The sequence below is a fragment of the Callithrix jacchus genome, chromosome 15 (genome assembly GCF_049354715.1).
Source record: "Callithrix jacchus isolate 240 chromosome 15, calJac240_pri, whole genome shotgun sequence".
Lineage (NCBI taxonomy): Eukaryota > Metazoa > Chordata > Mammalia > Primates > Cebidae > Callithrix > Callithrix jacchus.
In genome coordinates this window covers 1,550,564-1,694,742 of record NC_133516.1, presented here as the reverse complement: position 1 = coordinate 1,694,742, position 144,179 = coordinate 1,550,564, and the positions used below count along the sequence as shown (strand labels likewise).

The 144,179-nt window shown below is 40.1% G+C and overlaps 1 long non-coding RNA gene and 1 pseudogene across 3 annotated transcripts; one reads left to right on the top strand and one right to left on the bottom strand.

Annotated features, from left to right (window-relative positions):
• Positions 1 to 76,448: 76,448 nt before the first annotated feature.
• Positions 76,449 to 114,947, top strand: LOC118151040 (uncharacterized). Of its 3 annotated transcripts, XR_013526843.1 has the most exons (9): positions 76,449 to 76,659; positions 84,522 to 84,597; positions 87,713 to 87,901; positions 96,842 to 96,958; positions 99,433 to 99,529; positions 102,608 to 102,800; positions 104,060 to 104,159; positions 105,334 to 105,436; positions 114,838 to 114,947. It is a non-coding gene; the product is annotated as an uncharacterized LOC118151040 (long non-coding RNA). The 3 variants fall into 3 exon arrangements; XR_013526844.1 differs by lacking the exon at positions 76,449 to 76,659 and having other exon boundaries at positions 76,672 to 84,597; positions 87,660 to 87,901; XR_013526845.1 differs by lacking the exons at positions 84,522 to 84,597; positions 87,713 to 87,901.
• Positions 114,948 to 128,645: 13,698 nt separating this feature from the next.
• LOC100409146 (actin-related protein 3 pseudogene) lies at positions 128,646 to 129,899 on the bottom strand (annotated as a pseudogene).
• Positions 129,900 to 144,179: the final 14,280 nt, after the last annotated feature.

The following is a 144,179-nucleotide window of genomic DNA, read 5'->3' as shown; positions in this document are numbered from 1 at the left end:
AACATGGGTTTCCTGCAGTATGAACAAAACCAGATAATGTATGCACAGCCTCCAGGTTGGTTCCTGGCACAAAGCTTGCAATAAACATTAGCTGCTATTGTGACTAGCATTAGCATAATTATCTGTAGTGGTTCCCTGAGTGTAGGCTGTGTGAAGTAGTGTTTAAGTGCAAATGAAAATAGAGAACTAGAATTGGATTGTAAAGGGCTGCCTTTAGACTTCTTCAAATGCACATAATTTTAATATAAATATTTCAGAAACTTAGCTTAATGTAAGGCATATATCGGGAATTAATGTAAAGTGAAAAAGCAGGTAAGAATAGTTAAAACTAATAAAATATTTATCAGATGTACTTCGATGTACCAGTATACACAGAAGGAAGTAACTGTTCTCAGAATACTTTTAAAGACAGTTGTGAGCTAATTTTGTTTATATTAATTTCCTTTGGCTCTCTAGTTTATCATTCTTTATTCACTATTTATGAAGTCTCTATATGAAGTAGGCACTGTTTTAGGCCACTAGGGATAACTGTAGTCAGGGTCCTACCCTCAAGTTTCTTCTCATTGCTTGGGCTAAAGAATCCTGCTGTTAATAATATATTTAACTAATTTACTCATTCTATACAGAATACTTTAGTGTCTGGTATGGGCCAGGTATAGCCTTGCTAGGGAGACAGAAAAGCATAGTAAAGGGAAAGAAAGTGGAGGAAACAGGAATTAATGTTTTGTAGAAACTATGATTACAGAAAGGCTCTCTAGTAAGAGATTGAACAGAACAGAGATGTACAGGAAGTAAGAGAGTGAGCTATATGGATTTCTGGGGGAATGGCACTTGAATCAGAGAAAACAAGAACAAATTCCATGAGATAGAAGCATACTTGATATTTTTGAGGAAATGCAAAAGCCAATCAGCTGTGGAGGGGCAAGGGGGAGAGTGGTAAGAGGTGACATCAGAGAGGTAACAGGGTTTCTTCTGTTATGAGTGAAGGAGTGACACGACACTTCAGCTTGAACCCCATTTCCTTCATGATGCCTCCCTAACCAATTCAGTCTAGGATAATCTTTCTCTTCTCTGTATCACTCATTTGATATTTATCATCTAATACTTGCAGTTAAAAACAAGTTTAATGTATGTATGCACAACTCAGTTTCTTAACATGGGCACTCTTGATTCTTTGGGCCTGAAAGCTTTTTGTCATGGGTTGTCTTGTGCACTGTAGAATATTTAGCAGCATCTCTGGCCTCTACCCATTAGATGCCTGTAGTACCTCCCCCTTCAGTTGTGACAACCAGAAATATCTCCAGACATTGCCAAATGTACCCTGGGGGGTGAAGGTGCTCCAAGTTGGAACATCTGATTATGATCTGCATTAACTAGATCTTAAACTCTTCAAAAGCAGAAATTGATTTGCTCTTTTTTTGCTTCCTGTAGTTCCTTCATTACTGCTATGCATAAAAGACACTCAAATAGTTTAAATAAGTAAAACATACTATTCCCAGTGTCTCTTTACCAAAGGAAATATACAAGTGTGGATCTCCATAAACAAATGCAATATACAAAAATCCAAGCTTACCAAACATGAAATAAGTTTCCTTAGTGTAGGTACTTTATGTTCGCTGCTGAATCTCCAGTGGCAAATCAGTATCTAGCATATAGTAGATACTCAATAGTATTGTGGAATAAATAAATGAAATTATGGATTGGTGTTGCATTTATTATATGGGTCATTAAATGTCAGCTATCTCTGTTGTTTATCCAAAGAGAACATGTTTGAAATCTTTCAATCCTATTCCATCAACCGCCCCTAAACTATATATGCTCAGTGAAATTTATGAATAATAGTATTGTCTCATCACATTCTGGGTCCTTCCAGCTAATTTATGAAAGATGAATATTGGCAGTGGTGCTTAGTATTTGGATAATTACTGGCATTGGGAAGAAATAGCACTAATGTTTAGTTTTACACTACTACTAACAAAGATGTATGGTGACTGTGGGCACATATTTGGAGACTTGTATTGTTCTACTGACAACCTACTGATAGTGCCCATCTCCCCAAGAATTATATTGTCTACTTGAGTAGCAGTCACACCTATGAAAGTATGAATGCTCTCTGATTTGGCATTACTAAGAGCCTGTTTTAGGATCAATTTCACAATAATAGAAAAGAAAGGATATGAACTTCAAAGCCAGTAATAAGTATTATTAAGATTATTGATCTTTTTCTCTTCTCAGATCTGACAGGTTTATTCTAGTACCTTCCAGGGTTTAAAATGATAAGGGTAGACAAGACAAAATTTTATAAAATGGAAATATTAAAATATATTCAAAACACCTTAAATAGGTTATGAAATGTATTTTGGTAGTCCACTAAATTTGGTGCAGCTATAAGTCACATTGATTTATCTCATTTTTAAAATGCAACCAAAAAAGTAGTCATAGTTGTTGAATAATTAAGTTAGTTTATATGGGCAAAGTGCTTAAAACAATGCCTGACACATAGTAAGAGCTCAATAATTATTAGCTATTGTTACTATTATTCTAAATAGAAGATAAATGCATATCATAGAATGCTAGAACTATAGAGAGCCTTAGATGCCTATTAGTTCAGTGTTCTTCAAACTGTGAGCTGTGAAACATTAATGAGGCTGTCAAGTCAACTATTAAGTCACAAACAGCAATTAAAATATGTAAAAATAGCACAGAAACTTTGAGAGTGCATCACATATATTAAAGGTAAGAATTGCTTTGTAAAATGTTTGTGTTAGATTTGATGTATGTATACGTGTATACTGGGTTGTGATATAAAATGTATTTCTTATTATGGGTTTGGCCAAAATGTTTTAAAGAAACTTCTACAGCTCAACTATCTCTTATTATAAATGAAGAAACTTGTGCTAGAAAGGGGATTAGTATGAACAAGATAATAGTGTGATAAGTGGCAGAGCATAAGAACTATTAGCCAAGCCTTAAGAAAAGGCTTTGCATGACATTAGGTAGTGCAGATCCTGCATTATCTTCCAAATATATCATTTTTTTGTTTGTTTGAAGAACCTTGTTTTTCCTAACCTCATATTTACTTAACAATCCTTTTATTCATTGGCCTGGGTAGGCAAATTAGCATCGTTCTCCAGCCTTGGACATTGGAGGTACACATGTAGGTTCATCAAATTCATAAGATTATGAGAGTGTGGGTGGAATTGTGGGGGAGGGAGAAAAAGAAATGGCATAACTAGTTGGTGCTAAAAGGATGTGGAGAGTTTGCTGCTATCTCAAAGAGTATTTAGGTAAGCTCTCCAAACATCACCATGGTAACAAGAGAGGGCCTGAGGGTGGCTTCCTGAAAACCAGAGCACTACAACCTCCAGTGCAGAGCTGCCCTTTTCCAACATCTTTCCCTTTCAAGGCTGCACTTGATGATTTTATTAACTCAATTGAATCTATATACAAGGAGTGATCTGTATGGCTTATAATACAAGGATCGATCTGTATAGCTTATCATAGCTCATCGAAATCAAGGTTATTTCCATGTTATCTTTCTATTAGATGTCGAATGATGTTTGATTGATATATTTGAAGCACACAGAAGTTTTTAACACAGACTTACCATTAAAGTGGTACCACATTTTCCAAATCCAGTCTATGGGAAAATGTGGCACATATACACCATGGAATATTATGCAGCAATCAGAAATGATGAGTTCGTGTCGTTTGTAGGGACATGGATGAATCTGGAGAACATAATTCTCAGCAAACTGACACAAGAACAGAAAATGAAACACCGCATATTCTCACTCATAGGCGGGTGATGAAAAATGAGAACACATGGACACAGAGAGGGGAGTACTAAACACTGGGGTCTATAGGGGGAAAAGGGGAGGGCCAGTGGGAGGGGGAGGTGGGGAGGGATTGCCAGGGGAGAAATACCAAATGTGGATGAAGGGGAGAAAGCAAACAAAACACACTGCCCTGTGTGTACGTATGCAACTGTATTGAATGCTCTGCACATGTACCCCAAAACCTAAAATGCAATAAAAAAATAAAAATAAAAATAAAAATAAATAAAATAAAAAAAAAATAAAGTGGTACCACAGACTCCTTTTGCCCTTCAGTAACACAAGCGAATATTTATATTGGTTCCCTTTATTGCTTGACCTGAGCACCTATCAAACATACTATAAATGGATGATTGAAGTTGTTCCCCCTTCCTTTCTTCCATCTAAATCTTACTTCTATTTTTAATAAAGACCTAGACATGTTAGCTTTTCTTCTGAGTCTTAATATTATATATCTGTAAGAGACTTGGATTTTAGAATGTAGATTTGCTGTTTTAAGTTTATCAGGTATTTCTTTTCTCTGACTATTAGAGAAAGTGGTATTGCCAGTAAACTGGGATTCTACAGATTAACTTAGCCCTTCTTATACTCACTTATCATCCTCATTTGTCATGATGTGTCCAGCATGCTTTAGTGCTTATATTATTTCTTTCAGAATTTTGTTTGTTAAAATGTGTGGCTAAATTTTGATGATATTTTGGAAATCTGAACTCTAGCATCTACCCTGTGTTGCTATACCTGAAACAGAACTGGACTGAAAGTTGGTTGGAAATAGGCTAATTATCTAAAGATGTCTTTGTTGGTTTTTTTTTAAATATATAACAGCCTCATTAAAATAGAATTCACAGACCATACAATGGACCTATTTAAAATGGAAAATTAAGTTGTTTGTGGTATATTTAAAGACTTGTGCAACCATCACCACAATCTAATTATAGAACATTTTATTATCCTATAAAGAAACCCTATACATATTAGCAGCCATTTCCAATTTCAACTGGCCACTGGCAACTCCTAATCCAATTTCTGTCACTGTGGATCTTCCTATTCTGAACATTTCATATAAATGAAAGAACACATTGTACTTACCTTCTTTCACTTAGCATAATAATTTTAAAGTTCATCCATGTTGTAGTATACTTCATTCCTTTTTATGACTGAATAATATTTCATTGTATGGATACACCACATTATGTTTATCCATTCATCAGCTGATGGACATTTGGGTTGTTTCCACTTTTGGCTATTATCAATAAAGCTGCTATGAATATTAGTGTATATGATTTTGTGTGGACATATGTTTTCAAATCTGTTTTGTAGATACTTAAATGTAAAATTGCTGGCTCATACAACAAGTCTATGTTTAACTTTTTGAGGGACTGCCAAACTGTATGACAAGAGTTGCATTATTTTACATTCCTACTGGCAATGTATGAGTTCCACTTTCCCACATTCTTGTCACTTGTTATTTTTCCTTTTTAATTATTATAGCCATCATCGTGCATTTGAAATGGAATATTTTGTCAAATATTGCAAATATATTCTAGTCTAGAGCTTGATTTTTTTCCTCTTCACAGAGCAAAGTTCTTCAGTTTTTAATTTGATGAAGCCCAATTTATTTATATATATTTTAATTTTGAATTGTGAATAAATAGCAGGTGTATATATTTATGTGGTACATAAGCTGTTTTGATGCAGACATACAAGGCATAACAATCCCATGAGGGTAAATGTGGTGTCATCACCTCAAGCATGTATCCTTTGTGTTACAAATAATCCAATTATGCTCTTTAGTTATTTTTAAATATACAACTAAATTATTATAGACTACATTCACTGTGTTGTGCTATCAAATTCCAGATCGTATTCATTTTTTTTTTTGAGACAGGGTCTTGCTGTGTCATCCAGTCTGGAGTGCAGTGGAACTATATTTTTGTATGCATTAACCATCCTCATTTTCCTCCAACCCCTTATTTGTGGGATCTAATATTTTCTTTTAGTATCAAGTCTGGGAATTCTTTGCTTTGCACTAGATTTAAAAAATAATCTCTCTGAGGTTTTTTTTTTCTAGAAGTTGTATTCTTTTACATTTTTACATTTAAGTCCGTGATCCATTTTGAGTTTATTTTTGTGTAAGATGGGAGACTTTGGTCAAGATTCACTTTTTTTAACCCATGGATGTCTGATTATTCCAGCACCATTTGTTGAAGACCAACCTTCCACCATTGAATTGCTTTTGGACCTTTGTCAAAAAATCAGTGGCCAGTCTTTGTGTGAGGACATTTCCAGGTTCTCATTTAATTCCATCAATGTATGTATATATCCCTCCAGAAATACTACAGAGTCTTTTTTTTTTTGAGACAGAGTCTCACTCTATCACTGGGCTGGAGTGCAGTGTCATGATCTCAGCTCACTGCATCTTCTGACTCCCTGGTTCAAGTGATTCTCCTTCCTCAGTAACTGGAACTATAGGCATGCACCACCACATCCAGCTAATTTCTTTGTATTTTTTGTTTTGGGGGGTAGAGACGTGGTTTCAGAATGTAGGCCAGGATGGTCTGGATATCATCACTTTGTGATCCACCCCCCTTGGCCTCCCAAAGTGCTGGGATTAGAGGCATCAGCCACCGTGCCCAGCCACAGTTTTTATTATTGTAGGTGTTCCAGTCTTGAAATTAGATTTCTCCTTTATCCTTTTATCAAATTTACTTTAGGTATTCTATTTGCCTTTCCATAGAAATTATAGACCTATTTTGTCCATATCCACAAAAATCTTCATAGGATTTTGATACCAATTTCCTTTTTTCTTTCTTCACTCAGCCAATACTGTAACTCCATTCTTTTTTTTTTTTAAGAAAAAAAGAGAAAGAGAAAGGGGAAGAGAGAACAGTAGTCTTGCTCTATTTCCCAGGCTGGAATGCAATCTAAAAATAGGTATTAAAAACCCTTTTTATGCTGATAATTGTACTTATCAGTGGAGACAGGAAGGAAAAAGGGAAGAAAATAACAAACAAACAGCCAACCAATATTTCATTTAAGTCTGTGAAATGCTTTGAAAATGCTGAAGAATGATTTACTTCCAATTATGTCATCGCTTTCAAAACAGGTGTAATGTGATACTGAGAAAAATGTATATTCTGTGCACCTAGAGTAAAGAATTCTATAGATATTCATTGAATTTACTTGTTGCAGGTCTGAGATCGAATCATAAATGTCCCTCTTAATTCTCTATCTCTTTGATCCATCAAATATCAACAATGTGGTGTCAAAGTCTCCCGCTATTATTGTGCAGGAGTCCAAGTCTCTTTTTAAGTCATTGAGAACTTGTCTTATGTATCTGTGTGTTCCTATATTGGGTGCATGTAAATTTATAATCATTGACTCCTATTGTTGTATTGATTCTTTTACCATTATATAATGTCCTCCTTTGTTTCTTTCAGTCTTTGTTACTATTAAAGTCTATTTTGTCAGAGACAAAAGTTACAACTCCTGTTGTTGTTTTTTTCTCTCCATTTGATTGGTAAGTCTTCAAGCAAAGCTTTGTTTTGAGTCTTTGTGTGTCCTTGCTTATAAAATGGATTTGAATACAGTGGACCGATGGGTTTTGACAGGTTGATCCACTAGAGGTCAGAAATTCCAGACCAGCCTGGCCATTATGGCAAAACCTTGTCTCTACTACAATTCCAAAAATTAGCCGAGAATGATGGCCAGTGCCTGTAATACCAGCTACTAAGGAGGCTGAGCCCAATGAGTCACTTCAATCAGGGAGGTGGAAGGTTGCAGTGAGCCTAGATCACACCACTGCACTCCCTCCTGGGTGCCAGAGTGAGATTCTGTCTCACAAAAATAAAAATAAAAAAGAACCCAAAATTCAAATTGGACAATTTCTTCCCTGCTTCCTGATTTCCCATCAAACCTACATTAAAAGATAAACTGCTTAATTTCCACCACCTCCCCAAGGCCTGCAGGCCCTGCCCAACCTGTCATCCTTCCTTGCTCCCTCTATCTCACTCCTCACTCTGCTCAAGCCACAGTGACCTCCTTGCTGTTCCTCCAACACACCACAAACACTTCTGCCCCAGGGCCTTTGCATGGGCTGTGTCCTCTGTCTGGAAAGTGCTTACCATGAAATACCTTCCTTCTCACACTGGTTACCCCTTCCATTAAGATCTTGACCCAGGCTGGTCATGGTGGCCCATGTTTATAATCCCAACAATTTTGCAGGCTGAGGTAGGAGGATCACATGAGCCCAGAAGTGTTTGCTTTTGTTTTGCTTTTTGTTTTTTTTTTGAGACAGAATCTTGCTCTGTCACCCAGGCAGGAGTGCAGTGGGTGATTTCAGCCAACTGAAACCTCCACTTTCCAAGTTCAAGTGATTTTACTGCTTCAGCCTCCTGAGTAGCTGTGACTACAGGTGCCTGCCACCATGCCCAGTTCTATTTATTTATTTATTTTTCAGACAGAGTTTTACTCTCATGGCCCAGGTTCAAGTTCAGTGGCAGAATCTTGGCTCACTGCAACCTCTGCCTTTCAGGTTCAAGCGATCCTGCTGCCTCAGCCTTCCAAATTGCCGGGATTACAGGCGTGAGCCACAAACCCCGACAAATATCTTTTTATTAAGACATCAATTGGAGGCTGAGGCAGGTTGATACACTAGAGGTCTGGAGTTCCAGGACAGCCTGAACATTATGGTGAAACCCGGTCCCTACTACATTTACAAAAATTAGCTAGGCATGGTGGCCGGTGCCTCTAATACCAGGGCTGAGCCCCGAGAGTCACTTCAGTCTGGGAGGCGGAGGTGACAGTGTGCCAAGATTATGCCACTGCACTCCCACCTGGGTGACAGTGAGAGTCCATCACAAGGAAAAAAAATCCCAGAAACTCAAATTGGACTGTTTATTTCCTACTTCCTGATGGCCAATAACACTTAAATTGAAAGATAAACTGCTTAACTTTTCCCACCTCCCCAGGCCCACAGGCCCTGCCCAACCCTTCCTCCATCCCTCCTCATTCTCTCCCACTCTTTACTCAGCTCAAGCCAAGGGACCTCCTCGCTGTTCCTTCAAGACCCCTGACATAGCCCTATCCCAAGGCCTTTGCATGGACTGTGCCATCTGTCTGGAAAGTGCATACCCCCCAATATCTTCCCTCTTACACTGGTTACCCCTTTCCACTAAGATAGTGTCCTTTGCTGGGCATGGTGTCACCTGCTTATAATCCCAGCAATTTTGCAGACTGAGGTAGGAGAATCACAAGGGCCCAGAAGTGTTTGGTTTAGTTTGTTTTTTCGTTTTCTTTTTGACAGAATCTTGCACTGTCACCCTGGCAGGAGTGCAGTTGGTGATTTCAGCCCACTGAAACCTCCACCTTCCAGGTTCTAGCAATTCTGCTGCTTCAGCCTTCTGAGTAGCCGGGACTACAGGTGCCTACCACCATGCCCATGTTTTTTTTTTTTAAGACAGTGTTTTACTCTTGTTTCCCAGTTTGGAGTTCAGTGGCATGATCTTGGCTCACTGAAAACTTCACTTCCCAGGTTCAAGTGATTATCCTGCCTCAGCCTCCCAAATGGCTGAGATTACAGGCATGCGCCACCATGCTCAGCTAATTTTGAACATTTAATGTCAACAGGATTTCTCCATCTTGGTCAGGCTGGTCTTGAACTCTCAACCTCAGGTGATCCTCCTGCCTTGGCCTCCCAAAGTGCTGCAATTACAGGCATTAGCCACCAACCCCAACCAATATGTTTTCATTAAAACCTAAGTTGGAGGCAGAGACAGGTAGATCCACTTGAGGTCAGGAGTTCCAGAAAAGCCTGGCCATTATGGTGAAACCTTTTCTCTACTACAATTACAAAAATTAGCCGGGAATGGTGGCAGGTGCCAATAATATCAGCTACTCAGGAGGCTGAGCCACAAAAATCACTTGAAACTGGGAGGCGAAGGTTGCAGTGAGCCGAGATCATGCCTCTGCACTCCTACCTGGGTGACAAAGTGAGATTCAAAATACAAAAAACCCAGAAACTTAAATTGAATTGTTTCTTTCCTGATTTCGTATTTCCCATCACACTTACATTAAAAGAAAAACTGCTTAACTTCCCTCGCCTCCCCAAGGCCTGCAGGCCCTGCCCAACAGGTCTTGCCTCCCTTCTCCCTCTCACACCCTCCTCACACTGCTCCAGCCACAGGGACTTCCTTGCTGTTCCTCCAACAGCTGAACATTCCCTGGCTCCATGAGCTTACTTCTCCACTTCGACCAGGGCCACCCACCATGGGGCACTGCCTTGGTCTGGAAGCCCAGGGACCCCTGCAGATGCACACAGATACACTCACACACACAGGAAGGAAGCAAGACACACGGAGACATCCAACAGTCGCAGACATCTCCTGAGGCTGTGGAGTTCTGCTCTCTGCTGGGAAGACCCTCAGGGAGAGAGTAGTCCCCAGTACACAGGCTGGTGGTACCTGGAATTCCCAGCAGGGATGGCTTTCAAGGAGACGCACCACCACACCATCTGAGCCTGCCGGAAGCATCCTGGGGATCCTTGGGGATCGCCCTGAAGATCACTGAAACTCCCCTGCAGCTTTTCTCAGCCTGGACCTGCCCTGCCCAACTTCTGAAATGGTGGGACCCTGCCAACGATCTCAGGGAGAGGTGGGGCCATTGCCCAAAGCCCAGGCAGTGCAATGGAGGACCCCTTCATTGCCAAGCTGCTCAGATCGCAGTTCCCCAGGCCACGGGGGCTGTCACTGTGACGCTACCCCTGGGTGGGAGCTCACACTTATGATGCACCACAAATGCATGTGCATTGGCGTGTCCGGCTGGCCAGCGACAACGTGGGTGTTCTGTGGCAGGGGGGGCCACAGGGGCACTGGAACATGCTGGCGGCAGTATCCGAGGTGGCCACAGGGAAGGAGGCTGCCTGCCACAAGCTGAGCAGGAGCCCGACCGTCCTGACCTCAGTTGCTCCCTGAGCCAAATATCCTGTTTCAGTCGGCTGGATGAGGAGGGTGCTTGAGATGGTGAGGTGGGCACCCGGGTCTGCTCTTCCCACTGGATTCCAGGTCGGACAGTGTGGGCAGGTATTGGGTCACGTGGGGCTGGAGATTTAGTCTGCTGAGGTGTGGTGGGGTGTTGGTGAACCCCAGAAAGATGCCTGAAACCCTCCGTGAGGGTGTAAGCAGAACGTTGCCTGGATCCACGAGCTCACTGCCCCGTTTCAACCTGGACCATGCACCAAGGGGCCCTGCCTTGTTGTCCAAGCCCAGGGACCCCTGCTTCTCAGTGCTGTTGGCCGGAGAAAGAGTGAAGAAAGATGAAGCGGCAAGCGCAGACAGCGGCACAGGCAGTAAAACCCGGAACTGGACTCCCCTTGGGGTGGATCCGGTGGTGAGAGCACCTCAGAAACTATCTGGGGTGAAGCCCAATCCCAAGACCAGTGTCCAGGCAAGCCGCTGAGGACCACCATGGAAGCCAAGCACAACATGCTAACGGATTTTAGTCACCTTATTGTTTTCACGGAAAAGATTATCATCTTGCTACAAAGTGTTTCCCCGAAATTGCTTTGACGACCTGTACACGGAGGTCCATTGTCAATTTGTCCTGTGTAGAGAAAAACAATTCCCGGTGTGAAAAATGCAGATTCTCTCTTTTATGTGCTGTGCCCTCTGTCTGGAAACTGCTTACTCCCAATACCTTACTTCTCACACTGGTTACCACTCTCTATTAACATCTTGGCCCAGGCAGGGTATGGTGGCATTTTCTTATAATCCCAGCAATTTCGCAGGCTGAGGTAGGAGGATTGCATGAGCACAGAAGTGTTTGATTTTGTTTTGCTTTTTCTTTTATTTGAGACAGAATCTTGCTCTGTCACCAAAGCAGGAGTGCAGTGGGTGATTTCAGACAACTGAAAACTCCACCTTCCAGGTTCAAGCCATTCTGCTGACTCAGCCTTCTGAGAAGTTGGGAATGCAGGTGCCTGCAACCATGCTGAGTTTTTTTTTTTTTTTCGGAAACAGAGTTTTACTCTTGTTGCCCAGGTTTTAGTTCAGTGGAACCATTTTGGCTCACTGCAATCTCCACCTCCCAAGTACAAGCAATTCTCCTGTCTTAGCCTCCGAAATGCCTGAGATTACATTCATGTGCCACCCCACTTGTGACATGGAGCCTCCTTCCTAGGGGCCTCATCCGACACCTCCGCCAGCATTATCCCACGCCACTGCTGCAGGTTGGTGCCAGAGAGCCTACATAGCCGATGGCCAGTCGGGAACGCCAATGCATATGCGCAAGTGGCGGGTGACAAGCTCAAAAGACCACACGGCGCTCATGTCACAATGACCGCCCCCATGGCCTAATGAACTGCCATTTCAGCGGCTTGGCAAGGCAGGGGCCTTCCTCGGCAGTGCTTCAGTTTGGGCCATTACCTCCCTTCTCCCGGAGAACGTTGCCACGGTCCCGCGATTTCAGGAGTCAGGCAGGGTGGAGCCAGGCTGAGGAAAGCTGCAGAGGAGCTTCAGGGATGCCCAGGGCAATCCCCAAGGATCCCCAGGATACTTCAGGCCTGCTCAAATGCTGTGGGGAATGTGTCTCCTTGAAAGCTGTCCCTGCTGGGAATTCCAGGTCCAACCAGCCTGTGGGCTGGGGGCTGCTCTCTCCCCAAGGGGCTTCCTGGCAGAGAGCAGAACTCCACAGCCTCAGGAGCTGTCTGCAACTGTTCAATGTCTCCGTGTGGCTTTCTTTCTGTGTGAGTTTGTGTGTGTGTGTGTGTGTGTGTGTGTGTGTGTCCATGTGTATCCTTCTGCATGTTTACATATGTGTGTTTGAGTCGTGTATGCTAAACATAAGTGTGACCAGTGCACTCCAGCACGGTTGCTCTCTAGTCTGGCTACATTTTGGTAGATGTGCGTCCTCAGTGGCTTAGGCACAGTGGGGCCCCGCCTTCTTTGTGTTGCTCCTGGTTTCTGAAGCCTTAGTGTAATGGAGGTCTGGCTCCCTCCTGCAGCCCTCCTACTCACCTGCAAATCCCGAAGGGGCGTCACTCCTGCAGAAAGTAGACGAGCACAGCAGAGCTAAAACCATACGCTTCCATGGGCCCTTAGTCCTGCCGCATAAGTAGGGCTGGTACTGTCCTCAGGTCCCCTTTAAGGACTACAGTGTTGGTAGGTTTCCTAGATAGAATTCTTGTGAAGAACACAGATTTTCATTCCTGTGTCAGAGGGAGCCTGAGATTCTGTATTTTGAGTAGGTTCTTGAGATGACAGTATTGATGGGTCATGATTGATATTTGCAGGAGCCAGACTCAGTATTGTTCTTTGGAAGTCATTACTGTAGACTTGGCGTCTGCATTTAAGGGCCTCTTCTGGATATTGTCTTCACTTTTCTTCCTAATTTCCTTCGTGACATAATTCACACACATTGATGGGCAAGAGAGATGGAAACAGAGATATAGTTCCTAAATTGCCATTTCTTGACTTACTCATTGAATGGACTCTTTGCTTCTTCAGGGACAGATTAAATGGTCTGCAGTTAGCCATAGGATGAAATCACACTGGGCTTGCTATGAGGAAGAATTGAAATGTCAATAAGGTAGAAAAACATTAACAGATTACTAGTATCATGTCATTGTGTTCAGAATGATTTGGTACCTACTCTCGCTTGGGAATAATCCTTGACCTAAGCTGTCCAAGTAATTCTGGGGAGCAGTGCCTGCTTTCTCTTCCAGTCTCTAAGGAAAAGTGGTCTGCATGTGGGAATGGCAACATCTACGCAGAGGCTGTGATGTGATTGGTGGAGTTTTCTAAATATTGACTGCAAATACGCATGTACTTATAGTTTTTTTTAAACATCTGTATACCTTCATTGAAATGGTCAGTGTAATCTGAACTGTACAATGTGAATTTTAGCTGAATTACTTTACAGGGATGCTTTCTCTGGCATTGTAACTGGTTTGACCTTAACTAGGACTTAGGAGCTGTGAGACCTTTTCCTTCTACTCTTCTTCTGCTGCCGACAAATTCTCTCTTTCCATCAAGACAAATGAACCTGCCTACCTGTGGACAAACTATGTGTGTAAGATGATCCCAGGTTTAGTATTTCAGCTGTAGAAGTAACACCTGACAAGCTGGGAAAACTGACACGATCTGAGTAAATGCTAATCACAGACATTTATGAAAGTATACATACAGTACACTTAATTTGTTACTTTTCGTTTTCCATGGCATCGATGGTCACAACATATACTGGTCCCATAAAGTATGAATGATAAATAGATATTTTCTCAAGAGCCTAACTAAAGCAACCATGTTTGACAGAGGAAACTTATTTTGTCCTTAAGCAAACCCTTGATATGGTCTGGAGTTTCCATGTTGTTGTTGTTATTATAGCTTTCCCAGAGAAGCAGAGGAGGAAAACAGCTTTGTTCCTGAGGGAGGAAAACATGAAGTTGGAAGAAGTTATGCACCTTTCCACAGACTTACCTTTGAGAAGATTTCTTTCTGAAAATTGTTTGCTTTATATTCTTATCCTGTTTTCTTTTATTAGCTCTTGGATGGCAGGAAAGAGCTCCAAAAGAGAGAAGAAAAAGATAGTCTGTGCTGGAAAAGAAGCCCCAGGCTGAAGACTGGAGATCTAAATGTGCAACTTGCAAGAGCACTGGAGACAATGAAACTCCTGTCAGGTAAGTTGGATGCTCAAAGCTTGTGTGGAGGGGATGAAGGCATCATGTTTAGGATTTGCTCATCGCAGCAAACATGTAAAACCAAACGGCAGGGTAGGACCTTCCTTAAACTAAAATTTAGTAAAAACAGTCCTTCAGAAACAGATTTCATCCACTGATTCACCTCCCACACACGGTTACCGTCTGGACTTAGGTGTCCATAAGAGTGAGAATCTGCATTTTTCACAACGGGAATTATTTTTCTCTCGACAGGTCAAGTTGTCAAGGGGTCTTTGTGTGGAGGCCATCAAAGCAATTCTGATCAAAACACTTGCTCGGAAGGTGATGAAGTTTTCTCTCAAAACAATAAAGTGACTAAATCCGTTAGCATACTGTGTTTGGCATTCATAGAAGTCCTCAGTGGCATGCCTGGATATCCGTCTCGGGATTTGGCTTCGCCCCAGAAAGCTTCTGAGAGGCTGTCTGCACCCAATCTGCCCTCAGGAGAGGCCAGATGCAATTGTTGCCTCCTCTACTGCTAGCAGCGTTTGCCCTGGCTTTTCCTTTCTTGCCGCCTACTCTGGACAGAAGGGATGAGAAGCAGGGGTCCCTGGGCTTGCAGAGCAAGGCAGGGCCCCTTGGTGGGTGGCCCAGGTCAAAGGAGGTGCAGTGAGCTCAGGGAGCTGGGGAACATTGGCCGACACCCTCACGGAAGGTCTCAGACATCTTTCTGGGGACCCCACCACACCTCACCAGACTGAATCTCTAGCCCCGTGGGACCCGATCCTTGCCCATGCCGTCCGATTCAAAATCTACTGGGGAGAGTAGTCCGGAATGCCCACCTGGCGGTCTGAAGCGCCCTCCCCCTTCAGTGGAACGGAACAGGAAAACCGGTTCAGGGAGTCGCTGAAGTCAGGGCGATAGGGCTCCTGCCCTGCTTGTCGCACGCAGCCTCATTTTCCGGAGCCGCCTCGGACACCTCCGCCAGCATCTTCCCATGCCACTGCTGCCAGCCAACCGGGGAGCGCGGACATTGCGGCTGGCCGGCCAGGAACGCCAATGCGCATGCGCAAGCGGCTGGTGACAACCGCGAGGGCCCACCCGAGGCTCACGTCACAGTGACCGCCCCCGTGGCCTGGGGAACCGCCGTCTCAGCGGCTGGGCAAGGCATGGGCCCTCCATGGCAGTCCTTTGGCATTGGGCAACGGCCCACCCCCGTCTTTCGGGATCGTCGCCCAGGTCCCGTGATTTCAGGATTCCCGCAGGGTGGAGCCAGGCTGAGGAAAGCTGCAGGGGAGCTTCAGGGATGCCCAGGGCGATCCCCAAGGATCCCCAGGATACTTCAGGCCTGCTCAGACGCTGTGGGAAATGCGTCTCCTTGAACGCTGTCCCTGCTGGGAATTCCAGGTACTGCCAGGCTGTGTGCTGAGGGCTGCTCTCCCCCCGAGGGGCTTCCCGTCAGAAAGCAGAACCCGAAGCTTCAGGAGCTGTCTGCACCTGTTGGATGTCTCCGTGTGTCTACCTGTGTGTGTGTGTGTGTCTGTGTGTGTGTGTGTGTGTGTCTGTCTGTCTGTCTATATGTGTTCATGTGTATCTTTCTGCGTGTTTATATGTGTGTGTTCGAGTCTTGTATGCTGCACATAAGTGTGACCTGTGCACTCGATCGCGGTTGCTCTCTAGTCTGGCTACCTTCTGCTGGATGTGTGTCCTCAGCGGCTTAGGAGCTGCGGGTCCCCGCCTTCTTTGTGTTGCTCCTGGTTTCTGAAGCCTTAGTGTAGTGGGGGTCTGGCTCCCACATGCAGCCCTCCTAATCACCTGCCCATCCCAAGGGAAGGTCACTCCTGCAGAAAGTAGACGAACACAGCACAGTGGAAACCATACTCTTCCATGGCCCCTTGGTCCTGCCGCACAGGTAGGGATGGTACTATCCTCAGGTCTTTTTCAGGGACTACTGTGTTGGTAGGTTTTCTGGTTAGGATTCTTGTGAAGAACACAGATTTTCATTCCTGTGTCAGAGAGAGCCTGAGATTCTGTATTTTGAGTAGGTTCTTGAGATGACAGTGCTGATGGGTCATGATTGATATTTGCAGGAGCAAGACTCAGGATTGTTCTTTGGAAGTCATTACCGTAGATGTGGCTTCTGCATTCAAGGGCCTCTTCCTAATTTCCTTCCTGAGATAATTCAAACACATTGATGGGCAAGAGAGATGGAAACAGAGACATAGTTCCTAAATTGCCTTTTCTTGATTTACTCATTGAATGGACTCTTTGCTTCTTCAGGGACAAATTAAATGATCTGCAGTTAGCCATGGGATGAAATCACACTTGGCTTGCTATGAGGAAGAATTGAAATGACAATAAGGGAAGAAAACATTAACAGATTACTAGTATCATGTCATTGTGATCAGAATGATTTGGTACCTACTCTCACTTGGGAATGATCCTTGATCTCAGCTGTCCAAGTAATTCTGGGGAGCAGTGCCTGCTTTCTCTTCCAGTCTCTAAGGAAAAGTGGTCTGCATGTGGGAATGGTGACATCTACACAGAGGCTGTGATGTGATTGGTGGAGTTTTCTAACATATTGACTGCAAATATCCAGGTACTTACAGTCTTTCTTAAACATCTGTATACCTTCATTGAAATGGTCAATGTAATCTGAACTGTACGATGTGAATTTTAGCTGAATTACTTTACAGGAATGCTTTCTATGGCATTGTAACGGGTTTGACTTTAACTAGTACTTAGGAGCTGTGAGACCTTTTCCTTCTGCTCTTCTTCTGCTGCTGAGAAATTCTCTCATAAAGATGCATGCACCTGCCTACCTGTGGCCAAACTACGTGTGTAGGACAATCACTGGATTTAGCATTTCAGCTGTAGAAGTCACACCAGACAAGATCGGAAAACTGACATGCTCTGAATAAATGCTAATCACAGACATTTATGAAAGTATACATACAGTACATTTAATTTGTTACTTTTTATTTCCCATGGCATCGATGGTCACAACATATGCTGGTCCCATAAAGTATGAATGATAAATAGTTATTTCCTCAAGAGCCTAACTAAAGCCACCATGTTTGACAGAGAAAACTTATTTTGTCCTTAAGCAAACCCCCGATATGGTCTGGAGTTTCCATGTTGTTCTTGCTATTGTAGTTCTCCCAGAGAAGCAGAGGAGGAAAACAGAGCTTCGTTCCTGAGGGAGGAAAACATGAGGTTGGAAGAAGTTACACACCTTTCCACAGCCTTACCTTTGAGAAGATTTCTTTCTGAAAATTATTTCCGTTATATCCTTATCCTGTTTTCTTTTATTAGCTCTTGGATGGCAGGAAAGAGTTCCTAGAGAGAGAAGACAAAGAGCCTTTGTGCTGCAAAAGAAACCCCAGGCTGAAGACTGGAGATCTGAATGTGCAACCTGCAAGGGAACTGGAGACAATGAAACTCCTGTCAGGTAAGTTGGATGCTAGAAGCTTGTGTGGAGGGGATGAAGGTTCCGTGTTTATGATTTGCCCATAACAGCAAACAAGTAAAACCAAACCGCAGGGTAGGACCTGCCATAAAATAGAATTTAGTAAAAACAGTCCTTCAGAAACAGATTTCATCCACTGATTCACCTTCCACACACGGTTACAGTCTCGACTTGTGTCCATAAAAGTGAGAATCTGCATTTTTTACACTGAGAATTATTTTTCTCTCGACAGGTCAAGTTGACAAGGGGTCTCAGTGTAGAGGCCATCAAAGTAATTTTGGTCAAAACACTTGGTGGCAAGATGATGAAGTTTTCTGTTGAAACAATAAAGTGACTAAATCCGTTAGCATGTTGTGCCTGGCGTTCATCGGTGTCCTCAGCAACATGCCTGGATATCCGTCTCAGGATTTGGCTTCACCCCAGAAAGCTTCTGAGAAGCTGTCTTCACCCAATCTGCCCCCAGGGGAGGCCAGATGTAGTTGTTGCCTCCTCTACTGCAGGCTACACATGCCGCAGCTTTTCCTTTCTTGCCGCCTTCTCCGGACAGCAGTGATGAGAAGCAGGGCTCCCTGGGCTTTCAGAGCACTAGGCAGGGCCCCTTGGTGGGTGGCCCAGGTCTCAGGAGAGGCAGTGAGTCTAGGGAGCTGGGAACATTCGCCGACACTTTCCCGGAGGGTCTCAGGCATCTTTCCGGGGTCCAGGGACCCCCACCACACCTCACCAGACTGAATCTCCAGCCCCTTCGGACCCGATCCCTGCCCATGCCGTCTTATCCAGAATCTACTGGGGAGAGTAGTCCAAAATACCCACCTCGTTTTCTGAAGCTTCCTTCCTCTTCAGAGGACCGGAATAGGAAAACCGCTTCAGGGAGCCGCTGAAGTCAGGACGATAGGGCTCCTGCCCTGCTTGTGGCCTGCAGCCTTCTTTCCAAGGGCCGCCTAAGACACCTCTGCCAGCATTTTTCCAAGCCACTGCTGCCGGCTGGTGGGGGTGCAGACATAGCGGCTGGCCAGCCGGGAATACCAATGCTCATGTGCAGTCGGCGGGTGGCAAGCGCGAGCGCCCACCAGAGGGTCACGTCACAGTGACCGCCCCCGTGGCCTGGGAAACCGCCGTCTCAGCGGCTTGGCCAGGCAGGGGCCCTCCGTGGCAGTGCTTTGGCGTTGGGCAACGACCCCCTATCTAACGTCGACCGTCGCCACAGTACCGCGATTTCAGTAGTTTCTGCAGGGTGGAGCCAGGCTGAGGAAAGCTGCAGAGGAGCTTCAGGGATGCCCAGGGCGATCCCCAAGAATCCCCAGGATACTTCAGGCCTCCTCAGATGCTGTGGGGGATGCGTCTCCTTGAAAACTGTCCCTGCTGGGAATTCCGGATACTGCCAGCCTGTGTGCTGGGGGCTGCTCTCTCCCTGAGGGGCTTCCTGGCAGAGAGCAGAACCCCACAGCCTCAGGAGCTGTCTGCAACTGTTGGATGTCTCCGTGTGTCTTTCTGTATGTGTGTCTGTGTGTGTGTGTGTGTGTGTGTGTGTGTGTGTGTGTCTATGTGTGTCCATGTGTATTTTTCTGCGTGTTTATATGTGTGTGTTCGAGTCGTGTATGCTGGACGTAAGTGTGGCCTGTGCACTCAGGCAAGGTTGCTCTCTAGTCTTTCTACCTTCTGGTGGATGTGCATCCTTAGCGGCTTAGGCGCTGTGGGGCCCCGCCTTCTTTGTGTTGCTCCTGGTTTCTAAAGCCTTATTGTAGTGGGGGTCTGGCTCCCACCCACAGCTCTCCTAATCGCCTTTTCATCCCAATGGGGGGGTCACTCCTGCAAAAAGTAGACAAGCACAGCACAGTGAAAACCATACTCTTCCACGGGCCTTTCGTCCTGCTGCACAGGTAGGACTGGTACAGTCCTCAGGTTTCCTTCAGGGAAGGTGAGAGTGTAAATTAGTTCAACCATTGTGGAAGACAGTGTGGCAATTCCTGAAGGACCTAAAAACAGAAATTCCATTTGACCCAGCCATCCTAATACTGGGTATATATCCAAAGGATTATAAATCGCTCAACTATCAGAACACATGCACACGAATGTTCATTGCAGCAATGTTTACAACATCAAAGACCTGGAATCAACCCAAAGGCCCATCGATGGTATACTGGACAGTGAAAATGTGGCCCATATTCACCCGGGAATATTATGCAGCAATCAAAAACGATGAGTTCATGTTCTTTGTAGGGACCTGGATGAACCTGTAGAACATCATTCTCAGCAACTGACACAAGAACAGAAAATGAAATACCACATGTTCTCACTCATAAGCGGGTGTTGAACAATGAGAACACATGGAAACAGGGAGGGGAGCACTACACACTGGGGTCTGTTGGGGGGAATAGCGGAGGGACAGCAGGGTGTAGGGAGTTGGGGAGAGATAGCATGGGGAGAAATGCCAGATAAAGGTGAAGAAGAGGAAGTCAGCAAATCACACTTTCATGTGTGCACCTATGCAACTATCTTGCATGTTCTTCACATGTACCCCAAAACATAAAATGCAATTAAAAAATAAAGAAACAACAATCATCACTCTTTGAACAACATATTTGTCTAAGTTTTTTGATAACCATGATTTCTTCTTGTTGCTCTGAATTGTTTCTAGAAAATAAGGTGTCTTATTGATATCCAACTACCTTTTTCTACTCTTAATGCACTTTTAAATCACCAGAATCTCACCTTAATTTTTCCAATTAGCCTTATGATATTTGTTCTTCAAGGTCCAGTGCTCTTTGGTGTAACACAGGCAATGTCTACAGGATGAACAGTTCTGCTTTTGTTTTTGTTTCTTCCACAGTTCCAGCTGCTTCTTGAAAACCTGACTGCTTTATTCGGAGTTGGTTTTCCTCACTAGTTGTTCTTAATACCTACATCTTTTAGAAAACTATTCATATCATTTGATATTATTTCAAAAGCAGATGCTTTTTTCAATTAAGATACTTAATAATTTTAATGATTGTTAACCAATGCTTGGGTCCTACCTGAACATCTATCATTTGAAAGTTAAGATTCAAACAAAGTTCAAGAAGCAAGTTTACATACATGAAACAATTTTATCTCCAAAAGTCCTTTACTAAGTTAATTCTTAAAGTAGATGAACATCACCCAGGCCTGGGTTTCACACCTATCAATGCACCCTCCACTGGACTGCTCAGGCCTGGGTTCTGTGCCCACTGTTGAAAAGAGAGTGGGTGAGATCTAACTCCCAAATGATAGAGTCCTGTTACCAGAAGAATGGAGAATGGATGCTGGGCAGGCAAAGCCAATAAAAATATATATATATACTTGAGCAGGGGCAAGAGCTCATGACTGTAATACCAGCACTTTGGGAAGCTGAGGTGGGCAGATCACAAGGTCTGGAGATCGAGACCATCCTGGCTAATATGGTAAAACCCTGTCTCTGACAAGAATATCAAAAATTAGGTGAGCTTGGTGGTAGGTGCCTATAATCCCAGATACTCGGAAGCTGAGGCAGAACAATCGCTTGAACTTAGGAGGTGGAGATTGCAGTGAGCCGATATCATGCTACTGCAGTACAGCCTGAGCGACAGAGCAAGATTCCATCTAAAAAAATGATATACTTATTTCTCTTCTCCTCTCCCTTGTTGTTGCTTTGCTTTTTTCCTAGAGTGTCAGAGTAGGCCCTAGATATAAAATCATAAGTTTAACATCACAATCAATTGAAGAAAAAAGTGCAAACATTTCAGAATTAAACATAATTATAATGTCACAATGCTATGTTAAACAGGTGTTAAATTAAATCAAAAGATAGAAATATATGATTAGTTAGTGCAAAAAAATATTTCTCATGTAGATGTTTTCTGTAATTAAAAAATGTCAGCTAGAATACTTCAAAATTTCTTCAAATTTATCAGACTTGAATACAGGTCTTGAAAAAAGTAATTTTTGTCAACTTTAAAAAATTTAAAAATAAGCCCTTCTTATGAGAAAATAAAATAAATCTTTATCTATTAAACAGTCTAATTAAAAGATAAAAATTCAAAGCTTTTTATAGATGTATCCCACAGATATCTATAAATTAAGCCTTAAACTGTCATGTTATAATGCTGCTTCAGTGTCTAAATAAAAATCTAGGTTACTAATTTTCTTTTTTTTTAATTTTTTATTGGATTATAGGTTTTGGGGTACATGAGCAGAGCATGCAAGACAGTTGCATAGGAACACACATGGCAGTGTGCTTTGCTTTTCCTCTCCTCTTCACCCACATTTGGCATTTCTCCCCAGGCTATCCCTCCCCACCTCCCCCTCCCACTGGCCCTCCCCTTTTCCCCCCAATAGACCCCAGTGTTTAGTACTCCCCTTTCTGTGTCCATGTGTTCTCATTTTTCATCACCCACCTATGAGTGAGAATATGCGGTGTTTCATTTTCTGTTCTTGTGTCAGTTTGCTGAGGATGATGTTCTCCAGATTCATCCATGTCCCTAAAAACGACACGAACTCATCATTTCTGATTGCTGCATAATATTCCATGGTGTATATGTGCCACATTTTTCCAATCCAGTCTATTATGAATGGGCATTTGGGTTGATTCCAGGTCTTTGCTATTGTAAACAGTGCTGCAATGAACATTCGTGTATACGTGTCCTTATAGTAGAACGATTTATAGTCTTTTGGATATATACCCAGTAATGGGATTGCTGGGTCAAATGGAATTTCTATTTCTAAGGCCTTGAGGAATCGCCACACTGTCTTCCACAACGGTTGAACTAATTTACACTCCCACCAACAGTGTAAAAGTGTTCCTTTTTCTCCACGTCCTCTCCAGCATCTGTTGTCTCCAGATTTTTTAATGATCGCCATTCTAACTGGCGTGAGATGGTATCTCAATGTGGTTTTGATTTGCATCTCTCTGATGACCAGTGACGATGAGCATTTTTTCATATGATTGTTGGCCTCATATATGTCTTCTTTCGTAAAGTATCTGTTCATATCCTTTGCCCACTTTTGAATGGGCTTGTTTGTTTTTTTCCTGTAAATCTGCTTGAGTTCTTTGTAAATTCTGGATATCAGCCCTTTGTCAGATGGGTAGACTGCGAAAATTTTTTCCCATTCTGTTGGTTGCCGATCCACTCTAGTGACTGTTTCTTTTGCCGTGCAGAAGCTGTGGAGATTCATTAGGTCCCATTTGTCTATTTTGGCTTTTGCTGCCAATACTTTTGGTGTTTTGTTCATGAAGTCCTTGCCTACTCCTATGTCCTGGATAGTTTTGCCTAGATTTCCTTCTAGGGTTTTTATGGTGCCAGGTCTTATGTTTAAGTCTTTAATCCATCTGGAGTTAATTTTAGTGTAAGGTGTCAGGAAGGGGTCCAGTTTCTGCTTTCTGCACATGGCTAGCCAGTTTTCCCAACACCATTTGTTAAACATGGAATCCTTGCCCCATTGCTTGTTTTTGTCAGGTTTATCAAAGATTGTATAGTTGTATGTATGTTGTGTTGCCTCCGGTGCCTCTGTTTTGTTCCATTGGTCTATATCTCTGTTTTGGTACCAGTACCATGCTGTTTTGATTACTGTAGCCTTGTAGTATAGTTTGAAATCCGGTAGTGTGATGCCCCCCGCTGTGTTCTTTTTGCTTAGAATTGACTTGGCTATGCGGGCTCTCTTTTGGTTCCATATGAAGTTCATGGTGGTTTTTTCCAGTTCTGTGAAGAAAGTCAATGGTAGCTTGATGGGGATAGCGTTGATTCTGTAAATTACTTTGGGCAGTATAGCCATTTTCACGATATTAATTCTTCCTAACCATAAACATGGAATGTTTCTCCATCTGTTTGTGTCCTCTCTGATTTCGTTGAGCAGTGGTTTGTAGTTCTCCTTGAAGAGGTCCCTTACGTTCCTTGTGAGTTGTATTCCAAGATATTTTATTCTTTTTGTAGCAATTGCGAATGGCAGTTCGCTCTTGATTTGGCTTTCTTTAAGTCTGTTATTGGTGTAGACGAATGCTTGTGATTTTTGCACATTGATTTTATATCCTGAGACTTTGCTGAAGTTGTTTATCAGTTTCAGGAGCTTTTGGGCTGAGGCAATGGGGTCTTCTAGCTATACTATCATGTCGTCTGCAAATAGAGACAATTTGGCTTCCACATTTCCTATTTGAATACCCTTTATTTCTTTTTCTTGCCTGATTGCTCTGGCTAGAACTTCCAGTACTATACTGAATAGGAATGGTGAGAGAGGGCATCCTAGTCTAGTGCCAGATTTCAAAGGGAATGCTTCCAGTTTTTGCCCATTCAGTATGATATTGGCTGTTGGTTTGTAATAAATAGCTTTTATTACTTTGAGATACGTTCCATCGATACCGAGTTTATTGAGGGTTTTTAGCATAAAGGGCTGTTGAATTTTGTCAAATGCCTTCTCTGCATCAATTGAGATAATCATGTGGTTTTTGTTTTTGGTTCTGTTTATGTGGTGAATTACGTTGATAGACTTGCGTATGTTGAACCAGCCTTGCATCCCTGGGATGAATCCTACTTGATCGTGATAAATAAGTTTTTTGATTTGCTGTTGCAATCGGCTTGCCAATATTATATTGAAGATTTTTGCATCTATGTTCATCATGGATATTGGCCTGAAGTTTTCTTTTCTCGTTGGGTCTCTGCCGGGTTTTGGTATCAGGATGATGTTGGTCTCATAAAATGATTTGGGAAGGATTCCCTCTTTTTGGATTGTTTGAAATAGTTTTAGAAGGAATGGTACCAGCTCCTCCTTGTTTGTCTGATAGAATTCGGCTGTGAACCCGTCTGGACCTGGGCTTTTTTTGTGAGGTAGGCTCTTAATTGCTGCCTCAACTTCAGACCTTGTTATTGGTCTATTCATAGTTTCAGCTTCCTCCTGGTTTAGGCTTGGGAGGACACAGGAATCCAGGAATTTATCCATTTCTTCCAGGTTTACTAGTTTATGCGCATATAGTTGTTTGTAATATTCTCTGATGATGGTTTGAATTTCTGTGAAATCTGTGGTGATTTCCCCTTTATCTTTTTTATTGCATCTATTTGGTTGTTCTCTCTTTTATTTTTAATCAATCTGGCTAGTGGTCTGTCTATTTTGTTGATCTTTTCAAAAAACCAACTCTTGGATTTATTGATTTTTTGAAGACTTTTTCGTGTCTCAATCTCCTTCAGTTCAGCTCTGATTTTAGTTATTTCTTGTCTTCTGCTGGGTTTTGAGTTTATTTGATCTTGCTCCTCTAGCTCTTTCAATTTTGACGATAGGGTGTCAATTTTGGATCTCTCCATTCTCCTCATATGGGCACTTATTGCTATATACTTTCCTCTAGAGACTGCTTTAAATGTGTCCCAGAGGTTCTGGCAATGTTGTGTCTTCATTCTCATTGGTTTCGAAGAACTTCTTTATTTCTGCCTTCATTTCGTTGTTTACCCAGTCAACATTCAAGAGACAGTTGTTCAGTTTCCATGAAGCTGTGCGATTCTGGGTTAGTTTCTGAATTCTGAGTTCTAACTTGATTGCACTATGGTCTGAGAGGCTGTTTGTTATGATTTCAGTTGTTTTGCATTTGTTGAGCAGTGCTTTACTTCCAATTATGTGGTCAATTTTAGAGTAGGTGTGATGTGGTGCTGAGAAGAATGTGTATTCTGTGGATTTGGGGTGGAGAGTTCTGTAAATGTCCACCAGGTTTGCTTGCTCCAAGTCTGAGTTCAAGCCCTGGATATCCTTGTTGATTTTCTGTCTGCTTGATCTGTCTAGTATTGACAGTGGAGTGTTAAAGTCTCCCACTATTATTGTGTGGGAGTCTAAGTCCTTTTGTAAGTCATTAAGAACTTGCCTTATGTATCTGGGTGCTCCTGCATTGGGTCCATATATGTTTAGGACCGTTAGCTCTTCTTGTTGTATCGATCCTTTTACCATTATGTAATGGCCTTCTTTGTCTCTTTTGATCTTTGTTGCTTTAAAGTCTATTTTATCAGAGATGAGAATTGCAACTCCTGCTTTTTTTTTTTTTTTGCTTTCCATTAGCTTGGTAAATCTTCCCCCATCCCTTTATTTTGAGCCTTTGTGTATCCTTGCATGTGAGATGGGTTTCCTGGATACAGCACACTGATGGGTTTTGGATTTTTATCCAATTTGCCAGTCTGTGTCTTTTGATTGGTGCATTTAGTCCATTTACATTTAGGGTTAATATTGTTATGTGTGAATTTGATACTGCCATTTTGATGCTAAGTGGCTGTTTTGCCTGTTAGTTGTTGTAGATTCTTCATTATGTTGAAGCTCTTTAGCATTCAGTGTGATTTTGGAATGGCTGGTACTGATTGATCCTTTCTATATGTAGTGCCTCTTTCAGGAGCTGTTGTAAAGCAGGCCTGGTGGTGACAAAATCTCTGAGTACTTGCTTGTTCGCAAAGGATTTTATTTTTCCTTCACTTCTGAAGCTCAGTTTGGCTGGATATTAAATTCTGGGTTGAAAGTTCTTTTCTTTAAGAAGGTTGAATATTGGCCCCCACTCTCTTCTGGCTTGTAGTGTTTCTGCCAAGAGATCTTCTGTGAGTCTGATGGGCTTCCCTTTGTGGGTGACCCGACCTTTCTCTCTGGCTGCCCTTCGTATTCTCTCCTTTATTTCAACCCTGTTGAATCTGACGATTATGTGTCTTGGGGTTGCTCTTCTTGCGGAATATCTTTGTGGTGTTCTCTGTATTTCCTGCAATTGAGTGTTGGCCTGTCTTGCTAGGTGGGGGAAATTTTCCTGGATGATGTCCTGAAGAGTATTTTCCAGCTTGGATTCATTCTCTTCGTCCCCTTCTGGTACACCTATCAAACGTAGGTTAGGCCTTTTCACATAGTCCCACATTTCTTGGAGACTTTGTTCATTCCTTTTTGTGCTTTTTTCTCTGATCTTGGTTTCTCGTTTAATTTCATTGAGTTGGTCTTCGACTTCAGATATTCTTTCTTCTGCTTGGTCAATTCGGCTATTGAAACTTGTGTTTGCTTCGCGAAGTTCTCGTATTGTGTTTTTCAGCTCCTTTAATTCATTCATATTCCTCTCTAAGGTATCCATTCTTGTTATCATTTCCTCGAATCTTTTTTCAAATCTTTTTTCAAGGTTCTTAGTTTCTTTGCATTGATTTAATACATGATCTTTTAGCTCACAAAAGTTTCTCATTATCCATCTTCTGAAGTCTAATTTTGTCATTTCGTCACAGTCATTCTCCGTCCAGCTTTGCTCCCTTGCTGGTGAGGAGTTTTGGTCCTTTCTAGGAGATGAGGTGTTCTGGTTTCGGGTGTTTTCCTCCTTTTTGCGCTGGTTTCTTCCCATCTTTGTGGATTTGTCCGCTGGTCGTCTGCGTAGTTGCTGACTTTTCGTTTGGGTCTCTGAGTGGACACCCAGAATGTTGATGATGAAGTATTTCTGTTGCTTGGTTTTTCTTCTACCAGTCTAGCCCCTTCGCTGTACGACTGCTGAGGTCCGCTCCAGACCCTGCTTGTCTGGGGTGCACCTCTAGTAGCTGTGGCACAGTGAGGGATGCTACCAGTTTCTTTTTCTGCTCTCTTTGTCCCAGGATGATGCCTGCCTAATGTCAGTCTTTTGGATATAGAGGGGTCAGGGAGCTGCTTAAGGAGACAGTTTGTACTTTATACGGGCTTAATTGCTGAGCTGTGCGCTCTGTTGTTCATTCAGGGCTGTTAGGCTGCTATGTTTTATTCTGCTGCAACAGAGCTCATTAAAAAATCCGTTTTTGTTTTTTTTTTTTGCCAAATGCTTTGTGTTGAGGGGTTTGGGCTTTATTTTTGGATGTCCGATCAGGTGTCCTGCCCAGCTAGAAGGCAGACTAGCCACTGTTTGGCTGCCGAGGCTCCGCCCTGCTGTTGTGTGATTCGCGCTGTTCCTGCCGGCTCTGCTGTGGTCTCCGCCACGCCCTGCGGCAGAGTCTCTTCTTTGTAGTGTGTTGCCTCAGCAACGGCAGGCTGTGTCAACAGTGGGCGTGTATCTCAGTAGGGACGGGTTGCCTCGGCAATGGCTGGCTGCGTCAGCAATGGGCATGTATCTCAGTTGGCGTGGGTTGCCTCGGCAATGGCTGGCTGCGTCAGCAGTGGGCGTGTATCTCACTTGGGGCGTGTTGCCTTGGCAACGGCTGGCTGCGTCAGCAGTGGGCGTGTATCTCAGTTGGGGCGGGTTGCCTCGGTAGTGGTGGACGCCCCTCCTTCACAGAGCGTCTCGGACCGTCTGCTCGGGATAGTTTGAAATCGCGGCTTTGTTCGTCCCACTGGGTATCCCAATCCCTGCAATCCCCTGGGCTGGCCTACTGTCCAAGTCTCATTCAGTCTCAAGTCCAGCCCTCTCAAGTCTCAGGTTGCCGGTTCAACAGGGCACCCGGACAAGCGTGCCCTGTGGGGATTGCTGGGTAGGGCCGGCCGCCGCCGCCCCGGCTGCCGGCTTCGCCAGGCAGCCCTACTGCCTGGCGTCCCGTGTCTTTTTTTATACTTGGGAGTTTCCCCGTTGTGTGGGCAACAAAGATCAGTCTGGTAATGCCGCTCTGACTCACCGTTTGCGGATTCAACGAGAAGAGCTCCAATCCTGGGTTGTTCTCACAGCGCCATCTTGAGTCCTCCTCTCTAATTTTCAACTGCATGAATCTTCTGGATTTTCAACAAAACCTTAGCATTAATAACCATGTGAATGTAAGAACTCTCTTGAAATTGAATAATTTATCTTCAGTGGTTTTAATTATATTTTTCCTCCCACAAAATGGGAGCCTTATGATGTAGTCATCAATATACCTAATCCTTTTGGAAGCAGCATTTCTCAAGAGACAAAATATATATACTTAATATTAATGAAGCTCCACAACAGAAAAGTATCATGTTGATATGTATATATTTTTCTGTATGTGGAAAACATATTATTTATTTTATTAGGTCAAAATAACATTTTTTACAAAATAGTTTCTGATATTTAAATATTTTCTATTTAGAAAGTACAAAGTAAAGCAAAGCATCACATGATTGTGAAATTTGTACCCTTCTTTATGTGACTCATTTTATTTTAAATACAGTTTCATAGTGTACAGTTTCAACAAACAGTACAGTCTTCAAATTTTTCTCTCAGCCATTAAATAATAATTTCTAATTACTAAAATACAGAACTAAAGGTAAAATTGCACCCTCTACTATCCAAATGTTCTACTCCATATGGAGCACTTGCTGTGTGTGTGTGTGTTAAACACATTCATTATATAAGTCACAGGTAACTAACTGCTTTCCTTTTGATATTAATCAGTGAATCCTCAAAAAATTAAGTTCTAGTTATAAAATTTTCATTATAATACAAATGGAAGTTTGCCATTTCTATAGTTACTTGTGCTAAACTAATTTAGAAAACAATTCTTAGTAAGGTACAGCCATGCATCATGTAATGACTTTTCCAGGAATGAAAAACTGCATATACAACGGTGATCTTTTAAGACTATAATGAAGCTACTATAAATAGTTGTAATTTTTATGTTTCATACCATACTTTTACTGTACCTTTTCCATGTTTAGATATGTTTAAATACACAAATATTTACCATCATATTACAATTGCTTATAGTTTTCAGTACAGTCACATGTGGTACAAGTTTGTAGCTCAGCAATAATAGGCTCTGCCACATAGCTTAGGTGTGTGATAGGCTATATACCATCTAGGTTTGTGTAAGTTCAGATTTTGGTGTTTGCACAGAATTGCCTAAAGACACGTTTCTTACTATAGATCCCTGTTGTTAAATGATCCAACTGTACTTGAATGAAATATTCATTAACTTACTGATAATAAATGGCAATATAAATCATCTTTTCAACATTACTCATAACAAGAAAAAATATGAAATAATTGAAGCAAACAATTGTTATATTTTTCTTTTTTTCTTGCATTTTAGGTTTTGGGGTATGTGTGCAGAACGTGCAAGATAGTTGCATAGGTACACACATGGCAGTGTGGTTTGCTGCCTTCCTCCCCTTCACCCACATTTGGTATTTCTCCCCAGGCAATCCCTCCCCACCTCACGCCCCTGCTATCCCTCCCCTATTCCTCCAAATAGACCCCAGTGTGTAGTACTTCCTTCCCTGTGTCCGTGTTTCTCATTTTTTTCACTCGCCTATGAGTGAGAATATGTGATATTTCATTTTCTGTTCATGTGTCAGTTTTCTGAGATTGATGATCTCCAGATTCATTCATGTCCCTACAAAGGACATGAACTCATCATTTTTTATTGCTGCATAATATTCCATGCTGTATATGTGCCACATTATCCCAGTTCAGTCTACCATCGATGGACATTTGGGTTGGTTCCAGGTCTTTGCTATTGTAAACAATGCTGCAATGAACATTCATGTGCATGTGTCCTTATAGTAGAACGATTTATAGTCCTTTGGATATATACCCAGTAATGGGATTGCTGGGTCAAATAGAATTTCTATTTCTAAAACTTTGAGGAATCACCACACGGTTTTCCACATAATTGAACTAATTTACACTCCCACGAACAGTGTAAAAGTGTTCCTATTTCTCCACATCCTCTCCAGCATCTGTTGTCTCCAGATTTTTTAATGATCATCATTCTTACTGGCGTGAGATGGTATCTCAGTGTGGTTTTGATTTGCATCTCTCTAATGACCAGTGATGATGAGCATTTTTTCATATGTTTGTTGGCCTCATGTATGTCTTCTTTTGTAAAGTGTCTGTTCATATTCTGTGCCCATTTATGAATTGGCTTGTTTGTTTTTTTCCTGTAAATCTGTTGGAGTTCTTTATAAATTCTGGATATCAGCCCTTTGTCAGATGGGTAAACTGCAAAAAATTTTTCCCATTCTGTTGGTTGTCAATTCACTCCAGTGACTGTTTATTTTGCCATGTCGAAGCTGTGGAGTTTGATTAGGTCCCATTTGTGTATTTTGGCTTTTGTTGCCAATGCTTTTGGTGTTTTGGTCATTAAGTCTTTGCCTAATCCTATGTCCTGGATGGTTTTGCCTAGATTTTCTTCTAGGGTTTTAATGGTGCCGGGTCTTATGTTTAAGTCCTTAATCCATCTGGAGTTAATTTTAGTGTAAGGTGTCAGGAAGGGGTCCAGGTTCTGCTTTCTGCACATGGCTAGCCAGCTTTCCCAACACCATTCATTAAACAGGGAGTCCTTTCCCCATTGCTTTTGTCAGGTTTATCAAAGATTGTATGGTTGCAGATATGCTGTGTTGCCTCCGTTGCCTCTGTTCTGCTTCATTGGTCTATATCTTTGTTTTGGTACCAGTACCATGCTCTTTTGATTACTGTAGCCTTGTAGTATAGTTTGAAATCCGGTAGTGCGATGCCCCCCGCTGTGTTCTTTTTGCTTAGAATTGATTTGGCTATGCGGGCTCTCTTTTGGTTCCATATGAAGTTCATGGTGGTTTTTTCCAGTTCGGTGAAGAAAGTCAATGGTAGCTTGATGGGGATACCGTTGATTCTGTAAATTACTTTGGGCAGTATAGCCATTTTCACGATATTAATTCTTCCTAACCACGAACATGGAATGTTTCTCCATCTGTTTGTGTCCTCTCTGATTTCGTTGAGCAGTGGTTTGTAGTTCTCCTTGAAGAGGTCTCTTACGTTCCTTGTGAGTTGTATTCCAAGGTATTTTATTCTTTTTGTAGCAATTGTGAATGGCAGTTCGCTCTTGATTTGGCTTTCTTTAAGTCTGTTATTGATGTAGACGAATGCTTGTGATTTTTGCACATGGATTTTATATTTTGAGACTTTGCTGAAGTTGCTTATCTGTTTCAGGAGTTTTTGAGCTGAGGCTATGGGGTCTTCTAGGTATACTATCATGTCGTCTGCAAATAGAGACAATTTGGCTTCCACCTTTCCTATTTGAATACCCTTTATTTATTTTTTTTTTTTGCCTGATTGCTCTGGCTAGAACTTCCAGTACTATATTGAATAGGAGTGGTGAGAGAGGGCATCCTTGTCTAGTGCCGGATTTCAAAGAGAATGCTTCCAGTTTTTGCCCATTCAGTATGATATTGGCTCTTGGTTTGTCATAAATAGATTTTATTACTTTGAGATACATTCCATTGATACCGAGTTTACTGAGGGTTTTTAGCATAAAGGGCTGTTGAATTTTGTCAAATGCCTTCTCTGCATGAATTGAGATAATCATGTGGTTTTTGTTTTTGGTTCTGTTTATGTGGTGAATTACGAGAAAAGGAACTTTAAAAGATAGAAAAAAGGACGTGAGATGTGGAGTCATGGGAGAAATTCTAACCTCTACATAACTGTAGTCTCAAAAAAAAAAACAGGAAAGAGAGAATACAGCAAAAGCAGTATCTGAAGAAATAATCACTAAGAACTTTTCAAAACTGATGAAAAATACCATGCCACATATTTCAAGAGACACTCTAAATGACTAGCACAATAAATATAAAACACACTGATATAGTTTGGGTGTGTCCCAACCCAAATCTCATATTGAATTGTAGCTCCCATAATTCCCACATGTCATGGGAGGGATGCAGTGGGAGGTAATTTATTTATGGGTATGGCTTTTTTCCATGCAAGTCTCAGGATATTAAATAAGTCTCACAAGATCTGATGGTTTTATAAAAAGGAGTTCCCCTGCACATGATCACCTGCCTGCCACCTGGTAAGATGGTCCTTGCTGTTCCTTCATCTTCCATCCTGATTGTGAGGCCTCACCAGCCATGTTGAACTGTGAGTCCATTAAACCTCTTTTGTTTATAAATTACCCAGTCTCAGGTATGTCTTTATTAGCAGCATGAGAACAGACTAATACACACACACACACACAGACTACACACACACACACACACACACACACACACACATATATGTATAACACAGTAAAACTGTTATGATAAAAAACAGAAAACTCCTAAGGGCAGACAGACAAAAATTTCTGCAACCTACAAATGATCAATACGATAACACAGCACTTTAGTTGAAGCAGTGAAAGCCATAAGACAATAGAATGATATCCTCAAAGGCTGAAAAATAACCTGACAACCAAGAATTCTAAACTTGACAAAAAATATTCTTTGAAAATAAAAGTAAATAAGTATATTTTTAGAGAAACTAAGACTACAGAATTTGTTACCAACAGATCACACTAAAGGAGATAGCAAAATGTATTCTTCAGACAGAAAGAAAATGAATCCATGTGAAAGAACAAAGGTTTAAAGAAAATATAAGTATCATAGAAAGGATAAATATGAGGGTAAATGTATATAAATTATTCTGCATAAAACAGTAACATCTAACAACAATAATATAAAAGATAATAGTGGGCTAATGAGTTGAACGTTGTTCGGTTATTTCACTAAGTATTAATAAATACAGTGACTTATCTCTAATTTTTCTAATTCCAGGATGTATCACATGTTGTACGCTCTAGAGTAACCACTTAAAGAAAACAACTTGTGGTCGGACTCAAGATGGCGCTGTGAGAACAACCCAGGATTGGAGCTCGCGTGGAATCCGCAAACGGTGAGTCCGAGCTGCATTTCCAGACTGATCTTTGTTGCCCACAGAACGGGGAAACTCCCAAGTATAAAAAGACATGGGACGCCAGGCAGTAGGTCTGCCTGGCGAAGCCAGCAGCCGGGGCAGCAGCAGGCGGCCCTACCCAGCAATCCCCACAGGGCGCGCTTGTCCGAGTGCCTTGTTGAACCGGCAACCTGAGACTTGAGAGGACTGGACTTGAGACTGAACGAGACTTGCACAGTAGCCCAGCCCAGGGGATTGCAGGGACAGATCGTTTGGGATACCCAGTGGGACGAACAAAACCGCGATTTCAAACTATCCCGAGCAGACGGTCCGAGACGCTCTGTGGGGGAGGGGCGTCCACCACTACCGAGGCAACCCGCCCCAACTGAGATACACGCCCACTGCTGACGCAGCCAGCCATTGCCGAGGCAACCCGCCCCAACTGAGATACACGCCCACTGCTGACGCAGCCTGTCGTTGCTGAGGCAACACGCTACAACGAAGAGACTCCGCCGCAGGGCGTGGCGGAGAACACAGCAGAGCCGGCAGGAACAGCGCGAATCACACAACAGCAGGGCGGAGCCTCGGCAGCCAAACAGTGGCTAGTCTGCCTTCTAGCTGGGCAGGACACCTGATCGGACATCCAAAAATAAAGCCCAAACCCCTCAACACAGAGCATTTGAGAAAAAAAAAGGGGTTTTTTTTAATGAGCTCTGTTGCAGCAGAATAAAACATAGCAGCCTAACAGCCCTGAAGGAACAACAGAGCGCACAGCTCAGCAATTAAATCCCTATAAAGTACAAACTGTCTCCTCAAGCAGCTCCCTGACTCCTCTATATCCAAAAGACTGACATTAGGCAGGCATCATCCTGGGAAAAAGAGAGCAGAAAAAGAAACTGGTAGCATCCCTCGCTGTGCCACAGCTGCTAGAGGTGCACCCCAGACAAGCAGGGTCTGGAGGGGACCTCAGGAGTCATACAGCAAAGGGGCTAGATTGGTAGAAGGAAAACCAAGCAACAGAAATACTTCATCATCAACATTCTGGGTGTCCACTCAGAGACCCAATCGAAGAGTCAGCAACGACGCAGACGACCAGCGGACAAATCCACAAAGATGGGAAGAAACCAGCGCAAACAGGAGGAAAACACCCGAAAGCAGAACACCTCGTCTCCTAGAAAGGACCAAAACTCCTCACCAGCAAGGGAACAAAGCTGGACGGAGAATGACTGTGACGAAATGACGGAATTAGACTTCAGAAGATGGATAATGAGAAACTTTTGTGAGCTAAAAGATCATGTATTAAATCAATGCAAAGAAACTAAGAACCTTGAAAAAAGATTTGAAAAAAGATTCGAGGAAATGATAACAAGAATGGATACCTTAGAGAGGAATATGAATGAATTAAAGATGCTGAAAAACACAATACGAGAACTTCGCGAAGCAAACACAAGTTTCAATAGCCGAATTGACCAAGCAGAAGAAAGAATATCTGAAGTCGAAGACCAACTCAATGAAATAAAACGAGAAACCAAGATCAGAGAAAAAAGCGCAAAGAGGAATGAACAAAGTCTCCAAGAAATGTGGGACTATGTGAAAAGACCTAACCTACGTTTGATAGGTGTACCAGAAGGGGACGAAGAGAATGAATCCAAGCTGGAAAATACTCTTCAGGACATCATCCAGGAAAATTTCCCCCACCTAGCAAGACAGGCCAACACTCAATTGCAGGAAATACAGAGAACACCACAAAGATATTCCGCAAGAAGAGCAACCCCAAGACACATAATCGTCAGATTCAACAGGGTTGAAATAAAGGAGAGAATACGAAGGGCAGCCAGAGAGAAAGGTCGGGTCACCCACAAAGGGAAGCCCATCAGACTCACAGAAGATCTCTTGGCAGAAACACTACAAGCCAGAAGAGAGTGGGGGCCAATATTCAACATTCTTAAAGAAAAGAACTTTCAACCCAGAATTTCATATCCAGCCAAACTGAGCTTCAGAAGTAAAGGAAGAATAAAATCCTTAGCGAACAAGCAAGTACTGAGAGATTTTGTCACCACCAGGCCTGCTTTACAAGAGCTCCTAAAAGAGGCACTACACATAGAAATGATCAACCAGTACCAGCCATTCCAAAATCACACTGAATGCTAAAGAGCTTCAACATAATGAAGAATCTACAACAACTAACAGGCAAAACAGCCACTTAGCATCAAAATGGCAGTGTCAAATTCACACATAACAATATTAACCCTAAATATAAATGGATTAAATGCACCAATCAAAAGACACAGACTGGCAAATTGGATAAAAATCCAAAACCCATCAGTGTGCTGTATCCAGGAAACCCATCTCACATGCAAGGATACACAAAGGCTCAAAATAAAGGGATGGAGGAAGATTTACCAAGCTAATGGAAAGCAAAAAGAGGCAGGCGTTACAATTCTCATCTCTGATAAAATATACTTTAAAGCAACAAAGATCAAAAGAGACAAAGAAGGCCATTACATAATGGTAAAAGGATCAATACAACAAGAAGGGCTAACGATCTTAAACATATATGGACCCAATGCAGGAGAACCCAGATACATAAGGCAAGTTCTTAATGACTTACAAAAGGACTTAGACTCCCACACAATAATAGTGGGAGACTTTAATACTCCACTGTCAATACTAGACAGATCATGCAGACAGAAAATCAACAAGGATATCCAGGGCTTGAACTCAGACCTGGAGCAAGTAAACCTGGTGGACATTTACAGAACTCTCCACCCCAAATCCACAGAATACACATTCTTCTCAGCACCACATCACACCTACTCTAAAATTGACCACATAATTGGAAGTAAAGCACTGCTCAACAAGTGCAAAACAACTGAAATCATAACAAACAGCCTCTCAGACCATAGTGCAATCAAGTTAGAACTCAGAATTCAGAAACCGACCCAGAACCGCACAGCTTCATGGAAACTGAACAACTGGCTCTTGAATGTTGACTGGGTAAACAACGAAATGAAGGCAGAAATAAAGAAGTTCTTCGAAACCAATGAGAACGAAGACACAATATGCCAGAACCTCTGGGACACATTTAAAGCAGTCTCTAGAGGAAAGTATATAGCAATAAGTGCCCATATGAGGAGAGTGGAGAGATCCAAAATTGACACCCTATCGTCAAAATTGAAAGAGCTAGAGGAGCAAGATAAAAAAAACTCAAAACCCAGCAGAAGACAAGAAATAACTAAAATCAGAGCTGAACTGAAGGAGATTGAGACACGAAAAACCCTTCAAAAAATCAATAAATCCAAGAGCTTGTTTTTTGAAAAGATCAACAAAATAGACAGACCACTAGCCAGATTGATTAAAAATAAAAGAGAGAACAACCAAATAGATGCAATAAAAAATGATAAAGGGGAAATCACCACAGATTCCACAGAAATTCAAACCATCATCAGAGAATATTACAAACAACTCTATGCGCATAAACTAGTAAACCTGGAAGAAATAGATAAATTCCTGGATTCCTGTGCCCTCCGAAGCCTAAACCAGGAGGAAGCAGAAACTATGAATAGACCAAAACAAGGTCTGAAGTTGAGGCAGCAATTAAGAGCCTACCACACAAAAAAGCCCAGGTCCAGACGGGTTCACAGCCGAATTCTATCAGACAAACAAGGAGGAGCTGGTACCATTCCTTCTAAAACTATTTCAAACAATCCAAAAAGAGGGAATCCTTCCCAAATCATTTTATGAGACCAACATCATCCTGATACCAAAACTCGGCAGAGACCCAACGAGAAAAGAAAACTTTAGGCCAATATCCATGATGAACATAGATGCAAAAATCTTCAATAAAATATTGGCAAGCCGATTGCAGCAGCAAATCAAAAAACTTATTCATCATGATCAAGTAGGATTCATCCCAGGGATGCAAGGCTGGTTCAACATACGCAAGTCTATCAACGTAATTCACCACATAAACAGAACCAAAAACTAAAACCACATGATTATCTCAATTGACGCAGAGAAGGCATTTGACAAAATTCAACAGCCCTTTATGCTAAAAACCCTCAATAAACTCGGTATCGATGGAACGTATCTCAAAGTAATAAAAGCTATTTAGGACAAACCAACAGCCAATATCATACTGAATGGGCAGAAACTGGAAGCATTCCCTTTAAAATCTGGCACTAGACAAGGATGCCCTCTCTCACCACTCCTATTCAATACAGTACTGGAAGTTCTAGCCAGAGCTATCAGGCAAAAAAAAGAAATAAAGGGTATTCAAATAGGAAAGGTGGAAGCCAAATTGTCTCTATTTGCAGACGACATGATAGTATACCTAGAAGACCCCATTGCCTCAGCCCAAAAACTCCTGAAACTGATAAGCAACTTCAGCAAAGTCTCAGGATATAAAATCAATGTGCAAAAATCACAAGCATTCGTCTACACCAATAACAGACTTAAAGAAAGCCAAATCAAGAGCGAACTGCCATTCGCAATTGCTACAAAAAGAATAAAATACCTTGGCATACAACTCACAAGAAACGTAAGAGACCTCTTCAAGGAGAACTACAAATCACTGCTCAACGAAATCAGAGAGGACACAAACAGATGGAGAAACATTCCTTGTTCATGGATAGGAAGAATTAATATCGTGAAAATGGCTATACTGCCCAAAGTAATTTACAGAATCAACGCTATCCCCATCAAGCTACCACTGACTTTCTTCACAGAACTGGAAAAAACCACCATGAACTTCATATGGAAGCAAAAGAGAGCCCGCATAGCCAAGCCAATTCTAAGCAAAAAGAACACAGCGGGGGGCATCACACTACCGGATTTCAAACTATACTACATGGCTACAGTAATCAAAACAGCATGGTACTGGTACCAAAACAGAGATATAGACCAATGGAACAAAACAGAGGCACCGGAGGCAACACAACATACATACAACTATACAATCTTTGATAAACCTGACAAAAACAAGCAATGGGGAAAGGATTCCATGTTTAACAAATGGTGTTGGGAAAACTGGCTAGCCATGTGCAGAAAGCAGAAACTGGACCCCTTCCTGACACCTTACACTAAAATTAACTCCAGATGGATTAAAGACTTAAACATAAGGCCTGGCACCATCAAAACCCTAGAAGGAAATCTAGCCAAAACTATCCAGGACATAGGAGTAGGCAAGGACTTTATGAACAAAACACCAAAAGCATTGGCAACAAAAGCCAAAATAGACAAATGGGACCTAATGAATCTCCACAGCTTCTGCACGGTAAAAGAAACAGTCACTAGAGTGGATCGGCAACCAACAGAATGGGAAAAAATTTTCACAGTCTATCCATCTGACAAAGGGCTGATATCCAGAATTTACAAAGAACTCAAACAGATTTACAGGAAAAAAACAAACAAGCCCATTCAAAAGTGGGCAAAGATATGAACAGACACGTTACGAAAGAAGACATATATGAGGTCAACAGTCATATGAAAAAATGCTCATCGTCACTGGTCATCAGAGAGATGCAAATCAAAACCACATTGAGATACCATCTCACGCCAGTTAGAATGGCGATCATTAAAAAATCTGGAGACAACAGATGCTGGAGAGGATGTGGAGAAAAAGGAACACTTTTACACTGTTGGTGGGAGTGTAAATTAGTTCAACCATTGCGGAAGACAGTGTGGCGATTCCTCAAGGCCTTAGAAATAGAAATTCCATTTGACCCAGCAATCCCATTACTGGGTATATATCCAAAAGACTATAAATCGTTCTACTATAAGGACACATGTACACGAATGTTCATTGCAGCACTGTTTACAATAGCAAAGACCTGGAATCAACCCAAATGCCCATTGATGGTAGACTGGATTGGAAGAATGTGGCACATATACACCATGGAATATTATGTAGCAATCAGAAATGATGAGTTCGTGTCGTTTGTAGGGACATGGATGAATCTGGAGAACATCATCTTCAGCAAACTGACACAAGAACAGAAAATGAAACACCGCATATTCTCACTCATAGGTGGGTGATGAAAAATGAGAACACATGGACACAGAAAGGGGAGTACTAAACACTGGGGTCTATTGGGGGGAAAAGGGGAGGGCCAGTGGGAGGGGGAGGTGGGGAGGGATAGCCTGGGGAGAAATGCCAAATGTGGGTGAAGGGGAGAAGAAAAGCAAAGCACACTGCCATGTGTGTACCTACACAACTGTCTTGCATGCTTTGCTCATGTACCCCAAAACCTAAAATCAAATAAAAAATTAAAAAAAAAAAAGAAAACAAAGTGGTAAGAATTGCTGTAATCAAGATAAAACAATAAACATTTAAAATGTGAAGAAAAAAAAGAAAACAACTTGTATAAATAACAAATTTAGGGTGGTATAATTGAATATTTAAAAAAACATTTATTAATGTAAAGGGAATAAAAGGAAAAAAATAGCATAGAACAAAATAAGAAACAGAAAACAAACAGTACAATGAGAGAACAAAGCCAAAATGTACTAGTAAATAAACTAAACAGATTAAATACTCCAGTTACTAAACAAAAACTATCCAACTGAATAAAATACAAACTGTATCTATCTTACAAAAGATAATTGTTAAATAAGGAAACACAAAGGCTTATAGGAAAAATGGTAAATATAAGCCAAACACAAATCAAGTTGATATATCTCTCCTATAATACCAAAAAAGTAAGAATGTGTTACTAGAGTTAAAAAGGGGTATGTTGTAATAATAAAACGATTAATTTATCCAAAAGTCATAATAATTCTACATTTATGCACACTAAATAGCCTTCAGGTTGGCAAAGGTAAAAATTCATAATGCTTACAGAAGATACAGACAAATCTAATATCTTGTTAGATTTTGACTCATCTCTTAGAATAACTAATAGACTTAGCAGGCAGAAATACAATCAGTCTACAAAAGATAGAAAAAATATATTTAACAAATCTGAATTAATGTAGTACACAGAATACCTTGTCTCAAAATTGCAAAACAATCATTTTCTAGTGCATAGGCATATTTATTAAAGTTGACTATTTGCTGGACCATAGAACAAATCTCAACAAATGTCAAAGGATTGAAATCATGGTGTCTTGCTGCAGAGGGATTACACTGAAAATAAATAAAAATGATTATCTAAATAATTGTGAAAAAGTATTTCATGAAATTCAAAATACATTTATAATTTTAAGACAATTATTTAAATTTTGAAATATGCCAGATGTGGTACTCACTCCCATAATCTCAGTACTTTGGGAGGCTGATGCAAGAGGATCACTTGAGCCCAAGCGTTTGAGCCTGAAGAGAGCTATGATTGCATGACTACACTTGAGCTTAAATGACAATGCAAACTTCTACCTCTAAAAAAGGAATAAATAATAGAAATATAAAGAGTACTTGTCTGATAAAATATACACACATACATGCACACAAAATCTACCAAAAAACTCATACTTAATTGTGAATTATTAAAAGACTTCTCTATGGTACCACCGAAAGAAATATATCTCCATAATAACCACATTCATTCAAAAATATAATTGAGGTTTGACTACTGAAATAAGGAAAGAAAAATAAGTAAGATGAATAAAATTAGAAAATACTGCATAATTATTTATATAGACCTACATATAAACTTTTAAATAAGTGAATTTGAGAAGACAAACATTCAGAAATTTTATGTTAAAAATTAAAAATACATTTCTATACCAGCAACAAACAAGAAAACATTTGTGGCATAAGGATAAACAAATGGCTCAATAGATTACAAAGGAGAGCTTGGAAATAAACCTACATGCATATGCTACTTCATATACAACAAAAGTGACACTACATAAATACAGTCTTTTAAACAGATAGTACTGTATCAACTACCCATTCATAAAGAAAATAAATTCTGTGTCCCTTTTTACGCAATACACGATAATTCTATTTCAGATGAACTGTAGCTCTAAATATGAGAGATAAGATAAGCTTTTAAAAGAAAAAATAGGAGACAAAAGACAGTTTTCATTCACTTAGAGTAGGTAAGAATGTAAGAAATAAGAAGAAAACACTCTAAGGAAAAATACTGATAAATAAATTGAAATGAATAAAATGAAACATATGAAAAATTTCCACATTAAATTTAGAACATTTTTTGACAAGGAGACATCAAAGTAGATGCATATCATTATACATTTGTAGAAACCTAGAGAACCAAGAGTTAACCCTTGTGTGAATTATGAATTTGCAGTGATAATGATGTACTGATGAAGGTTCATTGATTGTAACAAATGTACCACTCTGGTAGTTGGGGGGGTTGTTAATACTGAGGTAGGAGATATATGGAAAATCTCTGTACCTTTTGCTCAATTTTGCTGTTAGGGTAAAACCTAAAAACTTAAGTATATTTTACTTTAAAATATAAGAAAAAAAAGAAAGCATTATTAAGACAGTCAAATGGCAAACTACAAAGTAGAAAAATATATTTATAAAATATATTTAATTACCAAAAATGTTATAGTCAGATGCTATCTGAAATTCCTAAAACTCATAAGTCAAGACAGACAACCCCACAGAGAAATGGACAAAATACTTGAACAGACATTTCCTAGAAATAGGAAATTTCATCCATTATTAGTGGGAGTATAAACTGTTATAGCCACTTGGGAAAATTTAGGTAGAAATGTCTGCCTAAACTAATTATATGGATATTTCATGATATAGGAAGCCCAATCCTAAGAATATATCCAAGAGAAATACATACCTATTATTATCAAATAATATGTGCAAAAATATCTATAGCAGCATCATTTATAATATCCCAAACTGGCAGTAGCACAAATGTCCAACAACATTAGAATAGAATTCATCCAATAAAATATATTCATCCAATAGAATATAAAGGACAATAAAAGTAAGTGAACATTGCTACAAGCAACACCACCAATAAAACTCAAAGCAATACTCAGCAAACTATACCAGACATAAATGAATACATATCACATTGGCAAAAAAAAATGTATGGTGAAGATAATAGTTATCTTTGAGGGGAAAAATGTGCATCTGATGATTGCAAATGGCATGAGGAAGGCTTTTGGGGATCTGGGAGAATTCTGTTTTGTAATCTGAGTGGTAATTACACTTGTGTAAGGATAACTCATTGAACACTTATGAATTATGCACTTTCCTTCGTGCATGCTACAATGTATTACAAAAGCATAGAACAAAAGTCATATTGATTTTACTAAGAACAACTGTCAAGGAATTCCTGAATATCACTTTAGATATCTACTAGGTGCAAAGTCCATGTTCAATCCATAATCAAACATTTATATTACAGAATAAACTGTTTGAATTTGAAAAATAAAAGTTTCTCAGATATATATTTTTTCTGTCAGATATAGAAATATCTACATAAAACTGACTTGGACCATGATATGTATGTGTGTGTATGTACTCACATACACACACATAATGTGTATATATATGCACACTATGTATATTTATGTATGTGTGCATATATACATAATGTTTACATTCTAGATATTAAAAATGTCTTGATTTACTATATCTTAAATGTTGCAATAAAGCTTAGTAAATGTGTATAACTCAGATATGATTATTATGTATATATATTCAAGAAATTAGAAAAAAACTTTTTAGTAAAAATATGTCTTAAGAAGAGGGATAGAACAGGAAAATGTTTTATTTGACCTCGCTTCAGAAGAATATAGTAGGATAGAGGAAGAAAAGAAGATTTTTGAGGTGGGCTAGGAAGACATAAGAAAAGGTACAATGTAGGGAAAGAGGACATGGGACCAGGGGTTAATTTTGGTTGAGGAGAGGAGAGAGGTGAGCAGATGAAAGACAGATAGAAGACAGAAAATGATCAGACTGAAGATCTTGGAATGCCAAACTGACAAACGTAGACTACATTAACTTGGTAATGGAAAGCTAGCTACAGTTTCAGCAAAGTGTCATAATCAGAGCTGTGTTCCAGCAAAACTATTACAACAGCATGAGGTCAAATGGGAACTGAAAAGATTAGGGTCAAGAAGACAGGTTAGCAAGCTGCTGCCATACTATAGGTCTAATTTAGATATGAAACTGGGAATGGAAGTAAGACATGGACAAGGATAACTGCTGAAAACATTATTTCCTTAATATTAGTGTTAATTGCTCTTATAATAAACAAGTACTACCATGTAGTCATTTTGTAAACTGCTGCATGTTTAACAGTAAATGGAGATCAAGCTCCTGTGTATCCAGGTGTAACTTTCTAAGAACGTTAACTCATCTCACTGAGAATGTTTTCTGAGTACATCCAGTCTTTACAGAGCTAGAGCTCCTCTTCCAGATGATGCATTTCCTGAAACCCAGCTAAACACAAAAAGCATAGCTAGTACTAGTTGGGGAATAAGTGAAAACTATTCAAAGACTCTTGAGTGGGCAACCCTATCTATAACCTCACTCTATCTTAAGAGTGCCTTCATCACAACTCCTGCCCCTTCTTGCCCATCTAAGCTCATCTAGACTCATCTCAGATATCTGAGCCCAAGGCTCCAGATATTGTCTTTTGTTCCCCCAGTAAACTACACTAAACTAGTGAACTTATGGGTCTTCTTTATTTGATGTTCATTATGGTGTTCATATTGAATTGGTTAGCTCAGTCTTCCCTTCCCACCACTTTTTGAGCAGAAGACTTTTGCTGGACCAATAGTCGGCCCATGTGTGATTTAGAATGAACAGGAAATAAAAAGAGGAAAGTACCAGAAGACACAGAAGCTTAGAATAATGGTGAGATTTTTATTAAGAGATGGAGAGAAAGGAGAGTAGTTGCAGCATAGGATTGGGGAGAAAAAAAGGGATTTGAAAATATCCACCTTCCAGGACACCTTAAAAATACAAACAAAATTTCTTTTAATGAACATTTGGTTATTGACCTGCCTATTTGACCCTCCACAAAGATAATGGACCATAGAGATTATGGCCTTATAATATTATAGTGAATAAAATAATCTAAAGAACCTAAAATGGTACATGAAAGCAATTAAGATTTTTTTCAATAGAGGCAGGGAGAACCTTTGTTGAATTTCAAGTAAATCTGTAGGAGACTTCAGCCACTCCAATTCCTGTAACCCTGATTTTGCCTGGCAATTTGGGCAGGAACAATAGACAAGCAGGACTCAAGGAAGAGCAAACCAAACCCTGCCATTGAATACTGATGGAGCGTCACATGGCACCATATCCACTGCGGTACTGAATACCACTTCTAATCAGACCAAGGAGTCAATAAAGCATTCCACTCATGTAGCACTTGGGAAGTATATGTATTATATATGGCCAGGGATATAGGGGAAATTGAGAGAAGGGGATCATAGAGAATTAATAATAATAAAATTAATCATTATTATACATTAGTACTTGACATTTACTGAGCACTTGTTATGATAGTACCTTACACATATAAGTGTGAAGATTGTACTAAGTGCTTTTCATAGACCATCAGAAGCTTCACAGATGTATGAGGTGGGCATTTTTGCTATTCTCCTCATTTTAAATGTGAAAAAAACTGAAAATTACTTAACATTTAAGTAAGTTCTCCAAAGTCATATCACTTGTAGGCTTCAGACTCAGAAATTTCTGAATCCAGAGCTACAGTGCTTGTAATGATGGTATCATGATCCAACAATTATAATAACGATGATAATAAAGTGTTTATTAAAATCTATTCTATGCACACCTAGTATGCCCATCACCAGAACTCATGCTTTGACAATATGTCACACCATTGTCTTCTCAGGATTTTCCCCCACTAAGGTTATAAAAAAAACTACCATAATGTAAACTTAGCTTTATTCTTAAGGTCATGAGAGGCTTCCTCTAGAAATCTGGAACTAACTTGACTGGAATAGGGCATCTATTTCATGAACTATATCAATTAATTAAGCTAATTCTGTAACGGTGTAGCATCAAACTCCGTGGTAACATTTAATTTTCAGTCAAAATGAATATTGAACTTTTTTAAAAGTTTGAACGAATTAAATCATTTTAAGGAGCTTATTTTATACTTTATTCTTCCATTTGCTAGTTTTGTAACTCTCTTGATGCCTCCTCTGTAATTGCATTTTAAAAACAGAATTGTAACACATTTCTGAGAGCTAGAATTCTCCATGGATTGTTTTTTTCTGTGAAAAAATTGTGTGAAAATAAATGCTTATATATGTGTGGTTTAGTTCAAAATAAGGTTTAGTTTAAAATGAGAAAGTTTCTCAAAACTAGGACTTACTATCAAAATTTATAGCTCAAAGGTCACAATAAGATATTGCCAAATGCCTTCTCTGCGTCAATTGAGATAATCATGTGGTTTTTGTTTTTGGTTCTGTTTATGTGGTGAAGTACGTTGATAGACTTGCGTATGTTGAACCAGCCTTGCATCCCCGGGATGAATCCTACATGATCATGATGAATAAGTTTTTTGATTTGCTGTTGCATTCGGCTTGCCAATATTTTATTGAAGATTTTTGCATCTATGTTCATCATGGATATTGGCCTGAAGTTTTCTTTTCTTGTTGGGTGTCTGCCGGGTTTTGGTATCAGGATGATGTTGGTCTCATAAAATGATTTAAGAAGGATTCCCTCTTTTTGGATTATTTGGAATAGTTTTAGAAAGAATGGTAACAGCTCCTCTTTGTGTATCTGGTAGAATTTGGCTGTGAACCTGTCTGGACCTGGGCTTTCTTTGTGTGGTTGGCTCTTAATTGCTGCCTCGACTTCTGCCCTTGGTATTCGTCTATTCATAGTTTCAGCTTCCTCCTGGTTTAGGCTTGGGAGGACACGGGAGTTCAAGAATTTATCCATTTCTTCCAGGTTTACTAGTTTATGTGCATAGAGTTGTTTGTAATATTCTCTGATGATGGTTTGAATTTCTGTGGAATCTGTGGTGATTTCCCCTTTATCATTTTTATTGCATCTATTTGGTTGTCCTCTCTTTTCTTTTTAATCAATCTGGCTAGTGGTCTGTCTATTTTGTTGATCTTTTCAAAGAACCAGCTCTTGGATTTATTGATCTTTTGAAGGGTTTTTCGTGTCTCAATCTCCTTCAGTTCAGCTCTGATCTTAGTTATTTCTTGTCTTCTGCTGGATTGTGAGTTTTTTTGATCTTGCTCCTCTAGCTCTTTCAAATTTGACGATAGGGTGTCAATTTTGGAACTCTCCATTCTCCTCATATGGGCACTTATTGCTATATACTTTTCTCTAGAGACTGCTTTAAATGTGTCCCAGAGATGCTGGCATGTTGTGTCTTCGTTCTCATTGGTTTTGAAGAACTTCTTTATTCCTGCCTTCGTTTCGTTGTTTACCCAGTCAACATTCAAGAGCCAGTTGTTCAGTTTCCATGAAGCTGTGCGGTTCTGGCTTGGTTTCTGTATTCTGAGTTCTAACTTGATTGCACTATGGTCTGAGAGGCTGTTTGTTATGATTTCAGTTGTTTTTCATTTGCTGAGCAGTGCTTTACTTCCAATTATGTGGTCAATTTTATAGTAGTTGTGATGTGGTGCTGAGAAGAACGTATATTCTGTAGATTTGGGGTGGAAAGTTCTGTAAATGTCTACCAGGTTTCCTTGCTCCAGGTCTGAGTTCAAGCACTGGATATCCCTGTTGATTTTCTGTCTGGTTGATCTGTCTAATATTGACAGTGGAGTGTAAAAGTCTCCCACTATTATTTTGTGGGAGTCTACGTCTCTTTGTAAGTCATTAAGAACTTGCCTTATATATCTGGGTGCTCCTTCATTGGGTCCATATATGTTTAGGATCGTTAGCTCTTCTTGTTGTATCGATCCTCCTACCTTTATGTAATGGCCTTCTTTGTCTCTTTTGATCTTTGTTGCTTTAAAGTCTATTCTATCAGAGATGAGAATTGCAACTCCTGCTTTATTTTGCTCTCCAATTGCTTGGTAAATCTTCCTCCATCCCTTTATTTTGAACCTTTGTGTATCCTTGCATGTGAGATGGGTTTCCTGGATACAGCACACTGATGGGTTTTGGATTTTTATCCAATTTGCCAGTCTGTGTCTTTTGATTGGTGCATTTAGTCCATTTACATTTAGGGTTAATATTGTTATGTGTGAATTTGATACTGCCATTTTGATGCTAAGTGGCCGTTTTGCCCATTAGTTTTTGTAGATTCTTCATTATGTTGAAGCTCTTTAGCATTCAGTGTGATTTTGGAATGGCTGGTACTGGTTGTTCCTTTCTATGTGTAGTGCCTCTTTCAGGAGCTCTTGTAAAGCAGGCCTGGTTGTGACAAAATCTCTGAGTACTTGCTTCTTTGCAAAGGATTGTATTTTTCCTTCACTTATGAAGTTTAGTTTGGCTGGATATGAAATTCTGGGTTGAAAGTTCTTTTCTTTAAAAATGTTGAATATTGGCCCCCACTTTCTTTTGGCTTGTAGTGTTTCTTCCGAGAGATCTGCTGTGAGTCTGATGGGCTTCCCTTTGTGGGTGACCGACCTTTCTCTCTGGCTGCCCTTAGTATTTTCTCCTTCATTTCAACCTTGATGAATCTGACAATTTTATGCCTTTGGGTTGCTCTTCTTGCGGAATATCTTTGTGGTGTTCTCTGTATTTACTGCATTTGAGTGTTGGCCTGTCTTGGAGGTGGGGGAAATTTTCCTGGATGATGTCCTGAAGAGTATTTTCCAGCTGGATTCAACAGCCCTTTATGCTAAAAACCCTCAATAAACTCGGTATCGATGGAACGTATCTCAAAGTAATCAAAGCTATTTATTACAAACCAACAGCCAATATCATACTGGATGGGCAAAAACTGGAAGCATTCCCTTTGAAATCTGGCACTAGACAAGGATGCCCTCTCTCACCACTCCTATTCAATATAGTACTGGAAGTTCTAGTCAAAGCAATCCAGCAAGAAAAAGAAATAAAGGGTATTCAAATAGGAAAGGTGGAAGCCAAATTGTCTCTATTTGCAGACGACATGATAGTATACCTAGAAGACCCCATCGCCTCAGCCCAAAAACTCCTGAAACTGATAAGTAACTTCAGCGAAGTCTCAGGATATAAAATCCATGTGCAAAAATCACAAGCATTCATCTACACCAATAACAGACTTAAAGAAACTGACTCCATCATATCAAGAATGAACTGCCATTCACAATTGCTACAAAAAGAATAAAATACTTTGGAATACAAATCTCAAGGAACGTAAAGGACCTCTTTAAGGAGAACTACAAACCACTGCTCAACGAAATCAGAGAGGACACAAACAGATGGAGAAACATTCCATGTTCATGGCTAGGAAGAATTAATATCGTGAAAATGGCTATACTGCCCAAAGTAATTTACAGAATCAACGCTATCTCCATCAAGCTACCATTGACTTTCTTCACAGAACTGGAAAAAACCACCATGAACTTCATATGGAACCAAAAGAGAGCCCGCATAGCCAAGTCAATTCTAAGCAAAAAGAACACAGTGGAGGGCATCACACTACCGGATTTCAAACGATACTACAAGGCTACAGTAATCAAAACAACATGGTACTGGTACCAAAACAGAGATATAGACCAACGGAACAAAACTGAGGCACCGGAGGCAACACAATATATCTACAACTATACAATCTTTGATAAACCTGACAAAAACAAGCAATGGGGAAATATTCCCTGTTTAACAAATGGTGTTGGGAAAACTGGCTAGCCATGTGCAGAAAGCAGAAACTGGACCCCTTCCTGACACCTTACACTAAAATTAACTCCAGATGGATGAAAGACTTAAACATAACACCTGGCACGATAAAAAACCTAGAGGGAAATCTAGGCAAAACCATCCAGGACATAGGAGTAGGCAAGGACTTCGTAAACAAAACACCAAAAGCATTGGCAACAAAAGCCAAAATACACAAATGGGACCTAATCAAACTCCACAGCTTCTGCATGGTAAAAGAAAGTCACCAGAGTAAATTGGCAACCAACAGAATGGGAAAAAATTTTTGCAGTTTACCCATCTGACAAAGGGCTGATATACAGAATTTACAAAGAACTCAAACAGATTTACAGGAAAAAAAAAACAAACGAGCCTATTCAAAAGTGGGCAAAGGATATAAACAGACACTTTACGAAAGAAGACATATATGAGGCCAACAATCATATGAAAAAATGCTCATCGTCACTGGTCATCAGAGAGATGCAAATCAAAACCACATTGAGATACCATCTCACACCAGTTAGAATGGCGATCATTAAAAAATCTGGAGACAACAGATGCTGGAGAGGATGTGGAGAAAAAGGAATGCTTTTACACTGTTGGTGGGACTGTAAATTAGTTCAACCACTTTGGAAGACAGTGTGGCGATTCCTCAAGGCCTTGGAAATAGAAATTCCATTTGACCCAGCAATCCCATTACTGGGTATATATCCAAAAGACTATAAATCGTTCTACTATAAGGACACATGTACACGAATGTTAATTGCAGCACTGTTTACAATAGCAAAGACATGGAATTAACCCAAATGCTCATTGATGATAGACTGGATTGGGAAAATGTCGCATATATACACCACGGAATATTATGCAGCAATCAGAAGTGATGAGTTTGTGTCGTTTGTAGGGACACGGATGAATCTGGAGAACATCATCCTCAGCAAACTGACACAAGAACAGAAAATGAAACACCGCATATTCTCACTCATAGGCAGGTGATAAAAAATGAGAACACATGAACACAGGGAGGGGAGTACTAAACACTGGGGTCTATTGTGGGGAAAAGTGGGGGGCCAGTGGGAGGGGGCGGTGGGGAGGTATAGCCTGGGGAGAAATGCCAAATGTGGGTGAAGGGGAGAAATGAAGCAAAACACACTGCCATGTGTGTACCTATACAATTGTCTTGCATGTTCTGCTCATGTACCCCAAAACTTAAAATGCAATAAAAATTCAAAAAAAAGATATTGCCAATTAGAACAAAAGGAAACATTTTAACATAAATGATGGTTTCATATATAGTCTTCTACTAACATGTTTATATTTAGTTATATCATTTTTATTGGACTTAGCTTTGAAAACTTTAAGTTGGACTCAACATTAAACAGTACACTAGAGAAGCAGTTATAAGTAACTCATTTCACCAAGAGGTTGAGAATAGTCACCTGCCAATATAAAATTCCGCAAACCACCAACTTTTCCAAAGTTCAGTTCCACAGTGTCTAAATATATTAAAAAGTTAAAAAAATAATATAACTACTGAGCACTATGAGGCCGCGTGGTCCGGCAATTATGAAGTTTAAACTATTTAAACTTTTTTCTTACAGTTGAATCTTTTCAGTAAATTGCTCAGATATTAAACCCAAAGTGTAAATGTTTTGCTTTTTGAAACTAAACATGCTTTTTTTTGTCACTCATGAAGATTAAAATCTAGTTCCCATGTTACTAAATGAAAAGAAAGCTTATCCCTAATCAGATTTGCAAGTGCACCGCAGAAATGTCATCCCAGTTACTCAGGAGGTGCAGACCCAGGGTTCAAGCAATTCTCCTGCGTCAGCTTCCTGAGTAGCTGAAGTTACAGATGAAGATCATTTTAAAAAGCCAACCATATGGATCCCATGTGACCCCGAGTTGCCAGGATAAAAATACAATTTCAAGAATTCTGTCTTCTAGCCAAATTATATGGCACCAATTTTTTCTTTGAAGAGTATATCTCCACATATTCTACTATTAAATCAGAACAGTAATTATTGCTTAGAATTATGAGGTGGGAGCCTGGTGGGGTACAGTGGAAAATGGCTACTTTTTTGGAGATGGATTCTTGTTCTGTCACCCAAGCTGGAATGCAATGGCCAATCTCGACCCACTGCAATGTCCAACTCCAGGGTTCAAGCAATTCTCCTGCCTCAGCTTCCTGAGTAGCTGGAATTATAGGCAATGCCACAACGCCTGGCTAAATTTTGTATTTTTAGTAGAGACAGGGTTTCACAATGTTGGTCGGGATGGTCTTGAACTCCTGGCCCTGGTGATCCACCTGCCTTAGCCTCCCAAAGTGCTAGGATTAGAGGTGTGAGCCACAGTGCCTGGCCACAATTTTTTAATATGTACATTTTAATAATTGGTGTATCATCTACTAGTTACTCCAAAAAATCACCTTGAGCTGTCAATCTGATAATCTGTATCTGGCCCTTTATGTACCCAAACTCTTTGTCTACCCAATGACAGGTAAAATGGTAAAAACTATATAGACAGTTAACTGGTTTGGTGATAAACCTCTTATCACAGAGCTAAACTTCTATATTGCACATAGAAATATTATTGATGAAGCATTCAATGACAAAACTGATTTCAGATTAACAAATGATCTCTACCAGCCATGTATTCTCTATCATTTGCGTTATTAATTATTCACACTAAAGAAAGTTGTGTTTACTCAACAGAAACCAATGTGGACTATGGAGTAAGAGCTAAAAGTAGTTAAAAATGAAACAAAGGGACACATTTACATTCTAAATAATTTTCCCACAGTCAGTATTTTATTTGGGCAACTTTCTTCTTAAAGCTTCTGAGTAATAAAAATGGCAAAAAAGAATTTGTGCACATCTGTTGATGTATTCAATAGCAGAATATTCAAACTGGGTGTTAGTTCATGGGAAATCCAGTCCACCAAACACACTTCTCATTTATTAATAAAAAAAACTCCAGGTAAATTTCTTGCCAAAAGATGTTTTCTCTTTTTAAAAATTATTTTTGGTCCTATTTTATATTTGATTTACTCCCTTTTGTTATACCCGAGCGAGTTTAAACAGAAGCGCCACGTGCTGAGTTTGTTGAGAGTCTGCCTTTCTGCTGGAGCCCAAGAGTCAGCTAGAGCTCAATTCTCTCATCCAAGAACAAAGGGCAGTTGACATTTTTATACCAGTTTAGGGTCAGGAGATGGTAAGCAGATTATTACAGAAGCAGAAGGATCGGGTTAGGGGAAGGGGGATGCCTAACAAAAAAGTTCTACTTGAAGTTGTTTTTTTACTCAGAATGTGAAGTAGCAGTGTGGGGTAGCAGTTACACAGTTGCAGATACAAAATGTACAGGGCAGGTGGGCCCTGTTTTTCAGAAAATTGGTTACATAGATGCCAGGTGTCTCAGAACACAAGCTTTTGGAGCAAAATGCCCTACATGGCTCAGGGTGGGCAAAATAAAGTTAGCAGTATTTTTTAAAATGTCTTCATTATAGCCAAGCTAGGGCATTTCACTTTGGTGAATAAAGAATATAAAAGACCTACAGGCCAATACTAGTGGTTGGAATTTGTCTGAACTCTGGTAAAAGAAATATAAATCTATTCACTGAAATAGATTTGAGAAACAATAACAGTTTAGAAAATGTGCTTATTGTCTTTTATTTTTATTGTACTATAAAATTCATATGTATTTTCCTGTAAATCATTTTCAAAATGTCTTTTAAATAAATGTAATTCAGTAAGTCCCTAATAGTTTTTCTATACCAATAATAGTAACTCATATTTTAAGTTACTATTTAAATTTAAATTCCTTTTTCTTTTGAAATGGTGTTTTGCCCTCGTTGCCCTAGCTGGGGTGCAATGGTGTAATCTTGGCTCGCCTCAACCTCCACCTCCCAGGTTCAAGTGATTTTCCTCCCTCAGTCTCCCGAGAAGCTGGGATTACAGCTATGCACCACAACTCCCAGTAAAATTTTGTATTTTGAGTAGATATGAGGTTTCTCCATGTTGATCAGGCTGATCTTGAACTCCCGACCTCTGGTAATCTGTCTGCCTCAGCCTACCAAAGTGCTGATATTAAAGGTGTAAGCCACCATACTCAGTCTTAAGTATCGATTTTAATTTATCAAAGTGTTTTAGTATTATTTAATCTACTCACATGTGTTAGTTAGGGTTAATACTTACTTGTGGTATTATCATCCTGGATTGATTTTTCTCAAGCATAGGAATGTGCTAATTTGAATGCTTATATACAGAAGTCCAACACTGCAATGTGAGTTAAGTGATGTTTGTTCTTCATGTAAGATATTAACTGGTGATAGCAGGCCAATGCATTGTGGAGAATAGTAAAGAAAGTAGGTTCTTAGCTTATTAAGGTTTATTTATGGACAGTAACCCTAAAAACCTAATAAAACCATGAACAATATTTTTAAGTAAATGTCAGTTGTAGCTAAACCTGAATGTACATATGTGTTAACAGATATGCTGTAGTCCTGGGATCACGAAGGAATTACTTTGAAGAAGTTAGAGAAAAAAGGTTTTTAATGATGAAAACAAATATGATTGGCTAATGGAAAATAAGAGAGTACATTTTATTGATAAATGAAGTAATGAGTCAATTAATTTTCAACAAGGATGACAAGAATATTAAATGGGGAAAAATAGTCACTTCAATAAATGCTACTTGGAAAACTGAATATTAACATGCAAAAGAATAAAATTGGACCTTTTTCACATAGTACAAAATATCAACTCAAATGGATTAAATGCTTACATGTAAAATATGAAATGATAAAACTCTTAGAAGAGTACATAAGGGGAAATCTTCTTAACATTGGCCCATGCAATTATTTATTGGATATGATATCAAAAGTACAGGCAAGAAAAACAAAAATAGACAAGTGGGATTATATCAAACTAAACAACTTCTGTACAGAAAAGAAAACTATCAACAGACTAAAGAAGGCAACCTAAATAACAGGCAAAAATACTTGTAAATTATTTATCTGATGAGGTGTTGATATCCAAAATATATAAGCAACTCCCACAGCACAAAAGAAAAACCAAAAAACCCAACTAAAAAGTGAGAAAAGAACTTAGAAAGACATTTCTTCAAAAGAAGACATATAAATGGCCATGAAGTATATGACAAGGTACTCAACACTAATCATTGGGAAAATCCAAATCAAAACAATTAGATGTCACCTCACATCTTTTAAATTGACTAATATATCAAACAATGATAACAAAAATTGGTGAGGATGTAGCAAAATTGAAACCCTGTTGGTGGAAATGTAAGTTGATGCAGTCACTATAAAGAACAATGCAGAGGCCGGGCGCAGTGGCTCATGCCTGTAATCCCAGCACTTTGGGAGGCTGAGGCAGGTGGATCACGAGGTGAAGAGATCGAGACCATCCGGGTCAACTTGGTGAAACCCCGTCTCTACTCAAAATACAAAAAATAAAATAAAATTAGCCGGGCAGGGTGGTGCATGCCTGTAATCCAGCTACTCAGGAGGCTGAGGCAGGAGAATTGCCTAAACCCAGGAGGCAGAGGTTGCAGTGAGCCGAGATTGCATGATTGCACTTCAGTCTGGGTAACAAGAGTGAAACCCCATCTCAAAAAAAAAAAAAAGAACAATGCAGAGCAATCTCACCTTCTGGGTATATAACCAGAGGATCCAAAATCAAAATCTCAAAAAGATGTCAGCATGTTATGTTTATTACAACATTATTTACAATACCAAAAACATGGAAGCAACCTAATATCCATAGATGGGTGAATGGGCAAAGAAAATATTGTGTATACATACAACGGAATAGTATCTAGTCTCAGAATAAGAAGGAAATGCATTGCAACAACATAGATAAACCTGGAGAACACTATGCTAAGTGAAATAAGACAGTCATAGAGTGACAATCCTATGTGATCCACTTTCATGAGGACTCTAGAATAGTCAAATCTATAGAGACAGAGAGTACAGTGGTGCTTGCCATGGACTCAGGGAGGGGAAAAGAGGGTGGTATTAGTCAAAGGGTACAAGATTTTAATTATGCAACATGAATATGTCCTAGAGGTCTAGAGGCACAGAATAGTTTCTATAGTTAATGGTACTGAATTATGTCCTTAAAACTTTGCTAAGAGAGTATATCTTATGTTAAATGCCTCTATCACAAATAAAATAAAATACATAATAGAAAATGTCAGTGTTTTCAAGAGAAAACATGTAGAAAACAGTGTTTTTAAAAGAAAACATTTTACCCTTTTGGGATGGAGGACAAAAGAATATGCAGACAACATAAAATTCATTGAAATGGGAGAAACAATTGACAGACCACATGACCTAAATTTAATGACAGGAAAGGAAACTGGAGTTCTACATGCTTCCATAAATGGAAGCGGTATTCTTACTTGAGCTCTAATTTTATGAGGTCTGCAATTTATTACTATGTTTGCAACCTAGAACACTCTTTCCATGCATATGGACACTTTTGATTTTATTTGAATGTTCATGAACCAAGATTTGTTACAAAATAAAACCTTAAATATATTAAAATGGACAATACACAAAAATAATACCAACTAGAATCAGTAATTAGATGCTGGGTGTAAGACCCTGTGAAGGTGTCATTAGGTGGTAAAATACATAACAGAGAACATAGAACTTTTTAGTAGGAGTAGCAGTAGTTGCAGCGGCAAAACAGTCATTCAGATCTCTTTCTGTACGGTTGTGGGGAAGTACACAAGGAAAGTATGAAATGAAAAAGGTTTGCACATGCTTGAGCCGTCACTTTTGCTGAGAGACCACAGGTCTTAAACAGAGGCTGCTGCATGGTTCACTACACACTGAGAGACTGTCATACCAGTGAAATGATCTCAGCCTCCCTGAGTAGCTGGGACTATAGTCCCATGCCACAACGCCCAGCTATTTTTTTTTTTTCATTATTAGAAGAGATGAGGTTTCATCATGTTGGCCAGGCTGGTCTTGAACTCTTAACCTCAGGTGATCCACCCACCTCGAAATATATTTTAAAGTTATGTCTTACCATTGTAAAGAAGCTATTTTTAGTTTTTAATTTTTTTCTGTTCTTGTCCATATGCACATGTACATTTCCACAATTAAAAAGTTTCCATATTTAACCTCTGGGATTTTGGTCAGTCAAACATATATGTATGTGGTTTGAGATAGAGTCTCCCTCTGTCACCCAGGCTGCAGTGCAGTGGCACGATCTTGGCTCCATACAACCTCTGCCTCCTGAGTTCAAGTGATTCTCCTGCCCCTAACACTTATCATATAGAAAAATCATATCCAAATAAATTAGGAGCTTAAATCTAAAACTGCAAATTATGAGACTACTAAAAAATCATTGGGAAAACTCTCCAGGACATTGGTCTAAGAAAATATTTCTTGAGTAGTACCCCTAAAGCACAAGCAGCCAAAGCAAAATAGACAAGTTAAAAACAAAACAAAACAAAAATCACAAAATAACCTTCCATGATCTCACTTGTTTTGTGGGAGAGAAAATTTAAAAGAATTGAACTCGTGGACATAGAAAGTAGAAGAATAGTTACCAGAGGCTGGAAAGGGAATTAGGAGATTAGTAAGGAATGCGTAAGGTTAGTGGGTACAAAAATATAGTTATATACAATGAATAAGATTTAGTATTTAACAGCACAACAAAGTGACTACAGTCAACAATAATTTATTGTACATTTTAAAATAACTATAAGAGAATAACTGGATTGTTTGTAACACAAATAAAGGATAAATGCTGGAGGTGATAGATACCCCATTTACCCTGATGTAATTATTGTGCATTGCATGCTTGTATCAATATATCTCATCCAACTCATCATTTATATACCGACTGTGTACCCAGTCGGTGTATAAATAAACCCCTGTAGGGTTTGCATAATGTATAGATTATAAATACTAACAAAAAGAAAAATATATTTTTGTTAAGGCCTGTATGCATAAATAGCCTGAATATTTCTCTGATGTCAGCTGGAAATTTCCTAACGAAGGAAAATGCAAACACATGAACACATGCTTGGTTCCAGCCTGAAATTTAATAATTAATAAATAAAAGCACTTACTAAGTTGAAAAACAATAAAATCAAAAATTTATAACTCCTATTAGCTTCATACATTTCCAATTAAAATAAAGTTAACGTGGAGAGGACTCAAGATGGAGCTGTGAGAACAACCCAGGATTGGAGCTCTTCTCATTGAATCTGCAAATGGTGAGTCAGAGCGGTATTTCCAGACTGATCTTTGTTGCCCACAGAACGGGGAAACTCCCAAGTATAAAAAAGACACGGGACACCAGGCAGTAGGGCTGCCTGGCGAAGCCGGCAGCTGGGGCGGCGGCGGCCGGCCCTACCCAGCAATCCCCACAGGGCGCGCTTGTCCGGGTGCCCTGTTGAACCGGCAACCTGAGACTTGAGAGGGCTGGACTTGAGACTGAATGAGACTTGGACAGTAGCCCAGCCCAGGGGATTGCAGGAATTGGGATACCCAGTGGGACGAACAAAACCGCGATTTCAAACTATCCCAAGCAGACGGTCCGAGATGCTCTGTGGGGGAGGGGCGTCCACCACTACCGAGGCAACCCGCCCCAACTGAGATACACGCCCACTGCTGACGCAGCCAGCCGTTGCCAAGGCAACCCGCCCCAACGGAGATACACGCCCACTGCTGACGCAGCCGGCCGTTGCTGAGGCAACACGCTACAACAAAGAGACTCCGCCGCAGGGCGTGGCGGAGACCACAGCAGAGCCAGCAGGAACAGCACGAATCACACAACAGCAGGGCGGAGCCTCGGCAGCCAAACAGTGGCTAGTCTGCCTTCCAGCTGGGCAGGACACCTGATCGGACATCCAAAAATAAAGCCCAAACCCCTCAATACAGAGCATTTGAGAAAAAAAAAAGGGGGGTTTTTTAATGAGCTCTGTTGCAGCAGAATCAAACATAGCAGCCTAACAGCCCTGAATGAACAACAGAGTGAACAGCTCAGCAATTAAACCCCTATAAAGTACAAACTGTCTCCTCAAGCAGCTCCCTGACCCCTCTATATCCAAAAGACTGACATTAGGCAGGCATCATCCTGGGACAAAGAGAGCAGAAAAAGAAACTGGTAGCATCCCTCGCTGTGCCACAGCTACTAGAGGTGCACCCCAGACAAGCAGGGTCTGGAGCGGACCTCAGCAGTCGTACAGCGAAGGGGCTAGACTGGTAGAAGGAAAACAAAGCAACAGAAATACTTCATCATCAACATTCTGGGTGTCCACTCAGAGACCCAAATGAAAAGTCAGCAACTACGCAGACGACCAGCGGACAAATCCACAAAGATGGAAAGAAACCAGCGCAAAAAGGAGGAAAACACCCGAAACCAGAACACCTCGCATCCTAGAAAGGACCAAAACTCCTCACCAGCAAGAGAGCAAAGCTGGACGGAGAATGACTGTGACGAAATGACGGAATTAGACTTCAGAAGATGGATAATGAGAAACTTTTGTGAGCTAAAAGATCATGTATTAAATCAATGCAAAGAAACTAAGAACCTTGAAAAAAGATTTGAAAAAAGATTCAAGGAAATGATAACAAGAATGGATACCTTAGAGAGGAATATGAATGAATTAAAGGAGCGGAAAAACACAATACGAGAACTTCGCAAAGCAAACACAAGTTTCAATAGCCGAATTGACCAAGCAGAAGAAAGAATATCTGAAGTCGAAGACCAACTCAATGAAATAAAACGAGAAACCAAGATCAGAGAAAAAAGTGCAAAAAGGAATGAACAAAGTCTCCAAGAAATGTGGGACTATGTGAAAAGACCTAACTTACGTTTGATAGGTGTACCAGAAGGGGACGAAGAGAATGAATCCAAGCTGGAAAATACTCTTCAGGACATCATCCAGGAAAATTTCCCCCACCTAGCAAGACAAGCCAACACTCAATTGCAGGAAATACAGAGAACACCACAAAGATATTCCACAAGAAGAGCAACCCCAAGGCACATAATCGTCAGATTCAACAGGGTTGAAATAAAGGAGAGAATACTAAGGGCAGCCAGAGAGAAAGGTCAGGTCACCCACAAAGGGAAGCCCATCAGACTCACAGCAGATCTCTCAGCAGAAACACTACAAGCCAGAAGAGAGTGGGGGCCAATATTCAACATTCTTAAAGAAAAGAACTTTCAACCCAGAACTTCATATCCAGCCAAACTGAGCTTCAGAAGTGAAGGAAGAATAAACTCCTTTGCGAACAAGCAAGTACTTAGAGATTTTGTCACCACCAGGCCTGCTTTACAAGAGCTCCTAAAAGAGGCACTACACATAGAAATGATCAACCAGTACCAGCCATTCCAAAATCACACTGAATGCTAAAGAGCTTCAACATAATGAAGAATCTACAACAACTAACAGGCAAAACAGCCACTTAGCATCAAAATGGCAGTATCAAATTCACACATAACAATATTAACCCTAAATGTAAATGGACTAAATGCACCAATCAAAAGACACAGACTGGCAAATTGGATAAAAATCCAAAACCCATCAGTGTGCTGTATCCAGGAAACCCATCTCACATGCAAGGATACACAAAGGCTCAAAATAAAGGGATGGAGGAAGATTTACGAAGCTAATGGAAAGCAAAAAAAAAGCAGGAGTTGCAATTCTCATCTCTGATAAAATAGACTTTAAAGTAACAAACATCAAAAGAGACAAAGAAGGCCATTAATTAATGGTAAAAGGATCGATACAACAAGAAGAGCTAACGATCCTAAACATATATGGACCCAACACAGGAGCACCCAGATACATAAGGCAAGTTCTTAATGACTTACAAAAGGACTTAGACTCCCACACAATAATAGTGGGAGACTTTAACACTCCACTGTCAATACTAGACAGATCAACCAGACAGAAAATCAACAAGGATACCCAGGGCTTGAACTCAGACCTGGTGCAAGCAAACCTGGTGGACATTTACAGAACTCTCCACCCCAAATCCACAGAATACACATTCTTCTCAGCACCACATCACACCTACTCTAAAATTGACCACATAATTGGAAGTAAAGCACTGCTCAACAAATGCAAAACAACTGAAATCATAACAAACAGCCTCTCAGACCATAGTGCAATCAAGTTAGAACTCAGAATTCAGAAACCGACCCAGAAACACACAGCTTCATGGAAACTGAACAACTGGCTCTTGAATGTTGACTGGGTAAACAACGAAATGAAAGCAGAAATAAAGAAGTTCTTCGAAACCAATGAGAACGAAGACACAACGTGCCAGAACCTCTGGAACACATTTAAAGCAGTCTCTAGAGGAAAGTATATAGCAATAAGTGCCCATATGAGGAGAATGGAGAGATCCAAAATTGACACCCTATCGTCAAAATTGAAAGAGCTAGAGGAGCAAGATCAAAAAAACTCAAAACCCAGCAGAAGACAAGAAATTACTAAGATCAGAGCTGAGCTGAAGGAGATTGAGACAAGAAAACCCTTCAAAAAATCAATAAATCCAAGAGCTTGTTTTTTGAAAAGATCAACCAAATAGACAGACCACTAGCCAGACTGATTAAAAATAAAAGAGAGAACAACCAAATAGATGCAATAAAAAATGATAAAGGGGAAATCACCACAGATTCCACAGAAATTCAAACCATCATCAGAGAATATTACAAACAACTACATGCACATAAACTAGTAAACCTGGAAGAAATGGATAAATTCCTGGACTCCTGTGTCCTCCCAAGCCTAAACCAGGAGGAAGCTGAAACTATGAATAGACCAATAACAAGGTCTGAAGTTGAGGCAGCAATTAAGAGCCTACCACACAAAAAAGCCCAGGTCCAGACGGGTTCACAGCCGAATTCTACCAGACACACAAGGAGGAGCTGGTACCATTCCTTCTAAAACTATTTCAAACAATCCAAAAAGAGGGAATCCTTCCCAAATCATTTTATGAGACCAACATCATCCTGATACCAAAACCCGGCAGAGACCCAACGAGAAAGGAAAACTTCAGGCCAATATCCATGATGAACATAGATGCAAAAATCTTCAATAAAATATTGGCAAGCCGATTGCAACAGCAAATCAAAAAACTTATTCATCATGATCAAGTAGGATTCATCCCGGGGATGCAAGGCTGGTTCAACATACGCAAGTCTATCAACGTAATTCACCACATAAACAGAACCAAAAACAAAAACCACATGATTATCTCAATTGACGCAGAGAAGGCATTTGACAAAATTCAACAGCCCTTTATGCTAAAAACCCTCAATAAACTTGGTATCGATGGAACGTATCTCAAAGTAATAAAAGCTATTCATGACAAACCAACAGCCAATATCATACTGAATGGGCAAAAACTGGAAGCATTCCCTTTGAAATCTGGCACTAGACAAGGATGCCCTCTCTCACCACTCCTATTCAATATAGTACTGGAAGTTCTAGCCAGAGCAATCAGGCAAGAAAAAGAAATAAAGGGTATTCAAATAGGAAAGGTGGAAGCCAAATTGTCTCTATTTGCAGACGACATGATAGTATACCTAGAAGACCCCATGGCCTCAGCCCAAAAACTCCTGAAACTGATAAGCAACTTCAGCAAAGTCTCAGGATATAAAATCAATGTGCAAAAATCACAAGCATTCGTCTACACCAATAACAGACTTAAAGAAAGCCAAATCAAGAGCGAACTGTCATTCGCAATTGCTACAAAAAGAATAAAATACCTTGGAATACAACTCACAAGGAACGTAAGGGACCTCTTCAAGGAGAACTACAAACCACTGCTCAACGAAATCAGAGAGGACACAAACAGATGGAGAAACATTCCATGTTCATGGTTAGGAAGAATTAATATCGTGAAAATGGCTATACTGCCCAAAGTAATTTACAGAATCAACGCTATCCCCATCAAACTGCCACTGACTTTCCTCACAGAACTGGAAAAAACCACCATGACCTTCATATGGAAGCAAAAGAGAGCCCGCATAGCCAAGTCAATTCTAAGCAAAAAGAACACAGCGGGGGGCATCACACTACCGGATTTCAAACGATACTACAAGGCTACAGTAATCAAAACAGCATGGTACTGGTACCAAAACAGAGATATAGACCAATGGAACAAAACAGAGGCACCGGAGGCAACACAACATACATACAACTATACAATCTTTGATAAACCTGACAAAAACAAGCAATGGGGCAAGGATTCCATGTTTAACAAATGGTGTTGGGAAAACTGGCTAGCCATGTGCAGAAAGCAGAAACTGGACCCCTTCCTGACACCTTACACTAAAATTAACTCTAGATGGATTAAAGACTTAAACATAAGACCTGGCACCATAAAAACCCTAGAAGGAAATCTAGGCAAAACTATCCAGGACATAGGAGTAGGCAAGGACTTCATGAACAAAACACCAAAAGCATTGGCAACAAAAGCCAAAATACACAAATGGGACCTAATGAATCTCCACAGCTTCTGCACGGCAAAAGAAACAGTCACTAGAGTGGATCGGCAACCAACAGAATGGGAAAAAATTTTCGCAGTCTACCCATCTGACAAAGGGCTGATATCCAGAATTTACAAAGAACTCAAACAGATTTACAGGAAAAAAACAAACAAGCCCATTCAAAAGTGGGCAAAGGATATGAACAGATACTTTACGAAAGAAGACATATATGAGGCCAACAGTCATATGAAAAAATGCTCATTGTCACTGGTCATCAGAGAGATGCAAATCAAAACCACATTGAGATACCATCTCACGCCAGTTAGAATGGCGATCATTAAAAAATCTGGAGACAACAGATGCTGGAGAGGATGTGGAGAAAAAGGAACACTTTTACACTGTTGGTGGGAGTGTAAATTAGTTCAACCATTGTGGAAGACAGTGTGGCGATTCCTCAAGGCCTTAGAAATAGAAATTCCATTTGACCCAGCAATCCCATTACTGGGTATATATCCAAAAGACTATAAATCGTTCTACTATAAGGACACATGTACACGAATGTTCATTGCAGCACTGTTTACAATAGCAAAGACCTGTAATCAACCCAAATGCCCATTGATAATAGACTGGATTGGAAAAATGTGGCACATATACACCATGGAATATTAGGCAGCAATCAGAAATGATGAGTTCGTGTCGTTTGTAGGGACATGGATGAATCTGGAGAACGTCATCCTCAGCAAACTGACACAAGAACAGAAAATGAAACACCGCATATTCTCACTCATAGGTGGGTGATGAAAAATGAGAACACATGGACACAGAAAGGGGAGTACTAAACACTGGGGTCTATTGGGGGGAAAAGGGGAGGGCTAGTGGGAGGAGGAGGTGGGGTGGGATAGCCTAGGGAGAAATGCCAAATGTGGTTGAATGGGAGAAGAAAAGCAAAGCACACTGCCATGTGTGTACCTACGCAACTGTCTTGCATGCTCTGCTCATGTACCCCAAAACCTATAATCCAATAAAAAATTAAAAAAAATAAAATAAAGTTAACGTAAGAATGACACTCCTACTAAATTTAAAACATGACAGGCCATGTAATAAACTGCCTTTGAATGTATGCTTTGTAAATGTAAACTTATAAAATATTTTTGGCCTAAAATCTTTTTAAATTAGTTTTCCCTTTGGAGATAAAGACTCACTGTGGCACTCAGGCTGGAGTGCAATGTTGAAATCTCAGCTCCCTGTAGTATCTGCCTCCTGGGTTCAACTGATTGTCCAGCCTCAGCCTCCCGAATAGTTGGAATTACTTCTGCACACAACCAAACCTGGCTAATTTTTGTATTAGTAGAAACAGGGATTCTCCATGTTGGCCAGAAAGGTCTCAAACTCCTGACCTTAAGGGATCCACCTTTCTGAGCCTCCCAAAGTGCTGGGATTACAGGCATGACCCATTGCACCTGGCCAACTTTAATTATTTATTTATTTTTGTTCTTGTTGTTTAGAAAGAATCTCATTCTGTCGTCCAGGCGGACTGAAGTGGAATAATCATAGCTCAAAGGATTTTCCCACCTCGGGTTAGTAGCTGGGACTATAAACATGCACAGCCATGCCAGACTAATTTTTATTTATTTGTTCTTTTTTTCAGAGAGATGAAGGTGTTCTGCTGTGTTGCCCAATCTGGTCTCAAACCCCTGGACTCAGCAATTCTCTTGCCTTGGCCTCCAAAATGCTGGGATTACAGGTGTGAGAAACCACACCTGGACTTTTAACTGTTTATGTATCTCCTGTAGGTGTTGGTAAAAGATTTTGTTGTGTTAAGGCTAAGTTTTTAAATGGTTATATTTCTACAAATGAGTGTTTTTATTTTCCACTTTCTAAAATAATCATCCAAAAGATACCTAAATAAACATAGAAATAGTCTCACTGTTCCAGAGAATTTAGAATTTGTTTACATTAGCTATATGTCATTTCCTCATTTCCTCAGAGAATTCATCCTCTCTAATATTTAGACCTGAGAAAGTGGACACAGCAATCATATGGTCCATAGTGGAATGGTTGGTCTCCCCCTCGTTAGTTCTTACTTCTCAGATTTTCTGAGAAGACTGAATGCAATAATGTGGAAACATCCTTAGCATATAGAAGGCACTCCCTAAATATTGCTTCCTTCCCTTCCCCACTAACATGTGCTAGATACACAATTGAAACTTTTTAAACATGCCAAAGCTTGAAATTGGATTTTTTGAATAAATTCAGGCAGTCACAAATAGGAGTGCACATTCCTCCATTTACTTAATTCCCTAATAGGTAAATAAAGGTTGTTTTCCTTCTATTTCTTTTCAATAATTTTATTTTAAAGGTCAGTGGGAAGAAATGAAGCTCTTGATGAACAAAAGGAAAAAAAAGGATGAGTCATTTGAAAAATTTTTATTCCCCTTCCAGATTCTTATCCCCCACCCTTCAGCTCCTAGTCTCACATCACTCATCAATTTCTCCACCTCACTCCCCACCTCCCTGCCACCCGAAGCTGTATTTTTTCTCCAGGTTCATATCCAAGTCACATCTACCGCCAAAGAATAAACATTCACATAATATTTCAGAACAAGTTTTAGCACTATTCTATGAAAGTAATACCTTTCATTCCTCTGTTTAACAAATACAGATGAAGTCCACAGTTGAAATTGAGATCGTCATATGTGGATCCAGTCACAGATGGGATGGTGACTCATTTCTGGACTTAGTTCACAGTCACGGTGATGATTGTCATTCCTAAACCCAGCCAATAAAAAAATGTTGACACTCATGCCTGAGCTTAGGGCGATTGGTCAGATAGAGGGTCCGTAATAGCCTGAAGGTCTCAGAGAAGATTTACATGCCCAAGCATAACATGTGAAGCCCTCAGGTAAAAAGAGTGTGTCATGAGAAAGCCCAGCACAGAGGTGAGATAGTCACCCTCATATGCAGACTTAGCAAATAAATGATAAGGAATTTCATCTCAAACCCCTAAATATACACAGCCTACTGTTGAGGTTCTGAGTGTCACACCCAAATATAGTTGAAATTGGGAATTTTGACTCTCTCATGTACATATAATCCACAGGTAATATAGTGACTCTTGGACCAAGATTGAGCACCCCAGTGATGCTATGACTACCTTACCAGGCCAATATTTGCAGATGAAGTTAGGGCACTAACAGCAAGAGTTGACTCTCATATCTGAATTTTGGACATTTGCAAGATTGTAAGTTTTATCCCTGGACCTTCTCTCAGGGGTAATTGTGGTTTATACTTTTGCCTAGCACCTGATTTGTTTTGCTGTGCCTAAGCTACAGATATGTGGGTCACACATTTATGTGCTATGACTCTTCTGCCTGGGACCTGCCCTCAGGGGCAACTTTGATGTATGTCTCAGCTAGTCACCTAGGTAATGTAATTCTCTCTTGCCTGAGCCAAGAACAAAAAAATGCATTGTGACATATTTCAGAACCTAGAATGTAACCTAGGTGATTTAACTTTCCTCTCTTGCCAGGACCCTGATCTTGGTGGATATTGTGGCATTTTATTGGGACCAACACCTATATGATGTGACTTTTCTCTGTTGCCTGTGCCCTACTTAAACCAGGATTGTGACATATCACTGAGCAGAGGACCTGGAAGACATGACTGTTTTTCCTGCATGGTCTCTGTCCACAGGAGGGATTGTAATATACTCCTGGGCTAAGATTCAAGATGATCAGACTCTATTACTAGTGCCCTGCCCATAATGGACATTATGACATATCACTGGGCCCAGCACTCAGGTGATGTGACTCTCCTGCCTTGTCCCTTCAAACAGGTGGAATTGTGACATAATCACCAAAGTTCACAGCTTGATGATTACTCTTATACATAGGCACAGCCAATAGAGAGAAATTTTTATGTTTTCAACTAGGCTTAGGGCAACAAGTAAGGTCATGGGTCTTTTAGTTGTAGAAAGATCAGAGAATTATGACACTCATGTATATTCTATAAAGCATTTTCATGACACATAGAGTGTCATCACAGGACCTAGCACACATGTAAGATGATGACTCTCAGAGGCACACCCAGATGATGGCTGGAATTTTCATCCTCACACATAAACAAATCTTCCACATGAGGTCCTGAATCTCACACACATAGACAACAGTTGGAACTGTTATTGTCATATGAAGATCCAGGCACAGATGACATACTGACTTATTTCTAGATAAAACTTAAAGGAACCCTAATGACTCTGACACCTGTACTTAGCCAGTAGAAGATACATTGACTCACATACCTAGGCTAAGGGCAACTGATAAGATGTATGGTCCATGTCAGCATGAAAGTCTCAGAACAGATTGTGACTCCCACACAGGTTTCAGCACATTTGTAGGATGTGACTCCTGTACCAGGACACAGTCACAGGTGGGATTGTGACTCTCATGCTCAGATTCAGACCTCTGTTGAGATCATTACTGGCATAGTTGGGCCCAACTCACAGGAGGAATTGACTCTTGAGGAGGGACACGTTTGGGATTATGAATCTCATCCTTGGATGTTCCACAGGTGTGCTTGTTACATATACTAACTGATTTGACTATCTTGCCTGGGTACAGCTTACAAACTGCAGAGTAAAATACAACTGAGCCAAGGACCTGGGTAATGTGATTCTCTTGCATAGGCCTTGTCCTCATGGAGAATTTTGGCATATCTCTGGGCCCATCACCTAGGTGATGTGACTATCTTCTTCTGCCCACAGGGGAGTTGTCACATATCACAGGGCCCATCACCTAGGTGAAGAGACTCTCCTCTTTGTCCTGGATCCCTGAACCAAGTGAGAATTGTGGCATATTGCTGGGGCCTGCACCCAAATGACACAACTCTCCTACCTGAGCAATGCCAAGAAGAGGCATTGTGACATATGTATGGCCCATCACCTAGGGGTTGTGACTCCCTCTCCTGCCTAGATCCTGTAAAAAATGTGTATTGGACACATTACTTGGCCTATCACCCAGGTGATGTCTAAGACCAGGTTTCAGCACATCTGTAGGATGTGACTCCTGTACCAGAACACAGTCACAGGTGGAAATGTGGCTCTTATGCATGGAGTAAGATTATTGTTGAGATTATTACTGGTGTACTTGGGTCCAACTCACACTCATATGCACAGTCAGCCCACAGTGACACTCAGATGAGTCACAGTAAGTGACTCTGTCTGGGCCTTGCCCAGAGGAGGCATTGTGACATATTGCTGAGCTCAAAACTCAGCTGATGTGACAAACCTGTAGGCCCTAGACACAGGAGGCATATTGACGTATTCCTGGTCCAGTATTTAGTTATGTGATTCTCATGCCTAGTTTATGCCTACAGTTTAAATTATGAAATATGCTTATGTTTAGCTCACAGGCATGATAGTAATTCTTACACATGGACCTAGCCAATGAGAGAGATTTTAATGTTCATAGACAGACTTAGAGCCACCTGTATAGTCTCAGGTCCCCTCCTTGTAGAAAGGTCACAGAGAACTATGACACTCCATAAAGTGCATATCCTATTAAGTTCTTGTGTGATACATATGGAGGGTCATAACAGGGCACAGAACACAGGTGAGACACAGTTATGAGGCTGTGACTCCCCTACCAGGACACAGGTAGATTTGAAGCTCTCATGCACAAATATAGTCCAGCATTAAGACTGTGATCACATACTTGGACCCAACTCACAGAAATAGTGAACTCTGACACCTGGAGCTTGAGGGTATATGGTGTTGTGAATATCATCCCTGGACCCCCTCAAAGGTGTTTGTAACATATACAATTTTCAATACCTGGGAAATTACTCTTTCAGCAGTCTGCCTACTCTTGCCTCAGCAGTCTGCTTGGGCCAAGCCTACAGTTGGGACTGTGACATATACATGGGCTGAGTACATGGGTGATATAACATTCCTGCCTGGGCCTGCCTTCATGAGAAAGTGTTAAATATCTCTGGGCCAATCACCTGGTGATGTGACTCTTCTTTCTAGGCTCATTTACAGAAAGCATTCTGACATATCTCTGGGCCCATCACCTAGGATATGTGACTCTACACTCTTGGCAGGGGTTTGCCCATTGATGATTGTTATATATTACTGCACCCATCAACTAGGTGATATGACTCTCCTTTCTGAGTTAAACCATAATTAAAGGGGGCATTATGACATTTTGCTGTACCCAGCATCTAAGTGATGTGACTCCTCTTTTCTGCCTGGGCATTGTAACATATCACTGGGCCAAGCAGCCAGGTGATGTAACTCTCTCCCTGGGTCCTGCCCACAAGGAAAATATTAACATTTGTTTCCTCACATTCAGGTGATGTAAACTTCTGCATGGTCCCTCCCCATATGTGAGACTGTGCCATATACCAAGGCCCAACTCATAGGCATAATGCTTGTTCTTTTACCTGGACCAAGGCAATAGAAAATATTGACTCTTCCACCTAGGCTTAAGGAAATGGGCAATTTACTGGGTCTTTTGTCTTGTGGAAAGGTCACTGATTTCAACACTCATACATATTTTATAAAGTCCCTGAGTGGCATGGAGAGTGTTATAACAGGGCCCAGCAAAAAGGTGGGATTGTGACTCTTATAGGCACACACAGCTAATGGTAAGAATTATTACTTTTTCACGTGGACATATCCCACTCACTATTGAGGTTCTGAATCTCACAGTCAGAGGCAGTCAAAAGTTGGAACTGTGACTCTCATATGTAAATCTCTTTCACAAATAAAGATGATGACTATCAGACAAATATTCAGCACACATGTGAGGCTGTTACTCTCCTACCAAGATAAAGTCTGCAGGTGGTCTTGGGGCTCTCACACATGAGTCCAATTCACCATTGAGATTCTGACTTGCATACTTGTTCCTAACTCACAGGTGTTCACTCTCATATCTGGTGTTGGAACCAGTGTGGAATTGTGAATCTAATCTCTGGACATTCATGCAGGTGTGATTGTGACATAGACCTTTAGTCCAGCTCCTGATATTTGACTATTTTGCCTAAATAAAGCTTACAAATGGGACAGTGACATACATTTCACCCATATAAGTTGGGAATGTGACTCTTCTATCTTGGTCCTATTAGGGAAAATTTTGACATATCTCTGGGCCTATCACCTAGGTGACATTACCATCTTTTTCTACCTGGGTCATGTCCACAGGAAAACTTGTGGACGCATAATATAGCCTATCATTTAGATTACATGACTCTTCCCTTCTGCCTGGGCCTTACTTCCAGTAGGAAATGTGATATATCACTGGACCCTGCACCCAAATGATGTGACTCTCCTGCCTGGATCCTGCCTACAGTGGACATTGTGACTCTCACAGGTAAATTCAGCAAAAAATTGGGATTGTCACCTTTACCTTCAAACATAGGGACAGCCCACTGATGAGGTTATACATCTTACATGTAAATGAATACCAGGGTTGGAGTTGTGACTGTCAGATGTAGATTTGGTCACAGGTTAAACTGTAAGTCATTTTATGACACAACTCACAGGCACAGTGTTATTTCTTCTACCTGAATCTATCTAATAGAAAAGATGTCGGCTCTCCCTGTTAGGCTTAGGGCAATGGGTGTGGTTCTGGGTTTTCCACTTGCACAGAGGTCACAGAGAACTGCAACAATTATGCATACTATATAATGCCCTAGGGGGAAACAGGGAGTGTCATAACACAGCTCAATTTCATAAGAAACCGAGGTTGTTATTTGCATATGCACAACCAGCTGACAGAATTGTCACCCTCACACCTGGACAGATCCCACTGGTGAGGTTCTAACTTTGACTTGTGAACATAGTGCACAGTTGAAGTTGTGACTGTCACATGTGGGTGTGACCACAAGTAGGATTGTGACTCATTTCTGGACCGAGATTGCAGGCATGATGATGACTCCCACCTGGAGCAGCCAATAAATAAGATGTTGACTCTCATTCCTGGGCTTAGGATAATGATTGATATCATAATCACACGAAGTTCTCAGTGTAGGATTCCAATTTCAAGCATATTGTGCACAGCTCTCATATGGCACACACAGTGTCATAACAGGGCCAAAATTACAGAGAAAATTGTGATGCTTATATGTATACACAGCCATATGGACACAGATCACTCTTGAGTTTCTGAATCTCACACCCAGAGGCAAAGGAAAGAAATTTTGACATGCATACATGCATCTTGTCAACAGGTAGAAGAGTGGCTCTTTAAGACCAAGAATTAGCAGCATGGTAAGTCTGTGACTATTTCACAGGAACACTGTTTGCAGGTGGGAATGGAGCTCTCATGCACAGATCCTCTTCAGTGTTAAGACTGTGTCTTATGTACTTGAATGCAACTCATCAGAAGTGTTGACTCTCATACCTGCAGCTAAAAAATATGTGGGACACTGAATCTTATTCCTGGAACTTCCTGCAGGTATCATTGTGGCATATACTTTCACTGAGCGCTTAATTTATTTTACTATTTTGCTTGGATCCAGCCAATAGTTGGAATTGTGACATACACCTTGGTCAAATACTTACATGATGTAACTCTCCCACCTGGACCTTCCCCACAGAATGCATTGTGACATATCTTTGGCTTGTAACCTAAGTGATGTGACTCTAATTTCCTGCCTGATTCTGGCCTCCACTGAGAATGAGAATTGTGACATATTGCTGGGCACAGTACCTAGGTTATGTGACTCTTCTTTGCTGCTTGTACCTGCATTTAGAAGGGATTGTGACACATTTTTAGGCCAAGAACCTCAGTGATGGGACTCTCTTGCCTTAGCCCTGCCCTCAGGAAAATTTATGACACAACTCTGGTCTATTTCAGGAAAAATAATGACATTACCCCATGTCCTGCCTGGGCCAGTTCAAAGGGGTCATTGTGACATATCTCTAAGAACATCACAGTGATGTGACTTTCTCTTTTTCCAGGGTCCTGGTCCCAGTAGAAATTGTGACATAACACCAGGCCCATACTGTAGGTTACTCATGTAACTCTTCTAACTTGTCTGGTTTCTGCTTACAAGAAAGACTGTGTCATATGGCTGGGCCCATCACCTAGTAAATGTGATTCACTTTTTCTTCCTATGCCCTGTCATCAGTGATGATTGTGACAAATCTCTGTGTGAGACAAAATCTCTGATTGAAAAAATCAAGATTTTTTCTTGCCTGGGCCTTGCTAACAGAAAGCATTGTGACATATCACTAGGCTCAGCATCGAGGTAATGTGACTCTTATTGCTGCCTGGACCCTACTTACAGAAGAAATTGTGACATACAACTAAACCAAGAACTCAGATAATGTGACTCTCCTACCTGTGCCCTTTATTTTCCTGCCTGATCCTGACCTCCGTTGAGAATTACAGGTAAGGTCACATCACATAGGGGATTGTGAAATATCACTGGGCCTAGCACCAATGTGATGTGACTGACTCTTCTGTCTTGTCCCTGCCCACAGGTGAAATTAGGACATATACCTGGGCCCATATTTCAGGCACAATGGTGACTCTTATACATGGACACAGCCAATAGGAGGTATTTTGACTTTCATAGCCAGACTTCAGGCCACAGGCAATTTCATGCCTCTTACTTGTATAGACTTCATAGAGAATTACAACACTCAGGCCTATTGTATAAAGCTCTAGACTGATACAGAGAGTTTTATAACAGGGCTCAGCTAACAGGTAAGATTGTGACTTTCATATGCAGACCCAGCTGACACAATCTTAATACTCACACATGAATAGAGCCTACTAATTACTTAATCTTACACACAGAAAACAGTTGCAAGTTGGAATTGTTACTCCTATATGTGGATCTGGTCACAGGTGGCTTGGTGACTCCTGAACCATCAGTCAGCAGACCTGTGAGGCTGTGACTCCGTGACTAGAACACAAAATCTGCAGGTGGGATTGGGGCTTTTATGCACAGTTCTTATCCATTGTTGAGACTGTGACTTCTGTACTTGAACCCAACTCACAGGAGGAGTTGCCTCTCTCACCTGAAGCTAGGACTTGTGTGGGACTGTGAAACTCATTTCTGTACATTCATGAGTGTGATTCAAACATATACCTTTGCCTGGAACCTGAGTAATTTGACTCTTTCTGAGACCCAGCCCACAGATAAAGTTGTGACATAAACCTGGATTAATCACCTAAGTAATGTGAAACTTTTCCCTGGGCCCTGCCTATAAAGGGCATTTTTATTCATATCAGTGAGACCAGGATTCACCCAGGTTATGTGACTCCTCTGCCTAGACTCTAACTACAAAGGGCATTGTTACTTATCTCTGGGTCCATCACAAAGGTAATGTGACTTCCTTCTACTGCATTGGTCCTGCACTTAGAGTGCATTGTGACATACAGCTAGGTACTGAACCCAGGTAATGAGACACTCCTGCCTGGGTTCTTTCTACTGGAAGCATTATAGCACATCACTTAGCACAATACGTAGGTGATGTGATTCTGCTCTCTCACCTGTCCTCTGCCCACTGAAGTGATTGTGACCTATCACTGAGCCAAGAACCAAGGTGATGTCACTCTCCTGCCTTGGCTCTGCTCATGAAGGTCATTGTGACATATATCTAGGCCAATCATCTAGGTGAAGTGAGTGTCCTCTCTTACCTAAACTCTGTCTACAGGAAAGATTTTGATAACACTGGACCCAGTACCTTCTGCCAGAGTTCTGCACACAAGGAGGATTTTACATATCCCTGGACCAGCACACAGTTGATGTGCCTTTCCTGCTGTCTCTCTGTCCAGAGTTGGTATTGTGTCATGGGATCTGGGGCCAAATCACAGGCACAATGATGACTTTATTATTGTTACTATTTTGAGACACAGTCTCACTTCGTTGCCCAGGCTGGAGTGGAGTGGCATGATCTCAGGTCACCATACCCTCCACCTCCTAGGGTTCAAGTGATTTTCAGGCCCCAGCCTCCTGAGTAGATGATATTTCAAGCACACAACATGTTTTTTTGTTTTGTTTTGCTCTGTTTTCTTTTTCCTAGAGACAGGGTTTTGCAATGTTGGGCAGACTAGTCTTGAACTCCTGACCTCAACTGTCCCACCTACCTGGGCCTTCCAAAGTGCTGGGATTACAAGTGTAGGCCACTATGACTGGCCAATGGTGACACTTATACCTGAAGCCAAGACAGGTATGGGATGGTAAATTATCAATGAAACTTTTTACAAATGTTATTGTGAAATATACATTTGTCCAACATGTGAGTGATTTGACAATTGACTCCAGATTGGGTCCAGCTTACAAATAAAATTGTGACACATACCTGGGCCAAGAATTTAGTACATATGACTCCTTTGAATGGGCCCTGCTCTCAGATAGTACCATCACACAGAACCCAGAACCTAGGTGATATACTTTTTTCTTCTACAAGGGCCTTGCTAACAGTAGGAATTGTGACATATTGCTGTCCCCAGCACATAGGAGGATGCCAAGAGAAACCAATTGGCACAGTGAAGCTCCTGCTACATCAGAACTGATACAGAAGCTGGCTCAAAATGGTACTGAGGACAAAAGGCCAAATGTCCTGCTATGGATCTTACATAGGCCCCTATCTCATGACTACCCTATGCACCCTCCCAGCTTCATCCGCCATGACCCTGCCACAGAACAGCCATTATTTTTTTTTTGAGACAGAGTTTTGCTCTTGTTGCCCAGTCTGGAATGCAGTGTCATGATCTTGAATCACTGCAACCTCTGCCTCCCAGGTTCAAGCGATTCTCTTGTCTTAGCCTCCCGAGTAGTTGGGAGTACAGGTGCATGCCACCACACCAGGCTAATTTTTGTATTTTTAGTAGAGACGTGGTTTCATCAAATTGGTCAAGCTGGTCTGGAAATAGTGACCTAAGGTAATCTGCCCACCTCAGCCTCCCAAAGTGCTGGGATTACAGTTAGTTTTTAAAGAGGGCACAGCTTGATGTCCAGGAATATAGAGAGGTCAGCCTAGACAATGAGTATGCAGTAAGTGCAATAAGCTTCTCTCATCACAGTGACCACAACGTCGCCAGGGGATGGATCCCTGAGGCTGGGTGAAGCCCTCTGCAACAATGTGTTTGTATGGTAGCTCCAGTCTGATCTCTCAAGGAGGTCGACAGGGTGGCCTCCAAATGCCAGGATTTGCAGAGGACTGACCAAGATAAAGAAAGTTCAGGCAGAGTCCTGGAGAACAAGCAGGGGATCACAGCCTTAGGCCTGCCAGGACCGTGTGCAGGTGAGTTTCCCCCAGAGTCATGACCCCTGTGATATTGAGGATAGGCCTGCCTGTGGGTCCATAGGCTGCTGTCTGAGCTGAGGGTCATTGCCACAGAGAGCAGAACCCCACAGCCTCAGGGGCTGCCTGGAAGTGGGTGCTTCTGTGCCACTGTTGCATGTCTGGGTGCGTATGTCACTCTGTCTCCTCTCACCCTATCTGTCTTTCTCTGTCTGTGTGTGCATGTGCCTGTGTGTTTGTGTCTGCCGATGTCTGTGTGTGTGTTGGAAGAAATGTGACCTGTTAGCTAGAGGGTGGATGCTTGCATGATGACCTCTCTTTGGTAAGCTTTTTCTTTGGCATCTCTGCCTGGGTAATTTGGCTGGTTGTCAGTAATTTTCCCCACAGTTTAATTTGGGATTTGTGAAGACCTGGGTACCATGGGGACCTGCTTGTTTCATCTAGGTTGAGCAGAAGGAGAACATGGTGGCCTTTGCTTTCTAGGAGAGGTGGTGTTGCATTTCATCTGTACTTTCTGTCTCATTCTTGATGAACATCTCTTTCCTCTGCTCCTTGGTGGGATTGCCTGTCAGCCCTGAATCTTGTGGCTGCCACAGATGTCAGGAAGCCAAAGGGATTGGGTTTTGGCTGGGTGCAGGGGCAGTTGCCTCAGGGCTACCTAGTCAGTGGAGCAGTGGGAGTGGGGTGTACTTTGCAGAAACTTCTCTTCTCCTCCAGCAGGCATCCCTGAATGTGGCTTAGACTGCAGCACAGGTTCTCTCCTGGTTCCCAGGTGTGCTTGCTTTTTCTTGGGGAGTCTCCAGTGCCCTCTGGGTGCATGCCTAGACATCATTGACAATCTCGCCATCAGAGGCTGACTCCATCTTCTCTTGAGGGACACCAGTTCCATGTGTGGTCACATTTTCTCTACCTTGGACATGCCTCTGTTCCTGTTTGCACAGGTCCTAGACAGCAGTGTGGGGAATACAGAAGCCCCTGGGCTTTGCAGATTGGGCTGGCCATTGCTCCACCCAGCGAGGAGGAGGATGGAGGAAGTGAGTTCTTGGGTCAGTAAATTTTCAGCTGACATCTCTCATTGAGGCCCGTGGAATCTCTTTGTGCCCCAGTGAGTCCCTCCCCACCTCATCAGATTGTCACCCCATTACTGCTGCCCCAGTGGGATCCTCCATCAGATCGGTAGAGGAGTCTGGAGATCCCAGCCAGCGCGCTGAAGCTCCTCCTCCACTGAAACCAAACCAGAAGGCGGCTCAAGGAGGTCCTGAAGACAGGAGGCCCAGGGGTCTGGGCCTGGATCTAGCATAGCCCCTTCTTTCACACCTCACCCTGCCCTCCCCAGTCCTCATTCACCGCTGCCTTGCCTGCTGTATACTCCGCTGCCTCAGCACCGCGGCATTTTTGAAAGGGGTCACAGTCTGACTTCCAGAATTAAAGCGCCAGTTGGCCTAGCCAATGCGCATGCGCGAGGGACATGCGGATTCGCGCGTCACAGTGACCCCCACCGTCTCCTGGGAGATGGGACACTGAGGCTTGGTAAAGCAGGTGAAGCAGGAGGCAACAGTGGGTCGGTGTCGAGGCTCCCACCTGACCTCTCCAGGGGGTCGACAGGAGGTTTCCTGGATGCCAGGAAAATGCCAGGGTTGGCGGAAAGTGACAGGGATGAAGAAACCTCAGGTGGAGTTTCAGAGAGCGGGATCTCAGCCTCAGGCAGGCCCAGATGGTGTGTGGGTGAGTCTCCCCAAAAGTCATTACCCCTGTGATCTTGAGGAGAGGCCTGCCTGTGCCCATTGGTGCTCGCTGACCTGAGGGTCATTCTCCCGGAGAGCACAGCCTGGAACCCGGCAGCCTCCGGGGATGCATGGGGGTGGGTGTTTCTGTGCCACTGCTGTATGTCTGTGTGTGTACGTCTCTCTTTCTCTCCTCTCTCTCTATTCCTGTTTCTCTCTCTCTCCCTGCGCCATCTCTTCCTGGGTCATTTGGCTGGTTGTCATTTTTCTGGCTGTTCAAATTTGGGTTTGTGAAAGCTTGGGCCACCTGGGGAGCTGCCTCAGACACGCAGGGGTTGAAATCTCCTCCCCCTTGTGAGCAACCTCTTTTTTAAGATCAAAACTGGCACACCACACCTAGGGACAAAAGCCTCTCAAGAGCTCATTGTCCTCTTGCAGGAGGGATGCAGACTGAGGTCAAAGGAGGTGGTTCTAGATGGTTCTTACTCCTCCAACCCTTTTCTCTCATTGAGAAATGTTGCCCCACGGTGACACAGGCTTGGAGAAGAAGTCAGGAACAGGACGTGGCAAGCATCTCTGTTACTCAAATGCTGGCCTTTCAGGCCAGTCACCCTTTGGGCAGTCCTTCTTCCTGAATGCCATGGCGGTGGCATTATGCTGTATCCTGCCTGGGATCTGGCCTCTGTTCGGTCCTCCCTCTTGCTGTCTGCCATGTATCTGAGGGGTCTAGATCCTCCTTGGTCTAACTCAATGTCTTCAAGAAATAACACTTTTGAGTTCATCAGGTTGAAACTTTTTAAAGATCTGTTTAATGACTGTTTTTTTCTCCAAACCTATTTCTATAGATTGGGTAGCCATGATGATCCTGGAGCTCTGGTCTTCATAAGTGTCTCAGATATGGAAGCTCCTTTGGTCTCCATGTCCCACCTGATGGTTGCCGGTTTTATTTAGGATGTGCAGTAGATGACCATGGTGGGCCTTTGCCTTCTTGGAAAGGGGGTGTTGCCAGTGGGGATTGCACATACTCCTGGATCCTGCTCCCAAATGATGTGACTCTCCTGCCTGGGCCCTGCCCACAGGAGATTTTCTGTCTCATTCTTGAAGCACATGTGCTTCCTCTGCTCCTGGGTGGGACTGCCCCCCACTATTTAATCTTTTGGGTGCCAAAGATGTCAGGGAGCCAAAGAGACTGTTCTAGTGGGGTGCAGGGGAAGTTGCCTCAGGGCTACATAGTTGTTGCATTGCTGGGGTGGGGTGTTCTTTGCACAAACCTCTCTGCTTCTCTGGCAGGTGTCACTGAATGTGGCTTTAACTCTGGCACAGGCCCTCTCCTCATTCCCAGGTGTGCTTCAGTTTTCCTTGGCTTTCTTTGGGGGGGTCTCCACTGCCCCCTGGGCACATGCCTGGACATTATTGACCTCACTATCTCCATCTTTTCTTGTGGGAAGCCAGTGCCACGTGTGATCACATTTGCTTTACCTCAGACTCACCCTTATGCCTGTTTGCATGCGTCTCGGGAAGGAGTGTTGAGATGCGGGAGCACCTGGGCTTTGGAGACTGGGGCAGGCCATTTCTCTGCCATGGGAGGAGGAAGGAAGAAGTGGGCTCATGGATCAGTGAATTTTCAGCTGACACCATGTCTTGAGTTACGTGGAATCTTTCTGTTCTCCAGTGAGGTCCTCCCCACCTCACCATATTGTAACACCATCCCTTTTGACCCAGTGGAATCCAAAATTGGATCCTTAGAGGAGTCTGCAGATCCCAGCCAGCACCTTGAAGCTCCTTCTCCACCAGAAACCAAACCGGGAGATGGCTCAAGGAGGTCCTTAGCACAGGACTCTTAGTTGTCCAGCCCTGGGTCTTGCACAGTCTTTTTTCCCCTACCTTCCCTTATCACCCCATCCCCACTTGGGCCATCATATTTCTCACAGTGTCACCATGCTGGAGTGCTGTGGTGTGACCTTAGCTCTCTGTAACCTCATCTCCTGGGTTTAAGTGACTTTCATGCCTCAGTCTCCCCAAGTAGCTGGGATTACAGGTACACACCACCACACCCAGCTAATATTTTGCATTTTTAGTGGAGGCAGGGTTTCACCAGGATGGGAGGATGGTCTCAATCTCCTGACCTCATGATCCACCCACCTCATCCTCACAAAGTGCTGGGATTACAAGTGTGATCCACCATGCCAGGCCACCACTGCCATTTTTAAAAAAGGTTGTATCCTGACTTTCAGGAGTGGAGTGTGAGTAGTACTAGCCAATGTGCAGGCACAAGCCAGTTCTCCTCTTAGCGACCCCCACTGTTGCCCTGAGGGATGGGTTCCTGAGACTTGTGGAAGCAGGAGCCCTCCATCACAGTGAGTCATTGTCGAGTCTCCAGCCTGACCTGAGATGTGGTCTGTTTTCTGGGATCTGCCAACAGAGGGCATGGTGACATATTTCTAAGTCTAACACACAAATGCTATGACACTTTTGACTGAGTCTTGCCTACTAGGAGAATTGTGACATATTCATTCACCCAGTACCTATGTCTTGTTAGTCTCCTTCTTACCTAGGCCCAGCCCACAAGGGCAATTGTGACATTTTACTGCACTGAGCACCCAGGTGATGTTATTCTTCTGCCTAAGTTCTGAAAGAATTTTGACTTACTCTTGGTTCAGCACCCAGGTGATGCAACATGTTTTTCAGTCCACACCCACAGGTGTGATCTTGACATATACCTTTACCTAGCACCTGAATAATTTGCCTCTTTTGCCTGAGCTAATCTCACATATAGAATTGTGACATACACCTAACACAAGCACCTAGATGTAACACTTCCTCTTTTGTGCTGACCTCAAAGGAAATTGTGATATCTAGCTGGGCCCATCACTTTGTGATGTGGCCCATTTCTTTTCCCTGGGCACTGCCCCAGTGGGGATTGTACATATTGCTGGATCCCGCTTCCACATGATGTGACACTCCTGCCTGGGCCCTGCCCACAGGAGGCATTGTACCATATTTCTGATTTTATATCTTAGTTTGTGTAACTCTCCTCTTGTGCCCAAGTGCTGCCCTTAGGTGGGACTGTAACATATGCCTGGATGATGCACCGGAGTGATGTGACACTTTTGCCTGAGCCCTGCCCTGAGGGGATATTTTTACATACTGCTGAACTCAGCACCTAGGTAATATGACTCCTATCCTGCCTGATAGTCATCACATGGGAAGTTGTGACATATCCATGGTACCAGCTGCAAAGTGAGGTGATTCTCCTCTTCTGCCCGGGTCCCACTTACAGAGGGTATTGTAACATTTTCACCTGGCTCAGCACCAAAGGGATATGACTCTTCTACCTGACCCTTTCCCACAGGAGATAAAATTATGTATTTCTAGACAAGCACCCAGGTGATGTGACTCTTCTGCCTTGTCACTGTTCACAAGCAGGATTGTGACCTATGTTTGGATCCAGCTCACAGGCATGATGACACATTTTATATCTGGACCTAGCCAACGAGAAAGATGTTGACACTTATCCCGCAAAACAGGGAATCAAATAAGATTGTGGTTCTGTACCAGAATAAAGGTCTCCGAGTGAACTTCAGCTCTCATGCATATTGTATAAAGTCCTCCAGGGGCCCAGAGTGTCACAATAGGGTCCAGCACACAGGTCATGAATCTCAAAACTGAAGACAGAAGTTAGAATTGTGACTCTAATGTGTAAATGCAGTCCACAGATTGGCTGCACTTTCAGACCAGAATTAAGCACACCTGTTAGGCTGTGGTTTTTCTACCAAGACACAATTTGCAGGTGTGATTGGAGATCCCCTACATGAATGAAGTCAACCATTAAGATTGTGATGCATGTATTGAGACCCAACTCGCTGGAGACATTGACTTATACCTGAAGATGAGACAAGTCCCAAATTATAAATCTTATTTTTGGATTTTCCTAAAGGTGTAACTGTGACATATACCTTTGCCTTACATCTGAGTGATTTGACTCACATTTGTAGGCCCCGGATGCATGCAGACTGAATTGTTACACATACATGGGCCAAGCACTTAGGTGATGTAAGTCTTCTGCTAGAACAGGGCCCTGCTCTGAGGGAGGATTTTAACATATTGCTGGACTCAGCACCTAGATGACATGGCTCTTCTTCCTGGTCTCTGCTCAGAGTTAAAATTGTGACATGTCTCTAAGCCTAAAACACAGGTACGGTAATGACTCTCATGACTGGACCAAGACAATGTGAGAGATTTTTACTCATCCAGGGTCTTCTACTTGTACAAAGTTCACAGAAAATTATGACACTCACAGATGTTATATAAAGCACTTAGGTTGTACAGTGAGTGTCATAACAGGACCCAACACAGGATAAGAATGTTACACTCCTACATACACCCAGCTGATGGGATTGTCACCCTCACACATGGACAGAGCCCACTGTTCAGACCCTGAATCTTACCTGTAGGCACAGTCTACAGCCGGAATTATGCCTGCCATATGTGCATCCAGCCACAAATATGATGGTGACAAATAATATTTCTGAACTCAGCTCACAGGCATGGTAATGACTTTCATACCTGAACCAGTCAAAAAGGAAATACCGACTCTCATGCCTGCCTTTAAGGCAATGAATAGTACCATGGGATTATACCACCACAAAAGTCTCAGAGCATATTGAAACTCTGAAACTCTCAAACTTTCTGGTACAGAGAGTGTGTTAACATGGCCTAGCACACAGGTGAGATTGTTACCCTTGTATGTACACTCAGCAAACAGAAAGAATCGTCACCCTCTCACATCAACATGCCCCACTGCTGAGGTTCTCAATGTCACATCTGAAGGAAGTTGAAAGTGGAATTGTGACTCTCATATGTTGATCTGATCCACAGGTAGAATAGTGACTTTCAAACCAAGATTCAACACAACTGTGAGAATATGGCTACCACACTGGGACACTGTTTTCAGCTGGAGTTGAGGCTGGATCAACTCCACCACTGAGATTCCGTCTTACATACTTGGGCACAACTCACAAAAGACATTTGCACTCCTATCTGAAGCCTGGAAATTTGCAGGATTGTGAATCTCATTCCTAGACATACCTGCAGGTGTAATAGTACAATGTACTTTTGCCAAGCATCTGATTGACTTTACTCTCTTGTGGAAGCCTAGCCATCAACTGTGAGTTAAGCTTCTGACATATACCTGGGCCAAGCCCCTGGGTGATGTGACCCTCCTGCCTACACTTTTCCCACAGTGGATTTTGTGACATGTCTCTTGGCCCATCAACATAAGTAATGTGACTCACTTTCCTTCCTATGCTCTGCCTGGACTGTGGATTTTGACATATCATTGGGCCCACTACTTTGGAATATGACTCTCCTTGATTTACTGGTTCTTGTTAACAGAAAAAAATGTGACATATTACTGATCCCAGCACCTAAATAGGGTGACTCTTTTTGGCTGGCTGTGCCCTGCTTCCATAAAAACTTTGAAATAATACTGGGCCCAGCACCCAGGTAATGTAATTCTCTGGCCTGTGTCCTGCCTACACTGGGCATTCTGATATATCACTGAGTCTAACATCCAGGTGATGTAACATGTTTGGGGGACCTGCCAACATAGACGTTTGTGAAAAAACTCTGGCCCAGCACCCAGATAATGTGACCCTCTTGTCTCTCCATGCACAGGTAGAATTGTAACTTATACCTAGGCCCAGCACACAGGCATGATAATGTCTCTCAGATGTGGAGTCACCCAATTGGAGAGATTTTGACTCTCATAGGTAGGTTTAGGGCAGAAGGTAGAATTCTGGTCAGCTACTTTTAGAAAGGTTACAGAAGGCTCTGACAAACACACATACATTGTGAAGCCCTTGGGTTGTACAGAGAGTATCATAATACAAATCAGAACACAGGTGCTATTGTGACTCTCATAAGCATAACCTGTAGAAAGTTAGGATTGTCACCATTATACATAAATGGAGCCCACTAGTGAGCTCATGAATCTCACATGCAGATTAAGTCCACAGTTGCAATTGTGGCTACCATATGTAAATCTGGTCAAACATAGAATGGTGACTCAATTCTGGACTTAGTTCACAGGCACAATTGTGACTCTAATACCTGGACCTATCTAATAGAAGAGATGTTGACTTTAGTAGCTAGGCTTAGGGTGACAGGTAATGTCCTGGGTTTCTTACTTGTACAAAGGTTGCAGAGTCCTACAACACTCAAGCATATTGTATAATGCCTTCAGGTGGCAAAGAAAGTTTTGAAACAGGGTCTATCACACAGATAAAATTGTGACTCTTGTCTGCACACTCATGACCTCCTACATAAACACAGCTCATTTTTGAGGTTCTGAATATAACACCTGGAAAAAAATGAAAGTTGAAACTGTGACTCTCATATGGATTTCAGACCATAGGTAAGATGATGACTTTTGTATCAAGATTAAACACCCCTGTGAAGCTGTGTCTTTCCTATTAAAACACTGTTGGCACATGAGGATGAGGCTTTCTTGCACAGATCCAGTTGAGATTATGACTCGGGTACATGGACAGAACTCATAAGAGGTGTTGACTGTTGTATTTGGAGCCAGCCCAATCGCACTTTTGTGAATCTGATCTCTGGATCTTTTGGTGGGTGTAATTTTGACATATGCCTTTGCCCAGTACCTGATTAATTTTACTCTTCTTCCTGGGTCTAGTAAGGTATTTGGATTGTGACACTTACCTAGGCCAAGCACTTCAGTGATATGACTTTTCTGCCTGGGTCATTCTCTCAGAGGGAATTTTAAAATATTTACACAGAAATCACCTCTGTGATGTGACATTCCTCTCCTGCCTGGGTTTAGCCCACAAGGGGGATTGTGACATATTTATTGTCCCATCACATAGCTAATATGATCCATCTCTCTTGCCTTGGACCTGCTTACCTGGGGGATTGTGACATATTACTGGGCCCAGCACCTAGTAGATGTGGCTGTCCTTTCTTGACTGTTCCTTTTTGCCTAGGATTGTCACCTTCACATATGAGTGCAGTCCACAGTTGGAACTGTGACTGACAGCAGGCTGAATGGTGACTAATATCTGGAACCAGGTCACAAGCATGGTGTTGACTGTTGTACCTAGACCAAACCAAAAGAAAATGTTGACTATGGCTAGGCTTGGGGCAATGGATATTGTCCTGGGTTTTCTGCCTAGAAATATCAGAGGACTATGAAATGCTAGCATATGGTATATTTCTCTTAGGTGGTACAGAATATCTCAAAATAAGGCTCACCACACAATTTAAATTGTGACTCACATGCAGGTCTGGTCAAAAGTTAAGTTTGTCACCCTCACATATGGACAATGCCCACTGCTGAGGCCCTGAGTCTGTCATGAATGCAGTCCACAGTTGAAATTTTGACTGTTGTATATGAATTTACTCACAAGCAAGGTGATAACTAATTCCTGGACCCCGTTCACAAGGACAGTGATGAATTTTATACCTGGACACAGCCAATAAAGGAGATGTTATCTCTTTCTGGGCTTAGTGAAATAAATAAAATTGTGGGTCCATGTAAGCATGTGGGTCTCAGAGAGTATTGTGACTTTTACACATACCTTACAATGCCTTCAGTTGGTACAAAGAGTGTCATAACAGGGCTCAAAGCACAGGTGAGATAGTTACTTATGTATGCACAACCAGCCAACCATATTTTCACCTCTAGAAATGAACACTGTCTACTCTTGTGGTTCTAGGAATTTCACATCCAAAGACAGTCAAAAGCTGGCATTGTTACTATCATGTGTGAACTCTGTACAAAGATAGGATGGTGACTCTTGGGCCAAGATTTGGCACTCCTGTGATCTTTTGACTCTTTTACAGTGTCTGCAAGTGGGGTGTCATGTATGGATCCAGTTCATTGTTGAGGTTGTTACTTGCCTTTTGGACAAAACTCCCAGTAAGTATTGACTCTGAACCTGGAGCTGGGAAAGGTGTAGGATTGTAAATTTTATCTCTTGACTTTTACACAGGTGTAGTTGTAACATATTCCTTTACTCAAACCCTGATTGGTTTTACTTTTTTGCTGAGGTCCAGGCTACACATTAGATTGTGAACTATACCTGGGTTGAGGGCCTAGATTATGTGACATTTCTGCCTGGGCTCTGTCTGCCCTCAGTGGATATTGTGACATATATCTGGGCCAGTCACCTAAGTGATATGACTCTCCCTTCCTTTTTAAGCCAGTCCAGAGAGATTACTGTGAGATATCTTTGGGCCATTACCTATGTGATGTGACCATTTTTGTGTGTGTGTGTCCTGGAGTAGTTTACAGGAAAAATAGTGACATGTTATGGGGCTCACCACCTAGGTGATGTGACTGTCTTCTGCCTGGAACATGTTTACAGACTAGATTGTTGACATATTGCTTTACCTAGCACCCAGGAGATGTAAATTTTATTGCTGGGGTCCTGCCCACAGAAAAAATACTGACATATCACTGGCCCAGTACCTAGTTTATGTGACTCTCCCTACTGGTTCCTGACCACAGGAGAGATTGTCACATGTAATTGGGTCCAGCTCACAGTTATGAGAAAACACCATCTCTACTGAAAATACAAAAAAATTAACCAGGCATGATGGTGATTGACTGTTATTCCAACTACTCAGGAGGCTGAGACAGAATTGCTTGAATCTGGGAGGTGGAGGTTGCAATGAGCCAAAATTGCACCATTACACTCCAGCCCAGGTGACAGTGCTAGACTCAATCTCAAAAAAAGAAAAAAAAATTTAAATTGCACTGAATTTCTGACAGCAGAAACCTATCTGGTTACATTTTTTAAAATTATAAAATAATAATAGCCATCATCAACTTAAAGTATAACTAGGGTTAAGAATACCCACCATTTTACCATCACCACCAACAACTAAACTCTGTTATAGCTAACAAGCTAATTCAGTAAAGTTGCAAGATACCTTAACAGGAAAATCAGTGGGATTTTAATACAATAACAACACAAAATCTGAAAAGGGATTAAGAAAACAATTTCATTTACAATGTTATCAAGTAGAATAAAATACTTAATTTATTAAATAGAATAAGCTTAACCAAGAATATTAAAGATTTGCATGCTGAAAACTACCAAATGTTGATGAAAAAAATAAATATTAGAAAATTGGAAATATATCCTGTGTTCATTGATTCTAAAAATTAATATTGTTAAAATATCTGCTACACAAAGTAATCTACAGATTAAATATTTTTAATCAAAATTTGAATACTGTTAAGATAATGTATAACAATTGTAAAATTAGTATGGAGCCACAAAAAGACCCCAAATAGCCAAATAATAAGAAGAACAAAAAGACTGAAAGCCTCAAACTTTCTGCTTTCAAACTGTATTACAAAGTAATAGTCATCAAAATAGTATAGAACCTATATAAAAACAAACGGAACAGAACAGAGAACCCAGAAATAAACTCACACATACACAGTCACCTGATTTCACAAAATTAGGAAAAGATAGACACATCAAGAAATAGTGTAGAAAAAACTAGATATGCACATACAAAAAGCAAACCTTTCTCATATCATCACAAAAATGACTTTAAAATGAAGACTTAAACATAAGAATTGAAATCATGAATCCCCTAAAAATTAAATAGGGAAAAAGCTGTTCAACACTGGACATGGCAATGATTTTTTGGATTCTACACATAGAACACAAGCAACAAAAGCAAAAATAAAAAAGTGAAACTATATCAAAGTAAAAATTTCTGCACACTAAAGAAAAAATCAGCAAAATATAAAGGCAATATATTGGATGGAATAACATATTTGTAAACCATACATAGAATAATATGTTACTATTCAAAATATATGTAATATGAATCAATACAAAACACACAGTAGAACAAAACAAAAACCTATTTCCTTATTAATTGGGCAGAACATCTAAATAGTCATTTTTCCAAAGACATACAAATGGCCCATAGATATATAAAAAGATGCCCAACATCACGAACCATCAGAGTAATTGAAATCAAAGTCAGCTTGAGATGTCACCTTATTGTGGGGTTAAGGAGAATTATTATCAAAACATACAAAGATAAAAAGTGTTAGGGTGCAGAGGAAAGAGAATATTTTTACACTGTTGCTGAGCATGTCCACTGGTGCAGCCATAATTAAAAAAACAGTATAGAGTTTCATTAACATTTTTAAACTGTAAGTACCGCTAATCTCAATTCAGAATATATAGCCAAAGGACATGAAATTAGTATCGGTAAGGGCATCTGCACTCCTCTAATACAAATAAATTAATAAACCATGTGAGAAAGATAATTTCACCTTTAATATTGAAAGTCTTATTTACAACAATATTTATAAACCTTGAAGAGATTATGCTAAGTGAAATAAGTGAAATGAAGAAAGAAAACTACTGCACAATCTCATTTGTGTGTGGAATCCTAAAAAAAAAAGAAAGAAAAGAGATAGACTACAAAGGTAGTTTCCATGGGCTAGGGCGTGGGGAAACCTGGGGAGATACTCATCAAAGGGTGCACATCTTCAGTTATATAATTAAAAAACTGCTGGAGGTGTAATGTGCAGAATAGTGACTATAGTTAATAATAATTGTACTTCAGACTTGTTACAAAAATTGATCTTATGTTCTCTAACCACACACATAGAAAAGTATAAAGCAACTGTGTGAAGGCATAGATATGTTTACTAGCTTTATTGAGATAATTTAAAGATGTATACACATCTAAGCACTCTATTGTACACCCTAAATATATACACTTTCAATATGCAAATCATAGCTCAATAAATATGGAATAAAAATAAGAGTAATCAGTACATAATATCCAGCCACAGGTAAGCTTTCTTTACAACCCTCTTGGCCACTGTTTCTGGCTTAACCTAAGAACAGCAGAGTGCTTCAGGCCCCTTGACTACTCTGACGCTCCTCCCACTGTTCCTATAGCTGGGGAAGATGTAATCTTTCCAAGGATTTTTTTCAGTTTTCAGGTCACACAGATAGGACATAAGGTGTCCCCTTGATCATTGTCCACAGCCCCGTTTGGCTCCAGAAAATATGTGCCAGGGCATCCTGAAGAGGACCACAGTAGCCAGCCTGGGCAAGACTGCCTTTCACCGCATGCACTCCCATCGCTCTGGCTCCACAGGCATCCTTTATGGCCATAGCATCGTCCCTCTTCACATTATCAGTAAAGGCTATGTCACTGCAGAAGATACTGAGGAGGTAAATGAAAAAAAAATTGGCCTCTGTGTATTAGAGTAATTGCCACTAGATCACCTGTTTGCAGACAGGATCACTTTTTATCATTGCCGTTGTAAAATCTGTGGTATAATTAGATGAGAAAATAATCTGAAGCATACTCTTTGAATCCCTGAAGTTGGTGTCAGTAAGTTTTATTCAGAAATTTACTTTAACCATGACTTACATGTTATGTCCTTGTAGATCACGGCAGTCAAAATTGAACAATTGTTAATGGAAATTGTTTAGCTCAAAATTAAGTGTGGCCTTTGTGTCCTTGAGCATAGACAGGAAGTAAAACTTGGAGAGCCTGTGTTACCCTTTCACATTCGCCCTGGCAGTGATAGCTGTGATGGCTGTGAACTGCAGCAGGTTAGAGCTCACCTTTGTTTTGATAAGAAAAACAAATTGCTTATTGGTTCAACACAAAGTAAGGAGAAAAAAGAGTTGGAAATAAGAAAATAATTAAAGAAAGTACAAGTAAAATATGGTTCTCAAAATACATATTTTGAGATGGATGAATAGACATTGAACCACCTAAAATATACAGATGGAGCTGGAAAACGTAGGGAGTAGATCAGAAGTGAAGAAACGTTCCCAAGAGATGACTCTCCTGCATCTGTTTATTCTGAAATTACTGACAGCAACAAAGGTCAGAAAATGTTGAAGTAGATTGTTTGGAAAAAAGATGGCCTGGGGAAGGATGGGAACTTCAATCAGCTTTAGCTTCAAGAGGCACAGCTTGGGGACAGGCATCCAACTTCAGCTGAAGATGTTTGCCTTCTTCAAAGCAAAAACAAACTTGGACAAAGCATGGGAGAGGTTTGCTGAAAATTTTCCAGAAACTAAACCTTAAAAAGATGACACAGGGACCAAGCCCTGATTAAAGGCGACTCTAGAGAGAAGGTTAATTGTAGAAAAAATTTCAAGCTTTTTAAAAAACAGTTTGGAAACTCTTATTTATTTTATATTATGCAGAATTTCCTTCACAAAACAGTCTGTGGTAAAGGGAAACTATCACAGTTTACCACTCGCTGATTCAGAAATGTGTAATAAAGTTTTGTTTGCAGCTTTTAAAATCATTTTTTAAACCAATAAATAGTGACTGAATCAAGTTTTAAACTAAGTGGACTAAAGTTCACAAGGTACAGATGAGTTTATCAAACTTCATGATTGTATCTTGTTATTTACAACATCCATATAAGCAAAAAACCATATGAGCAAAACTCATGTGCCCACTATTGACTTAAATGTACATTTGTCTTCATCTCCCTATATTCACAGTAAGATGCACAGCAAAAGAAGCATCAAAAGTTTCTAAAAATAAATCTGACTTTATGCATCATTGTTTATGGCTTTTAGAACCTAGTTAAAGAACTTCTTGTACTTGAAATAGCATAAATGGTATTACTGAAGAACTAATGAATAGGTGACATATTGTAGAAAATTAGTTATTGTTGTTTTCTGTGAAGATTCTCTTTATTTGTGCTATATATTCAACATTTATATTTGGTTTGTTTCATAGCTAACAAGATATTTGATATGAACAACTGGGTACAGTGTTGAAATGGTGTCCTGACATTTGCAGATTCCATAAATGTTATCACAAGTAATGGAGTTGTGCCAGAGAAATCTGATATCTAGTACAGAAGAAATACTTAGGACCTCAAGTTTAAGATATTTATTGAAAATGTCCTCAACTGCAATAGTAACATTATCACATTAAAAAAAACATTTTCAATAAATTCTGGATTAAACAAAAATTCAAATTATACATTTTATGGAGTTAGGGAAGTGCTAATAAAGTAGAATGGCAATTGAAGCCAAAAGATCTAAATTCATATAAATAGTTTTACCCATGTTTATTATATGTTAAAAGAAACAATAATTCATACTATATACTATTTACTGCAGTGAAGTATTTTAGAAATTTGTACATAGTACGTAATTAATTTTCCAATGATAAAAAAGTAAACACATTTTACAAAGTATTACAATGTGGTTTCTTTTTATTTATTTATTTATTTATTTTAATTTTTTATTGGATTTTAGGTTTTGGGGTACATGAGCAGAGCATGCAAGACAGTTGCATAGGAACACACATGGCAGTGTGCTTTTCTTTCCTTCTCCCCTTCACCCACATTTGGCATTTCTCCCCAGGCTATCCCTCCCCAGGTCCCCCTCCCACTGGCCCTCCCTTTTCCCCCCAATAGACCCCAGTGTTTAGTACTCCCCTTTCTGTGTCCATGTGTTCTCATTTTTCATCACCCGCCTATGAGTGAGAATATGCGGTGTTTCATTTTCTGTTCTTGTGTCAGTTTGCTGAGGATGACGTTCTCCAGATTCATCCATGTCCCTACAAACGACACGAACTCATCATTTCTGATTGCTGCATAATATTCCATGGTGTATATGTGCCACATTTTTCCAATCCAGTCTATTATCAATGGGCATTTGGGTTGATTCCAGGTCTTTGCTATTGTAAACAGTGCTGCAATGAACATTCGTGTACATGTGTCCTTATAGTAGAACGATTTATAGTCTTTTGGATATATACCCAGTAATGGGATTGCTGGGTCAAATGGAATTTCTATTTCTAAGGCCTTGAGGAATCGCCACACTGTCTTCCACAATGGTTGAACTAATTTACACTCCCACCAACAGTGTAGAAGTGTTCCTTTTTCTCCACATCCTCTCCAGCATCTGCTGTCTCCAGATTTTTTAATGATCGCCATTCTAACTGGCGTGAGATGGTATCTCAATGTGGTTTTGATTTGCATCTCTCTGATGACCAGTGACGATGAGCATTTTTTCATATGATTGTTGGCCTCATATATGTCTTCTTTCGTAAAGTGTCTGTTCATATCCTTTGCCCACTTTTGAATGGGCTTGTTTGTTTTTTCCTGTAAATCTGTTTGAGTTCTTTGTAAACTCTGGATATCAGCCCTTTGTCAGATGGGTAAACTGCAAAAATTTTTTCCCATTCTGTTGGTTGCCGATCCACTCTAGTGACTGTTTCTTTTGCCGTGCCAAAGCTGTGGAGTTTCCTTAGGTCCCATTTGTCTATTTTGGTTTTTGTTGCCAATGCTTTTGGTGTTTTGTTCATGAAGTCCTTGCCTACTCCTATGTCCTGGATAGTTTTGCCTAGATTTCCTTCTAGGGTTTTTACGGTGCCAGGTCTTATGTTTAAGTCTTTAATCCATCTGGAGTTAATTGTAGTGTAAGGTGTCAGGAAGGGGTCCAGTTTCTGCTTTCTGCACATGGCTAGCCAGTTTTCCCAACACCATTTGTTAAACAGGGAATCCATTCCCCCTTGCTTGCTTTTGTCAGGTTTATCAAAGATTGTATAGTTGTAGATATGTTGTGTTTCCTCCGGTGCCTCTGTTTTGTTCCATTGGTCTATATCTCTGTTTTGGTACCAGTACCATGCTGTTTTGATTACTGTAGCCTTGTAGTATAGTTTGAAATCCGGTAGTGTGATGCCCCCAGCTGTGTTCTTTTTGCTTAGAATTGACTTGGCTATGCGGGCTCTCTTTTGGTTCCATATGAAGTTCATGGTGGTTTTTTCCAGTTCTGTGAAGAAAGTCGATGGTAGCTTGATGGGGATAGCGTTGATTCTGTAAATTACTTTGGGCAGTATAGCCATTTTCACGATATTAATTCTTCCTAACCATGAACATGGAATGTTTCTCCATCTGTTTGTGTCCTCTCTGATTTCGTTGAGCAGTGGTTTGTAGTTCTCCTTGAAGAGGTCCCTTACGTTCCTTGTGAGTTGTATTCCAAGGTATTTTATTCTTTTTGTAGCAATTGCGAATAGCAGTTCGTTCTTGATTTGGCCTTCTTTAAGTCTGTTATTGGTGTAGACGAATGCTTGTGATTTTTGCACATTGATTTTATATCCTGAGACTTTGCTGAAGTTGCTTATCAGTTTCAGGAGTTTTTGGGCTGAGGTGATGGGGTCTTCTAGGTATACTATCATGTCGTCTGCAAATAGAGACAATTTGGCTTCCACCTTTCCTATTTGAATACGCTTTATTTCTTTTTCTTGCCTGATTGCTCTGGCTAGAACTTCCAGAACTATATTGAATAGGAGTGGTGAAAGAGGGCATCCTTGTCTAGTGCCAGACTTCAAAGGGAATGCTTCCAGTTTTTGCCCATTCAGTATGATATTGGCTGTTGGTTTGTCATAAATAGCTTTTATTACTTTGAGATACGTTCCCTCGATACCGAGTTTATTGAGGGTTTTTAGCATAAAGGGCTGTTGAATTTTGTCAAATGCCTTCTCTGCGTCAATTGAGATAATCATGTGGTTTTGTTTTTGGTTCTGTTTATGTGGTGAATTACGTTGATAGACTTGTGTATGTTGAACCAGCCTTGCATCCCCGGGATGAATCCTACTTGATCATGGTGAATAAGTTTTTTGATTTCCTGTTGCATTCGGCTTGCCAATATTTTATTGAAGATTTTTGCATCTATGTTCATCATGGATATTGGCCTGAAGTTTTCTTTTCTTGTTGGGTCTCTGCCGGGTTTTGGTATCAGGATGATGTTGGTCTCATAAAATGATTTGGGAAGTATTCCCTCTTTTTGGATTGTTTGAAATAGTTTTAAAAGGAATGGTACCAGCTCCTCTTTGTGTGTCTGGTAGAATTCGGCTGTGAACCCGTCTGGACCTGGGCTTTTTTTGTGTGGTTGGCTCTTAATTGCTGCCTCGACTTCTGCCCTTGGTATTGGTCTATTCATAGTTTCAGCTTCCTCCTGGTTTAGGCTTGGGAGGATGCAGGAGTTCAGGAATTTATCCATTTATTCCAGGTTTACTAGTTTATGTGCATGTAGTTGTTTGTAATATTCTCTGATGATGGTTTGAATTTCTGTGGAATCTGTGGTGATTTCCCCTTTATCATTTTTTATTGCATCTATTTGGTTGTTCTCTCTTTTATTTTTAATCAATCTGGCTAGTGGCCTGTTTATTTTGTTGATCTTTTCAAAAAACCAGCTCTTGGATTTATTGATTTTTTGAAGAATTTTTTGTGTCTCAATCTCCTTCAGTTCAGCTCTGATCTTAGTTATTTCTTGTCTTCTGCTGGATTTTTGAGATTTTTTGATCTTGCTCCTCTAGCTCTTTCAATTTTGAGGATAGGGTGTCAATTTTGGAACTCTCCATTCTCCTCATATGGGCTCTTATTGCTATATACTTTCCTCTAGAGACTGCTTTAAATGTGTCCCAGAGGTTCTGGCATGTTGTGTCTTCGTTCTCATTGGTTTCAAAGAACTTCTTTATTTCTGACTTCATTTCATTGTTTACCCAGTAAACATTCAAGAGCCAGTTGTTCAGTTTCCATGAAGCTGTGCGGTTCTGAGTCGGTTTCTGTATTCTGAGTTCTAACTTGATTGCACTATGGTCTGAGAGGCTGTTGGTTATGATTTCAGTTGTTTTGCATTTGTTGAGCAGTGCTTTACTTCCAATTATGTGGTCAATTTTAGAGTAGGTGTGATGTGGTGCTGAGAAGAATGTGTATTCTGTGGATTTGGGGTGGAGAGTTCTGTAAATGTCTATCAGGTTTGCTTGCTCCAGGTCTGAGTTCAAGCCCCTGATATCCTTGTTGATTTTCTGTCTGGTTGATCTGTCTAATATTGACAGTGGAGTGTTAAAGTCTCCCACTATTATTGTGTGGGAGTCTAAGTCTCTTTGTAAGTCATTAAGAACTTGCCTTATGTATCTGGGTGCTCCTGCATTGGGTCTAGATATGTTTAGGATCGTTAGCTCTTCTTGTTTTATCAATACTTTTACCATTATGTAATGGCCTTCTTTGTCTCTTTTGATCTTTGTTGCTTTAAAGTCTATTTTATCAGAGATGAGAATTGCAACTCCTGCTTTTTTTTTTTTGCTCTCCATTTTCTTGGTAAATCTTCCTCCATCCCTTTATTTTGAGCCTTTGTGTATCCTTGCATGTGAGATGGGTTTCCTGGATACAGCACACTGATGGGTTTTGGATTTTTATCCAATTTACCAGTCTGTGTCTCTTGATTGGTGCATTTAGTCCGTTTACATTTAGGGTTAATATTGTTATGTGTGAATTTGATACTGCCATTTTGATGCTAAGTGGCTGTTTTGCCTGTTAGTTGTTGTAGATTCTTCATTATGTTGATGCTCTTTAGCATTTAGTGTGATTTTTGAATGGCTGGTACTGGTTGTTCCTTTCTATGTGTAGTGCCTCTATTAGGAGCTCTTGTAAAGCAGGCCTGGTGGTGACAAAATCTCTGAGTACTTGCTTGTTCGCAAAGGATTTTATTTTTCCTTCACTTCTGAAGCTCAGTTTGGCTGGATATGAAATTCTGGGTTGAAAGTTCTTTTCTTTAAGAATGTTGAATATTGGCCCCCACTCTCTTCTGGCTTGTAGTGTTTCTGCCGAGAGATCTGCTGTGAGTCTGATGGGCTTCCCTTTGTGGGTAACTCGACCTTTCTCTCTGGCTGCCCTTAGTGTTTTCTCCTTTATTTCAACCCTGTTGAATCTGACGATTATGTGCCTTGGCGTTGCTCTTCTTGCAGAATATCTTTGTGGTGTTCTCTGTATTTCCTGCATTTTAGTGTTGGCCTGTCTTACTAGGAGTGGGAAGTTTTCCTGGGTGATGTCCTGAAGCGTATTTTCCAGCTTGGATTCATTCTCTTCGTCCCCTTCTGGTACACCTATCAAATGTAGGTTAGGTCTGTTCACATAGTCCCACATTTCTTGGAGACTTTGTTCATTCCTTTTTGCTCTGTTTTCTCTAATCTTGGTTTCTCGTTTAATTTCATTGTGTTGGTCTTCGACTTCAGATATTCTTTCTTTTGCTTAGTCAATTCGGCTATTGAAACTTGTGCATGCTTCGCGAAGTTCTCCTATTGTGTTTTTCAGCTCCTTTAATTCATTCATATTCCTCTCTAAGTTATCCATTCTTGTTATCATTTTCTCATATCTTTTTTTAAGTTCCTTAGTTTCTTTGCATTGATTTAATATGTGTTCTTTTTGCTCACAAAATTTCTCATTATCCACCTTCTGAAGTCTAATTCCGTCATTTCGTCACAGTCATTCTCCGTCCAGCTTTGTTCCCTTGCTGGTGAGGAATTTTTGTCCTTTCTAGGAGGCGAGGTGTTCTGGTTTTGGGTGTTTTCCTCCTTTTCTCGCTGGTTTCTTCCCATCTTTGTGGGTTTATCCGCTTGTCGTCTGCGTAGTTGCTGACTTTTCGATTGGGTCTCTGAGTGGACACCCAGATTGTTGATGATGAAGTATTTCTGTTACTTGGTTTTCCTTCTACCAGCCTAGCCCCTTCACAGTATGACTGCTGAGGTCCACTCCAGGCCCTGCTTGTCTGGGGTGCACCTCTAGCAGCTGTGGCACAGTGAGGGATGCTACCCGTTTCTTTTTCTGCTATCTTTGTCCCAGGATGATGCCTGCCTAATGTCAGTCTTTTGGATATAGAGGGGTCAGGGAGCTGCTTGAGGAGACAGTCTGTTCTTTTTAGGAGCTCTATTTCTGAGCTGTGAGCTCTGTTGTTCATTCAGGGCTGTTAGGCTGCTATGTTTGATTCTGCTGCAACAGAGCTCATTTAAAAAAACCTTTTTTTCTCAAATGCTCAGTGTTGGGGGGTTCGGCTTTATTTTTCGATGTCCATGAGGTGTCCTGCCCAGCTAGGAGGCAGACTAGCCACTGTTTGCCTGCCTAGTCTCCGCCCTGCTGTTGTGTGATTCGCCCTGTTCCTGCAGGCTCTGCTGTGGTCTTCGCCATGCCCTGCGGTGGAGTCTCTTCATTGTAGAGTGTTGCCTCGGCAGCGGCAGGCTGCATCAGCAGTGGGCGTGTATCTCAGTAGGGACGGGTTGCCTCGGTAATGGGAGGCTGCGTCTGCAGTGGGCGTGTATCTCAGTAGGGACGGGTTGCCTCGGCAACGGCTGGCTGCGTCAGCAGTGGGCGTGTATCTCAGTTGGAGCGGGTTGCCTCGGTAGTGGTGGACGCCCCTCCCCCACAGAGCGTCTCGGACCGTCTGCTCGGGATAGTTTGAAATCGCGGTTTTGTTCATCCTACTGGGTACCCCAAACGCTCTGTCCCTGCAATCCCCTGGGCTGGCCTACTGTCCAAGTCTCGTTCAGTCTCAAGTCCAGCCCTCTCAAGTCTCAGGTTGCCGGTTCAACAGGGCACCCAGACAAGCGCGCCCTGTGGGGATTGCTGGGTAGGGCCGGCCGCCACCGCCCTGGCTGCCGGCTTCTCCAGGCAGACTTACTGCCTGGCGTCCCGTGTCTTTTTTATACTTGGGAGTTTCTCCGTTCTGTGGGCAACAAAGGTCAGTCTGGAAATGCAACTCCGACTCACCTGTTTGCGGATTCAACGAGAGCTCCAATCCTGGGTTGTTCTCACAGCGCCATCTTGAGGCCTCTCCTAGTGAACTTTTTTCATTTTCTTCCATGAGTGAAAACATAGTTTAGTTTTCTTTTGCTTCTTATGGCAATACTGGTAATTCATATTTTTCTAAGAGATTAACTATGTCACTGATATTTAAAATTTACTGATATAAAATCATATATAATAATTTTTAAATAATTTTTCTTTGTGTGTATAGTTGTTTACATTCTGAGTATTACATTTTTGTTTTCTTTTTTATGATTAGACTTGTGAAAGATTTAACTTTTCATTAATTTTTCCAGAGAATTGAATTTATCAGTGCTGTTGGGTTTTTTTTAATTGTGGTAGAGTGTTTTCTGATTCATTATTTTTAGCTTTAATATTCATTCCTTCTTCATTTTTAAAATTTACTCTTCTGCTATAATTTTTAAGTATGGTCCAGGGACCTCTAGTGGTGCCCCAAGACATTTTCAAAAGATCCATGAGGTCAAAGCTATTTTCACAATACTAAGGCTTTACTCACCTTTTTTCACCCTTATTCTCTCACAAGTATACTGTGTAGTTTTCCAGAGGCTAAATGACATGTGACACCGAAGCCAACTAAATATCAAAGAAGATATGAGTATCCACCTGCAAAATTGGATGGAATCCAATTTCATCTATTAAGGTAGGTACTAACAAAGTTTGCAAAAATGTAAAACAATACCACACTTCTCACTACATTATTTTTTAATTTTGGAAAATACTGTCATTTTTACATTTTTACCAAAAAAAATGTTACTTGTAATTATACGTATTAGTTTATTATTGCTATTTTTAATGAACTGATAATTTTAAAAAGTTCTTAGTTTGCTTTATAGTGCAGTAAAATGCTCTTCAGGCTGGGAGCAGTGGCTCACACCTGTAATCTCAACAGTTTGAAAGACTGAGGCAGGCAGATCACTTGAGGTCAGGAGTTGGAGACCAACCTGGCCACCATGGTAAAACCCCATCTCTACTAAAAAATACAAAAATTAGCCTAGCATAGTGGTGCACGTCTGTAGTCTCAGCTACTTGGGAGACTGAATTGCTTGAATCCAGGAAGTGGAGGTTGCAGTGAGTCAAGATCATACCACTGCACTTCCACCTGAGAAACAGATTGATACTCCAACTCAACAAAAGAAAAAAGCTATTGAAGATCTTTAATAATTTTAAAGAATGTATAGGGATTCTGAGACCGTAACGTTTTGAGAATCACTGTTCTATTGCATATTGAATATCCAGTTTATTTATTTTTATTATTTCTTTTTTGATAGTGAACATGCTTATTTTTATAAATTTAAACAAATTCTTTTTTGTCTATAGACAGCCTCTAATTCTTTTTTGGATTTGAGAGATAAAATATGTATTCTCTGAAGTTTGTAAGTTAAAAACCTAAACTGGGAAAAATGTTAACCAGAAAAACATCTGATTACACCTAACTCTCTGCACCTTATTATAACAGAAACAGAGGCTCTTAGAACTCTAGTTTTACAAACTATGTAGCTCTTGAATTTACTTCAGACAATAAAGGAGCTGTACGTGTCTTCGTTTATCAAGAGTACTCCATTGATCAAGACAATTCAAAGCTCATCTGAGATTCATCTGACATTAAAATAAAATCACTAAACTATATCAGATAGAATGTTAGGATCTGTGATTCTGGGCTAGTAATTTATTGGGAGAATCTGAAAGAAAAGTTACAGAGAAAAATTGTGTGTGTTTTTTGTGTTATGGGCATAATTATATAATACCACTTAAATCCTTATTAAAAAGAAATTACAAGTGTGATTTTCTTGTCAAAAGCGTTGACTAGGTAAAACATTATGTTAAGAGAGATAGAAATGAAGGGAGCCTTAGCAAAATAAATATTGGTAATAATGCAAATTCAAGTCTTAATAGTTGAGACTGTGGGCTGTGAGAAAGAAAAATGTGGAGACAGTTGCAGATGGATCGTCTCTTAATCCAAGGAAGACTACATCGGGATTACAAATTAATTATTTAAATTGATAAATACGTTTAAAGAAGTTTTTCAACTTGTCAGTGAGCTTGCAGATTAAAATGTTTCTCAGTAGATCATATGGCATATGAGAAAATAGTAAGTGCTATCTAGAAAAATAAAGTGGAATGGAGGATAAGTAAAGGGGTCAGTTTTTAATAGGATAGTTAGGGATAATATCACTGAGAAGGTGACCTTTGAGCAAAACTTGGAGGGGAGTGAGAAAGTCACTTGCATATCTAAGGGGAAGACAACAAGTGTAAAGGTCCTGATACAGGCTCATGTCTGGTATATTTTGGGGAGATGGAATTTATACATATGAAACTGAGGTGGAGGCAATACAAAAAAGTGTAATAAAACAAATATATACAGATATAGATTTTGAGACAGGCTCTCAATCGCTCAGGTTGAAATGCAGTGGTGTGATCATGGCTCGTTGCAGCCTGGCTGAAGTGGAATGAGCACAGTTCACTTCAGCCTTGCTGCAGTGAGCTCAGATGCCTGGACTCAGGTGATCACCCCACTTCAGCCTCTAGAGTAGCTGGAGCTATAGGCACATGCACCACACCCAGCTACTTTTCTCTTTTTGGAGAAACAGGGGGTTTCATCATGTTGCCCAGACTGATCTTGAACTTCTGAGCTCAAGCAAGCCACCGGTCTCAGCCTCCCAAAGTGCTGAAATTATAGGCGTAAGTCATCGTGCTTGGCTTAATTCTATAAATTAAATATATAAGTGCTTAGTAATGGGAATAACATTCCATGACATTGAGCTCTGTTTTTTCACAAAATATCTTATGGGAGGTGAGTTTAGATCCAGGTTTTCCAGGAAATTATTAAATGATTTGGTAAGATGGAAGGCATTCTAGATGGAACAATGTGTTAGTTAATATAGGTTTACCTATGTTCCAGACACATGGTAAGCCTTATACATATTTCAGCTGTTAATATTAGGGATCAAATGTAGTTTATGTGAGAAATGTATATAGACTTAGTTGGCAGGGTTTAGCTGGCAAGAAGGATTCGCTTTAGGTATAATTTGGCTACTATTTTTAACTATTAAAATAGATCTTTGAAGTTATCATTACAAGTAAAACAGAATTTCTTTTCTCTTTTTTACATTCTAGATACCAAAATAATTTCCCTTTCTCACCTTGAAATGACCTGAGCTAACAGAAGAAATTTTCCTGCATTGCTTATGAGGATCATACATAAATCAAAATGGTGAGACTATGGGAAACCTGATAAAAAGATGACTGAACCATATCAAGTACAAGTAATGATAAAATATCCTATGTGAATTTAAGGTTATAAATTATAACTTACACACTTAATAGTATGATAACCTGTTCGTTTAAATAGCGTAAGTCACTTCAATGTAATTTTAAAATGTACATAAATATATGTTGTATTTTTCTGCATAATTTATTGTACATACAAAATTATTTCTGTATTGGTGCCCTTTATTTTCCTGATCTAGGTGGTCTTCTTCCCACCTTTTTATTTTCCTAAAACTTTTTCTTCTCAGCTATGCTTTATGCACCACCATATAAACATACTCTAGCCTCCCATTTAAAAGAGAAAGTAAAATAATCTGCCTTGGTCTTATGACTCTTTTATTCCCAATCTCTTTCTCTTCAGATAAGCTTCTTGAAGAAGTAGTCTACACTAGGTGTTTTTACTTTCTTACCTCCCATTTCTCAACACAATTACTTTGGCTTTTTTCCTTAGTTTATCATTCACTAGTAACTCTAACTGTGAAATCTGTGTGATATTTTTCTATTGTTTTGACTCCACACTGCATAATGCTCGTGAGCTCTACTTCCTTGATATGTTTGTGTTCTGTTTTTTCTTTCTTAATATTATACTGTATTTTCCCATGATATCAAGAACTATTTTACATATTTCATTAAACTTTCATTACAAAAGTATACATGCTTCTTATAGGGAATTTGGAAAATGTAGAAAGCTATTTGAAGATCTTACTACTCAGAGAGAGCCACTGTTAACATGGTGTGTTTTATTCCCTTTCTTGTGTGTGTGTGTACATCACTTATATACACATATATAAGCATAAACTAGATTTACATATACATATCTATTATATTTATATCATAAATGTAACATATATGTACATAGGTACAGGTATCATATATTTTATGTAACTATATATGTTATATATTACAGTAATTTTTCTTTTTTATTTTATTATTTATTTTTTTAAATTACATTTTAGGTTTTGGGATACATGTGAAGAACATGCAAGATAGTTGCATAGGTACACACGTGGCAGTGTGATTTTCTGCCTTCCTCCCCTTTACCTATATCTGGCATTTCTCCCCATGCTATCTCTCCCCAACTCCCTATCCCCCACTGTTTCTCCCCTATTCCAGCCAACAGGCCCCAGTGTATAGTGCTCCCCTCCCTGTGTCCATGTGTTCTCATTGTTCAACACCCACCCATGAGTGAGAACATGCAGTATTTCATTTTCTGTTATTGTGTCAGTTTGCTGAGAATGATGTTCTCTTAAAAAATGGGAACTATATTCTGAATACAGTTTTGTATTATTTTACATTTTCTTAAATATTTGCTCTTATCACTAAAAATTCATCATTCATAACTTTACAGTTATAAAGTTTTAGCAAATGATATCATAAATTATTCAGTCATTCCTTGATATTTGTTTGCCTTCTCACTGTTGCAATATTTTCTTCCCTAATTTTTAAACTCCACTTACTTGTTGCCTTCCTGTCTCTTTGTGTCTTCATCATTTTGTCCCTGCTTGCCTCTCCAGTTTCATCTCTTCCTGAGCTTTCTATGCCCCATAATAACCAAAGTGCCCTACCTGGAATTTTCTAATGGTAATCAATTGTTTTCTACTTTTCATACCTCTACTTATGTTACTTCTTCTGCCTAGAATGCTCTTCCTTTCAATTATCATCAGATTGGCAAAGCCATCTTTAAGATTCAGTTCAGTGCCTACCTCTGATTTAAATCTTTCCATGTATACCCATATGCCTAGTCACTAAGGAGAATCAACTACATGCTACTCAGGACCCCATTATAGAGCATGTATAACCCAGTTATACATATCTGTTAATAGATTTGCTAACCTTACTCTACTGTGAGCTCTCTGACTGTAGGGAAGAAGTATTTTATAGTGCTTAAGAGTGCACTTCCTCTAGTCATATGAACCGAATTCAGGTTTTGGCTCTGTTTACCATTTCTTAGCTTTATGATATAGGGAAATTTATCCTTTTAAAGCCTCAGTTTAGTCATCTATAAAATATGGATACTAATTGTACTTACCTTACAGGGTTGATGTGAGGATTGAAGTAGTTAATATAAGTAAAGAATTTACCTATGTTCCAGGCACATAAGTCCTATATATATTTTAGTCATTATTATTAGGAATGACGTTTGATTCATCTCTTCATTCCAGTGCCTAACATAATGTCTGGAGTAGAGAACCAGTAAATGTTTAATGAATAAAAAAATGAATTGCCCAAAATGTATATTCATCATTAAGAGAAAGGGTCTGAGAAAATAACATCATTATTTAAGAAGAAATTAAGAATTAGAAACCACATTAATGATTGCCTTTTAGGCAGAGCTGAAGTTGTCACTGTATTTTAATACCGAGAAAAACTCCATCAGATACTTTCTACCTCAACAGATTTCTGTATTTTAACTATACTCAGAGTCAGCAATAATGCACATTTGTTCTAACATTCCCCTTTCTGATAGCATTATTTCTCAAATAATGTCTCAGAAATTATTTCCATGTCTTATGTACCAGCCTTGTGTATTGCTATAAATAAATTAATGTAACCAGGGTATTGATGGCATTGTGCCCACTCAATTATATGTTTATCTAAAGTTCTCAAATATTAATATCAAAGCCATTTAACAGTTCAGATAACCAAGAATGATGTCAAAATTTTAAGGTAAAACTTGTAACATGCGATTTGTCTCATTGATTTGACAAATGTGTTGTGGGATCACTCTTTAAGGCACCATGCTAAATACTATGGAAGAATCAAATATAAATAAGATTTGGCCTGTGTCCTCAGAGCTTCCTTCACACAGTAATTTAGTAGCACATTTAGTACTCCCATGGATCTGGTGGCTGTCTCTTCTTTAGATCACCAATATTAGCAGATTTGACAACTGAATCATTATTAATAATTAAAAATTAAATGTTATTTTCTATCACCCTAAATGATCACAGATAATATGTTATATACCATCTGTATACATAAAAGTGACAGATATGTATATGCTTTTACTCTTTTTTTCTAGACCTGTTTGGAGGTTGCTGACAGTTCAGGCATGGTGTCGGTGATTATGTGGAATGCCCCGTGTCCTGAGTGGTTTAAAATTTTGCGAGTTGGTTTAGTTTTTCTGCTTCAAGATTATTCTGTTAAAAAGAATTATCCATTTAGAATACAGCCTGTCCCCATGGATCCACAGATCAAACTAATTTCTACAATGAGTTAAGTATTCAATAAATTTGTTGTCTTATGGCTATTTTATTTATATAAATTTGCAATATACCATATTAGAAATAAGACCATAAAAATTACTGAAACTGTTAGAACCTAACGAAGCTTTAAATTTATTTGTTCATAGAATTTTCAAGCAATCACATAACCTAATAAATATACCTGTTTATTATTTCATTATTAAAAAAAATTATCTGAGATATTTATTGTTGATTGAAGAATGAGCTCCACTTGGGTTGTACTTATTTTGTTTTCTTTTACTTTTGGTCACCTAATACTAACTTAACAATGAATATATTTTGCATTTACTACTAGTTTCTATCTCAAAAGGACTTCCGTTAACTTTTGTATTGAAATAATTTCAAACTTACATAAACGTTAAAAGAATGGTAGAGAGATCTCTCATATACCCGTTATCCATATTCAACAATTACTAACATTTACTTTTGCTTTATCATTGTATCTCTCTCTTCACATATATACATATCTATACACACACACGCACACACACACACACACCCATACACACACCATACATACACACGTATGTATATATATTCCCTGTGATCCAGTAAGAGAAAGTAGCAGCCATCATACATACCCCTTTAAGCCTAAACACTTCACTAGTATTTCAGTGTATATTTTCTAATAAGAAGAGTATTCTATTACATAATCTGAGTACAATTACCAAAATCAGGAAATTTAAAATTGATACAATACTAATATCTAACCTATAATCAGTATTCAAATTTTGCCAATTTCTGCAATCTTAAAAGGGCTTTTTCTAATTAGTACTGATATCTTGACATCTTAAATATTTTAAACCATTAAAATTAAAGTATTAAATAATTGTTTTTAGATATGAACATGATTTTATTCATTTTCATTTTTAAGAATTATAGATTACATTGCTTCAGTTTAAATACTGTTTTTGGTTTATAATAGCTTTATTCTGAACCTGAATTTCTGTGTATTCTAAATTTCTCAGCTAATGCACTCAGCTTAATTACTTAGAGAATATTCAGATAAAGGTATCAATTGTTGATTGTTTTCTTAAATATGTGTTAATTTGCAAAAATCTTATATGATTATTTATTAAAATCTTAAGCATTTTGTAGACATTGGTCAGATCTCCCTAAATGAAGAAGTTATTACCTAGATAGTCTGGTACACATAGTCTATTATCTCATTAGTTTTTGCTATAGAAATGTGAGGAACTGAACTGATAGAGATATTGTGATTTATTAAGAAAACACAATAAAAGATGGTGAGAGGATGCTAATTTACAACATGCCACCTCTGCTATATAGAATTGTAGGACCAGATTTTCATCATGAAAACTCTCTAAGGTATGAGAAACAATTTATTCTTTCAAGTAAGTAACTGAAGATACAGAAATTATTTTTTAAATGATAGCCTTGGTGAGAATATATTTACAATGTACATTTTGCTATTTAAAAACAGTTTTACTTCTTATTAATGTTATCAGCAGTCTCTATTTTCTTCCTCATATTTTTGATATGTAACAGGACTTTGCCTTATTTTTCAGAAAACAATAGACTATGTAAAGCACTAAGTAGTAAATATTTTGACTTTCCAGGCTATATGGTCTCTGTTTCAACTTCTCAGCTCTGTCTTTGTAGACTGAAGGCATCCATATGTATGTAAAGGAATGGCTATGGCAATATTCCAATAAACATTTATTTACAAAAAGAGGTAGTCATCTACAGCCTGTAGTTTGCCTAGACTACATGTATCAGTAGATTGCAACTCTGGCTGTATATTGGAATCATTTGGGGAGTTTTAAAGAACCACTGATGCCCCATACTCAAAGATTCTGATGTAATTACTCTGAGAATGGGACCAAGGCATTGCTATGGGTTTAAAATTTTCCAGCTGATCCCAAAGGTATAGCCAAGATTGGGAGCTATGCCTTTATGATTTTTAAAAATTACCTATATAAAACTAATGAGTTTTTTATCCTAGCATTTTCTTCATTTTTAATTGGCAAATAATAATTAAACATATTTATAGGGTCTAGTGTAACATTTTGATCTATGTATATACATCATAGAAAAACTCAATCAAATATCCATCACCTTACTAACTTACCACTTTTCTGTGGTGAGAACATTAAAAATCTACTAGTCATTTTGAAATATATAATACATTATTATTAACTGTACTCACCATCCAAGGTGATAGATTCCTAAGACTTATTCCTTTAATTTTACTAAAATTGTACCCTTTGATCAAGATCTAGCTTTTTCCTATCACTGTCCACTTGAGCCACCCTCCCCACCCCACCTCTGGTAACCTCCTTTTTACTGTCTGTTTCTATGAGATTGACTTTTTTAGATTCTTGAAGAATGTTATGCCAATTGAAATAAGCCAGGCACAGAAAGACAAATACTGTAAGATCTAACTCATAAGTGGAATCCAAAAAGCTGATCCTATAGAAACAGAGTAGAAAGGTGACTGTTTAATTTATTTATTTATTTATTTATTTATTTATTGAAACAGAGTCTTGCTGTATCACCCAAACTTAAAGTGCAGTGGTACAATCTCGGCTCACTGCAACTTCCAGCTCCTGGGTTCCAGCGATTCTCCTGCCTCAGCCTCTCAGGTAACTGGAATTACAGGCACACACAACCACGCCCAGCTAAGTTTTATATTTTTGGGAGAGACAGGGTTTCACCATTTTGGCCAGGCTGGGCTTGATCTCCTCACTTCAAGTACTCTACCTGCTTTGGCCTCTCAAAATGCTAGAATTACAGGCATGAGCCACCACGCGAGGCCAGAACATGATTAAGTATATTTTAATGAAAAAAAAGGACAGTTCTATAAATCACGTTAGACACAAAAGATGCAAAAAGTCAGTAATATACAGTTCTACTTTAAAAAGTTAGTCTAATGAGATCACACCTATGTAAGATAAACAAATTATAGTAAAATAAAAGACTAATGATAGTAAACCATATTAAAAATGTAATAATGTAACAAAGTAATAATGTAAAAAAAGGAAAAAGAAATGAATAAAAATGTAATTGAAGAAAGAATGAACAGTGAAGTAGGAAAATGTGCTGCATGGGAGAAAGTGTTAAGCAACGATTAGGAAAAATACCAGTGTAACCAGGCACGGTGGCTCATGCCTGTAATCCCAGCACTTTAGGAGGCCGAGGTGGGTGGACCACAAGGTCAATAGATCAAGTCAATCCTTGTCAACATGGTGCAACCCCGTCTCTACTTAAAATACAAAATATTAGCTGGGCATGGTGGTGCGTGCCTGTAATCCCAGCTACTCAGGAGGCTGAGGTAGAAGAATTGCCTGAACCCAAGAGGTGGAGGTTGTGGTGAGCAGAGATCATGCCATTGCACTCCAGCCTGGGCAACAAGAGCGAAACTCTATCTCAAAAGAAGGGGGGAGAGGTAACCAGTGTGAGAAGGAAGGTATTGGGAAGTAAGCACTTTTCAGACAGAGGCCACAGCCCATGCAAAGTCCCTGGGGAAGGACTGCTTCTGGTGGATTGCAGGAAAAGCAAGGAGGTCCCTGTGGCTTGAGGAGAATAAGGAGTGGGAGAGAGGGAGGAGGTGAGGAGAACAGGTTGGGCAGGGCCTGCGAGCCTTGAGAAGGTGGGGGATGTTAAGCAATATATCTTTTAATATAAGTGTTATTGGAAATCAAGAAGCAGGAAATAAACAGTCCAATTTTAGTTTTTGGGTTTTTGAAATGGGGTCTCACTCTGCAACCCAGGTGGGAGTGCAGTGGCATGATCTCAGCTCACTGCAACCTCTGCCTCCCAGACTCAAGTGACTCTTGTGGCTCAGCCTACTGAGTAGCTGGTATTCCAGGCACCAGCCACAATGCCTGGCTAATTTTTGTAATTATAGTAGAGACAGGATTTCACCATAATGGCCAGGCTGGCCTGGAACTACAGACCTCTAGTGGATCAACCTGCCTCATCCTCTAATTCACATTTTAATAAAAAGATATTGGTTGGGGTTTGTGGCTCACACCTGTAATTCCAGCACTTTGGGAGGCCGAGGCAAGTGGATCACCTGAGGTTGGGAGTTTGAGACCAGATTGCACCAAACTGGAGAAATCCTGTTTCTACTAAATACACAAAATTAGCTGGGTATGGTGGCCCATGCCTGAAATCCCAGCAATTTGGAAGGCTTAGGCAGCAAGATCGCTTGAACCTAGGAGGCAGAGGCTGCAGTGAGCCAATATCCTGCCACTGAACTTGAACCTGGGCAATGAGAGTAAAACTCTGTCTGAAAACAAAGAAATATAACAAAAACAAACAAACAAAAAAAAACCTGGGCATGGTGACAGGCACCTGTGGTCCCAGTTACTCAGAAGACTGAGGCAGCCGAATCACTTGAACCTGGAAGGTGAAGGTTTCAGTTGGGTGAAATCACCCACTGCTCTCCTGCCTGGGAGACAGCAATATTTTGTCTCAAACAAAATGAAAAGCAAAACAAAAGCAAACACTTCTGGGCTCATGTGATCCTCCTACCTTAGCCTGTGAAATTGCTGGGATTATAAACATGGGCCACCATGCCCAGCCTGGGCCAACATCTTAATGGAAAGGGGTAACTAGTGTGAGAAGGAAGGTATTTGGGGGTAAGCACTTTCCGGACAGAGGACACAGCCCATGCAAAGGCCCTGGGGCAGGAGCGTGTGGCATATTGGAGGAACAGCAAGGAGGTTCGTGTGGCTTGAGCAGAGTGAGGAGTGAACAAAAGGGAGCAGGGAAGAAGAATGGGTTGACCAGGGCCTGTGGGCTTTGGGGAAGTGGGGGAAGTTTAGAAGTTTATCTTTTTTTTTTTTTTTTAATTTTTTATTGGATTTTAGGTTTTGGGGTACATGAGCAGAGCATGCAAGACAGTTGCGTAGGTACACACATGGCAGTGTGCTTTGCTTTCCTTCTCCCCTTCACCCACATTTGGCATTTCTCCCCAGGCTATTCCCCCCACCTCCCCCTCCCACTGGCCCTCCCCTTTTCCCCCCAATAGACCCCAGTGTTTAGTACTCCCCTTTCTGTGTCCATGTGTTCTCATTTTTCATCACCCACCTATGAGTGAGAATATGCGGTGTTTCATTTTCTGTTCTTGTGTCAGTTTGCTGAGGATGATGTTCTCCAGATTCATCCATGTCCCTACAAACGACACGAACTCATCATTTCTGATTGCTGCATAATATTCCATGGTGTATATGTGCCACATTTTTCCAATCCAGTCTATTATCAATGGGCATTTGGGTTGATTCCAGGTCTTTGCTATTGTAAACAGTGCTGCAATGAACATTCATGTACATGTGTCCTTATAGTAGAACGATTTATAGTCTTTTGGATATATACCCAGTAATGGGATTGCTGGGTCAAATGGAATTTCTATTTCTAAGGCCTTGAGAAATCGCCACACTGTCTTCCACAATGGTTGAACTAATTTACACTCCCACCAACAGTGTAAAAGTGTTCCTTTTTCTCCACATCTTCTCCAGCATCTGTTGTCTCCAGATTTTTTAATGATCGCCATTCTAACTGGCGTGAGATGGTATCTCAATGTGGTTTTGATTTGTATCTCTCTGATGACCAGTGATGATGAGCATTTTTTCATATGACTGTTTTGTCTATTTGTCCCATTTGTCTATTTTGGCTTTTGTTACCAATGCTTTTGGTGTTTTGTTCATAAAGTCCTTGCCTACTCCTATGTCCTGGATAGTTTTGCCTAGATTTCCTTCTAGGGTTTTCATGGTGCCAGGTCTTATGTTTAAGTCTTTAATCCATCTGGAGTTAATTTTAGTGTAAGGTGTCAGGAAGGGGTCCAGTTTCTGCTTTCTGCACATTGCTAGCCAGTTTTCCCAACACCATTTGTTAAACATGGAATCCTTGCCCCATTGCTTGTTTTTGTCAGGTTTATCAAAGATTGTATAGTTATATGTATGTTGTGTTGCCTCCGGTGCCTCTGTTTTGTTCCATTGGTCTATATCTCTGTTTTGGTACCAGTACCATGCTGTTTTGATTACTGTAGACTTATAGTATCGTTTGAAATCCGGTAGTGTGATGCCCCCCACTGTGTTCTTTTTGCTTAGAATTGACTTGGCTATGCGGGCTCTCTTTTGCTTCCATATGAAGTTCATGGTGGTTTTTTCCAGTTCTGTGAAGAAAGTCAGTGGTAGCTTGATGGGGATAGCGTTGATTCTGTAAATTACTTTGGGCAGTATAGCCATTTTCACGATATTAATTCTTCCTAACCATGAACATAGAATGTTTCTCCATCTGTTTGTGTCCTCTCTGATTTCTTTGAGCAGTGATTTGTAGTTCTCCTTGAAGAGGTCTCTGACGTTCCTTGTGAGTTGTATTCCAAGGTATTTTATTCTTTTTGTAGCAATCGCGAATGGCAGTTCGCTCTTGATTTGGCTTTCTTTAAGTCTGTTGTTGGTGTAGACGAATGCTTGTGATTTTTTCACATTGATTTTATATCCTGAGACTTTGATGAAGTTGCTTATCAGTTTCAGGAGTTTTTGGGCTGAGGCGATGGGGTCTTTTAAGTATACTATCATGTCGTCTGCAAATAGAGACCATTTGGCTTCCACATTTCCAATTTGAATACCCTTTATTTCTTTTTCTTGCCTGATTGCTCTGGCTAGAACTTCCAGTACTATATTGAATAGGAGTAGTGAGAGAGGGCATCCTTGTCTAGTGCCAGATTTCAAAGGGAATGCTTCCAGTTTTTGCTCATTCAGTATGATATTGGCTGTTGGTTTGTCATAAATAGCTTTTATTACTTTGAGATACGTTCCATCGATACCGAGTTTATTGAGGGTTTTTAGCATAAAGGGCTGTTGAATTTTGTCAAATGCCTTCTCTGCGTCAATTGAGATAATCATGTGGTTTTTGTTTTTGGTTCTGTTTATGTGGTGAATTACGTTGATAGACTTGCGAATGTTGAACCAGCCTTGCATCCCTGGGATGAATCCTACTTGATCATGATCAATAAGTTTTTTGATTTGCTGTTGCAATCGGCTTGCCAATATTTTATTGAAGATTTTTGCATCTATGTTCATCATGGATATTGGCCTGAAGTTTTCTTTTCTCGTTGGGTCTCTGCCGGGTTTTGGTATCAGGATGATGTTGGTCTCATAAAATGATTTGGGAAGGATTCCCTCTTTTTGGATTGTTTGAAATAGTTTTAGAAGGAATGGTACCAGCTCCTCCTTGTGTGTCTGGTAGAATTCGGCTTTGAACCCGTCTGGACCTGGGCTTTTTTTGTGTGGTAGGCTCTTAATTGCTGCCTCAACTTCAGACCTTGTTATTGGTCTATTCATAGTTTCAGCTTCCTCCTGGTTTAGGCTTGGGAGGACGCAGGAGTCCAGGAATTTATCCATTTCTTCCAGGTTTACTAGTTTATGTGCATAGAGTTGTTTGGAATATTCTCTGATGGTGGTTTGAATTTCTGTGGAATCTGTGGTGGTTTCCCCTTTATCATTTTTTATTGCATCTATTTGGTTGTTCTCTCTTTTATTTTTAATCAATCTGGCTAGTGGTCTGTCTATTTGGTTGATCTTTTCAAAGAACCAGCTCTTGGATTTATTGATTTTTTGAAGTGTTTTTCGTGTCTCAATCTCCTTCAGCTCAGCTCTGATCTTAGTTATTTCTTGTCTTCTGCTGGGTTTTGAGTTTTGTTGATCTTGCTCCTCTAGCTCTTTCAAATTTGACGATAGGGTGTCAATTTTGGATCTCTCCATTCTACTCATATGGGCACTTATTGCTATATACTTTCCTCTAGAGACTGCTTTAAATGTGTCCCAGAGGTTCTGGCATGTTGTGTCTTCGTTCTCATTGGTTTCAAAGAACTTCTTTATTTCTGCCTTTATTTCGTTGTTTACCCAGTCAACATTCAAGAGCCAGTTGTTCAGTTTCCATGAAGCTGTGCGGTTCTGGGTAGGTTTCTGAATTCTGATTTCTAACTTGATTGCACTATGGTCTGAGAGGCTGTTTGTTATGATTTCAGTTGTTTTGCACTTGTTGAGCAGTGCTTTACTTCCAATTATGTGATCAATTTTTGAGTAGCTGTGATGTGGTGCTGAGAAGAATGTGTATTCTGTGGATTTGGGGTGGAGAGTTCTGTAAATATCTATCAGGTTTGCTTGCTCCAGGTCTGAGTTCAAACCCTGGATATCCTTGTTGATTTTCTGTCTGGTTGATCTGTCTAGTATTGACAGTGGAGTGTTAAAGTCTCCCACTATTATTGTGTGGGAGTCTAAGTCCTTTTGTAAGTCATTAAGAACTTGCCTTATGTATCTGGGTGCTCCTGCATTGGGTCCATATATGTTTAGGATCGTTAGCTCTTCTTGTTGTATCGATCCTTTTACCATTATGTAATGTCCTTCTTTGTCTCTTTTGATCTTTGTTGCTTTAAAGTCTATTTTATCAGAGATGAGAATTGCAACTCCTGCTTTTTTTTTGCTTTCCATTAGCTTGGTAAATCTTCCTCCATCCCTTTATTTTGAGCCTTTGTGTATCCTTGCATGTGAGATGGGTTTCCTGGATACAGCACACTGATGGGTTTTGGATTTTTATCCAATTTGCCAGTCTGTGTCTTTTGATTGGTGCATTTAGTCCATTTACATTTAGGGTTAATATTGTTATGTGTGAATTTGATACTGCCATTTTGATGCTAAGTGGCTGTTTTGCCTGTTAGTTGTTGTAGATTCTTCATTATGTTGAAGCTCTTTAGCATTCAGTGTGATTTTGGAATGGCTGGTACTGGTTGATCCTTTCTATGTGTAGTGCCTCTTTTAGGAGCTCTTGTAAAGCAGGCCTGGTGGTGACAAAATCTCTGAGTACTTGCTTGTTTGCAAAGGATTTTATTTTTCCTTCACTTCTGAAGCTCAGTTTGGCTGGATATGAAATTCTGGGTTGAAAGTTCTTTTCTTTAAGAATATTGAATATTGGCCCCCACTCTCTTCTGGCTTGTAGTGTTTCTGCCGAGAGATCTGCTGTGAGTCTGATGTGCTTCCCTTTGTCGGTGACCCGACCTTTCTCTCTGGCTGCCCTTCGTATTCTCTCCTTTATTTCAACCCTGTTGAATCTGACGATTATGTGCCTTGGGGTTGCTCTTCTTGCGGAATATCTTTGTGGTGTTCTCTGTATTTCCTGCAATTGAGTGTTGGCCTGTCTTGCTAGGTGGGAAAAATTTTCCTGGATGATGTCCTGAAGAGTATTTTCCAGCTTGGATTCATTCTCTTCCTCTCCTTCTGGTACACCTATCAAACATAGGTTAGGTCTGTTCACATAGTCCCACATTTCTTGGAGACTTTGTTCATTCCTTTTTGCGCTTTTTTCTTTGATCTTGGTTTCTCATTCTATTTCATTGAGTTGGTCTTCAACTTCAGATATTCTTTCTTCTGCTTGGTCAATTCGGCTATTGAAACTTGTGTTTGCTTCGCGAAGTTCTCGTATTGTTTTTCAGCTCCTTTAATTCATTCATATTCCTCTCTAAGTTATCCATTCTTCTTATCATTTCCTCAAATCTTTTTTCAAATCTTTTTTCAAGGTTCTTAGTTTCTTTGCATTGATTTAATACATGATCTTTTAGCTCACAAAAGTTTCTCATTATCCATCTTTTGAAGTCTAATTCCGTCATTTCGTCACAGTCATTCTCCGTCCAGCTTTGTTCCCTTGCTGGTGAGGAGTTTTGGTCCTTTCTAGGCGGCGAGGTGTTCTGGTTTCGGGTGTTTTCCTCCTTTTTGCGCTGGTTTCTTCCCATCTTTGTGGATTTGTCCGCTGGTCATCTGCGTAGTTGCTGACTTTTCAATTGGGTCTCTGAGTGGACACCTAGAATGTTGATGATGAAGTATTTCTTTTGCTTGGTTTTTCTTCTACCAGTCTAGCCCCTTCTCTGTATGAATGCTGAGGTCCGCTCCAGACCCTGCTTGTCTGGGGTGCACCTCTAGCAGCTGTGGCACAGCGAGGGATGCTACCAGTTTCTTTTTCTGCTCTCTTTGTCCCAGGATGATGCCTGCCTAATGTCAGTCTTTTGGATATAGAGGGGTCTGGGAGCTGCTTGAGGAGACAGTTTGTACTTTATAGGGGTTTAATTGCTGAGCTGTGCGCTCTGCTGTTTCTTCAGGGCTGTTAGGTTGCTATGTTTGATTCTGCTGCAACAGAGCTCATTAAAAAAACCCTTTTTTTTTCTCAAATGCTCTGTGTTGAGGGGTTTGGGCTTTATTTTTGGATGTTCGATGAGGTGTCCTGTTCAGCTAGAAGGCAGACTAGCCACTGTTTGGTTGCCAAGGCTCCGCCCTGCTGTTGTGTGATTCGCCCTGTTCCTGCAGGCTCTGCTGTGGTCTCCGCCACGCCCTGCGGCGGAGTCTCTTCGTTGTAGCATGTTGCCTCAGCAATGGCAGGCTGCGTCAGCAGTGGGCGTGTATCTCAGTAGGGACAGGTTGCCTCGGCAATGGCTGGCTGCATCAGCAGTGGGCGTGTATCTCAGTTGGGGTGGGTTGCCTCGGCAACAGCTGGCTGCGTCAGCGGTGGGCGTGTTTCTCAGTTGGGGCGGGTTGCCTCGGTAGTGGTGGACAGTCCTCCCCCACAGAGCATCTCGGACCGTCTGCTCGGGATAGTTTGAAATCGCGGTTTCGTTCGTCACACTGGGTATCCCAAACGATCTGTCCCTGCAATCCACTGGGCTGGGCTACTGTCCATGTCTCGTTCAGTCTCAAGTGCAGCCCTCTCAAGTCTCAGGTTGCCGGTTCAACAAGGCACCCGGACAAGCACGCCCTGTGGGGATTGCTGGGTAGGGCCGGCCGCCGCAGACTTACTGCCTGGCGTCCCGTGTCTTTTTATACTTGGGAGTTTCCCCGTTCTGTGGGCAACAAAGATCAGTCTGGAAATGCAGCTTTAACTCACCGTTTGTGGATTCAACGCGAGCTCCAATCCTGGGTTGTTCTCAGAGCGCCATCTTGAGTCGGTTTTTTTGAGAAGTTTATCTTTTAATGTAGGTGTGAAAGAAAATCAGGAAGCAGGGAATAAACTGCCCAATTTGAGTTTTTTTTTTTTTTTTTTTTTGAGATCAAGTCTCACTCTGGCACCCAGGAGGGAGTGCAGTGGCGTGATCTCGGCTCACTGCAACTTTTGCCTTCCAGATTCAAGTGACCCTTCAGGATCAGCCTCCTGAGTAGCTGGTATTACAGGCACCTGCCACCATTCCCAGCCTATTTTTATAATTGTCGTAGAGACAGAATTGCATCATCATGACCAGTCTGTTCTATAATTTCTGACCTCTAGTTGATCAACCTGTCCCAGCCTCCAATTTACATTTTAATAAAAAAATATTGTTCGGGGTTGGTGGCTCACATCTGTAATTCCAGCACTTTGGGTGGCTGAGGCAGGTGAATCACCTGAGGTTGGGAGTTTGAGACCAACCTAAGATGGAGAAATCCCATTTCTACTAAATATACAAAATTATCTGGGCATGATGTTGCATGCCTGTAATCACAGTCATTTGTTAGGCTGAGGCAGTAGAATTGCTTGAACATGGGAAGCGGTGGTTGCAGTGAGACTAGACCCTGCCACTGAACACCAACTTTGGCAACTAGAGTAAAACCCTGTCTGAAAAAAAAAACCTAGGCATGATGGCAGGAACCTGTAGTCTCAGCTACTCAGAAAGCTGAGGCATGAGAATCTCTTGAACCTGGAAAGTGGAGGTGTCAGTGGGCTGAAATCAACCACTGCACTCCTGTCTTGGTGCAGAGCAAGATTATGTCTCAAACAAAACAAAAAGCAAAACAAAAGCAAACACTTCTGGGCTCATGTAATCCTCCTACCTCAGCCTGTGAAATTGCTGGAATTATAAGCAAGTGCCACCATGCCCAACCTGGGCCAAGATGTTAATAGAAAGTGGTAACCAGTGTGAGAAGTAAGGTATTGTGGGCTAAGCACTTTCTAGACAGAGGGCACAGCACATAAGAGTGAGAATCTGCATTTTTAGCACCCGGAATTGTTTTTCTCTCCACAGGACAAGGTGACAACGGGTCTCCCTGTACAGGCAGTCAAAGAAATTTGAGGAAAACACATTGTAGCAAGATGATGATGTTTTCCGTGAAAACAATAAAGTGACTAAGATCCATTAGCATGTTGTGCTTGGCTTCCGTGAAGGTCCTCAGCGGCATAACTGGACATCCGTCTCGGGATTGGGCTTTGCACCAGAAAGTTTCTGAGATACTCTCTCCATCAGATCCACCCCCGGGGGAGGCCAGTTGCGGGTGTGGCCACCTCTGCGGCTGGCTGGGCAGGCCGCTTTGTCTTTGTTCACATCTTTTCCGGCCAGCAGCGCTGAGAAGCAGGGTTTGGAGACCAAGGCAGGGCCCCTTGGTGGGTGGACCAGGTCGAAGCGGGGCAGTGAGCTCATAGAGCCGGCAACGTTCTGCTGACACCCTCCCGGAGGGTCTCAGGCATCTTTCTGAGGTCCACCGACCCCCGCCACACATCACCAGACTGAATCTCCAGCCCCGCGGGACCCAATCGCTGCCCACGCCATCCGATCCGGAATCCAGTGGGAAGAGCAGACCCTAGTGCCCACCTCACGGTATCAAGCACCTTCCCATCCAGCTGACCCAAACAGGAAAGTCGGCTCAGGGAGCCACTGAGGTCAGGACGGTCGGGCTCCTGCTCAGCTTGTGGCAGGCAGCCTCCTTCCCTGGAACCGCCTGGGACACGCCACCAGCATTTTCTGGTGCCACTGAGGCTCCCCTGCCACAGAGTGCCCACGTTGCCGCTGGCCAGCCAGGCACGCCAATGTGCATGTGCAAGTGGCGCATCACAAGCGCTAGCGTCCATCCGCGGCTCGCATCACAGTGACAGTCCCTGTGGCCTGGGGAACGGCCGTCTCAGGGGCTTGGCAGAACAGCGGCCTTCAGTGGAAGTGCCTGGACCTTAGGCGATGGCCCCCCTCTCCCCGAGATCGTCGCCAGGGTCTCGCGATTTCAGGAGTCCAGCAGGGCGGGACCAGGCTGAGAAAAGCTGCAGCGGAGCTTCAGGGATGCGCAGGGCGATCCCCAAGGATCCCCACGGTGCTTCAGGCCTGCTCAGACACTGTGGGGGGTGCGTCTCCTTAAAAGCTGTCCCTGCTGGGATTTCCAGGTACCACCAGCCTGTGTGCCCTGGGGCTGCTCTCTCCCGGAGAAGCTTCCCAGGAGAGAGCAGAACTCCTCAGCCTCAGGAGCTGCTTGCAACTCTTGGATAACTGCGCGAGCACATGTGTGTGTATGTGTGTGTGTGTGTGTGTGTATCTGTGTGCATCTGCAGGGGTCCCTGGGCTTCCAGACCAAGGCAGAGCCCCTTGGTGGGTGGCCCAGGTTGAAGTGGGGCAGTGAGCTCATGGAGCCATGGAATGTTCAGTTGTTGGAGGAACAGCAAAGAGGTCCCTTTGGCTGGAGCAGGGTGGGGGGGGAGAGAGAGGGAGGAGGGGAGGGAGGAGGGAAGTAAGGCCTGTTGGGCAGGGCCTGCAGGCCTTTGGGAGGTGAGGGAAGTTGAGCAGTTTATCTTTTAATGTAAGTGTGCTGGGAAATAAGGAAGCAGGGGAGAAACAATCCAATTTAATTTTTGGTGTTTTTTTTTTTGAGGAGTCTCATTCTGTCACTCAGGTGGGAGTGCACAGGTGTGATCTCAGCTCACTGCAACCTCCACCTCCCAGATTCAAGTGATTCTTGTGGCTCAGCCTCCTGAGTAGCTGGTATTATTGGCTCCCACCACCATGCCCAGCTAACTTTTGTAATTGTAATAGAGAAAAGGTTTCACCATAATGGCCAGGCAGGTCTGGAACTACTGACCTCAAGTGGATCTACCTGTCTCTGCCTCCCAATTTAGGTTTTAATGAAAAGATATTGGTCGGGGTTGGTGGCTCATGGCTTTAATCCCAGCACTTTGGTAGGCTGAGGCAGGTGGATCTCCTGAGGTTGTGAGTTCCAGACCAGCCTGACCAAGATGGAGAAATCCCGTTACTATTAAATATACAAAATTAGCTGGGCATGGTGGTGTATGCCTGTAATCTTAGCCATTTGGGAAGGTGAGGCACGGTAATCAGTTGAACCTGGGAAGCAAAGTTTGCAGTGAGCCAAGATCATGCCACTGAACTCCAAACTGGGCAACAAAAGTAAAACATTGTCTCAAAAAACAAAAAAAAATAATGGGCATGGTGGCAGGCACCTGTGGTTCCAGCTACTCAGAAGGCTGAGGCAGTAGAATCGCTTGAACCTGAAAGGTGGAGGTTTCAGTTAGCTGAAGTCACTCACTTAACTCCTGCCTGGGTGACAGAGCAAGATTCTGTCTCAAACAAAACAAAAGCAAACAATTCTGGGCTCATATGATCCTCCTACCTCAGCCTGCGAAATTGCTGGGGTTATCAGCATGTACTCCCATGCCCAGCCTGGCTCAAGATCTTAATAATAAGGGGTAACCAGTGTGAGAAGAAAGGTATTGGGGGTTAATCACTTTCTAGACAGAGGGAACAGACCATGTAAAGTTTCTGGGGCAGGACTATTTCTGGCAGGTTGGAGGAACAGCAAGGAGGTCCCTGTGGCTTGAGGAGAGTAAGGAGTGGGAGAGAGGGAGGAGGTAAGGAGGACGGGTTGGGCAGGACCTGCGGGCCTTGGGGAAGTGGGGTATGTTAAGCAGTTTATCTTTTAATGTAAGTGTGATGGGAAATAAAGAAGCAGGGAAGAAACAGTCCAATTTGAGTTTTTGGGTTTTTTTTTGAGACTGGGTCTCACTCTGTAACCCAGGTGGGAGTACAGTGACATGATTTCAGCTCATTGCAACCTCTGCCTCCCAGACTCAAGTGACTCTTGTGGCTCAGCCTACTGAGTAGCTGGTATTCCAGGCACCAGCCACCATGCCTGGCTAATTTCTGTAATTATAGTAGAGACAGGATTTCACCATAATGGCCAGGCTGGCCTGGAACTACAGACCTCTAGTGGATAAAACTGCCTCAGTTTTCAATTTATGCTTTAATTATAAGATATTGGTCAGCGTTGGTGGCTCACACCTCTAATCCCAGCACTTTGGGAGGGGGAGTCAAGTGGATCACCTGAGGTTGGGAGTTCGAGACCAGACTGACCAAGATGGAGAAATCCAGTTTCTACTAAATATACAAAATTAGCTGGGCATGGTGGCCCATGTCTGTAATCCCAGCAATTTGGAAGGCTGAGGCAGCAGGATCACTTGAACCTGGGAGGCGGAGGCTGCAGTGAGCCAAGATACTGCCACTGAACACAAACCTGGGCAATGAGAGTAAAACTCTGTCTGAAAACAAAACAGAAAACAAACAACAACAAAAAAAAAAACTGGGCATGGTGGCAGGCACCTGCAGTCACAGCTACTCAGAAGGCTGAGGCAGCCGAATCACTTGAACCTGGAAGGTGGAGGTTTCACTTGGCTGAAATCACCCACTGCACTCTTGCCTGGGTGACAGAGCAATATTCTGTCTCAAACAAAATGAAAAGCAAAACAAAAGCAAACCCTTCTGGGCTCATGTGATCCTCCTACCTCAGCCTGCGAAATTGCTGGGATTATAAACACTGGCCACCATGCCCAGCCTTGGCCAATGTCTTAATGGAAAGGGGTAACCTGTGTGAGAAGGATGGTATTTGGGGGTAAGCACTTTCCGGACAGAGGACACAGCCCATGCATAGGCCCTGGGGCAGGAGTGTGTGTGTCGTGTTGGAGGAACAGCAAGGAGGTCCGTGTGGCTTGAGCAGAATGAGGAATGAGAGAGAGGGAGCAGGAAAGGACGATGGGTTGGGCAGGGCCTGTGGGCCTTGGGGAGGTGGGGGAAGTTAAGCAGTTTATTTTTTAATGTATGTGTGATGCGAAAACTGGAAGAAGGGAATAAACTGTACAATTTGAGTTTGGGGTTTGTTTTTTTTTTTTGAGATGGAGTCTCACTCTGGCACCCAGGAGGGAGTGCAGTGGCATGATCTTGGCTCACTGCAACCTTTGCCTCCCAGATTCAAGTGACCCTTCAGGCTCAGCCTCCTGAGTAGCTGGTATTACAGGCACCTGCCACCATTCCTGGCTAATTTTTGGAATTGTAGTATAGACAAGATTTCACCATAATGGCCAGGCTGGCCTTGAACTACAGACTTCTAGTGGATCAACCTGTTGAAATTGTATCTTGTGGAACCTTATAGAGACTTGTTGAATGGGTGTATAATCATGTGCACAATAAAATCAAGGCTGAGGTCATCTCAAGTTGAGATGAGGAACTTGTTGGTAACTGAGGAAAAGGTGACTCTTACTTTAGCAAAGAGACTAGCAGCATTCTTCCCCTGCACTACAGATTTGTGGAAGTTTGAACTTGATAGAGATGACTTAGTATATCCGGCAGAAGAAATTTGTAAGGAGCAAAGCATTCAAGAGATAACTTGGGTGCTATTAAAGGCATTAGGATTTATAAGGGAAGCAGAGCATAAAAGCTTGAAAAATTTGCAGCTTGGCAATATGATAAAAAGAAACCCCCTTTTCTGAGAAGAAATTCAAGCTTGCTGCAGAAATTTGCATAAGTAATGAGTGGAATATTAATCCCAAAGACAAAAAGGAAAATGTCCCCAGGGCCTGTCAGAGGCCTTCACAGCAGCTCTTTCCATCACAGGCCTAGAGGCCTCGGAGGAAAAAAAAAGTTTTGTGGACCAGGCCCAGGTGCCCCTCTGCTCTTTGTAGCCTAGGGAATTGGTTCCCTGTATCTCAGCCACTCCAGCTGTGGTTGAAAGGGGCAAATGTACAGCTCAGGCTATGGCTTCAGAGGGGGCATGCCTCAAACCTTAGCAGCTTTTTTATGGTGCTAAGCCTGCCAGTGCACCAAAGTCAAGAAGTGGGGTTTGGGAACCTCTGTTTAGATTTCAGAGGATAGATAGAAACACCTGAATGTCCAGGCAGAAGTTTGCTGTGGGGGCAGGGCTCTCATGGAGAACCGCTGATAGGGCAGTGCAGTAGGGAAATGTGGAGTCAGAGTCCCCACCAAGAGTCCCTACTAGAGCATTGCCAAGTGGAGCTGTGAGAAGAGGGCCACTGTCCTCCAGACTCCAGAATGGTAGATCCAGTGACAGCTTATACCATGCACCTGGAAAAGCCACAGACACTCAATGCCAGTCCATGAAAGCAGCTGAGAAGGAGGCTGTAACCTGCAAAGCCACAATGGTAGAACTGCCCAAGAACATGAGAACTCACCTCTTCTAGATATAACACACGGAGTCAAAGGAGATCATTTTGGAGCTTTGCAATTTGACTAACCTGTTGGATTTCAGACTTGTATGGGGCCTGTAGCCCCTTTGTTTTGGCCAATTTCTTCCATTTGGAATGCCCGTATTTACTGAATGCCTGTACCCCAATTGTACCTAGGAAGTAATTATCTTGCTTTAGATTTTACAGGCTTATAGGCAGAAGGGACTTGCCTTATCTTAAATGAGACCTTGGACTGCGGACTTTTGAGTTAATGCTGAAATGAGTTAAGACTTGGAGGGACTATTGGAAAGGCATGATTGGTTTTGAAATGTGAAGACATGAGATTTGGGAGTCACCAGAGGCAGAATGATAGGTTTTGCTTGTGGTCCCTGATTACCCATGAAGAACACTAAAAATACTATTTTGTTTATTTCATCCAACATTTCTCAAGAACCATATTTCTCTTACTCCTATTTTTTTTACATTGTTATTGGCATTTGGCACATGCTTAGAAAATTTGACAAACTGAAATTTTACATAAAGTTATCTTAATAGAACAATACTTCACCTTAAAAAATAAATATGAGTATTGGTTTTACTAATGCAATAGCTAAATCATTTTTGCGAACACTACAATGTCAAATATGAGTTCATGTTTTAAATTCAGTTCAAGTCTTGCTTTCTGATTACTTCCTGGATTTCTAACCATTTATTTTCATTCTCTGTTAAAAAATAATAATAATAAGGATCAAAACATGTGCTTTTCTTCCTGGAAGACTCCAGAAAACCTGTTTTAAAAAGTGATTCACTCCTAAGCAGCAAATCCATTTAATACTTTCCAAAATAGTATCACCAACCAAGCAGTAAAATTACATTTCAACCATGCTCAAACAAATGTAGCATAATCAATTAGGTGTTCAAACATCTAAACACAATTTCCAAGCTCATAATTGAATACAGAAATTGATCTTCAAACTTAAAATAAAGATGGTAACATTTTCATGCTTATAAAGTACATAATAAAGCACTCATGAATAGGGGCAAAACTACAGCAATTTTAAAGAGACATATTTACTTTCAATCTTTACATTTATAATTTAGCTATGTGTTAACTGAACATACAGATCATACAGATCAATAATCTTATGTAATGATTTATAAAGCCACAAACATATACTGGGTATGTAACAATATTATAGAATTCTTTAGTCTATGTCACCATTTCAAAAATATGTTGCATTAAATATCAGGGATAAAAATTAATTGTCAAAGACAACTATAACAATTTTAATAAATGTATGAGTGTCATTGATATTCAGTTACCAATGCAAAAAAATCAAGTACACTGCTTATTTGGGACAATTAAATTTATGTTTCCAAAATACTTATTTATTGAGGCTTATATAGTAGTCAATAACTTTTTTGAGGAACTTGGAATTAAAGGATGAATAAGATATTGTTTCAGCGTTGGGCGTGGTGGCTCACGCCTGTAATTCCAGCACTTTGGGAGGCTGAGCAGGATAGATTACAAGGTCAAGCGATCGATACCATGATGGTCAACATGGTGAAACCCTGTCTCTACTAAAAATACAAAAAATTAGCTGGTCACGGTGGCACGTGCCTGTAATCCCAGCTACTCAGGAGGCTGAGGCAGGAGAATTGCCTGAACCCAGGAGGTGGAGGTTGCAGAGAGCCGAGATCACGCCATTGCACTCCAGCCTGGGTAACGAGCGAAACTCCGTCTCAAAAAAAAAAAGATATTGTTTCAACTATGGGTAGCTCAAAACAGATCAGTCACACTCACACTCTACTGTACTAAATGAGTTAGTAGTGCCTAGAACAAGATAAACATAATGTAGTGTCCGATAATCACCTCGTTTTATTGTCATAGTTTTATTATGGTATGTCTTCCCTTTTGTGAAAGCGTATCTGTTTGTCTGTCACAGTTTGTGACACATAAGCGTTTAGTAATAATCAAGAGGCCATTGGTATTGATTTAGCTCATATAAGTTTACCTATAATAGTTGATAAAAAATATTTTCAAAATTAGTTTTTATAATATCAAATATAAAAGGAATTATGTAACTTTGCATAGGATATATGATAAAGACTATATAATAATACAAAATAGAATATCTAGCAACGATGCTTGCTTGTTTTGTTGGTTGTTTATTTAGACATCCAGTTTGTCCCAGCGATGGTAAGAAAAAATAATCGTCTTTGTCATGCTTGTGTAGTGCTCACAGGGAAGCTCAGTTGTTACACCTGCCTCACTGAGGCTGATGCCTACATAGTTATGAGGAAGGAAGGAACAAACATCAAAATTGTTTGTTGATAGAGGATTGTAAAAGTTATTTTGGAACACATCCTCAGGGTTTTTGTTTCATTATGTTACAATGAAATGGAAAGATCATGTATTATCCCATTTCTTTTTGACATTTAAAGTGGGATTCATGGTTATGTTTATTAAAGTAAAATTTTAAAAGCATAACTTCATTTGCATTGTAATTTTTAAAACAAAATTTGAATGTTGGAATGGGACATTTATTAAAGCATTGTGAAATGTTAATGTTCAAAGGAAATAACTAGTTATGTTATGAGAGCCCAACACTAATTTAAATATAAATGATAGTGAATGTCATTAACAAGTGGGATTTTTAAATGTTATTTTAACCTGGTTGGCATTTATGAAAACAAAGAAGGTATAAAGAAAGCTTTATTGTATTATAAACAAGAAAGATGATCGGTTTTTTTAAAGTGCTTAAGTAAGTCTTTTATCAGATATTCCCAGTAGCTCAGATAATCTTTTGTAAGAAAATTTGAATCAACAGCTTATATAAGAAGCTTATGAATTGAAATAAAGAAATTCACTTAATCTTGACAACAGAAAATTGACATGTTTCTTTTGTTAACACAATCATCATTAAGAATTTACCAGTCTAGGCTGGGTGCAGTGGCTCACACCTGTAATCTCAGCATTTTGGGAAGCCAAGGCAGGCATTGAGACCAGTCTGACTAAAATGGTGAAACCCTGTCTGTACTAAAACTACAAAATTAGCCAGGTGTGGTGGTGCATGCCTGTAATACCAGCTACTTGGGAGGCTGAGGCAGGAGAATCACTTTAACCCAGGAGACAAAGGTTGTGGTGAGCTGAGATCTCTCTATGGGTCACTCATCCTAGATGACAGAGCTGGGTGACAGAGCAAAGCTCTGTCTCAAAAAAGAAATTTTACCAGCATGCCATAGCAGTCCACAAAAAAATAAAAAAAGAAATATGCAACTATGTCACCAATTTTCCAAGAAACATGGAAAGTCATCCTTAAACTTCAAATTTCAGGGTTTTAAAAATATGAGAGTATTATAGCTAACTTATTCATACTTGCACACATGAGGGGAACACACATTAAGCTATTTTTTTCTGAGAAACCTGTGATATTATTCTTAACTCCATACATTTCAAAAAGATATTTTTCTCATTAATTGAATTAACCACTTCAGGTCAACAAGAAAGTGTTTATAAATTGAAATAGTTTTTTATATAAAGCAATATAAATGCTTTGTTTTGTCTTTTATTGTTTTTTATCATATTTATAGTTTTTGTACCAATATTGCTCAATGAAAATAGTACCATTTTATAACTACAAATTTTATGCCCATCTATCCCTCAACCATAGTCCTATTTGAGAAAAATATTGTTATTTTGGGGAGAAGCAGTGCTTTAAATAATGTACAACTCAAGTTATCTTATTTCTCTTCTGAATTGATTCTAATAGCTCAGGTTAACGCTGTCACCTCTTTCCAGTGGCTCCTTTACCAGATAGGTTAGGTATGTTAGTCTAAACCTGTACTTATCTTATTTCTTGTGAAACATATGGAATTTAAATTTCACAACTCATAAAACCTTATAAAACAGAAAATAGGCCAATATAATATTTCCCAATAAATTTTTAACTGCAATAGGAGATGTACATATACCTTTTTGTTTCAATAAGTCAAGGAAAAAATTCACAGTAGAGACACATTTGACCAAAAATCATTGAAAAACATGGGATTATGTACAAAATACAATTTCTCAGCCAATTGGATATAAAGATCAGAATTGTGTGGGAAAGGAATTCTCAGATAGAAGACTAAACATTAAAACATATTTGACCATTGTAAATTAGCAATATTGGAAGAGTGCTCACATTGATCTATTTTCTCTCCTTTGACATTTACAGAAAACCCCAAAACATTGCCATCTGTTTTACAATGGGGGCAATGTGGATTCACAGCTATATGTATTTCAACAGAAGACAATTTCTGGTGTCAACTTTAATATGCTCTTGATAATGAATATAATTATTAATAACTTGTTGCTAGTGAATAAAAATGATGACATCAAGAAAATAGTTTGTCAATACTTGAATCTGAAGTGAATTCTTCAAAGTTAACCAGTTATTCACTTTCTGGTTAGATTAGATAATATCTTTGTTATCCAACACTTATCAATATGTCATTTTTAAAAAATGGTGTTAACACACACTACTTTATACCATCCTTTTTAAAGTGACATACTAATAAGTGTTGCTCTAGGTTTCTATTTCAAAAACATAAAGGAGTCAATGTTTACCTGAAATATTCGTCAGAATCACCTATTATGGCTTAAACAAAACACATGTTTTCTGGGCTTGCTTTAAAGCCCTGATGAATTATGTTCAATAGCTTAAAAGCAAACAACCAACCAACCTCAATTCATGATTCTAAAATACAACTTCTACTGTATGCTTTAGAATGATATCATCATTATGCAGACTGAAAAATATTAATGACCCAGTAGTATTAATTCACTTATTGGAATAAAATCATAGACAACTGAAGTAATCAGTAAGGCACAGATTTAACCATATTACTTTTTAAAAATTTTTTAAACCATAGCTAACTTCTCAAAAAACAATAAGCATAATAAGAATTGGAACTTTTCCTTACCTTGACCATCACTATATTCATCCACCTAAAAGAATACATGGTACATAGTAGGCTCTATAAAATTTTGTTCATAATCACTCAAAACTGGAAACAACTCAAATTTTCTTTAATGGGAGAATAAGTAAATAGTGGCAAATTCATACAATGCAATACTTTTGGAGACAAAGAATGAATGAACTATTGATATATAAAACAGCTTTTATGAATCACAGAAGCACCATGTTAAGTGAAAGAAACCAGACTCAAAAGGATACACATTGTATGATTCCATTTCCATGAAATTCTCACAAAAACAAAACCATTACACATCAGTGGTGTCAGAAAACATGGAGCGAGGTTTGACTACACATGGATAGCATGAAGGAATACTTTGTAGTGATGACATTAGTCTGTATACCGATTGTGGTGGAGGTTATGTGAATTTATATGTATGTTAAATGTACAGAACTTTACACCAAAAATAGTCAAGTAAACTGTATGTTATTCTTTAAAATATTGTATAACATTTTGGAAGTATATTTTACCATAAAATCCATGTAAATATATAGATTATCTATTTGTCTACAAAGTCCAAAATTACACACACAGAATATTAGTTTTAATCTGAAGAATGGTGAACTCTACAAACATAGAGTTACCATGACCTAGAAACTTTACTAGAATTATTCTTCTGACGTTCGTATTCCAAAATCAGTGACTACTTGTTAGCAGTTTTGAGGTGGCAAAAGAAGGAAACAGGCATGGTGTAATTTTCATTTTATATTAACTCCCAAGCTTTGTTTTCTTGCAGCTTTGTACATTGCTTTCATTACATTTACAATTAGAACTAATATATTTTATAGTCCATATGATAGCATTTGCAGTTTTCTGATATTTTGACTGAGTAATCAAGAGTAGAGATTATTCGATTCAATGCCACAAATATCGAGTGCTGACTACCTCTTGTTGTAATCACTTGTACATATCAGAGATCATTTGAATAAGTCATTTTTTCAATCATTCATTTAACAAATATTCAGTTATCAGTTAATACGTATTATGCACTGTTTGTTAGTCATAAGATAATCAATAGGTATCAAAATAAGCAATATCACTGCCATCCTGGTGTTCACACCCTACTGAGGAATAAACAATAAAAATCTATAAGAATTTTAAAAAGTCATAAAGGGGGAAATAAAGAATTAATATCCTGTTGATACATAACAAGGAACATAAATTTGGTTTACAGATCACAAAAGGTCTTGGAATACAGGAATCTTTCTAGGTTATTAATTTTAAAAAGTATTTAATACACATATATTCTAATTTGTGCCAAACAGTGTTGTAATTATTAAACCACATCATACTTATATCCAACCTATGAGATAAGATAAAAATATTTTTATTTCTTTTTGGGGCCTGAGGGAAATAAGGTGCAGAATTTACCTGTTATTCTATAGTCATAATAGAAGAGGCAGGCATTAATCTCAGGAAGTCTAGCTCCAGTGACAGTTTGTTACCATTGCACTATGCTGCTGTTGCTTTCAGATGTTCTTACCTTAGGCAATGAATAATAGCATGTTTGGAAGTTTTAAAATTTGTGTCATTACAATTTTCCAAATCTGCAACATATCAGCACAGTGCTAAGTTAGGTCAGTAATAACAGAACATTAGACTAGTTTTGGTTAAAGTGAGAGACATACTGAACACAAAGCTCATGAAAGGGCCATGACATTTGTTCAGAATGCTGTATTTTGGAGAGCTAAAGTCAATTTTACCACAAACTTCCAGATTATTATTTTATCAGCCTAGCTTTCTACCTATCTTATATCCTTTTATATCTTGTGTGTGACACATATGTGACTTCACAATTATTCTTGAATATATAATACTTTGCCCCAATTTGGAGCCATTACAGAAAAATCATCTTCATAGCAGTGGAAAAGATACAAAGAGAACAGTAATCAGAAGACTGACTACCTTTGTTACCTGCTGTATTTTCTCCATGAGTCCTATCTTAAACCTTCTGAAGTGCCTCTGGCGTTTGTCATAAACTTTTCTACATTAACAGGTGGACTGTTTCACCTTCTGCAAAACACTTAGCATGGATATTGCCCCCTGCACTGTCCATTAACACTTGGGTATCATATTGTGCAAATGTGTGAACATGGATGTAGAACTAATAAAACCTATATTGCTAAAGATTTGTCATTGAACCTTATGGCATTGGTGCTTAAATAGAGAGATGGTATTTCCAGGAAATTACACTGATATGAATTGTAAGCTCGATTTCCAGTGACTTCCCTCCAAGGGTGGTTTATTTCTTTGTTTCTGCTCCTTATTGCATTTTACCACTTTTTTGGTTTCACTTCTGGCCTTTGCAATAGGTTCTCTCTGATGAGATTGCCATCATGTTCCTGTGCAAGTTTTATCCTTAGTATTTCCTTTGGTAACCATATAATTTTTTTGAAGTTTAGTGGCTCAATGGAATAATGTACCTAAATAAAAAGCACTGCACTAACCCACTTATATCTACAATAGGGGTGTTTGTGTATGTCTATGTGCACATGCATGGGTCCTTACTTTTCCAATCCTTTATGGTATAGTTAAAAATATTACACATTATCTATATTTAAACTGTAGTCTTCAGCATAAAAATATGTTCCATCTTCTGAATTAGACCCGATGAAATATCCATTCTCTGTCCATATCTGAACAAGTTGACTTAAAAAAAAACCTAGAAAATATGGAGGCTGATATATCACCTTTATTACCAATAAAGACCAGGTTGAAAGACATTGTTTATATCTGTCAGCCACCATACATAATTAGAACATTTTATTTATTTTATTTTTTTTAAAGAAATTTGTGCCTTTTTTGAATGTTGTTAGGCTTTAAATATGCCAGTTTTGATAATCAAATTATTGTTGTTGTTTTGTTTTTTATAAGAAATTACACTAAGAACTGCAATACTGGTCCAACACTCTTGTCTTTACTCTTCTTTTAAAGCAAGGAACAGAATGCGAGAAATCAGAAAACACTAGCAGGCATCAGTTAATCCAAGATACTAGCCCTTAGTTCCAAAAGCACTTGCAAAGAAAACCTTTGGGGGAAAAGGGTGGAAGGGGATGGAAGCACTCCATAATAACTGGAATTCCATGGGTGTGTATGCCAAGTCTCATGAGGCTATTCTTTGAATTTATCCTTTACTTGGTCATGGTTTTTTTTCCTCAAATACAATTTTTCTTTGACTTTTTTCCTCAAAGTATAAAAAGTATGTAATATAAACAAGCTCTTGCATTGCACGCTTAGAAGTGTGCAATTCAAGCATTATAGAGCTATCTACACATGGATAAATCCCATCAAATCTTGGATAATTTATTAATATACAAAATATCAGGGCACAGAAAGAACTAAAACCCACTTCTTTTTGTTACATATAAGATTCAAATATTAAATCTAAAGAAAAGCACAATGACTTTCACTCTCTTATACATCTGCATGTTGATAAACTTATTAAAATATTCCTGTATAATCATGTTTGGTCTTACTATTTCATATCAGGTTTAAAACCTCAAAACCAGCCATCCAGACAAAACAGGTAATCAGAAGGATTGTCTCTTTCCCACCTTTCTAACCCCAATAATTATGAAGTCAATTTTATGACATGACTCCAAACACTGGATTGTGACGACAAATGCTAGGTCCAATTTTTTTATAATCCTTTTTGGTGTGGCATAATTGGTAGAACTCAGGTGTGGAAGCCAGAACTAATCCTCCAAACCAAACTGCATATTTCTGCATGTGGTGTGTAATGACTTGTACATCAATAGGTTATGGCTTTAATTTACCACCACTAAATTCCTCACTTAATTTCAGCCGGGCATCTACAGTTCTTTTTAAATCTCTTTGCAAGTGATGTGCAAATTCCCTGAACATGGTTGAACCTCCAGAGAGGACAATATTTTTGTAGAGATGATGTCTGACATCAACAGGACAATTCTAAATTACTTCATCTACAACTTCTGAGATAGGTTGTGTAAAGTCTGGATTAGAAAACTCTGGATGAAAAAAGATTTCAGGTCCAAAAAATCTCTCATAACCAACATCAACTGAAAATTCTTTCTTTGAGATAGCATTGATTCCAGTATACGGTTTAATCCGTTTTGACCCATCTGTATCATACTTGTTAAATTCTTTCACTAAATCTGGGCAGACGTAACTATAGCACTCCTTTACTGCCTTGCCAGTTTCCAAAGATTGTTCTGGAGGGATTCCTACTTATTGGTCTCTCAGCAGTTCCTGATTAAAATATGTTATATCTCATCCTGTGATTGGAATGTGTTTAATATAACCCTTCACATACCCTTCAGCCACAGGAATGACATGAGTGACACCATCTCCACTATCTATTACCATACCAGTCAATGTCCGTTCTCCTACTTTTCTTGAGGTCCAAGATGTAGCTAAGGCAAGAACAGCCTGCACAGCAATGTACAAGCCTGGAACATTGAAAGATTCAAACATTATTTCAGCAGTATATTCCCTGTTTTCTGGAGTATTCAATGGAAGTTCAGTCAAGAGAAAATAATAGTCTTCAGGTTTTTCCCTTAAATATTTAACGATCACTTGCTCCATAAACCTTTCCATCAAGTCCCAATATTCAACTGTACCATGGCAGATTGGCCACTTTGTTGCATATGTAGGTTTTTCTATTGCTTCATCACCATTGAAGAAGTCTAGGTCATCAACACCTTTCATCACCCTCCTTTGAGCTTGATCACCCACTTTTACCGACTCCTTAATAGCAATACAAGAAGGGATGTTAAACTGCAGTTCTGTATTTCCAGCATATCCTAGTTTTGCATACCCCGTGCCACAGTCCACTACACAAGCCGGCAGCCATCTCGCCATCTTCCTCCTTGCCCGCTGTTGCTGCCGCCACTGTCTGCTCCATGTTGCTCGGGGCCAGAGATTGGCGGCGGGAGACAGGGGCTATCTGACCATTCACAGCCGGGCTGCCCTCACCATCCGGGGGGTAGCTGGGAAGCCGAAGCAGCAGCAAGAAAACAGCAGGCTCGGTCTGCGGCTATCACTTCCACAACCCAGGCAGGCAGTCCAATTAGAGCAATTTATTACTCAGTAATAGGCAGTCTTCCCTGGTGAGACTTCTTGATATGGAGAGTTACCCCGGTGAGACTTACCACATGGAGGATCCAGGGAGAAAACACTGAGCAGATTTCCTCTAAAAAGGAAGAACAAAAATAGCTGAGCTCATCATACCGAAATATTTTTTGCTGATTTTTCAATCAGGTAAGTGACTGGTTTTCTGCCAGCATTCATGAGACTGTTTCCCAAACATCACTTCTTTCAGATCTTCTGGGACTCTGGTAAGTTTTTCACATTTTGTTTCCAGCACTCTCAGTAATGGATCAGAACTGTATTTAATTAAGTTCATGCCCTGGCAAAGCTGCATTCAAACCTTCTAGTGTTTTCTTCTCACATTGTTCAACATGTAAGATACATGGTGCACAGAAGTCTATGTACACATATTTAAGAAAAAAGGTAAAAAGCTTTTCTGCAAGTGTATGTTGTCATAATGCATGCACTTCTGTGGATTATTAAATTTGTCTATAGTGCCTGAATTCACAAAACATGTTATCTGAAGGATGGGAAGTTATAGAAACATAAAATGCAAGTCCACCAAGTTTTGTGTCTGTGACTGAACACAATTTGAAATAGAAGTTACCACATTTTCCATGTTAGGCAGCTATAGAGGGTGGGTACAGGCATTATCCAGAACTTACCCCATACGATACAGTCATTTTTCTTGCAGTTGTAAGAAACAGCTTACATAAAATTGAGAATAAAAGGCCACATTAAGATGAAATCTATAAAGACACTTCAACAACTGAATGCAAACAACATATAGATGAGCCAAATTTGAATATAAATTTATCTTCATATAAATTTCCTAAGAAGAAATGGAAGTTAAAATAGTAAATCTATTTGAAAACTAAAATGCAAAGATCAAAGGAATAGAAGTCTAAGATCATTTACTTTAAAACTTGAATATCCAAAGCCCCATATCAACAATCTTAAATTGAATAAAATCAAGACAATAGTGCCCAATTTCTTGTCTAGCCTACACTGCCAGGGGTTTCTTGATGCCTGAATAGAATTGAGGCTACCAACAGTGTCACTAGCCTGGGCTCCTTCTCCTAATAATAGATATAGTTCTTTTGAAACCTGAGAGTTGTATTAATTTAATTGCAAATTCTGAGTTGCCCTCCCTTTTGGAGTCTGAAACTTTAAAAGGACATACTAGATTGTCAAAGCAGTGGGCCAACACTTGTGTAATTTAGAAGTCATTTCAATCCTTACATCCTAAGATAATTATCTCAGGAAAAGATATGTTTACAAAAATCCAGTATTCAGTATTTTTAAAAATCATAGCACAGACTAAGTGGTATTAATTACAACAGAAGGCCAGATGGTCTGCACTTGCTATTCAGAATCCAAGACTTATAAAAGAAAATGAACCAGAAAATCCTAAAGGAAGATGTTAATTTGGGTATTTGAATATACGTATTGGATTCTTATTGTTACCATAACCAGTTAACAAACTTAGTGGCTTAACACAACACAGCTTTATTATCTTATTAATCTGGTTGCCTATGGTCTAAAATAGGTCTTATAGTCCTCAAATGAAGGTCTCAGTAGGGCTGTGTTCCTTCTGGAGGTTCTAGAGGAGACTTTGTTATTCCCCTTTTTTAGCTTCTATAGCCTGACCACATTCCTTGGCTCATGGCCCCCTACTATCTTCAAAGATTGCATCCCCATCACTCTGACCTCTATTTCTGCTATTACTTCTCCATATGACTTTGATTTTCCAGCCTCCCTCTTGGTGGACCCAATTAAACCTTGTGATATTTTGGATCCACCCTGATAATCCAGGTTAATCTCCCGTATCAAGATTCTAACATAATCACATCTGCAAAGTCCCTTTGTTATGTCAAGCAACATATCCACAGTCTCCAGAGTTCAGGATGTCAAGAAACATATTCACAGTTTCCAGGACATCTTTAGAGGTCATTGTTCTGCCTGCTTCAATATTTCTTATCTCATCAAAAAGATCTGTGATTGGTGTCCTGTCCCACAGGATGTTATTTAAGACATTTCTTTCTTCACTTAAAGTATAATTTTCAGTGGAAACAACTTGTTGCCAGGTCTTCTTTGTGGTGTTTTTTCTAACTCAGAATTTTGAAAACCCAAATTTTCCACTTTTTATCTGATGCCCATGATTCTGGAGCCACATTATTATAGTAGGAAACATAACAATGGTGACATCAAACACAGAGGATTTAAATTGAGACTATAGGAGTAAATAATTCTCATTTTTACTCTCTAATTGTGGGTGATGTAGGTCAAACAATACTGTGTGACTTAATGTTCTTATTTCTATAAACTGTAATGAGTTTAAATAACCTAATCTTTACAAAAACACCTAGAATATTACTTAAAACAGAAAGAGTTCAGCAAGATCAAAAAGTTGTCAAAAACATTATTATTGATTTTACTCTATCTCCAATAATTACAAAAAGTGTTAAAAACCTTACACAGTAAACAAAACATTTCTTTTACTATTCCTAGCCTTCCCACTACATCCCACTCATGGGTCCTGCTGCTAGCTACTGAGATTTCTGTATCCCAGCTTGTCCTGGATTCCTGTACCATGCTTAGAAATCAATATGTTATTGTGTTGTTTATAGATATCATGTGCTATCTGTCCTAATAAACTTTATCTCAGAACAAACACCTATTCTTTCCTCTAATTATTTCCTCCCTCCTAAAGTAGGGCTTAGTTATATCACTTCCTAATCTAATTTACTTAGCATAAATACAAAAGTAAGGTCAATAATGTTTCAATATATGATAGAAAACTAAAAACTTATTGTAACTGGAGTTATGTTGCATCACATATGGGATGCCCCAGAATCGGTTTATTTGTGTATGAGTGTGTGGAAAGAATTTGACTGTGTTTTGTTAAGACATGTGCTTCAAAATGAGTATTAAGTAATATATCAATATAATCTCCACTCTTCCTTAGAAAAACAAGACAATAGTTCAGCATCCTTTTGAAACTCATTTCCTCCCACATTCTAAAGACATGCACTTTAAATGAACTGGCGTGTCTTAAGTTGTCCCAGTAGGAGTGAATGCAAGTGTGTATAAAAGCACAGTGTGATAGAAAGGCTGCCTGGCCAGGGTTGGCTCCTACCTGATGCTCTGAGTAGCTGGGATGGATTCTGGCCACCCCAGACTCTGAACTGAATAATTGGGTAAATAATTATCTTACTTGCTTTTATTATGCTTTCTTAAACATATGTATATCTCACATTTATGTCAGTGGTTAATGTGGAAGTGTTTGGGTTCTTTATTTAGAAGTTTTGTGATGTTTTGTGATCAGAAATATTCTGTAGAAACTTATTCTTTTATTTATATCAATTAGCATGTAGCAAAATTGGTTTTCTTACATGTCATTTAGCTTAAGGACTTAACGTTGCAGTTTCCAAGAATGTATCAATGAGGTTAAGAGAGAACTTACAGTAATAGATTGCTCTAGGGTAACACTTCAAATCTGAGCATTTCACACTACTTTTAACCTTCCATTCTCAGAGAACTCCGTGGAGCCACTAGCATCATTTCCATTTGATATAAAAGGACATTAAAGTAAATTGTGCCAAGCCCAGGTCAACTTACTCATCCTTGACAGTGAATGTAGAATTTACAACCCCCAATTGTCAAGTCTGTCAATAAACAGCCATATACGATTCTACTCTAATGCTTGTTGCTTTTATTTCTGTTACTGAATCTTAAAGAAAAATAACAAATTTACAGAATAGTTAGCACTTATAGGTATTTTATATTAGAAAACTTATAATTTAGATACCCTAAATCCAGATATTTTGTAGCTGAAATTGCTACATGGAGCTCGTATTTGCTTATAATAAAACTGTAAATAAAACATTTAAGGCTTTCTTGATGTAATGGATAATACTGTAACATTTACTCATATTTAGATAAGATTCAAGAATCCTTATATGTATCATTCTCAAGCAATTCTTCTCATGTAAGGAGTTGTAGTGAAAGTTATTTTAATGAAGGAGAACAAAATAAAAAATATATAGTTGTGTGCACAATCATTTAATACTATATTTTATACTAAGCACTTTCTCCTAACAATCCTGCTAAATCTTGGAATCCAAAACTCATTATGTCAAAGGAAAAAGTTAAGCGTAGGAATAGAGTGACAAAACACAAACAAAACAAAACAAAAATCTGCCTTCCTTTTGATCCTAAACAGATAACTGTAGTTTTGTAAGCTTCCATTATCTTCTGTAAAATTTAGATCTACCTATTGCAAGACAATTGTATAACTGACAATTATCAAAGCCTCATAAGAATGTAAGCACTTACAATGGCGATCATTAAAATCTGGAGACAACAGATGCTGGAGAGAATGTGAAGAAATAGGAACACTTTTACACTGTTGGTGGGAGTGTAAATTAGTTCAACCCTTGGGGAAGACAGTGTGGCGATTCCTCAAAGACCTAGAAATAGAAATTCCATTTCACCCAGCAATCCCATTCCTGGGTATATATCCAAAAAATTATAAATCATTCTACTATAAGGACACACGCACACGAATGTTCATTGCAGCACTGTTTACAATAGCAAAGACCTGGAACCAACCCAAATGCCCATCGATGATAGAAAAATGTGGCACATATACACCATGGAATATTATGCAGCAATCAAAAACAATGAGTTCATGTCTTTTGCAAGGACATGGATGAATCTGGAGAACATCATTCTCAGCAAACTGACACAATAACAGAAAGTGAAATACCGCATATTCTCACTCATAGGTGGGTGATGAACAATGAGAACACATGGACACAGGGAGGGGAGTACTACACACTGGGGTCTATTGGGGGGAATAGGGGAGGGACAGAACGAGGGGAGCTGGGGAGGGATAGCATGGGGAGAAATGCCAGATGTGGGTGAAGGGGAGGAAGACAGCAAATCACACTGCCATCTGTGTACCTATGCAACTATCTTGCATGTTCTGCACATGTACCCCAAAACCTAAAATGCAATTAAAAAAAAGAATGCAAGCACTTGCCTCACAGCCTATACTCCCTACCTTTTTTTCCTCCCTTCTTCTCTTTCTGCCCACTCTTTCCCTTTAAATCAGCCCTTAAAACCCTCTTTGGAAAAAGCATAGACCACGGATCCTATTGTAACGTGTTTTTTTCTTTTCCCCCACTGAGTGCATCCTCAATATTAGCAAAATAAACCTCTACATTGATTGAGATCTATCTCAGACAATTTTTGGCAATCACGAAAGGATTCTGAGTGGAATTTGGCCTTCTGGCTTGCAGCAACTCTCCTATTTGGGTCTTGGTACTAGCTAGAAGCTCTTTATAACTCTGACCAATTGGACAATGTGCTGAGGTTTGGAAGCTTCTTCCTCCAGAGATCCCTGATTTCTCACATTTTTTGGTTGAAGTCTGAGGTTTATTCTGTGGTAGAACTTTTTTTTTCTGGGAGTTTGCTAATTCTATGGAAGCAGAGAGCAGTCTTTAGCTGGGTCTCCTCTCCAAGGTAGGAGCTGGTTTGGAATATCATTTGGGGATTTGGCAACTAAAGGTTAATATTTATTGTCAGCTGGCTATAACTTATGCTTAGAGATCTTGGCTGTATGAAAATTGTGCAATGGGCATTTTCCTGATTTTGTGGTACTTTGTTTTTTTCTATCTTCCATTATATTTGATGAACTCCTGGTTCCTTCTAATGTTTACTAAAAATCCTAAGCTAGAAAAGTCAAATTCCATCTCTAAAACCCAACCAGTTAAGAAGAATAAAAAAATTAACTAACGTGAAAAGTTTCATCAAGACCATCTTTTTTATAGCCAAGCCTCTTTCTTTCTTCCTCACATATTCTGTCTTGCCTCTAAAATCTGTTTTGGTTAGCCATACCCTGATTCTTCATTCTTTCTGTAATTTCAAGGTAGTCTATGAGCTTCTGTTACTTAGAAAGTTGGGTCTTCATGCTGAAGGCGGTGCTGTATACATGTTACATAAATGTCTATGCCTTTTATTCTATTAATTACTCTAATCTCCAGTGTTTGTTTCTGGTTTGCCTCATGTCAGTGATTTTTCAATAAATCCTTATGGAGTCAAGAGCCTATGACTACCACAGGATGGTGAAGCAAGCAGGATAATCAAGGTTGCTTTTTTCTTCTAGAAGCCACAGATGAAGAGAAGACAGAGACCTACTCTCCTGCTGAAGAGGTAAGAATTTCTTACCATCCAGGCTCCTCACCTCTTTCACCGCACTCTAGCTAAGTGGGTGGTAAAAATCAGTCTAATATGCCAAGTTTTTATTAGTGAAGAAGAAAGAATTTGTGTGACTATTCTTGGTATAGTGACTCTGGCATACTTTAGTGACTTGTTATGAGTATTATATATTGAAATAAAGTACACTATTGAAAATTCTAATTGTCAATGTCCAAAGGATATACAAATAAATTATAGAGGTCTCTTATCCCAAACAATTGATGAGAAGGTTAAATTAAAGAAGGCTATATGGTAGTAGTAATATGGCTAGCTTTGAGAAGTCTCTGATGAAAACAATGGCAAAGTTTTGATCCTTTGCAAGATCAAAACTTCAAGCTCTAGATTCCTTGCTGAGAACCAGTGGAGACTGCCTCATGCTGCATTCTGGTAGCTAAGACTCTTCTCTTTTACCATGGCAGCCTAGGATTAATCCCAAGCCAAGGATTAAGTCCTTTCTGTTTTGATATTTGTGTGGCTTGGCCATTTATTGATTCATTGCCCTTCCATTGACAGCTTCTGATTCCCTGTCTTAAATTTTTTCTTTCTATAAATTTTGAAGAATGAAAACACCTGCTTGCCACCTTGCTGAAGACACTGTGCATCTACAGTTAAATCATAACCTTGGTTCAGACACTTGGAAGAATACATTGGACAAAGAATTTCAAAAGCCAATAATATCAACTGTTTTCCCTGGCTAATATGTAATGATAAGAGATTTTAAAGGATTTTTTAAAAAGCTCTATGGTTAAAAGTCTGCTTAATTAAAAGCTGGTATCATATATATAATTAAATTAAAGCTGATATTAAATTTTTATAATTAATTAAAGCTAATATTAAATATAAATTAAATTAAATTAAATATACATTTATATATTATATATATATATCTTGGATATCAGCTTTTAATTAAGCTCATACACATATATAGAGGGAGATTATGTATTACACATATATGTATATATATTTTATGTATACACATTTAAAGACCTTAATGCATTGTTTTTGAATGTTGTTTTTGAGAATTCTTTTCAGTTGACTGAAAGATGTGCTTCTGTCTATGTGTATGCCTGTTTGTTTACACGTCATGTATATGTGATATTCCACTACCAAAATACAGAAAAGAGATCTAATGAATTGCTTTAAAAAGCAAGTGCTTAAATAAAATATTCTATCAGAAAAATAAAAACTATCACTCAAATGTCCTTTAGTTCACATGACTTTAGTAATTTTTAGTAAATAAAAGTGATTTAATGATACTGGTAACATAACATAAAACTATCTTCAAGACTTAATTTAGACAGTTGGTCTGAACTGCTCAAGAAGGTCAGAAACTGTTTTTGCTAAATGTTTTAAAGTCATAAAACACTTCTGTGTTATTTTAAATAATTGTTTCACTTGTTTGTCTCATAGTCATGGTAAGGCCTGGGGGTATGTACAGTTCTCCCCAGCACAACAATGCCCTCTGATGATGCTGGTAATGATTGGACATAATCTGCACCTCTGTCATTTGTTCTGTGCTCTGCATCTGATACCTAATTAAAATTGCTTACCTTCTACATTTTTCAGTTAAAAGAAAGTGTTATTAAGAGTTAACATTGTAATTAATATAGGTAATTAAAACTACTAGTATACAGAAAACATTTCTATATCTGAAGAATACAAATGCAAGTAGAATGTGTTTGGAAAAAGGGTTATAAGAAGGCATGGCAATACGGTTTTGACTATACAGTTATAGCTAGTTTAGATATATTAAGGATGAATTTGTTTATATGATTTTATTAAAATAAGCTTTAGTGTTATTAATACACTGTAAAAGTAAAAGCTAGTTTCCTATTTTGAATAAAATATTTGCATAAAATTAAGTGACATTAAAGATTTTTATTTGCTTTTGGAAGAAGCTGGAATAAAAGGGAGAGCGAAAGAGAGACAAATGCAGTTGGATTTATGCTGCCTGTATTTGGTCTTATTGTTTTGCAAATCAAGTGTCCTATTTATCAAATAATAAAGCCTTTTTTTCTCAGAAATCTTTGAATTATCATTGTGACTAAATGAATCACTATTTTACACCGAGCTGGGTGCTTATTCTGTGATATCAAGTGTTTTAAACTTTTGATACTTGACAAATATTCTGAAAACAAACTCTAAATTCAGTCTTTTTTACCTCATTAACTTTTAGAATACTAGGTGCCCTAAAGTAAAAATGAAACCTACATGGCATATTTAATATATGTTAAAATCATATAGAAAGCATCATGAATTATAAAATTATTTTATTGTTTTAATTCTATTTATATAAGTAGATTATTAATATGTGTTCCAAAATTGTATGAGATTTCTGTCATCCTGATGTGTAAGTATATGTTATCAATATCGACCCGGGATTTTTCTTGGTCACTTTGCCAGCTTGGGATCTCCTTGGCTGGTGACATTCCCACCTGGGCCTTGTTCAGCCCTTGGCCTGCCTCAGAAGATGCCTTGTCTACTCAACCCACCAGGTCACACTTTGCCCTGTCTTCCAGCTTAGATCCCACGACTTCTGAGACTGTGTACTCAGTCTTTAGTTGGAGGGCCTTGTGTGGGTGAATGAGTGTGGGGTACATCCAGCCATTCTAAGTGTAGGCACAGAAGCAGGCTTTGTGTGATGCTTATGGCTGGACCAAGTGTGTTGCAAGCCACTCCCATGGTGGACCCTGATGTCCAGAGGAGAACATGGTGGTACTGAGGCAGGGGTACCCATGACCCTGAAGCCCCAGAGGGGGTATTACAGCATGCTAATTAGCTATTTTAGTCCCACTGTCCACAGTCCACCAGACAGCGGCATGTTAACAGTTCTGTCAGCCCCTTGCCCCACTCTGGTCTGCAGCTCTGGGGCTGCCTCAGACCCACCACTGCTTCTTGTCACGCAGAGTGTCTACCCTCCACTGGTAGAGGGCAGAGGGCCATAATGTTACAGCCTTCTGTGTACCCACCTTCAGTGGGTACCAAGTTCTCATTCTGTGTCCAAGATGAATGAGATAATGCTGACAATCAAAGTGTGAGGAGGGTAAAGAAGAATTCCATTAAACAACAAAACAGCTCTCAGCAAACAGGGGACACGAGGGTGGTTCCCACATCCAAAGTTGGGTGGTTTCTCTTTCAGTGTGGCTGGGTGTGGGGCTTTTATGGGCTCATAATGGGAGAGTGTAGGCTGATTGGTTTGTGAGCATATAAAAAATGTTAAAACAAAGGCGCTGTTCAAAGGTGGACATGCCAGTGTGAAAAAACATTCAGGTAAGAATAGGTAAAATAGTTGAAAGGTAGAGACCAATCAGAGGAAAGCATACCAAATTGGAAGACAGTTTCTCAATCTCATCCATGGATTTGACTTGTAGGTTGGCTTTCAGGCTTTAAATTATCTTTGACTTGAAGGTGGGGCTTCACTGGGGAACCACCCCTGCCTGCTTAGGAATTGTCTGCCTCCTACTACTATTAATATTAATGATGATTATTATGTTAAATTGCTGTATGCCAAAGAAATAATCAAATTCTCTTGCCATGTATCTTTAACCATTGATACCCAAGACTTTTGTCATTCACAATTATTGTTTTATTTTGATTCTTCTCAAAATCTGGTTTATAAAAATTACAGTTCAAAACTTGCTTCTTTAGAGGACTTAATGAAAGAAGCTCTGACACATGCTGTTTGAAATCAAATTTCTTGTAACTGTGGAAACTGTGTCATTGGATTAGATGAAATCAAAACCAAAAGCCACAACTACTTTCTGGACTCTTATTAAAGAGCTAATGTATTTATGAGGATTACTAACTCCAGTATCAAATGCATCAAATTGACTATATGGGACTGAAGTAAAAAAAACAAATAATTTTTATAACATTTATTAAAACATCACTGATTCCTCTTAAACAACTGTGTAAAATATACTCTCGTGAGCAAAATTTGAAGCACATTTCTTTCTCTGTACCTAATTTATCCAGAATTTGGAAACTATTTTTGAGTATTCTGATTTTATGGCAGTATAGTTATTTGCATAAGCTCAATAGAAATCTGTTTTCTTTTGTTATAGGACACAGTTGGAGACATACGTTATTTTACCAAGGCTTGGACTGAACTTCAATGTTTATAGACATGAGTAGGTGGCTTTGAAGATTGAAGTTGACTCATAGAGTGAATAAAAGCCCTTTGAAGAAACTGGCCTCATACCTTGTCTATTTGGTTCCTTTACAGGGTTCCTGACCTGTGTAATTAAACAATATCAGTTTCTGACACACCCAGGAACCCCCAGTAATCTTGGGATTTTGAGAAGAGAATAATTTGCCCAAATTCATATAAGTACCTGCAGGCATAGATATATCTTTTGCTGAGATCAAGAGGCTTTTAAAAAGTCAAATCTGAGATTCCTTATAAAAAAGATTCCAACAAAGCCAAAGTAAAAGCAGTGTATATGGCATATAATTGATTTTGCTCCACTTTATGCAAAGAATTGGACCAGGTATAATAAGACTAAAGTTTATTTTGTAAATAAATTTGTCCTATTATGATTTTGTCCTTGGTTACAATAAAGGACTGGAGAGAGAAAAATTATCTTTCAAAGGATACTCTAGTACTCCTGTCAGTAGACTCTGGCCCTATGCATGTGTTTTTTTTTTGTTGTTGTTTGTTTTTTATTATTTGTCTACAGTTTAACTGCATTGGGTCCTGAATTCTTTCCTAGCTACAGATCTCCAAACTAATGTTTTAAAGTGTATGTTTCTCCCATTTTTCTGATTTGAAATCACTAAGCTGTGTTTTTGTTAAAACCCTGCAGACTGAAGCTAGACAACTTAAAATTTAAAAGAAATAGCAACATATATATATATACACATATATATATGTACACTCACAACATATATATATAGTGTATATATTGTTTATATATGTGTGTGTATTTGTGTGTCACACATATGTCATGTGGCGTGGCTGCCCTCCTCTGGTAGAGGGCAGAGGGTGATGTTATATATATACATATATATATATATGCACACATACACACACACTATATACACACATACACACAGACACATATATACACTATACACACACAAACACACACACACACATAAACTGCTTTTTTGCCTGCCTACTAATATATGGACTTCAGGTAATAAAGCCTGAATCAGTTTTCTAAGATTATTTTCTCCTTCATTGCTATGTCCTGGCCATGGACTTTTTGTTATTTATTCTTTTATTATTTTCTTTTTGTTTCTTTCTTATTTATCTGGTTTTTCTCTGTGGGACATAAGACTTCACATCCTACTAGGAATAAGCTTTCTTAGATGTGTGGGACCTAACCTTATAGTAATAAACCATCCTAGCAGTGAGAGATCAGAGCAAACCCTTTACCAGCAAATCATTTTCATCTGCAGTGTTATCTCCAAAAGATTTTGAAGAATAGGGTGAGGGGGAAATGTGAAAAGAAAATAAAACCTCACTATAAGGTTAGGAACTGAGTTTTGGGAACGACTGCCTTCTTTTCATTCCTAAACAGATAGCTATAATTCCACATGCTTATATTATCTTATGTAAAATGTTGATCTACCAAGCACAAGACAAAGGCAGAGTTAACTTTTCTCCACACTCTTCTCTTTTCACATGTAAAATATGAACCCACTGAGCACTAACCAAAGCCTCACAAGAATGCAACTATTTGTCTCACAGCCTATCCCCATCTTTTGTTCTTTCCTTTTTTCCCTCCAGCTTGCTCTTTCCCTTGAAACATTGAAGCCCTCAAAACCCTCTCTGGAGAAAGCATGGGCTGCAGATCCTACTATAACTTGCGTTTCTTTTTCCTGGGCACATTCTTAATTTTGACTAAGTAAACCTCTAACTTGATTGAGATCTCGCTCAGACACTTTTTGGCTTACTGTATGTGTTAATTTTATGTATAATTGTAACATTTTTATTATAGTACTTGTCAAACACTTTGGTCTCACTCACAGCAATTATTGAAGACCCACTGCACACTCCTAGAAATTATGGAAGACTCGAATAGATATTGTTTATGTGGATTATATCTATTATTAGTAACTGCGCAAGCAATTAAAACTAAAAAAATACATTTCCTTAATTCACATTGTTATGAAGTTTTTTTATTGCATTTTAGGTTTGGGGGTACATGTGCAGAACATGCAAGATAGTTGTATAGGTACACACGTGGCAGTGTGTTTAGCTGTCTTCCTCCCCTTCACCCACATTTGGCATTTCTCTCCATGCTATCCCTCCCCCAGCTCCCCCTGCACTGTCCCTCCCCTATTCCCCCCAATAGATCCCAGTGTGTGGTACTCCCTTTTCTGTGTCCCTGTGTTCTCATTGTTCTTCACCCGCCTATGTGTGAGAATATGCGGTATTTCATTTTCTGTTCTTGTGTCAGTTTGCTGAGAATGATGTTCTCCAGACTCATCCATGTCCCTACAAAATACACAAACTCATCATTTTTTGTTGCTAAATAATATTTTATGCTGTATATGTGCCACATTTTTCCTGTCCAGTCTATTATCAATGGGTATTTGGGTTGGTTCCAGGTCTTTGCTATTGTAAACAGTGCTGCAATAAACATTCATATGCATGTGTCCTTATAGTAGAATGATTTATAGTCCTTTGGATATATACCCAGTAATGAGATTGCTGGGTGAAATGGAATTTCTATTTCTAGGTCTTTGAGGAATCGCCACACTGTCTTCCACAATGGTTGAACTAATTTACACTCCCACCAGCAGTGTAGAAGTGTTCCTATTGCTACACATCCCCTCCAGCATCTGTTGTCTCCAGATATTTAATGATCGCTATTTGAATTGGCATTAGGTGGTGTCTCAATGTGGTTTTGATTTGCATCTCTCTAATGACCAGTGATGATGAGCATTTTTTTCATGTGTTTATTGATCTCATGTATGTATTCTTTCATAAAGTGTCTGTTCATATCCTTTGCCCATTTTTGAATGGACTTGTTTGTTTTTTCCTGTAAATCTGTTTGAGTTCTTTGTAAATTCTGGATATCAGCTCTTTGTCAGATGGGTAAACTGCAAAGATTTTTTTCCCATTCTGTTTGTTGCTGATTCACTCTAGTGACTGTTTCTTTTGCCGTGCAGAAGCTGTGGAGTTTGATTAGGTCCCATTTGTGTATTTTGGCTTTTGTTGCCAATGCTTTTGGTGTTTTGGTCATTAAGTCCTTGCCTACTCCTATATCCTGAATGGTTTTGCCCAGATTTTCTTCTAGGGTTTTTATGGTTCCAGGTCTTATGTTTAAGTCTTTAATCCATCTGGAGTTAATTTTGGTGTAAGGTGTCAGGAAGGGGTCCAGTTTCTACTTTCTGCACATGGCTACCCAGTTTTCCCAACACGATTTATTAAATAGGAAGTCCTTTCCCCAAGGCTTGTTTTTGTCAGGTTTATCAAAGTTTGTATGATTGTAGATATGTTGTGTTGCCTCCGAAGCCTCTGTTTTGTTCCATTGGTCTATATCTCTGTTTTGGTACTAGTACCATGCTGTTTTGATTACTGTAGCCTTGTAGTATAGTTTGAAGTTCGGTAGTGTGATGCCTCCCGCTGTGTTCTCTCTGCTTAGAATTAACGTGGCTATGTGGGCTCTCTTTTGGTTCCATATGAAGTTCAAAATGCTTTTTTTTAGTTCTGTGAAGAAAGTCAATGGTAGGAAGATTTTTAAATGAAACAAGAAAGAGAGAAGGCAACTCAATGGTCAAACAGGTTTATTTACAAGAATAAGCCTACAAAGAAAGGGTTTTAGTCAGGAATCT